Raw genomic sequence first — 125,506 nt, forward strand, 5'->3', positions numbered from 1 at the left:
TTCCACTTACCAGTTTTGTGGTCCTAAACAAGCCTTCTGCTCCCCTGGACCTCAGTTTCCTCCTCTGATAAATGGGAATAGTAATTCTCATCCTGCCTGCCTCACAGTACTTGTGGTGATACTCAAGTGAGACAAGATATCCTATAGCACTTTATAAACAATAATGCACTGTGCATACATAAAAAATGACTATCACAGTGTCCTGTCTCAACTGCACTGTTACTGCCATCAAAGATTTCCTTAGGACTCCCCAGCATCAATGCTCTGGGACTTTGGAGTGATTTGGTTGCTTCCCCTTCAGCTAAAGGAGATGCTCATTAGAGAAAACACATGTGACAGCCCAACCCAGTTTTCTGGAGTAGATTACAACTGTTTTTATTTCCTGAAAAGCTAGATCATAGCATTTTGACAGAGGATAGAACAATATGAAGCCATGGCTCATTCTTTCAATGGCAGTATGATTATAATGGACTAACAGCTCCCTCTTGATATGCAGAAACTTTGCGATGGTCAAATTCCAAGGATGGGTCATGTCAAAAGGACAGTGGATGTTCACTTGTTACACAGAACAGAGACTCCGGGGACCATCCAATCCAGGAAAGGCTACCTTCAACCATCCCACACAGTAAAGAGGAATGGGCAATTCACATTTAAGGAGACAAAGGTAAGAGAACACCTAGCGCTTTTACAGGAATCAAAGCTCTTTCTCATAGACACAATCCATCCCCCGCGGGGCCCACGGAATTTTTAGATGGAATAACAAACACACTATTTGTAAAGCAGCACCTGTTTGGCTTGTGGTGGTCATTTAAATATTTGTTGAACAAGAAACAAATTTCTTTGCAGAATCATGAAGAATGAGACTTGAAAGAGGCAAAAGTTACTCTGATTTTTCCATAAACAGAAAGAGGCAAATTCCAGAAAGTGAAGACTGGGTGATTTTAAAGGCTGGTGGGACATCTGTTCCCAAAGTGAGCTGATTAAAAAAATTGCTGTCAGACTGGAGAAACATTTTTAATGACATGTGCCATAGGACTACCCCTGGTCTTGTTCTAGTCACTATTTCTAGCACTACCATAGAAGACGGCGGAGGCAGCTGGTCACATTTGAAGGTTTTATGACTGCCCTCATGGAAATAGATCTGCTCTGCTCTGTGGAGATGTCTACCTCTGCAAAAGGGGCTGGGGAGTCTCAAGGGTTGCCTTGATTAAGGGAGAAGGAGCATTCAAATAAGCAGGGCTGTGGGCGAGAGCACTTCCACAGTGAGCAGGTGAGGTGATGCAGGACACTTGATGGTAAGAGAGCAGCAGACTGGCTGGACTGGAATGGAGAGTCCCTGTTGGGAAGAAGAAAGAACTGAAGTGATAAGATTGGTAGGACAGTGTAGATCAGGAAAGCCCTGAAAGTGGGGCTAAGAAGTTTGAGTTTTATGATTTCTGCCAATGTGCATCAATTCATTCACTTCTTCACTCACGCATTCAGCATACTTTCATAGACTACTTTCTGCTAGCACCTGCACCTACTTCTCGATAGGCATGCAGAGATGAGGAAGATGGGATCCCTGCTTTCAAGATGCTCACTGTCTTACGAGGCAGTCCAACTCATCGATAAACATCCGATTACAAGAATGGGCCAGAGAGCCGGGAGGAGGGGGTGTTAGGAGAGTTGCAGTGCAGTTACTGGAGTAGGGGTGAGAGTGGGGGTTGAGAGTGCAGTCATATGTGTTTTTAGGTGAGTGGTTCCAAATTGCCCTCCCATGGACTAGTACTTGCGGTGTGATTGTGTGCCACTGGACAATGTGAAGAGTTTTTCATAAGTAAAATGTATCCAAAATGTTTTACTGTAAGATTTTTAATTTTTCCCATTTTCTTGATAAAGGAATACTCATCCTTTTTTGAAACAGTGGTGATTAAGTAGATGGTAACTGGACTTCCTTAATTGTCAAGTAGTTGCACCTCACACCGCTTCCTCCCCAGCTGGCTTGGTATGCCCATTGGGCACCTTCTGGAGTGCAGCAGATGCCACCTTAGGAAGTACATGGGCAGCGGCAACAAGAAGAATGGAAGTGAAGGGCAGACAGCTTAGATAAAGATGGAAGGGAAGGAAGTCAAATTAGAACAGGAATCAGGTTGACAGGAATAAGCTTGGGGCCCTCCTGGCACTTGCCTCCATGATGCAATAACCAAGGAGAGTACACAGAGCCAGACAAGCCAGAGAGGACCCAGCACAAGAAAGGGGGCTCATTCAAAATGGAAGGGATTCATCTGGAAATCAAAAGGAATGTCAGACTGGAGAAGCAATTTGCAGAATGGTAACATGAATACTTTTGTGTTCCCTCTTCCCAGAGAAACAACCATAAATTGTGAATGTTACTGGAGAACACAACTATTTAAAGTCTCTGAATATTCAGAAAGTATTCAGCAAATGGGGAAATATTTATTTTTTAAAAATCTATTAAATTGCAATAGGAACAGTGACCCACTCCCTTATCCACCCCCAAGCTCAGCATGTTGGAAGCTCAACTCCTTCCAGCTGCAGCTTAGGACCACTCAAGACTAAGTAAGGGATCCCTATATTCCCAGCTACAGGCTAGGGCTGATTTCTCCCCAGGAGAAGCAGGCTGCCAGCATTTCTCTTCTGCTCCAGTTCCATGTTGCAGAGATTTGGAGCTCAGAGAAGAGAGGGGAGGTCAGGGAAGGGGAAAAACTATTAAAAGAAGCTGGCTTTTTGAAAAGATCAATAAAATGGACAAACTTTTGGATAGGTAGACCAAGAAAAATGTGAGAAGACTCAAATTACTAAAATCAAGAATGAAAGAGGGAACATCTGACAGTAATAAAAAGGATTATAAAGGAATACTATGAACAATTGTATACCAACAAATTAGATAACCAGGGTGAGATGGAAAAATTTCTGGAAGGACACAAAATGCTGAAACTGATTTAAGTAGAAATAGGAAACCTAAATAGATGTTTGAAAAGTAAAGAGATTGAATTTAGTAACTCAAATAACTTCTCCCAGTGAATAGACCAGATTCGCATGGCTTCATGGCTGAATTCTACCAAATGTCTGAAGAATTAACACCAATCTTTCTCAAACTTTCAAAAATAGTAGAGGAGAGGACACTTCCAATGCATTCTGTGAGGCCAGTGTTATACCCTGATACCAAAAGCAAAGATGTTACAAGAAAACTACCAATTAATATTCCTTATGAATATTGATGCAAAAAAAAAAAACCTCAACAAAGTGATAGTACAGTGAATCCAACAACATATAAAAAGGATTATGTGCCATGACCAAGTAGGATTTCGCCTAGGAATGCAATGTTATATGTATGTGTGCGTAAGGGGGCGGACGGTATTTTCTATACTATCCTAGTTTTCTCTGTAGAGTACTTCACAAACTTTATTATATTTAATTAAATATCATGAAACACTGTGATTTAAAGGCAGCAAACCACAGCCCACATGGGACTAAATTCTGCCTCTAGTTGCCTGTTTTGCAAATAAAGTTTTAGTGAGACAAATGGAACATAGCGTAGGGGAGGAAACCTTTTCCATCTTCCCTTTGGGTTCTTTGGCTGATGTAATCATTGAATTGACATAAGAAAGAATGACAGGAGAAAAACAGATTTAATTTTGTATATATAAGACCTCCTAAAAATAGGAGACTCAAAGAAGTGACCCAAGCAGGCAGATTTTATGCCTTTTAGGCAGAGAAACAAGGCATTTGTGAAGAACTGATAAGACAAAGAAGTTTGGGCTGGAGGTGGTAAATTAGCGAGGAAGTAACAAGGTTTATTTATACAGGTTTTGCAGCCTTAAATTCCCTATCTCTGGTGATAAGAACGCCTCTCTTCCTCCTGGTACAGGGAGCATACCTTTTACATGGGAGATTTATTTCCTGTTTTCAGGGAGACAAAGGAGGGTCAGAGTGTTCTTTTTGTACTGGCTGTTTCTTAAGTAACTTTAATTCGAAATAATCAATATGCCAAAGTGGTGCATTTTGAAGCAGCATGTTTTGCCCCCACCCAGTGGCCACACTCATTATTTATCTAAGGTTGAGAGAGAGACCATCAGTGGCCCACAGAAGCCTAAAATATTTACTCTCTTAACACAGAATGTTTGCTATCTGGATATTTTCCAGTTTTGAAAATTAAATTTCTGAGAAGTTCAATAACCTGCCCAACATCATACCACTATGAATGTGATAGAGTTGGATTTTGGGTGCAAGCCATCTGATTTGGGGGCCCACGGTCAGAACATCTATCACACTGCCTCATTATCTGAGATTTAATGTTTCCTTTCCAAAATATTAGCAATTTTATTTTCTTTTCATTTTTAAAAAATACTAAAAGCCATCTATTTACCTCTGAATACTTCTTCAGATATATTTCATAGATTTGATATAAACTCTATTGGTTTTCATTGTTTCATAGTCTATAATTATCCATTTGTCTCTTTGATCTAATTTTTGTTGATGAGATCTTATGCCTTCATTTTTCAGGTGGATGCAATCATTTTTAATTAAAAGAGAAAACATATAACATTTTATTTTCCAGTGAGTATACAGACGGTTTTCCATGTATGCAGAGGAGAGTATACTTTTTGTGTCATACCTGATTTATTGAGTTAGAGATTTCTTGCTTCTATGTAATGTATGATTTTTAAAAAAAAACTATAAGGGAAGGGAGAAGAAATGTGTGGGAAATATCAGAAAGGGAGACAGAACGTAAAGACTGCTAACTCTGGGAAACGAACTAGGGGTGGTAGAAGGGGAGGAGGGCGGGGGGTGGGAGTGAATGGGTGACGGGCACTGGGGGTTATTCTGTATGTTAGTAAATTGAACACCAATAAAAAAAAAAAAACTTCTTAATAGTCTTAAAATTTTGAGTATAACTGACAGATAATGTTACATTAGTTTCAGGTATAAAGCACAGTGATTCAACTTCTCTATATACTATAGCCCAGGATTTTTAAATGTGTTTAAGTATAACATGATGAGAGAGAAGTGCACAAACTGTAAGGTACACTTCGAAAAAGGATCAGAAAGTGAACAATCATATATATCCATTCCAGATAACTTGCTGTATGAAATCCTTGGCTAATAGTAAAAAAAGTACCTGACCTTCTGTGTTGAAACACAGTGGTGCTAATGGGCTGACTTGGTCAAGATTTAAAAGGAAATTGTGGGGATCTTTAATATTTTTTAAAAACCCTGCAATGAGAAGAACGCTGGGCTGCGACTCAGGAGATTTAAAGCTGAGTCTCAGCTTTGTTGGTTCCCTGTCCCATGTCTCTTTGCTCCAGAAGTCCCTTCCTATAAAATAAGATGTCTCCAAGCTCGGACTGTTCAGAATTCTAGGAGTGCTATGCTTTCATACATGTTAAGTTATTGGTTAGTTGATATCAGCAAGTCCAGAAGTAACAGATAAAACAAAGCTGGATTATAAGTAAACAGCTCCTTTCAAAATTATTCAAATTCTATTCTATTGGAGAACTTAGTCATTTGAAAAAATCAGTTTTTAGCCATCTTGCGTTAAACAATTTGGCGATGTGTATCAAGGTGCCATCAGACCTTTCTTGATGTTAAGAATTAATTCCATTTCTTTGTACTCTAAGGAAATACCTTTATGCACATCATTTCTTTGACATGATTCTAAAGCAATCGTCTTATGCACAACTATCACATTGTAATAGGGAAAATTAGAAACAACCTAAATAGTATTTTTTTTTATTGGGGGTATTTTCTTATTGACCTATAATTGACACACAGTGTTACATTCATTTCAGGTGCACAACATACAATTGGGTAAGTCTGTACAACATGAAGGGTATGTTTAAATAAATTATGGTGTCTCCATAAAATATATTATCATGCAGACGTTAAAATCAGGTTGTATAGTTTAATTTAATTACATGAAGAAACCTATGATAATGGTAATTTCTACAGAGTATAAAATTGAGTGCACAATGTGGTCTCAATTATGTAAAAGAAATATAAATGAAAGGAAGTGTACCGAGTCAGTATCATGATTGTTTCTGCCTGATGAGATTATGTGTTTTTAAGCTTGTCCTGCCAGTTTTTAATTTTTTCACAAAGACACATTGCTTTTATAATCATAAAAAGAGACAAAGATGATGTATGTTCAATTGTTCCAAAATGATTAAAGTAAAGTACTTGACAAATAATAATGAAAAGGACTCTGTTTTCTTCCTGATGCATTATTTATAGGGAAAACAATTCCTATTAGTCTCTGTTTTTTCAAAAGCACAATGTATACTCTTCACAGTTGCCAATACAATGCTGGGATAATGTTGGTAAAAAACACAAATGATAACCCCAGAGATCTGTCTGTTGATTAAGTGACCCTTTGAAATTATTACATGAAAAGGTCACTTACTCTCCAACAAAAATAACATTTTGTCCATGGCCTCTATTTTCACCCAATGAGAGTGTGATTTAAATATATATATTTTTGAAATTTTCAATTTAGCTTGAAGAGGTATTATGTAAATATTTTGAATATTCAATTTAAAGTTCAACATAATGGACTGGCACCTATTGAACAACCATGCTGTTCCACGAAGGACAAAGACAACTTTCACAAGTTTTAATTGGCAGGGACCTTTTTGCACAGAAAGGTTACCTTCATTTGAATACCGTTTGTATTTATGTGGGCCTAGCTGCCCTAATAACTCATGAATCAGCTGATGGATCATCTGTCCCTGTTTGATAGATACATCTCTCAGACGCAGATCAATCTATTTTGAAATGAACAAAGGGGCAAGGGTCTTCTTTGAGATGTTCCACAGGAGATGAGCATGGAAATGAATGCTCAGAGGACCCTTCACGCACCAAGGCACTGCTGACTCATACAGCTGTGTGGATGGATAAGGGTCCCTTCAGCCTTGCCTGTTCTCCTCTCAACCTGTTTTTGTGATCAAGGAGGTATATTTCCAAAACGGTAAGTCTGGGTAGCAATAATTAGCAGGGAAATAGCACACATTCTCCTTCCTATACCTCATTCTCTAGAAGGTAACGACTAAGCATCAAGTTTGGTCTGGTCCTGTTCTCAGCCCATCCATACACTTAGATGCTGGTTTAGCTTCTCTCTGCTCTCGGCTACTCGGGCCTTAACTCCCTGCATCATTGCCTCCCTCTGTGTTCTATACCAAACTTATCACTCACTGTGTGCCATCTTTCTTTCCCAATTCCCAGGACCAGACAGACCCTGGCCTGTCTCTGGTTTGATTCTGCTTTCACTCTCTGGAAGCTGATGCTGATTTACCTCTGACCCTGACCTCCATGCCCTACCCCCGTCATCCTACACAGGGGTCCTGGGTAGAGGCTCCCTGCAGAGCTGGCTTCAAACATCTGCTGAAATTAGCCCTTCACATTTCACCACTGACCACAGCTAAGACTAGTTCAAATAAACAAATAATTAGAGTTGAAAAGAGATATGTGATGTCCAACAACAAACCAACATGCAACATTATCCAGAAGGGCCATCTAAATTGGAGCTTATTTTACCACATCAGCAAGGAAGTATACAATCTGAAAACATTCAAAGGAAATCATTTTCCACTTTTTGGCCTGACACCAAACACTATCCAGTCCCCCAGGCCAATGTTGCACGTTAGCCCATTTTCAAGTATTAGGTGTGAGTAAATAGTGAATTCATGTAGGAGCGGGACAAAACTCAGGTTCCTGTAAGGTGGAACTGATTGCATTCCACGAAATGTAAGGCCATGAGGTTTTAAGAAATCAGTGGGGAAGAAGACCCGAACACTTTTGTTAAGGCACTTTTTTTAGGGCCCTGTTGTTTGTATGCACTGGGCAGCTTATGGCTTTTGAGATGCTTGTTAATATTGATTCTCTCTCTCTCTCTCTCTCTCTCTCTCTCTCTCTCTTTCTCTCTTAGACTATTAGTGATTTTTATTTCCATTGGTGGGATCCAGAAGTGCTGAAACAACCTGCCCAAGAGCTTCTAGCCCTCATCATATACATGTGGGGCTGCGGAATCAGCTAATTCCTCAACAGGCAGTGAATATTAGCAAGTTCATTAAGTATTTTCAATGAGCCGCACAAATCCAAGAAGCTAATTGCTCATTTGCCAGGCAGGGTGGGCCTTCTCCAGTTCTTAGTGATCGAGATAAATGAAACTTGTTTGTATTTTCCAGCCAGAAGCTATTTCACTTAATGCTTTCAATATGGAAGCACTCTGGTTAAGGCACTGAGCAGAATTTAACAGAATTGTTGAGTCTTCAAAATTAAACTATAAACAGAGGGCAATTTTAAGAATTTGTAAATCCTTCTTCCTGATCCTGAAGTCTTTCCCTGGGGCTGACGTTAGGCAGGGCTTGGTCATTTTCCTTCAAGGGAGAAACCCTAAATTAAGTTCCCCAAGAGATTTTTTTTTTACTTGATCAGCCATGAGTTTCCTCTACAATCAAACATTACAAATTCTTAACTTAGACATTCTGAATTCACCATAAATCAAGCCAAGAAACATTGAAGTTTCATATTTGGTAGATTTCAAGATGATGTTTACTAATGTGGATGTATGCGTGCATTTGAGGGTGTGGGTAGGGAAGGGACATACAACTAAGGAGGATCCCAGTCTTAAAAGTAAATTTGAAGTCATTCATTTCTAAGTCAGTGGCATCGTGTTTGCATGTCATCCCTACCTCTATCTTGGTACAGGTCCTGGTAACTGTTTTTGCACCTTCGTGTGTGTTGCTGGCAAATGTAGAAATAAGGAAAATGCCTTTTAAAATGTTCCTTAAGCTCAATTTTTAAATATTTTAGGACAACTCCCAGTGTCTGATAGGATTTTTGAAATTTGGTTGCATTTTTAAAAGACTGATTATAGCTTTTCCAGAATTTTAAGGAGTTAATATGTGCATCAGTTGTTTACAGTTTATTTGCAGATTATACTGCACGGTTATCAAGCAATCAATCCACATTTACTTTTTGTGTTCTTATGGCAGGTTGTGTTCTCAACAGTAAAAAAACACATTGAAATAGTAGGCTTGGTCCCCATTTCTTGCATAATTATCATCTAGCTAGAGAAGTAAGTCTTAGAGGATGTTTATCATCATAAATAGATAATCCAACAGAGAATGTTGATATTAAAGGTTAGAGAAGAGCAAAAATCAATGCTAGACAAAATGGATGGTGTGGTTAATTAAGGAGATGAAACAGGTGATTTTAAGGATACAAAAAAAACACACAGTTGTGTCAAGCATCTGGAAAAATGATTCTCCTTTCCATTTCAAAATAGTTTCTCTTGACTAGAAGCTGGAAAGCAGGAGGAGGGGATGGTGGTGAAGACTGATGCATTTGGTTTGATTAATATGTAAATATAAACATCCCCAATCTAAATGCCATTGTATGTAAAGTAGCAATTCTAATGTTAACAAGCTATGTATTTCTCTGAGGAAATAGCTCTGAAATGTTGCTGCTGAAATATTTCTGATGAAATGTTCCTGAAAAAATGTGTTGCTTTGTGTATAGTAGATAGTCAGTATGTGCTTACAGAATCAAACTGAGTTGAGAATTAAAGCCACTAGCTGAATTTGTATGATTATGAATAAATCAGTAGAAAAGAAAGGGACTCGGCTTCACAAATACTCAGTAAATGATACGAGAGCATGGATTTATGAAAAGGGTTTAGTTTTTCTTCTGAGTCGATAATAGATATAGATAACATATACATATATATTGTTTTTAAACTTGGACTCTTATTTGGCAAGTGAGCTGTGCCCCAAATATACTATTCGTCTAAAACATAGCAAGATTTAAAAGAATCACCTGCATGCTAGTCTTAAAAATCAAACATCGACAGATATATTTGGTTCAGTTCCATTCAAAATACTTGAAACTGCATAGTTGAATTAATGCTGATTGTGGAAGTTTATTGACCGGAAACAATAGTCACCATAACAAACAAAATAGCCAAAAATATGTCTTGTCTCAAACCAAGATATTAACTCTTGTTCCTCTTATGTCAAAGTGGAAGATTCATTATGAGAAAGGACATATACTTTTATTTCTTTTTTTTATAAAATTTTTATTGGTGTTCAATTTGCCAACATATGGAATAACACCCAGTGCTCATCCCATCAAGTGCCCCCCTCAGTGCCCGTCACCCAGTCACCCCCACCTCCAGCCCACCTCCCCTTCCACCACCCCTAGTTCGTTTCCCAGAGGTAGGAGTCTCTCATGTTCTGTCTCCCTTTCTGATATTTCCCACTTATTTTTTCTCCTTTCCCCTTCATTCCCTTTCACTATTTTTAAAGGACATATACTTTTAAATTGGTTTTAATGGCTTTCTGAAAACACCCTGAGCATAATATTGAATGAGGCAGTCTTTTCACTTTGCTTATTTATTAAAATCTTAGAACTTAATCTATTTATTTTGCAATATTCACGTTGCTATGCTCCATTCCTGGAATCATTCATATACTGTGCAAACCTATAATGTGTAGCTTTATGCCAGATTTGTTTTCCCTTTGGGGATTATAATTAGGAAGGAGATGACTGTGTCAAAGGCTGTGCTCACACACGTCAGCCACCATATTGTTTTCCAAGGATTCCGACTTGCTAGAAAAATGAGTCATCCAATGGTTAGCTACAACACACAGAAGCAAGATGTTTCATTTCCCCCAACATTGCTTACTTCGAGATTCAAAATTCTTACTGGAGTTGCAGGGGTTTTTTTTTGTTTGTTTGTTTGGTTGGTTTTCTTTTGTCTTTAGCTCCTTTCCTAACCTAATTTTTGTTTACATCTTTCCTCATTTGTGCCCCCAGGATATATAAAACCATTGGACATACATTCATTTACTTCACAGTGGTTTTTTTCTTCCGTCTTTTACTTTTTGTGAATGTTTTCACATCTCCTCCCGTTGGATTTTGTCAGTCTTAGAGAATCTGTTACCTTCGACAATAAACACAGTCCTAAACTCCATCTCATCTACTCTCGATGGAACATTAATTTGTGTTGTAATTAGATTTTATTCCACATAGTATTCTTCTGAATGTTTTACAAAATCGTATTATAACCTTTCACTTAGATGTACTCTTCTTTTAAATTTAGAACAATTTTTTAAATTAAAGAAGATGGAAACTATTTTGAATATAAAACAAGTCCGAAAGTTGCTAAACCTACAATTAGGTAATTGTGAGCACAATTAGCTACCAGCTGTTCGTTCTAAAGTAACAAGAATTTGCCTGTGTCACTAATTATTTATACATAAAATTTTGCACTTTTGCATTTTGGTAGTTAATTAAATCATGCAGTTAAATTACGCATGATAATTGGGCATGAAAGAACAAACTGCAAATAGAGAAAACTTAGAAAAAGTAGACCTCACGAAGAATATATTTTCTAACCACATAGGAAGAGGGATCTATTGAGTAGTCAACTGAAAGGACTTTTTATGGAACTAATTTTGCAGTTTAGATGAGAGATTTTCTGAGAACTCTTTCCCCCTATGGTATATACCCTAGCTTCCCCCTGGAATTCCTGGAGGTCCCAGGGCAGATCTGGGGCTCTCTGAATACTCACCTGTTTCTCTCTGGCTGCCCCAAACTCTCCCTTTCTGCTTCAAATTAGAGCCATCTCTGGGAAGTGACTTGTCATCTCAGAGGCAGATACCACTGGAGCAGAAGACTGAATTAATCACCCGCTTCTGGGCACATTCTCATCATAAGTCCATGCAAAACCCTGCTTATATTTTTATTTATTTCATGTATTCATGCATCCATTCATTCCTTCCTTTTTATTTATTTTTTTTAATTTATTTTTTATTGGTGTTCAATTTGCCAACATACAGAATAACCCCCAGTGCCCGTCACCCATTCACTCCCACCCCCCGCCCTCCTCCCCTTCTACCACCCCTAGTTCATTTCCCAGAGTTAGCAGTCTTTACGTTCTGTCTCCCTTTCTGATATTTCCCACCCATTTCTTCTCCCTTCCCTTATATTCCCTTTCACTATTATTTATATTCCCCAAATGAATGAGAACATATAATGCTTGTCCTTCTCCGACTGACTTACTTCACTCAGCCATTCCTTCCTTTTTAAATAACAGATTTATTGTAATATAATTCACATACCACAAACCCATCTGTTTAAAGCACATAATTCAATGGTTTTAATATACTCACAGGTTGCATAGCAGTCACTACAATCTAAGTTTAGAACATTATCATCACCCAAAAAAGAAATGCCATATCCTTTATCAGCCAAGTACCATCTCCCTGTATCCCTAGTACTTAACAATCATTAATTAACTTTCTCTGTGGCTTCATCTAGATATGGGTTCTAGATATTCATATAAATGGAATCATACAGTAATTGTCCTTTTGTGTTTGGCTTACTTCACTTGGCATGCATAATGCTTTCAAAGTTCATCCATATTGTAGCATGAATCAGTACTTCATTTTTATGGCTAAATAACATCACATCACACGGATATACCATATTTTGTTTATCTATTCATCAGTCAATGGACATTTATATTGCTTTCGCCTTTATAGCTATCATGAATAATGCTGCTATGAACATGTGTACAAGTTAAAATTTTACACATATACGTACACAAATACATACATGCAAACAGATATACAAAAGCAAAATTGCCAGGCTATTGTGTATACTTAATTTAACTGAGTAGTGCTGGACTGTTCTGCAAAAAGCTGGCCCTGTCTGTGCTCCCACAGCAAAGCATGAGGATTCCTGTAATACCTCAGTTTTGTCAACAATTAGTAATCTATAACTTTCAGATATTCTCCAGGCCAACAGATGTAGGGTGATACCACATAAATATTTTATTTTGCACTAATTAATGAGTTGTAATATTTTATGTACTTGCTTTTCGGGTTTCCTCTTTTATAAATGTTTTGTTCCTTTATTCTTTTTCCATTTTTCTATTAGGCTTCCTATCCTTTTGGTGATGCTTTTAAAATATTAGTTGTTGTTGGCTTTCGATATTGCAAATTTTTCTCCCATCTTACCATCTGTCTTCAATTTTATCCATGATGTCCTTCATTAAACAAAAATCTTTAATTGGAATGAAATCAAATGCATTCATTTTCATCTCACATCTTTGGGTTCAGAAAAAAACCAAAAATTTTCTTATTTAAGGAATTCTTCCCTACTCCAAGATGAAAAAATATTTTTGCAATTTCCTTTCCGATGTTATTTTTTCCTTTGATAATTATTTTTGAAACCATCAGGAATCCGCCTTCATATAGATTGTTAGATGGAAACCTACTTTGATTTTTTTTTTTGCCTAAACTGAGACAATTTTTGCAGCACCATTCACCAAGTAATCTATCCTTTCCTATAACCTGTGGCACCACTTTTATCACATCCTCTGATCCCATATATACCTGGGTCGCCCTCTGAACTCTATTTTGTTCCATGGTCTGCTTAAGCTTAATAGTATCTCTAGCATGACTTGAGATTGACTCTATGTGCATTCAACCTTGGTCATTTTCCTCAGTGATAGGAAAGTAATAGTTGTCCTCAAAACAAAAAAACAAAAAAACAAAACAAAAAAAAAAGAAAAAAAACAAGCTTGCAAGAGCAATCTGAGTAGGGGCTCACCTGCTGGATTTGGTATAGGCAACACTTCTGTTGATAATTAGTTCCATAGTGAAGAACATTGAGTTCAGTGTTCCACAAGTGCCAAGGGCTCTTTTCAAGTTGAAGGCTCAGTTCCATTTCCAACAGTTTTCTCGCTTTCCTTCATTCTAAAGGGTTTGTGGCAATTCCTTGTTCCATGGGACAGCCAGGAACTTGTGCCATAAATTGCCATAAATCAAGGGCTTTGATGCACTAGTAACAAATGCAGTAGGCAGTAGATTGTCTCAGATAGGTTAAATAAATGATGCTCATTGTTAATTTACCCTAGTATCCTGGTAGCTGTCCACAGTGATTTCTATTATCCAACATCGGTGGTGAGGCCGAGGTAGGACTTACTCAAAAGATATGCTTTCAGATTGTATGCAAATAGAGTCTCAGCATTTGTTCATTAATTATTTCTTTGTAGCCTCTAGTTAGCTACTGACTAGTTAGCCGCTAGTTATCAACTGAGTTTCACAGTAATTTTGTGTCACATTTAAAATAATCATAAAGAGGGATCCCTGGGTGGCGCAGTGGTTTAGCGCCTGCCTTTGGCCCAGGGCACGATCCTGGAGACCCGGGATCGAATCCCACTTCAGGCTCCCGGTGCATTGAGCCTGCTTCTTCCTCTGCCTGTGTCTCTGCCTCTCTCTCTCTCACTGTGTGCCTATCATAAATAAATAAAAATTTTTTAAAAAGTTAAAATAATCATAAAGAAGTGTACATATTTTGTTCAAATATTTGGTCTCCAGCCATGAAGCCCACCCTTGCCTTGAGCTGACTGTGGCACATGATTGTCCGCAACCACAGTACAATGAGCTGTTTGTGGCCAAGCAGGTCCGTGCATTCCTTGCCTTTGCGTGGTTTCTCATAATTGTCAACTTCCTCTCCTCCCCTCCCTGTCATTTCCGCCATACACACCAGTTCTCACTCCTAGACTCTCATTTTCTCACTTCCGATTTTTGATTGATATATAATTCACATATCCTAAAATTTACCCTTTAGAGGAGTACAATTCAGTGGTTTTCCGGCGTATAAAGAAGATTGTGTGAACACCACCATTATGTAATTCCAGAACATATCATCACTCCCCAAAGATACCCTGCCCCTCCCCCCCCCAAAAGGTACCCTGTCCCCTTTGGTAGGCAGTCCCCCTGTCCTCCCCCAACCTATTCTCATGTACTCTGCCCCTCATAGCTTTGCCTATTCTGGACATTTCCTTATAAGAGGAATCTTTCTTATGGTTAAAGATGCATAACATGAAACTTTCTATTTTACTTTTTTAAAAAAGATTTTATTTATTTATTCACGAGAGACAGAGAGAGAGAGAGAGAGAGAGAGAGAGAGAGAGAGAAGCAGAAACACAGGCAGAGGGAGAAGCAAGCTTCCTGCAGGGAGCCTGATGCAGGACTCGATCCCAGGACCCCGGGATCATGAGGGCCTGAGCCAAATGCAGATGCTCAACCACTGAGCCACCCGGGTGCCCCTTAACCATTTTAAAGCACACAGTTGAATAGTATTAAGTACATTCACGTGGTTGTGCAACCAATCTCCAGAACTCCTTTCATGTTGCAATACTGAAACTTTATTCCCATAAATGACAACTTTTCATTTCCTCTTTCCTCGAACTCCTGGGAACCAGCTCACCATTGTATTCTACATTCTGTCTCTGTGAATCCACAACTCCAGGTATTCATCTAGGTAGAATCATACCGTATGTGTCTTTTTGTGACCACTTTCTGTCATTTAGCATAATGTTTTCAAGCTTCACCCATACTATATCTTGAGTCAGTACTCCACTCATTTTTATGGCTGAATAATATTCCACTGTATGGATAGACCCTATTTTCTTTATCCAGCTATCAGTCGATTGACATTTGGGTTATTTCCACTTTTTGGCTGTAATGAATAATGCTGAGTGAGCGTGCCTGTATAAGTTTTGGTGTGGACATATATTCCCAATTCTCCTGGGCACACACGTAGGAGTGAAATTGCTGGGTCCTATGGTAATTCTAGGTTTAACCTTTGAGGAGCTGCCAGGCTGGTTTCTAATGTGGCTGTACTACTTTGCATTCCCACCAGCAGTGTATGAGGGTTCCAATTTCTACACAGCCTCAACAATACTACTTATTATCTGTCATTTTGAGGGCCAGTTTTGTGGGTTGCAGCAAGAATTCCCAACCCACTGCCCACCCTGATAATTCCTGACCTGACCCAGGGCAGCGGGAGCCAGACGAGAGGGGGTTATTGTTGTTCCTAAGGTATAGTGACAAGAAGGCCAGTGATTGGATTGATTTTTTAAAACAAGAAATATTAGTTTTCTAATTTTTTAAACAAAAATTCATTCTGAACCCTCGGTTTTGGGCTGATTAAAATAATCAGGTGAGGGGATCCCTGGGTGGCTCAGCAGTCTGGAGCCTGCCTTTGGCCCAGGGTGCGATCCTGGAGTCCCGGGATTGAGTCCTGCATCGGGCTCCCAGCATGGAGCCTGCTTCTCCCTCTGCCTGTGTCTCTGTGCCTCTCTCTATGTCTATCATGAATGAATAAATAAATCTTAAAAAAACAAAATAATAAAGTAATAAAATAAAATAATCAGGTGACTAGACTGCTGGAATAAACCATGTATGGTGGGCTGGGTGGGGCCAGCCCATTCTGAGTTTGAATCTCAGTTTTGTCTCCCAGGATTAGTTATTTCACTTTTCTTTTTTTTTCTTTTTAAAGATTTATTTATTCATAGAGACACACACAGAGAGAGAGAGAGGCAGAGACACAGGCAGAGGGAGAAGCAGGCTCCATACAGGGAGCCCGACATGGGACTCGACTCCAGGTCTCCAGGATCACACCCTGGGCTGCAGGTGGCCCTAACCCGCTTAGCCACCCGGGCTGCCCTATTTCACTTCTCTGGATCTGTTTCTCTCTTCTGTAAAATGAGATACAATCACAATCAGATGAAATGTAGGTAAAAGAATTTCTGCATTTCTGGTGCAGAATAGGTACATGGCAAATCTGCATTTATTTGTTCTTTGATTCTTACCAACCTTTTTTTTTTTTAATCAATTTTTACTAAAATTTCCTTTGATTTCAGCCCTCAGGTATTCCTTGAGGTATGCTGGTTTTTCATGACAGATAACACAGAGAAAGTGGAGAATACTCAGGTGACTTTTCTGGGGAGAAGAACATTTGGTTGATTTTTTTTTTCAAGGAGGGATATTAAAGCCCCACACACTTCAGTATGTTTGAAGCTTCTCAGTCTGAAACACGCTGCGTACCTTAGGCTGTTACGGTTGTCATGGTAAGTAGTGTTTGCTTTCCATAGCAACTGAAAGTACAAATAATTATACAAATACTGGGAAAAAATGACCAGAGAATAAAAACATGTCTTGTTCAGTCTTTAGGTGAAGATGTTTTCTCCTATAAAAGCACCTTAAGGTTCTGTGGTGTGGGCGCCAAGGGCAGGCTGCCCAAAGTGTACCACAGGGGCAGACTGATTATTTTGAATTGATGTTACTTGGGAAACAACCAGTGCACAGACACTCAGGCCCTCCTCCGTCCCCATGAAAGCAAGACACAAATCTCTCGTATGAAAAATACCCTCCCTATACTAAGAAGTAAAAGCACATCCTTATAACCACACATAGGGACTTTTTGTGGATGCAAAATATACATGTGGGCCTGATATAGTGGGAGCAGCCAGGCCTTCTCATCTGGGCATGACTGATCTCTAGCTCTCACATTTTGGACAATCCTTCCCGTAGGATTCAGTGGGCTTCAATGTCCATAATTAGAAAATGAGGGGCATTGGGCCAAACCATCAGTAGGGACCCACTCAGCTATGCCAGCATCACTAAGGCAGAGCCCCCAGCAAGTTCCACATTTCCACCCCACTCCCATCCTTGGAAGAGACCCTTAAGGGTTCACTCACAGTCTGTAGGCTGGATAGCATACATCGTTTGAATGTTCCAAAATCACTAAATTGACAGTATAGGTAGAACACATGGGCCTTTAGGACTTCTGGGAACATATTTTAACAACTGGTCTTTCTTTTCAGCTAACGATCGCCTGAAACCAAATAAAATAAAATAAAATAAAATAACTTTTTTTTTCTGGGTTTCAATGCCAGAATATGGCTCTTCTCTAGTTTGTCACATTAAAATATTTAGTAAAAGCCAGAGCAAAGTTCTAACTGTTGGGCAGTGAGGAGAGAAGAGCAGCCATTATGACTGAGAGGGTTTCAGAGGTGGTGAGAATGGGATGGGGTTTTTCCTCAATAGCCAGAAGTGCCAATGGGGCAGAGCAGACAGTGTTCCCACCAGGAGAATGATGTGACATGAACTTTTTTAGAGTCCACGCTGGCTGCTGGGCTGGTGACCAGTTTGGAGGGGACAAGAATGAGAATAGGAAGGACTGCAGTTAGTGGTGCAGGCCAGAGCTGATGGAGATGTGGACTAAAAAAGTGGATTCTTGCAGAATTCACTGATTGCCTTTTTTTAATCTTTATTTTTTAAAAGATTTTATTTATTTGTTCATGACAGTCACACAGAGAGAGAGAAAGAGAGAGAGAGAGAAAGAAGCAGAAGGAGAAGCAGAATGAGAAGCAGACTCTACGCAGGGAGCCTGATGTGGGACTCCATCCCGGGACTCCGGGATGACGCCCTGAGCCAAAGGCTAATGCTCAACCAATGAGCCACCCAGGCGTCCCTGCTTTTTTTTTTTTTTTTTTTTTTTTAATCAAGATGGAATGAAATAGCACTCCTTAAATTTTTCTCATGTATTTAACATCGAATTTTCCCACAACTACAACAGATAATATTTCACTAAAGTGTAGCACTAGGTATTAGTATCATACCAGGAAAAATGAGGGACTTTTAATGGAAACTCAAATCACATGTCGATCCATGTATTCCAGATGTAGTGGAAATATTACTACCTTTTCACCAAATGACATCGTACTCAACTGGAGATAAACAGAGTGTGAGTGCTCTTATGAGCCAGGAGTGACTTGAAGTCGATTTTGTGCAAGTGTGTTGTCTTTTGCCTCAAGAGATGTAAAAATGGGATACTTATTTCCTCTGGGGATGAAGCAAACAACCGGCAGTTTGATGCCCACGCGGTGATAAAATGGTCCATCACTTGTTGATTTGCTTGTTTTGTTTTTGTGTTGTGGGGAGACTTTGGAGATTTCCATGGAACTGTGGGGCTTGCCGTCGAGGCTACCCATCGCTGTCCTTTCTCTGAGGAGGGGGCCTACTCTGTGATATTGGCAGGTCCCCCGTGAGAGAGACCAGGGGTAAAGTGGTACCTCCAGGCAAGACCAGAAGAATCTCAGTGGAAGTCCCCCAAATCCTACTTGCTGTGTTCCAAGGGGATGGACATCTGGAAGCCTTTGCCTGCCTTTGGGGAGTATTTTATTGGGCTTCCCGATGGGAATTACAGCCTCACTGACCAGGGCCTCCTCCTTGCTGGGCCCTGTGCCAGGCACTTTGCATGCATCTTCCCATCGAACCCTGTGTACTCTATGAGGCAGGTGCTATTTATCACTGGGTCCATTGGTGAGAGGACACTGTGGCTTCAGAGAAGTTAATTGCAGTCTCTAAGATTGGCCAAGATTTATACCTAAGCACAGACTCTCCTGCTCTGCTTTTGGGGCGAGTCATGGTTTTGTTTCTGTGGAAGGTTGATTGGTCATTATCAGGATGAATGCTTTTAATCATCTCTCTCTTTTGAATGTTGTCTTTGACAACGCGGTACTAATTATATAATTAAAGTTAATTAATGCTGATGATATGCTCTACAAATGACTGACATTGCGTACCTACATGTGACCCTTACTTCCTCACATAGAATCTGGCACGGAAAGAACTGATTTGTTTTAGGATGACAAGAACATGACAGTCGGGGAGAGTGGGACCTGGCTCTTCTCCCGTCCTGGAACATTGGGCTTTAGGATTTAAGAAAGTGTTGTGTACATGCCTGCCTCACTAAGCTTGTTGCTCTATCATTTCCTGGTTATTTCAACAGATGTTAGGCCAGGCTGAAGCTGTTACACTTCATAGGGTCTGAGGTACCTGAAGACGGTGCTACAGCCACAAATCTGAACAGTCTATTTAAAACGCACGTTGGGGATCCCTGGGTGGCGCAGCGGTTTGGCGCCTGCCTTTGGCTCAGGGCGCGATCCTGGAGACCCGGGATCGAATCCCACATCGGGCTCCCGGTGCATGGAGCCTGCTTCTCCCTCTGCCTGTGTCTCTGCCTCGCTCTCTCTCTCTCTGTGACTATCATGAATAAATAAAAATTAAAAAAAAAAAGAAAATCTTAAAAAAAAATAAAAATAAAACGCACGTTGGAGGGGATCCCTGGGTGGCGCAGCGGTTTAGCGCCTGCCTTTGGCCCAGGGCGCGATCCTGGAGACCCGGGATCGAATCCCACATCGGGCTCCCGGTGCATGGAGCCTGCTTCTCCCTCTGCCTGTGTCTCTGCCTCTCTCTCTCTGTGTGACTATCATAAATAAATAAATAAAATCTTTAAAAAAACAAAATAAAACGCACTTTGGGAAGAGTCATGTCTTCAAACGAGTCCTTCGTGAAACTGCATTTAAGAACTCCCTTCTAGACTCCATAAGGATGCAGGATTTTAACTTGTTTTTAATGGGAGCATAGTTGACAATGTTACGGTAGTTTCGGGGGTAGTAGGGTTTTCACTTCAGTTTTAGGATGGGGAAAAGAATACATCCAAAGACTTCCTCTCATAGTGGTGCACCCCCCCAGCTCTACTGAGACATGGTCGGCAAATCAAAAAAATACATATTCGAGGTGTACGATGTGCGGCCTTGAGGTATTTTTACATCACCCACATGCACCTATTTTGTGCAACGACTGAGAAGGGACAGGGCGAGGTCTGCTCGGGAGCCCGAGCGCCTTCAGGGAGCGGAACCTTGGGGCCCGGCAGCGGGGGGCCGTGCGGAAAGGGCGTCCTGCACCCCAGTTCCGGGGGCGGTCTCTGGCTCCCACGGACATGCGCTGTGCCCCCCGCTGGGTCCCGTGGGCTCGTGGCTGGCGGACGCAGCGCCGCCGTCGCCGACCGTCAGGGCCCCCGCCGCCGCCCCCCGGCCCCCCTCAGACCTCCTTCATTCCCCCCACAGAAGGCAGAGAGCGAGCACAGGCAGGCGACGGCTCCCGGCAGCGAACAGGCTTCGGGGGGCGCGTTGCCGGCTGCCACCGCCGCGGGCGCCCAGGTACATCTTCGGGGCGTCCCGGGAGGGAGGTTCGGCCCGAAGGCCCGGGGTGCGTGGCTGGCAAGGCCGGCGCTTCGAGGCCTCCGGAGGGGCGCCATCGCGGCTGCCACTGCGGGAGGCCCCCTTTGGCCCCTCTTCGGAAACTTCTAGAAGCTTCCCAGCATCCGCCTAGACGTGGCGGGCACCCTTGCGAGGCAGGTGAGCGGAGCGAGCAGCAGAGCCAGAGAGGCGCTCCCCGGCGCGTTGGGCCAGTCGACGCGGCCTGGAAAGCGGGAGGTTGTCCCGGCTCGAGCGGGCCGGGCCGCTGGTGCTGCGACAGGCCGTCCGCCGTCCAGGTTTGACGGCCGTGGGGCAAGCGCGAATTTTCAAACGGTCCCCTTGGGGTTTCGTTGTTGTTTTTTTTTTAAAGATTCTATTTATTAATTGATGAGAGAGAGAGAGAGAGAGAGAGAGAGAGAGAGGCAGGCAGAGACACAGGAGGAGGGAAAAGCAGGCTCCACACAGGGAGCCCGACGCAGGACTCGATCCCGGGGCTCCAGGATCACATCTTGCGCAGAAGGCGGCGCTAAACAGCTGAGCCCCCCCCCCCCGCCCCCCGTGGGGTTCCCGAAGTTTCGTTTTTCAAAACCTACGGGCGTCTGCATTAAGGACTCCCTTCTGAGCCCATCCGGACTGAGAGCGTACAACTCTGAGCTACTGCAGAAAAATGCCTTCTTTTAGAATTATTTAAAAAAGATAATAATAACACAAAAGCTGAACCCCCTGTATGAATCTACAAGCCTGTAGTATACATAAGTGACGCCTACATAAATATAAACAAATGCCCCTATGGCAATAAGTCAATAGGACCTCCCGAAGTAAGCAAAGTAAACAAGACCAAATTAAGTAGACAACTCCGTTTGAGAGGCTTTTACGGTTGGTAGAACAACTTGTGTTAAAAATAGTTTTATTGTGCTTAAATTGATTTTCTGAGGCTGTTCTTTCTTTGAAAAATATAGCCAAATTGACTGTGAGGGAGAAGGAACTCTGGTAGTTTTGAGTGATTTTTCTATCGATAAAAGGAAGAATAGCATGTTCTGTGCTGGATTGCCTGTGGAGGCAGCTGCAGCTTTTAACTCTCCTCTGAGTGACAGAAATGGAGTTTTTACTTAATAATCAACCAGGTAAACTCAATGTATAGCTAGAGAAATTTAATGAGGTATTTTAGCAGTGGTCCCAAATTTTACTATGTTACTGACAAACACATATACCTTTATTCTGTAAAGCCAAATCTTGCATGTAAATAGTTATGTAGTTTATGATTCTCAAAGTAAGGCTACCATGAAGCCATGTGCTAGGAGTTTAAAAATGGAAATATATATATAAAAACAAAAGGCCATGGCCATGACATGTGATCAGTTCTTAAATCTTTTAAGACATGAAGGTCTACATGCCCTTGCCCCACAGGTGGCAGTGGTGGTGGTAGCAACAAGGTCAGTGCCTAGCACGCTAGGGAAACGCAGGTAAAGCACCAAGTGATTCGGAGGTTGTGAGCAAAGTTGAAGCTAGTATGTTTAAGATTTCTGGGAATTTTGCTTTTTCCCAGGTGGAAGCAAAACCTGAAAGATAAAGAGTATAGATAGTCATATATCTACCAAGGCCAGGAGAAAAAAAAAAAAAAGAGAGAGGGAAAGGACAGGACAAGGTATGTATAGTTTCCCTACTGTTCTTCTGAGGTATATGTATCAGTAGACTACCAATTTCTCTGACCCTGCACATAAAGAAGGAATTTAAAAGCAAGTATAATTTTCATTATACTGATTGAGAGAATTTTGCATTGTTATTTTTTGCCTTATTCCTTTAAACAAAAGAAATAAGAGGATCAACTTTTCATATAATGACTAACCCCTGGAAAAACTGTGTTTTTTCCTGTTCTAATTTAAAATGGCAGATGAGGAGCTCCAGAGTTCTAATTGCTTGATACTGGGAAAACAGTGTGAGCCAGCAGGCCAGTGACTCATCCAGGGCTCTGGCTTGATCAGCTGGGGTTATTACATATGTAATTGGATTAAAATGAACGTGGCCCTTTATTTGTGTATGTAGCTCAGCAGCTTGAGGTCCCCTGTGACAGGGGACCCTTGGGTGGTGGTGACGCCACTGAGGGTTAATTGTGTGATGACCCAGGGAGGAACACTTAGATTTTCTCATGTTGGCTGCTTATTTGACTACAAAATGATTCTCTTTTGGATCTTTGCCTTGTGAATGTTGATATTTCTGTCAGGAAAATATATTTATTTATTTATTTATTTATTTATTTAATATATTTATTTTTTTGGAGTTCAATTTGCCAACATATAGCATAACACCCAGTGCTCATCCCATCAAGTGCACCCCTCAGTGCCCGTCACCCAGTTCACCCCCCCACCCACCTCCCTTTCCACCACCCCTTGTTCGTTTCCCAGAGTAAGGATTCTCTCATGTTCTGTCTCCCTTTCTGATATTTCCCACTCATTTTTTTATCCTTTCCCCTTTATTCCCTTTCACTATTTTTTATATTCCCCAAATGAATGAGACCATATAATGTTTGTCCTTCTCCGATTGACTCACTTCACTCAGCATAATACCCTCCAGTCCATCCACGTTGAAGCAAATGGTGGGTATTTGTTGTTTCTAATGGCTGAGGAATATTTCATTGTATATATACATTTTAAACAGTTCTGAGAAAGGGTTTCATGTATGGTATATCTCCATAGATAAATAAAATAGCACAGTAATAAATTTCTTCTGTTTCTTCTTAATGGAATTAACTCCCACTCTGATCCTACAATTCTCCTTTATTCTGAGGTTTAGTCACTTGACTCTGAATGTCAGGGCAGATGGAGAATCTCAGGCGAAAAGTCCATCTCAGATGATGATGACCTCTTAACATGGTCCTTTTCTTACTCAGAGCTGCAGCTGTACAAGGGAGAAAATGTCACTTCTGGAGGAATCATAGATTCCTCTTGTTTTATAAAATTAAGCAATTCTATAGTCAAATAGGTAGCCAGTTTATTTTATTTTATTTTTTTAATATTTTATTTATTTATTCATGAGAGACAGAGAGAGACAGAGACACAGGCAGAGGGACAAGCAGGCTCCATGCAGGAAGGCCGATGCGGGACTCGATCCTGGGTCTCCAGGACCATACCCTGGGCCGGAGGTGGCACTAAACCGCTGAGTCACCCGGGCTGCCCTTTTTTTTTTTTTTTTTTAAAGATTTTATTTATTCATGCAAGACAGAGAAATCAGTTTATTTTAATCACTCCAGGGGGCGTTTGCAGCGATCACACTTGGAAACAAATACTGCCAACTGAAGTGCTTGCTCTAAAAAAATAAAATAGTCCAGTTGTGTCTGAAGTACGTAGCTTTGTTTTGCTTATTTCTCTCTGTGTTACAAAAGAAAAGGGAGCATTGAGGTGTGACTACACCAAGGCATCGCAAGAGGATTTTTGTTCATTAAACTCCAGGAAATTTCTGGAAAGCATTACCTCATGGATTTGAAAGTATGTGGGCCAAGATGGCCAAGTTGGAGAAGGCCTGGATACCCGTTCCCATGAGTCAGTCACTGCATAGAGAAATCTCTGCCTCTGAACGTGGCCCAGCATGGCTTGACAGTTTTGGGGAGTGGAAGGAACCGGGCCCTTGTTCTATCTGCGGGGAGCAGGTATAGCGGCTGTGTTCCCCTCCCACACTAAGCCAGGACCATTGTGTGCAGCTTTGTTTGCAAATCAATTTACAGGTACCCAGATTCTTTAGTGATTATAATGAATTGGACAAAAAAAATCCTCCTACTCCTCTTAAATTAACTGAAAACTGTTTAGGTTAATGTAGTAATTATGGTTGTAGGGAAAGCAGTTGGTTAATGGTGGTTAAACAAAGAATTGTGATCGAAGTGTAGCCAAATTCTTCTGGATTTAGCCCCAGTTCAGATGTCATTCAACACATTCACATTGTTACAGGCACTCTTGAAGCTGGGGACTGGCGAAAAGCCTGTGGAATATGACACAGATACTGCTTTCAGGGACCCCCAGGCTAGGGGGCGATTATACCATGAAGTACTTGCATTGTATTTGAATATGTGACAGCATCCTTGGTACAGCAGAGGAGGGAGTGACTGACTTCCCCTGGGGCGGGGTGAGGGCAGCTGGGCCTTGGCACATCTTCCTCAAGAGGAAGATTTATTTGTTTGTTTATTTATTTTAAAGATTTTATTTATTTATGAGAGACACAGAGAGCCGCAGAGACACAGGCAGAGGGAGAAGGAGACCTGCAGGGAGACTGATGCAGGACTCGATCCCGGACCCCGGGATCATGCCCTGAGCCCAAGGCAGATGTGAGCCACCCAGGTGCCCCAAAGAGGAAGATTTAGATTGGGCTTTGAAGGATGAGTTCCATATCCTTAGAAAGAGAAGCAGACGGAAGGGCGAACAAAATCAAGGGGGACTGAAGAAGCCTGCGGTTTTCCAAAGCAGGAGGTGACCAAGTGAGGGTCACTAGTCCTGAGGCTACCGGGGGAGGATTGGGGAACCACAGTCAGGTGGGCTGGGTCAGTTTGAGGAGTTGTGTTTCATTTCTTGGACAATAGGGAGCCGTGGCAGGGTTTTAACAAAGAGCCTGATTCCACAGACTGGAGGCCGGCAGCCCGGGGCGGTAAAGGAATTCATGCAAGGCAGAACAAAGGAGCTAGAACTTTACTGAGCACACTGCAAGGGAGCAGTGGACAGGACAGCAAAGGAGAGCCTGTCTGCCAGGAGGCAGTGGTGGGGAGCTGTAGTAAACAGTGGGGGGTATGGGAATGTGTGATGATTTTCCTTTCTTGGTACCTGTGCCCGGTTGTAAGCAGCCCATTGGTCAGCCAGGGCCTCTGGCTATTTTGAGATGGGTCACCAAGTTGGCCTGTTTGCATTTAGCCGGGTGGTCACTGTGGGCCCTTGGACTTATTCAGGTCTCCATCACTCAAGCCTGTTGCCTCAAAGCAGCCTTTACAGATGCCACATCTGATTGGGAGATAGACCTTTGGAACTTGCTGTGCTGGATTGGATTTGGGGAAAGAATTCTGCAGAGGGAGCTGTTAAGAATGACTGCAGCTTTCTGGGTTGTATAACTAGTTCCATTTACTGAGATGGGGAGCACCAAAGCAGGAACGGTTAGGGGCAAGTTTACCACCTGAGTGTGAGGTACCGGTGGGACATCCAGGAAGCATCCAGGGCCAGAGCTCAAGGGAACGGTCTGGGCTGGAAATAAAGGCCCAGAGTCTTGGAGGTTTCCCTTTGGCAGAGGCTTCTGTGGACTCCTAGCACTTCTTTATAGCTCTGGCGTGGGGAAACTGAGTCATGCCTACCCACTCCAGCCATAAAAAGCTACTGTGTCCCCTGTCATGCCCGTGTAACTCATGCCGTGTCTGAATGTTGATAGGGGCAAGCTCTGTGTGACACAGGTTCCCACCGGGTTTTCAAGGCGATGATCCCAGAATATTGGTCTCTTGAAGGACAAGAGTCAGGTGTTTGAATAGAGCATACAAACTGCCTTTGAAGTAGGTTTCCCGGTTCACAGTCTGCGAAGAAACCTTGCCTTTTCCCTTTGTCCTTTATCAAGAGCTTTAGACCTCTGTAAGGCTTTTCCCACACACTACACAAACATTAAATTGACTTACAAATGCTGTTTATGAGGAATAGACTATTGTTCTTGTTATTCGATATGTATTTATGGAGTATGTGTCCTGACTTGAGTTGAGCTAATGGCCCACTAGGGAAGGGTGCTTTGGAGGTTGATGAGTTTTTCTTCTGATTCTGCTTCTAACAATTAAGCACACTGTTTAAGTAACAGGTTGTTCTTTGATTATAGAGCGTTCATGATCACTAATAAATGTACCCCATATTTAAATATACAAGTTGCACCTCTGGGAGGGCAGGGAGCTAAGGGCAGTCAGCCTTTCAGATGCTAATACCTGAGATCAAGGCACACTAGATATTACTCAATCAAGCTAATATTTAGCTTTGGAAATTAAAGCATAAATTCATGAATTTGATTAGCGTTCTTCTCTCTGCATCGATATTTAACCATAATATATGTATGCACACAATGTTCCGAGATTTTTCCTTTTATTTTCTGACGATGTATGTTGTACTTGCTGCAGTGTCTGTTGAATTCAGGAACGCTACCATTTCTCAGGAGAAGGTGTTGCACTCCCAGTATGTTTTCGTGCTACTTGTCCCCTTGTTTGAGTGGACTTTAACATTGGAGGTGAAAGTGAACCTTAGCCTTTGGGGCACTCACCAAATTCGTGGGTGTGCAGTGCATCTTAGACTTTTCAGGGAACTTGCCCTCCTTTATGCTATCTGATCTTCTTGAGAGGACCTTATGGGGTGGCCACGTCCAGGCTTAGCACCTTTTTGTGGGCACTCAGAGAGGCCAGATGGCTTGCCTAAGGTCACGTGGCTAGTGCAGAACTGCAACTAGGTCCCAAGCAGGCTGACTTCAAGAATATTGTTGATCTCCATTAGTTTTGCCATCTCCCTAGTTAAGCCATCGGATTAATCATTTTTAGAGGGTGAACTTCTAAGTCAGCTGTTTCCTCATAGGAAGCAGTAAGTATCTCCTTGGTATAGGTGAGAAGTTGTGGAAGCTTCATTCTCCTCCTCGGAGTATGTCAAATCCACTTTGGAACATTTGCGAGTGCTCTGCAGACAGGACTTCATAAAGGCCACTTACTCTTAGCCTTTTCTAGCATGAGCTCCATTTGCTGATCTTCTCGAGGAACCTAGGTGTGAGCCGTGCTGTATGGTGTGGACCACACAGTGCTTGGAAATGGGAAAGCTTTAAAGTAACAGGCAGGACTTTGGGAAATTGTGAGGTCTGCACTAAACAATTGTCCTTTGAGGTGAAATTCACAAACAAAGTCAATCAACATGAAAAATCTGGAAACTCTCAGTGAGAGCTGTTTTCTTTTTACATTCCACAAGAAACAAGTTGGAACCTTTGGTGTGAAGTTCCAGCAAATGTAATCACAGAGCACACTTGAAGCTTATGGAGCAGAGATGCTGTTGGAGCCTTCAGTGAGGGCACTTTGGAGAGCTGCTCTGCCGCGTGGCTGTGTCTTAACCATCAGCATTAAGAAAAGGGACTGGGTGGGAGTGGGGGCCGGGAGTGGTGTGGGCCAGAGAGCACGTGGCTTGGGCAAGGCCAAGAGTTGGCACCGATTAGGGAGATCATTTAAGTGACGAGGTCCTCAGTCTTTCATTCAGGAAATGGGAGGTTTCTTTGGCCCCTCTTCTAATTTGAGAACCGTGTATCTAATAGATTGAGAAACTTTTTACCGAGGGGGTATATATACATTTTTAATCATTCATGCTATATTGGCACATAATTCATAAATTAATTTTAAGTTATTTTTGTTGCATATGGGTTTTTGTTTATGGACATGGCCCCTTTTAAACACATTATTCAGGGGACTCCTGGGTGGCTCAGCGGTTTGGTGCCTGCTTTAGGCCTAGGGCATGATCCTGGAGACCCGGGATCGAGTCCCATGTCAGGCTTCCTGCATGGAGCCTGCTTCTCTCTCTGCCTCTCTCTGTATCTCTCATGAATAAATAAATAAAATATTATTTTAAAAAAATAAGCACATTATTCAATGGATTCTGTGTGACAGCTTCCCTGTTTTTTTGAATAAGGCAGCCTAGGGTATATGGAAGAGTGGACTAGGGTTGAGGAGAACTGGAGGTCAGGCTGGGAAATTACCTTAAAGTCAGGGGGTTAAAATAAATCAGGAGAAGCCACCTAACTTCTGCAGGGCTTGCTCCTTAGGTGATAAATAGGGATCAGTTAGACTTGCCATGGGAACAAACTTTATTTATAGAGCTCTCACAGCTCCTTAAAACGATTGGAAAGAAATCATCCGAATGGCGATATTAAGTGGTCAAATTATGTTTGTATTGTTTCTCCGTTCCATTTTGTAAATTTAACACTCCAAAAAAGAAGAAAACTAAATTTCTTTTTAAAAAGGAAGTGTCAAAGGAAACAAGAAGGCTGGCTCTTTGTCAGCATTCGAATGGAAATGATTATAGTGTTCTACAAAGCTATGGAAGGGGTTATGGAGTGACAGAATTTTTTTTTCTTTTTCTTTCGGGAGGATTGTAGGGCAGGGCTTTGCCGGAGCTTCCAGATCCCACTGCTCCTTTCTGATGTGAAGGTGGTTCCAGGACCTTTGTCTTGAGCGGTGAACACCCAGTGTGCAGCCAGGAGCACTAGCAGTGGGCACTCCCTTACAGAACACCTTTTGGGTCTGGGACTAACAATTGTCCTGCCTCTTATTCCGTAAGCTGTCAGGCTTGTGGGCTACCAGCTGCCTTAGCTTTACCAAAAGGAGGCGGTTCATTCATTCTTTCTCTGCCTATTGTCAGCTGAATAAAGCAGCCTACCGTGGCCTCTGGGACAAAAGCTCTCCATGAGGATTACACTGCCAGGTTGGAAAATGGCCCTTTCAGTTCTATACAGCCTCATGTAGGGGCTGTGTTCAGCTGACCACCTTTATGTAAATCTCTTTTCTTTGTCCCAAGCCCCCCCCTGAGACAGACACCGGCTAAGCCATTCTGGGCAGATAGGCTTTGTGCAGGGCTGGGAAGGAGATCGCCCAGGTTAGGTGTTCCTGGGAAGAAAGGCCGATTGAAATGGTTTTTGTAAATGCCATTGCTAATAAATTGAACACTGGTGAAAAAAAAAAAAACTTCATGCAATTAAGAAATTATTGACAAAGAACAAATTATTCCTCAAATAGAATAAAGTGGCATAGAGTTCGGGAGTGCTGAAATTGTTGATCTTTGACATTATGCAAAATCTATTACGTCTGTATCTCTTGTTTCCAATTCTCTTCATATCCTTCCCTGACCCTCATTTTGTCTGGAGTGGAGAAGCTCCTGGTTACTCCCTCCATCTTTCTAATTGAGTATTTCCGAGGTTTTGTCTTCTCCTTAAATCACTCCCTTAGAGCACTCCAGTGATTAGTCAAATTTCAGATTATCTCTGTGCACGTGTCTAGTAGGATTGTGAACTCTCCCAAACTGAAAGAGATCTCCAAGTCACCTGCCCAAACATCTCTCATATCTGTGTGGTCAGATTGATCATTCTTGTTAAGTAAAGATGGGTTTTCTAGCATTTTTATTGATGCTTAAACATGTAAGAGAACCCAAAGCTGGTGAATTTTCTCTCTAGACTCTTCCATAACCCACTTTCCCTTTAGTAAGAAACCTCTCTGGCCTTGTGACTTTCAACCACTCCAGCTAACACTGTCCCCAGGCCCATCATGATAGGTAGTATCACATTGGCCTCTTACCTTACTTACCCTTATTCCCTTTTCCTATTACTCCGCCTCCTGTAGAGCATGTCTGAAATCCACCCTCTCTTGCAACTTTCTTCTCTTCCTTCTATAACAACTACCTTCTAAACTCAAACCTTTCTTTCCTCACCCTGTCTGCTTGAGTTCCCTGCATCATCTCTCTTAGAGTTGGTTTGATCTTGGAAGTCTCTTTCTCAGAAATTTGCAGTGGTGCCCTGCTATCTTACAAAATAAATAAAAATGTTAATGTCTTTGGGTAGAGAAACCAACCTGTCTGACCACATTGATTTTTCCGTTTGATCCTTAGACTCTTCAACGTTCTGACTACTTGATATTTAGAGAATTCTTTTGACAGTTCTCCTTTGATATAATAATTGTTGTTTCTCTGTAGTTCTTTGAGTTTTCAGGGCTGATGACAGCAATAGTAAAATTAGCCAACACAGTGCCTTGCCCCTAGTATGTAACTATTTAGGACCTGAACGGCTGAGCAAATAAATGGAAGACACCCTGGTTTGCACAGAAACCAGAAGTGTAGGAATCAGATCCCTGAAAACTGCATTCTTGCTTCCTTGGTAGCTTCCTCTAGTAGTCAAGTAGAATGAACCACACTAAATATGGACAAGGACAAGGAATGGCCTACAATATTCCAATATGATCTGTAATACTTGCAGGTTCTTGACTCAAATTCAGGATTTCCTACTTTATGTATGTTAATCACCCTGTTTAGGAAGTTCTATTATGAGGAGTTTGAGTGTCATTTTCTTTGGTCTGTTTCACCAGGTGGCTTGTAATATTTTCAGCTGAACTGAGGGGTGAGAAAACTTACCTATCAGGTTCTTAATTTAATGATTTACTAAGACCTTTTTCAATGGTTCACTTCAAATACACTTTTATGTAAAGAGATGGCCCTGCATAAGAAGTCATCTCTCCTACATTGTTTCCAACATATTTTTCTATATCTTCGGTCATTCTTTCCCTGAACCGTAGGGTCTCTGGAGAAGACAGCAAGCTCTTGTCATAGTCCTCACCCAACTGAATGTGATTTATTCCTCGCAGTTTTATAAGCTAGGTTCAGATAACCATGAGTAATTGAGAGGAACCAACCCTGTTTCCCAACAGAAGGAAGAGACTGGCAACACATGACCTTCATACAGGTGCCAATGAGGGAAGGTGCCATCAGGGGCCCCGGAAAGAGGATCAGAAAAGCACTCTTGGAGACAGTGCTTTGAGGAATGTGCCTTTGGAGGATAGATGTGTCTTCAATCGGTAAAGACATGGGGCAGGACATTCCGGGCAGGGAGACAGTCATCAAGCAAGGGCAGTGGGAGGCAGTGAAGAGTGTGTGTTTGGGCCATTGCAAGTACTTCCCAGCATTCAGGAGATGTGAGCAGTGTTGTGGCTCATGATCCTTTCAGTGCACGCTTCTGGTGCTTCTACTCTGTGCTAGGCCTGGCCTTGTGCTCATACTTGAGTTGGGGGGGGACCAATGAGGGCTGGAATAATGAGCAAGCACCCTAGAAAGTGGTAAGTGCTGTGAAACAGTAGTAGACCGTGAACTCCTTGGAGCTCGTGGAGGAGGAATATGAGGAGAGCATGAACAGAAGAGCATTCTACATAATTCTGGAAAAACTTGAGAAAAAAAGGATATCTTTTTGGATCCAAACTCATATATTCAGATCCCCAGATACCTTCAGGCCTCTTAAAAGCTGTAGGATAGGTTTATCAAACATCAGAAACAGATTTCTGTTTTGGGACTGTGCTCTTTGGCTGTGTAGAATTGATACAGCTCAGGTGGTGCAAGGATCATGTGTCCCTCAGAGAAAGTGGGAATACTGTCTGCCTAATATGAAGCAAGTCTATAGCAACTGTTAGAAGAAATTCATGAACATCAACACCCCTGTATCTAGGAACCAAGTTGAGGATTACACGCAGAAGTTTTTCTTAATTGTACATAAAGGAGAGTTTATTTAGAGGCAAATCTTAATGTCATCTTTAGGGGCTATATCAAGGCCACTGGACAAGATAGCATCAGAAAGCTCAGTCCCTTTGGTCAAGCAGGATGAAAGGGGGCTGGAATTATGAGGAGACTAAGGAAATTTGTCTTCATGCAGAAACTAGAAGCAGTTTAAGAACCCTCTTGGGTGAGGGGCAATCCTACTTTCTCCATCCCAAAGCATTGCTATGAGAATCATTCATAGCATTGTATGGACAAGTCAGTTCTAACTTGGAAAGTCTTGGTAGTTGAAAAGGGTCCTTATGGGATCCCTGGGTGGCGCGGCGGTTTGGCGCCTGCCTTTGGCCCAGGGCGCGATCCTGGAGACCCGGGATGGAATCCCACATCGGGCTCCCGGTGCATGGAGCCTGCTTCTCCCTCTGCCTGTGTCTCTGCCTCTCTCTCTCTCTCTCTGTGACTATCATAAATAAATAAAAAAAAATAAAAAAAAATAAAAAAAAATAAAAAAGAAAAGGGTCCTTATCTTTATTTTAAATGTGCAGTTACATGGTAATCCACTTCCCTGGTGCCGCTAGAAGGGCTATTTTTTTTTAATTTTTTAAAATTTTTATTTATTTATGATAGTCACACAGAGAGAGAGAGAGAGGCAGAGACATAGGCAGAGGGAGAAGCAGGCTCCATGCACCGGGAACCCGATGTGGGATTCGATCCCGGGTCTCCAGGATCGCGCCCTGGGCCAAAGGCAGGCGCCAAACCGCTGCGCCACCCAGGGATCCCAGAAGGGCTATTTTTGATCTAGAAACATTTCTTTCTTTGAAGATCATGTGAGTAGAATATCCACTGTCCACAGACAACATTGATTAGTTTCCTTATCTCTTGCTCTTGGGTAAGAAAACAGTTTTTATATTTTAGACTTTTCTTTTATACTTATCTTTTATATTTTACTGTGCACTTATAATCCAATGGAAGTAAGAGTCCTCTGTGCTTCAGAGGAAGACATAGACATGGCCAACAAGCACATGAGAAAATGCTCTGCATCACTTGCCATCAGGGAAATACAAATCAAAACCACAATGAGATACCACCTCACACCAGTGAGAATGGGGGAAATTAACAAGGCAGGAAACCACAAATGTTGGAGAGGATGCGGAGAAAAGGGAACCCTCTTGCACTGTTGGTGGGAATGTGAACTGGTGCAGCCACTCTGGAAAACTGTGTGGAGGTTCCTCAAAGAGTTAAAAATAGATCTGCCCTGTGACCCAGCAATTGCACTGCTGGGTATTTACCCCAAAGACACAGATGCAGTGAAATGCAGGGACACCTGCACCCCGATGTTTATAACAGCAATGTCCACAATAGCCAAACTGTGGAAGGAGCCTCGGTGTCCATCGAAAGATGAATGGATAAAGAAGCTGTGGTCTGTGTATACAATGGAATATTCCTCAGCCATTAGAAACGACAAATACCCATTTGCTTTGATGTGGATGGAACTGGAGGGTACTATGCTGAGTGAAATAAGTCAATCGGAGAAGGACAAACATTATATGGTCTCATTCTTTTGGGGAATATAAAAATAGTGAAAGGGAATAAAGGGGAAAGGAGAAAAATGAGTGGGAAATATCAGAAAGGGAGACAGAACATGAGAGACTCCTAACTCTGGGAAACAAACAAGGGGTGGTAGAAAGGGAGGGGGCAGGGGATGGGGGTGACTGGGTGACTGGCACTGAGTGGGCACTTGATGGGATGAGCACTGGGTGTTATACTATATGTTGGCAAGTTGAACACTAATAAAAAATAAATTAAAAAAAGAGTCCTCTGTGCTTTGAAACTGATCAGCAAGTCATAAGTGATTGAGGAAAATCCAATTAGTGAGTTGCATTTTAAATAATAATAGCACCTGAATTAATCAATAATTCATATAATCAAGACATGCTCAGTCAGGCTTAAAGCACAGGTCAAGATGTAACATCAAGTAATCATAGTTGATTCTTTTTTTGTTTTTATATGGAATGCTTTACAGATTTGCGTGTTATCCTTTTGCAGAGGCCTTGCTAATCTCTGTAATGGTTCCAGTTTTAGCATATGTGTTGCTGAAGCAAGCACCACAATCAATTCTTAACACTAGTGAAATGAATGCGTGTCAAGTTGTGTAACACAAATAAAAATATCTGTTTATAGATGTCCCTGATCTTCACCAACTACAGATTTAAATTCAACTATTTTATCTTAAGAGATTGTACTCGATCACTCTAAATGTAGCATTCTACCCATTTCCTGAGAGAATTATAAAGTGAAGTGAAGAAAAGATGTTTTTGGTTTTGATAAATTGTAGATTTTGGATTGAGGTGTGTGTGTGTGTGTGTGTGTGTGTGTATCCCAGACTGGTGTTTACGTCCCAAAGCTCATGAAATATTTATTGTTAGGTTTTCAAAACTTAGTTTCTGTCATTTGTAAGCTAAAATGCTTCTTGTCATTGAAGGTGCTTGAGGATGGAAGATAAAGCAAACCAAAGACTCAATGAAGTCATCTTGGAGATTCTCAGTGCTCCTAAAATCTATGAAAAGCCCTGAGATTTCCTGTAGTCAAAAAATTTGCTTAACTATATTTAAATCAGCATTTTCCAAATGTACCCAACCAAGGAACACTTCATTTTTATATTTTCTTCAAACCTGTTAACATATTTTGGTGTTGTGTTCTGTGGCAGCAGTGACCTTTAGGAAGGTCTGGGTTCCTTGTGTTATGCCATTTAATACATGTAAGTAATGGCATCTGAGCCTGGTATTCTCAAACTCCCCAGGAATAAGATTGACCAGCCATCTCTGAGCAAAAAAGATTAGCAGTGGTTAATAACAACTTCCAACTTCCTAGAATAACTGTCTATGAATGTTTGCATTTTTAGGGCCCAGCAGGTTTGAATGTAGCAAAAACTCCTGTGGATCTCCAGTAGTTCAGAAACTGGCCTCCCAGGCTTAGCACTTTCTCTGTTGCAGAGACGATGGAAAACAATGGCCAGCTCCCAAAATGAAGAATGAGATTTGTTGGCACAGTCCCCTCTGCTCTGAGATGCTATTGCACAGGGATGACGTTCGCCAAAGATCTCTCCCCTTCTCCCTCTGGATTGAGTGGCTTTGAGAAAGCAGAATTTGGTAACCACATCCATGGCCTTGGAGGGGAAGTGTGGGGACCAGCATCACACCTCTGATGACAAAGTCTCCTCTCCTTCCAGGAAAGCTCAGAGGATGTGTTGCTTCAGAGAGTAAGGTTTAAAGAAAGAGTTTTAGAATATATTATTGGATTTTTTTTTCTTTTTTGAGGAATCCTCTGTTGAGCCACCAGGGTCACAGACCAAATCCAATTCATGTTTCTGAGAAACCATATTTTTCCACTGTAGAAAATTGAGTTTGCATATGGCTTGACAAATTAACTTTTCTTTAAAAAAACAGTAAAAAGTAATTTACCCATTCTGCAGAGTTTTGAAGTCCTTGGCATCAAGTTTTAGTGGTTTTTTTTCAATGAATATGATTGGAATTCTATTTAACATATAATTTAAAAAAGTCAGTTTCTGTTTATATAGTATATAAAGTAGATCTAATGTGGACAGTTTCATAGCAAATGTTTATTTTATGAATCAGTAAAGACTCATAATTAAAAATCTTGAAAGTTAAATATGAGTCTCTTAGGTGTGGTGTATCTTGTCATTTTTATAAAATTTCTGAATTAAGGAGTGACTAGATTACACTTTAGTTTCTGTAAGTTCTAATATGTGCAATGAAGCTTTCCCCCTACATGAGTAATAATAGAAAAGTGTTACATAGATTTATGGAACCCAAGTCAAAGTTTGAGTTACTATTCAGCTTTTGTGAAGAGCAAAGGCATAACTCCCTAGGAAACCTACGAACCTCAGATGTTTTAGGGAAGGAGACATACTGAGATAAACATGAGAGTAACATGAGTATAATCTTGATTCAGCTCTAATTTTTGATAAGATAATTTGCAAATTCTAGTGTTGTAACCAATATTAAAGCATGGTTACTTAATTTATTAATTTATTTAGTCACCCAGTAACAATTTGGGGACAAAAGTGAGGATGGGAGGTCTAGGGAAGATGTGTAGACAAGAAAGAGCTTCAGGATTAGCAGCTCAGTTTAAAAGCAAGATTGACCCTGGCAGCCAGGCATGTCCCCCTGCTTGTGGCCCTGCCTGTCCCTGTACTCACTGGACCCAGAGACAAGCCTGGAGAGCCTGGGGGTCAAGTCATGCAGCATGCACTGTTTGCTCCCATGCACCAGCCTTCAGGCATCCAGGACCTCTAAACATGTGTGGCCATTTTCCTGAGGCCAGTGGTTTCTTGCACAGAAAAAGAAGGGAAGGAAGGAAGGGAGGGAGGAAGAAAGAAAGGAAAAGAAAGAAGGAAGGAAGGAAGGAAGGGTGAGCCTATCTTCTAGAATCCTGGAGGCTACATTTTAATGGTTTATTTTTATTGTTAGGCAAGATTAAAACGCATTGATTTCCCTGAATGGATTGAAATCAAAGTTCTCTTGAGATATAATGGATCAAAAATAGTTTTTCATTGATAATGGTTTGTTTTTTCCTCCATAACAGTTTCACATCTACTTTCTCTGTGGCTCTAAGGATGATAGCTCAAGCTTTCTGCTGGCTAGGGAATCCTGAGCATCACGGTAGCAGAGTTCAGGGTGTTATATTTAAGAAACAGCATGATTACTTTAACCCAGATGCTCCTCTGCCACCTGTAACATCAGATTACAGCTTCTGTGCCTCTGTTCCTGTGTTCCTCCCGTGCCTCTCCTCTCTGTTTCTTCTTTTTAGTTCCAGAACACTTTATGTGAATTGTGATTTTGCCAGTTTCAACCCTGTATTCTAGTTAGTTATCTGTTTACAAGTCTGATCTCTCAAAGGGCAGTCTAAGTCTACTCCATCTTTTTATCTCCCGGAGTCTGCTGTAGAGTCCTCACCTGGAAGAGGTCTATCAAATGTCTAATAAATAAATGAATGGAATTGAACTTACACACAATCCTTCAGGACAGATGTGTTGTCTGATGAAGGGAAGCACTCATTTACTTCCACAGTCAAATGTCTTCTTTTTCCTAAGAACTGTCTGGGGAGGAGAACCAGGGTATTGGGATATAGGAGCTTCTCCTCTCTTCCCCTCTCATGTCTTCCCTGTACTCCTTTCCTTACACAGGAGCCATCAGTTACAGTTTCTGAGTTGCTCATTCTTCATTTTCGGTAAATTCTCGGGTTGATAAAACCATATTGGAATATGGGGACTAAGTGATGAAAAAAGGGGACAGGGAAAGAGTAGAATAGAGGAAGAAAGTGTCCATTGACTAAGCCTGGAAAGAGAGGCATTGCACAGCCAGCCCCAGTCACTCAGTTTTGCACAGTACCAGAGTGTAGCTGAAATAGGTAGGAGAGAGTTATGATGTGTGAAGGATAGACAAGGAAATTTTTTGTGTAAATAGTTGACGGGAAGACTTCAGGGCCAATATTCTCAACAATGCATTCTTGGGTCTTGAGTGAGTCTAAGAGTGTTAGCCTTGGTTTGATTCCATCGTCCCTTTGGATAGTCACAGCAGCGAACACGCAAGGGGGCTTTGGTAGAGCTCTTGGGTGGGAGAGACTTGTGACGGGGCTTGGAACCCATCATCTCCAACCACTGGAGGGAGCCAAGGTGGGAAGGAGTCAATGGAATGCACTTGAAGATTCATGCCTTTTACAAAGCCCGAGTACTGCTGTGTTTCAGCCTTGATGCTGTCTAGAGTCTTGAAGCACACCAGACTGTCACTCTTTGCCATAGACCAGAAATTCTCAAATACTCAAATCTTGTGTCTCACAAATCACTGTCAAGGGACTGGGCCCTCACCAGGATAGAAACCAAACTCCCCTATGTTTTTCAGCAAAGGACACTGATGTGTTTAGACAGTTTGTCAGCATATTTATGATTTTTGATGAGTTTCAAGGACATGATCAATTGCAGAAAGGTTATTGGACATAAATGTGATTGCTACAGCACTTCAAAGTAATTTGTCAATAGGCTGAGGAACCAAAGTTGGGAGAAACATGAGATGTTTGTGCTTATTTCTAGTCAGCTGGAAGGTCACAGGCAGAGAATGGAGGTGGAAGAGGGTGGGAAGAGGGCAAGTGGGAGATGACACGTGACGTTTCCAGATGGGTGTGAGTATTGAAAGAGGGCCAATGCCAAGTCATGGAGAGGCGGTACACTAGCGAACAAATGTTCAGGCACTGCGCTGACTCTCAGGGTGGCCGTGGGAAAGTTAACTAACCTCTCTGGACTCCATTTTCCTCATGTGTAAAATGGGGACGGTAATAATAGAACCTTGGATGTAATAAGTGTTTAATAAAGATGACTTAATGTTATTACTGGGGTAACTTTTTTGAAAAGTCTTCTCTCTTCCTACTACTCTACTACTTTAAAGCTAAATTCAGTGAATGTGGTTGAGTCTGGGCCCTATCCCAAGGGGGCTTGCTTGATGGCTTAAATGTAAAAATAACATTGTAATGAGGTTGCTTTCATCTTTACAGAGCTCTTATAGCAAGGGGCCTGAAGACAGATTCTGAGCAAACTCCACCCCAGTTTCTTTGTGATTTCAAAGAGAAGAGATAGAGACTTACCCTTGGTTATTAAATTGAAAAGTTTGCAGTATTTTTTCAGTTCTGCGTGTGTTTGTTTGTTTGTTTGTTTTTTGGAATTTACAGATTGCTTTAACTTAATGAAATCCTTTTTATTTTTTAATTTTTTAAAGGATTTTATTTACTTATTTGAGAGAGAGAGGCAGAGGGAGAAGCAGGCTCCCCATTGATCAGGGAGCCTGACTTGGGGCTTGATCCCAGGACCTGAGCTGAAGGCAGGTACTTAACTGACTGAGCCACCCAGGTGCCCCAAGGAAATCCTTTTTAATTGAGGGATTATAAACTGCTGGTTTAAATGCCTCTTCCCTTATTGACTTTCACCTTCCCGAGGGCAGAGACTGTATCATCCTCATCCCTGATTCCCATGCTCAGCATTGCAGAGCATGGCACAGGGTAGGCACTCTGTGACTGCAAATATGAGCAGTGCTTTAACTTTTTAAGTTAGGGTGCTTTCATCTCTCCTAGTTCTAAAAGAATTCACACTAAGTCTAGGGGAAATCAAAAGAGGATCTAAAAAAGATAGAAAAATCTACTGATGCTTCCCTATTAGTTCTCACTAGGTTTTTAAAAAAATGTCAATTAGGAGAATATTATACATTTCATGGATTAATAGAAAATTGAGGTTGATATAGAGTGGCATAGCTAGAAATGTAGGGATTTTGAACAAGTTTTAAAAGTACAAATTTTTGGTTATAAGGCGAAGTTTGGAGATCTAATGTATAGTGATGTGACTGTAGTTAAGAGTACTGCATTGTATACTTGAAATTCGCTGAGAGTAGATCTTAAGTGTTCTCACCACAAAAAAGATAATTATGTGAGGTGATGGATGTGTTAATTAACATGACCTTGGTAATCATTTCACAGTGTATGTGTATATCAAAGCATCACGTTATACACTTTAAATATATATAGTGTTATGTGTCAATTATATCTCAATAAAGCTGGAAAAAAATAGAAGTCTCCTCCAAACCCCACAGTCACTCTCATTGCTAAAGAAAGACTAGCCCTAGGAATAGCGATTGAAGGAATCAGGCAGGGAAAGATGGCACCAGACAGGACATCTGGAAGAAAACCAGTATTGTCCAGTGAATCTTCCATTGTTTAAGCTCCTTTTCTGCATCTCAGGGGTGAAGGCTTCTATAAGGATTGATTTCTGTGCTTTGTGCGAGGACATGCTTTGGGAATAATGGAAACCATTAGGTTCTACAGGCTGGCTGAATTCTATTTAAAAGCCTACAAGTCTTAAAAAAAATCCTACAAGTCTTGTTTGTTACCTGGACATCTATAGAGTTCATTTGTGAGACTTTATAGTCTAGCTGTTGTGGCTAGCAGAGATAATGTGCACATCAGAGCAGCAGAGACTTTGGATCAATTCTGCATTTCTAGGAAGTGAAGTATTTCAGAAAGAACTTGTTCTTTTAGTGGAAATCAAACTGATGTTGAATTTCCCTTTGCCTGTCGTGAGCAGAGATAGCCCTGGGCAGTTAAAGAGAGTGCGAAACAGTACTTGAGCCATTAGGTATGAGAAACCTGGAATCTGTTTATCTTGTTTAAATGCTTCTGTAGGCCATTACTCATCCTCCAACCCTTTGAAATCTCTGAAAACACAGTAAGATTGGTGAACCTCACGCAAAATTCACTTTTGACATTGAATAGGCTGGATTTCTCTGAAAGGGTTTCTATTCTAAAATCCTAGGACTCTTGAGGACCACATCCCTTTGGTTTTTGACATTCTGAGTTCCCATTTCCTTTTTTTCTATCATCTGGGTGTATAGGACCATATTCTGTCACTGTGAACTTGGCAAAGAGAAAAGGAGAACTCTGAAAGTGAGGTAGTTGGCACCAGCTCTTTCACAAGAGGTATCATGAATTCTATCATCTTTTGTGCTTGTGCACAGTTAATTGGATTAAACAAATACCCAGTAATTGGTACATCTGGAGAACAATTCTAAATACTCTAGGGTATAGAAATCAGAATAAGACTCCTATGCTCCAAAGGAGCTTACATTCTCATGCATACAAGACACAGTTTATATAGGGGTCTTTGAAGGAAAGACTTGGGGGGAAACCTGGGAAGACTTCCTGGAAGCAGTGATGGAAGGCAGTGTAGTATAGTTTTTAACTCCCAACACCAGACTCCCTGGATTCAAATCTCAGATGGACCACATACTACTACTAGCTGGGTGATTTTGGGCCACCCTTCTGTGCCTCAGTTTCCCTGGAAACTGAGATGGCAACATCAGAGCCTACCTCACAGACGTGTTGTGAGAATTGAGTAAGTTGCTTATTGGAGAGATCAGGGCCTCTTTGTAAGTCTGGGATAGTGGGAGACCCAAGAGAGGATTTCTGGAGGAACACAAGATCAGGTTGGTGTATTGGATTGTGTTGGCTACTACATGAGGATAGACTGAAGCAGGCTAAGAGTGGAGACCATTGAGGACAGGGTGGTTGTAGGGATTGAGATGAAGGGCCTGAGCCTGAAGTCTGGCGTGGAAGACAGGCAGGAGTAGGCAAGCATGAGCCACAGTGCAGAGGTGGGCTTCTTAGGCCAGGGACGCTGATCAGATGGGGGCCATGTGAGGGCAGAGAAGGAAGAGAGGTATGGAAAGTAACATGGCAAATTCCATTTGTATAGAGTTTTGATGCTCACCCTTGAGGAGTTTTGACATATAGCTGGGTAAAGATGAAGAATTGGACTTTCTACTCCTTTTAGAGGATTATTGTATACTACAGTGGAAATTTAATTCTGGAGAGCTTTTGTTGTTGTAGCCAAAGGAAGTAAATGCTGAGTTACCTTGATAATAAAGGAAAGGAGCAAACATTAAATGCCACCCTGTTGCTGATCAGCTGAATTCCAGCATAGCCTTGGGATTCTGGATGGGACAGGCTTGTGGAAGGGACACTCAGTTTGACCACTGACCAGGAAGCATATTACTCAGGGGCTGCATGTATACTATACCCACGCAAAGGTGGGAGATAGGATGTAGAAGACTGCATCCAAGTGGGTGGCTAGAGAGCTCAAAAGTTTCCAATTTATTCATATGCTGTCATCCATATCAGGTGGGCTTCCAAAATAGTTTAGAGAGCTGTCAGAGTAATCATCTCAGGATTTAATAACAGAGATGGTGGGTAGTGGAGCAAGACAGGGCAAGCTCATTTTCCCTGAGGTTCGAAAAGCAGCTCAGAAGAGATGATAAAGTCAATGTTTACAGACTGATTCGAATCCCAGTTCTGTCAGGTACTAGGTATGTAACCTCAGACAAGTTACTTCAACTTTAATTGAAAAAAAAAATTTTCAGCTTTATTGGCTCATACGGACTTTAAGAAACAAAACAAAAAAAAACAAACCAAAAAACCGAACTCTTAAATACAGAGAATAAACTGGTGGTTGCCAGAGGGGAGTGGGAGGGGGATGGGTGAAATAGATAAAGGGGATCAAGGGTACACTCACCTTGATGAGCACTGAGAAATGTATAGACTTGTTGAATCACTATACCGAACACCTGATGCTAATATACTACTGTATGTTAACTGTACTCCAATAAAAAAACAATGGAAAGAAGTTGGTCATTAGGTTAAAAAAAAAGTTTTACTGAGATATAATTGACACATAACATTGTAGAAGATTAAGGTGTATGACATAATGATTTATGGATATATCGCAAAGCAATTACCGCAGTAAGTTAACATCCATTGCATTACATAGTCACACACGTTTTCCCTCTGTAATGGCAACTTTTAATATCCACTCTCATGACAGCTTTTAAATATACAATAAAGTACTGTTAACTGTAGTCACCACGCTGTACATTCCACTTCCAGAGCTTATTTATTTTGCAACGGGGAGTTTATACCTTTTGACCGTCTTCACCCGTGTCCTTCACCCCACCCCTCACCCAGAGCAACCACCAGTCTGCTGTTTCTGTGACATGTTTTTTTTTTTTTTTTTTTTGTAAGCTTCCACGTATAAGTGAGATCCTATGGTGTTTGTCTTTCTCCATCTTACTTTGTTTAGCACAATGCCCTCAAGTTCCATCTATGTTGTGGCCAATGGCAGGATTTCCCTCCTTTTGTGACTGGGTAGTGTATTCCATGTGAGGAATGGGATTAATAGGCCCTGTCACATGGGCCTGCTGCGAGGATTAAATGGCAGGATTGGAAATACACAGAACCTAGTGTGTATGTGGTAAGTTCCATAAATGTTAGTGATGATGGCTGCCACTGCCCTGCTGTCAGTCCTCAGCCTCTCCCAGCTGATTTCCTTGGGCCTTCTGACCCCAGGCTTCCCAGAGGTTTCATGTGCATAGGCTCGCCAGAGGCTTTGTAGCACGAGGATCCTGCTTCAGCAGATCTGGAGCAGCCTGAGAATTTACTTTCAGGCAAGACCAACCTTGCTGGGCCGGGGGGGCCACACTTTAGATAGCAGAAGTCTACTTGGCCTCCCTTCTTTCAGCCTCAACTTCTTTGTAATCCTCTAACCCACCCCCAGGGTGATCTTTATGAATATCCATATCCAATATATCTTTGCAAAATATCAGTCCAAGTTGTGGCACCTCCAGGTGTTTGCATGCGACACTGGGGTGGATCAAACTCATACTCCTTCTCAGCCTCATATTCAATGCTCTTGCTTCTGGCTCTAACCTACCTTCCTAAGCATTCTTGATTTCATTCACACTGTGTTGTTTACTGAGCAGGCCTGGCACTTTAGTTTTGGTTTTGTTTTGCATTTTTTTATTGTGGTAGTAAAATACACATAACATAAAATTTACCATTTTAACTGTGTTTTAAGCGTGTGACTCAGTGGCATTAAGTGCATTCCCACTGCTTTGCAGCCATCACTGCTTTCCATCTCCAGAACTTTCTTGTCATCCCGAACTGAAAGCCTATACCTGTTAAACAGTAGCTCTCCTTGTTTCTCCCCTCCCCAGTCCCTGGTCACCGCCGTCTTACTTTCTGTTTCTTAGCACACTTTGCTGTCCATGATGTCAGTGACTCTTCACAACAGCCCGGTGAAGTGGTGCTAATATTCTTCCCATTTTATAGGTTGAGGATGCTGGGGCCCAAACAGGTCAGATGACTTGCCCAGGTTCACACACTAGGCAGCAGTAAAGACAGTCTGATGTCACCCTACCGTAATGTTCCACCCTGCTGCTTTACTCGCCCTCTGTTTGCTGCCTGTGGGGTCCTCTTCTCTCTATCTGCTGGCTCAGGTCTTTTGGATCCGTTGCACTATGATCTCAGATGCCTCTGTGAAGCTTCTAGTCCAGTAGTGATAATCCCCTTGCTTCGAATATGTGGATTCATGTTGATGTCAGCCTTTCCCATAAGCCTGTGTGCTGCCAAGGTTCTGATGGGCTCGGGGATTGAATGAACTGCTGAAATTTCAGAACTGGCAGGACCATGGAAAGGTTTTATAGACGATCCAGAGGCTTCATTGGAATATGAGTAAGATTAAGAATTTAATAAATTGCTGATTTCTTGCAGGGACATGTTCAGTTTTTACTGCACCATATAGAAACTGGAAATATCTTGCCAGAATGTTGAAGGATATGAGACCTTTTGATTTTTTTTAGTATTGCCTCAGACTAAGAGAATATGGCATACAGAAGTCCCCAAAGTGCAAAACCAGGAAGAAATATACTTGTAGATCCGACTTTGTTTCTCTATCGATCTGGGTTTGCCTTTTTTTCCTCCCTCCCTCCCTCTCTCCCTCTCTCCCTCTCTTTCATTCCTTCTTTCTTTCTTCTCTCTCTCTCTCTCTCTGTTTGTCTTTTAGGAACAGAACAGAATTAGCAGGATGAGAGATGTTCAGCAACTTTTGGCTGTTCATCAGCATTTTTCCAGGTAGGACTCAGTGTTTTTCTTTAACTAATTTCATCCACCAAACATTCATTCAGCATAGGTTTTCTGCCAGGAAGAATTAAGGGTGCTGGGAATACAACAGTGGAGACAAATCACCTGACCCAGTTCTAAGAAGGGTCATTTTGTACAGGAGGTGCACAAAATGGACATCATCTTTGGTCTAGGAAAAAGCGGACATTTTACTTGTGGAGGTATGTGTGCTCTTATGTAGATGGGCTCATTTTTTTCAGTGACTAGCTTCCCCACCACCTCACCCAGACCAAGGCCCGTGCCTGCACAGAGAGCTCACTGAAAGAACCCAGGTTAGAGAAAAGACATCCTCTGGGGATCATGCAAAGGCATAAGAAAGCCTGATTCTGTTTCTGTATCTCTTTTGGGCATGACTTTGCCACTTGCCCTTTCCTGGTTTATTCAGCATGGTACTTGGTACACGTTACATAATCCAGTCTAGGTTAATTTTCATTCTTAATTTTATCCTTTGGAAAAATCATGTTCCTTTAAGATGGGTGAGTAACTGATGAAATATAGTATTACAAGATGTAATTTTTGAAGTAAGTTTTGATTGAAAATAAATTGGAAAATTCCGTGACTCGGTTGATATATTTATGCCATACACATTTAACATCATTACTGCCTACATGAGATTTATAAATATTTCATTCTTTCTTGCTCTTTGAATATCTTTAATAAACCTTATATGAGTAAGAGATGATGACTTCATTCAAATTGATGAAGCATGCCATCATGCATTTTACCCTATAAACTTAAAAAAATCCCCAGAGTCATATTGAGATTTGAAAGACCACTTTCCTTTATGTGAGCAATTGTTTATTAAAAAAAAGTGCGTGTGTACATCTCTCTCTCTCTCTCTCTGTATAAAGAAAGAGTTGGTCTTTGATAATGCACAGCAAATTTTTAAATTACAAATATATGACATGATTATCTTCCACAATGGCATTTTAAATACTTTGAGGTTTTTATTTTAAAATAAACAAATATTGTAACCAGAGTAATAGCCAAAGATGGATTCACTGTTACATTCTGCTTTTCTTCAGACCCTATCTGGTTTTCTTTAGAATTCCACATAAACATTTTAAATGATGTTTACATGAGCCAAACACTTTCTGGCCATTATTGGTCTGTGAAGGCTGCAAGCATTTCCTTCTCTCTGTCAGGCGTGCCAGGCTGACTGACAGATTGGTTGGGACGGCGGGGGTGGGGTGGTGGTGGTGGTGCAGTGGGGGGGGGCAAACTGATCAGCAGAGCCTGGTCAGGGACTAAATGTACTGACTGGCTCACTAGGCCCCCCAGTGACTGCCTGGGGCTAGGCAGCCCTGCAGAGAGGGCAGTTGCTCCTTGGTTACAGAGCAGTAACTGGTTACCTTCAGCCTCCTCACACGTGGCAGGGTGAAGGTGTGCTCTTTCCTGCTATATCTTTCTCTTTATTTTCTTTTAAAAGAATTTCTTTATTTACTTATGAGAGACACAGAGAGGCAGAGACACAGGCAGGGGGAGAAGCAGGCTCCCTGCGGGGGGCCCAATGCAGGACTCTATCCCAGGATCCCGGGATCACGCCCTGAACCAAAGGCAGACGCTCAACTACTGAGCCACCCAGGTGCCCCGGTCTTTCTCTTTATGAAACAAATATTTTTCATGATTGCATTTGGTTATTACCAGAAACTATTGGTGACGTTTTCAATGGAATTCTTCCCAGTTATGCTGGAAGCCCCGATTCATCTGTTGCTCTTTCCATGGCACTTTTAGTAGCCCTGCTCTTTGCCCTCTGCAGAATTATTCCAGCCCCTTGGCCGCTGTACTTTGTCTGGTGAATCTCCCCTACCCTCGCCTGCAACTTCTCAGTCTATCTTTCCATTGAGGTCCAATTTCAAGTACTTTATCTGGCCAGGATCCCAAGTGTCTCTTGTCTTCCTTGGTGTGAGGTAAAACCCCCAAGCAAAGATCAATCTGATCATCTCCCTCGTCTGTTCCTACATGCAAGCTGTTGATTTTTCTGGGGAGAATCTCGCTTCTGTGCAGCTGAGTACCACTCTAGTGTCCTGCTCTTCACCACACATTCGTGATGAGGACATACATCAGGTGGCATAACAGCCCGCCTCTGTCTCTGGCCTGAGACACTACTTACTCGTGACATATTAGATTTATCCATCTGGTCCACTGCATGGTGATTGATCTCCTCAGGGTTCTCTCATTCTTGTCACAAGTGGCATCAAGAAGCCTGTGCATCGCCAGTTGTTTGCCCTCGATTCTCTCCCTGAGGGAATATATATATATGTATGTGTGTATATGTATATGTATATGTGTGTGTGTGTGTGTGTGTGTGTGTGTATGTGTGTATAGAGACACCACATCTTCTTTATCCATTCATCTGTCGAAGGACATCATGGCTCCTTCCACAGTTTGGCTATTGTGGACATTGCTACTATGAACATTGGGGTGCAGGTGTCCCATGTGACCTCCTTTTTCACCTGTATTATAACAAGTATTTTTTCATAATACAGATTCTTCACAAACATGCTTTTCAGTGGCCTCTTCACTGATTAAAAAATCCACTGGGTGCTGTTGCAAATGCTGAGACTTGCCGTGAAATAAGACATGTAACCTCAAGAGGAATGATAAAGAGAGCTCAACTCCTAGTGATGGGCCAATGTTGCTCTATTTCAAATTGAAGAATGCAACAAATGTAGATATTTCACATGGAGCTTCATTAAAATTCAAGTCTATAAATCCTCAAGCAGAATAAGCAAAGGTTGGTGAGTCTGAAATTTCAGAGAATTTGTTGAAAGGGTCATCATCAGCCCTGAGATATATAAGTAAATTCCTTGAATTACAATGCTGTCTTCAATCTGAAGTTTCTACTCCTCTATGTTTGCAACCAAAGGAGGTCATGATCCTGCTACTCTGCTGCTCCCCAGCCTTTTTTCTCCCCTCCACAGCTGCAGAGTGTAATAACTATGAGCCTAGCTGAGTCCTGAAATAGTTCTCAGGATGTATTCACTTTGATTCTAATTCAGGATTAAACCTTTAGTGTCATTTAGTCTCTTTCAACTGGAAGATGGTGGCACATGTTTTGTGTGTGTCACACAGGCCTCAGATGTGGCCCCTGCAGAATGTTTCAAGAACATTAGCAACAGGAGCCCAGATTTGATCAGCAAGTCGCTTGTCTCCAGAGAGTACTGATACTGCCATGGAACATGAACTGAGAATCTGATAACTTATTTGGCTATGGCAGTTTTGAGACTGAGAGATGAAGAGTGAAAATTCCTTGAACTGTGGATCTTCTCCCAACTGAACACTGATAACTTGTGTCATCATAATTGGCACACTAGAAGCTATCTTCATAAGTGATTCTCAACTACAGAGAGCGAATGGTTAATTACAGAATTCAGTTCATGGTATAGTCCCATAATCCATCTATTCAGTGTATTTTCTTGTGAACCAAAAAAGAAATGCACGTGCGCGCGCGCGCGCACACACACACACACACACACACACACACACACACACACACACTCCATGGTAGAAATCTCAAAATTATAATGCTTCTTTTGTCATAAATCAAATTTTCAGTTTATTGTATATCTGTTCCTTGATGGATCTCTATTGTCTCATTATTCTATACCTATGTTTTGCACCATTATCCATTTACTGACATAACTGTAGCTTTATAATAAGCCTCAGTGTCTAGTAGGACACATCCTTTGACACTGTTGTTGCTCTTCAAGATTATCGTAGATCTTTCTCATTGCTCTCCATAGGAATTTTGTCATTAACTTCTGAAGTTATATAGAAAAATAAACCTAAAAAAAAGAGAAAAAGAAAAGAAAAGTAAACCTAAACAAATCTATGTTTTTTTTTTTTAAAAGATTTTAATTATTTATTCATGAGAGACACACAGAAAGAGGGAGAGACACAGGCAGAGGGAGAAGAGGCTCCATGCAGGGAGCCTGATGTGGAACTCAATCCTGGGACTCTGGGATCACGCCCTTAGCCAAAGGCAGATGCTCAACCGCTAACCACCCAGGTGTCCCTCTACTGGGTTTTGATGAGAATTACATTAATTTGTAAATTAGTTGGGGGAGATCTGATAAATCTATGGCATTGGGACTTCCTGTCCAGGGATATGGCATATCTTTCCATTTATTTAGATCTTTTGTCTGCTTCAATAAAGACATGATTTTTTGTGTAATGTTTTAGCACATTTTTGTTAAATTAACTACTGAGCACTGTATACATTCTTTTTCTTAAGTAGGCTAATAGTTTTAAAAAGTATTTTTATTACTGAAGTAACATAATCTGTATGATTTTAATGCTTTAAATTTGCTGAAACTGGTTTTATGATGCAGCATATTTTGAATCTTCATAGCAGTTATACATAATAAACAAGTATTCTATAGTTGCTAGGCATCGTGTTCTGTAAACACATGGGGCCAAGTTTCTTGGCAGTGCAGCAAGTCTTCAATATCCTCCCTTATTTTCTCTTTACATGCTTTATTCATTACTGTTAGAGAAGTGTTGAACTCACCAAATGTAATTTTGAGTTCATTTAATTCTTCTTTCAGTTCTTACTACATTTTGAAGCTTTCTAATTAGGTACATACCTATTTAGGATTGTTAGGTTCTCTTGATTGGCTCCTTTATCATTGTGAAACATCCCTTTTTTCCCTTAGTACTGTGCCTTACCTGAAGTCTTGTCTGATATTAATTAGCCATTTAGGCTTTTTGGCATTAGGATTGTATAGTATATATGTTTCTGTTCTTTTATTTGTAACCTAGCTGTGTCTTTATAATTAAGGTATCTTCTAGACTCTTGAAGAGTTGACCCTTGAACAACATAAGTTTGAACTGCACAGGTCCATTTATATGTGGATTTTTTTTTGATAAATACAGGACAATACTGTAAATGTATATTCTCTTATGATTATCTTAACATTTTCTTCTCTCCAGCTTATTTCATTGTAAGAATGTAGTACATAATACATATAACATCCACAATATGTGTTAATTGACTGTGTTATCAATAAGGCTGCCACTCAACAGTAAGTTGTTAGTAGTTAAGTTTTAGGGGAGTCAGGACACCTGGGTGACTCAACGGTTGAGTGTCTGCCTTTGGCTCAGGGTGTGATCTCTGTCTAGGGATCGAGTCCCACATCAGGCTCCCTGTGAGGAGCCTGCTTCTCCCTCTTTATGTCTCTACTTCTCTCTCTGTGTCTCTCATGAACAAATACATAAAATCTTTAAAAATAAGTTTTAGGGGAGTCAAAAGTTAAATGTGCATTTTCAACCTGTGATAGGGGGGTCAGTGCCCTAACCTCCCCACATGGTTCAAAAGTAGTTTGGCCTTACTTTTCTATCCAGTTTTAGCAGTCCCAGACTTTACATTTGTGTCCATTGGCAGTTAATATTTATTGGTGAATTTAAGTTTACTGTCTTGGTATATGTTTTCTGCTTCTCCCATTTAATCTTTGTTATCTTTATCTTGTTTTTCTTCTTTCTTTTGGATTAAATGAGAAATTAATTAGTATACCATTTTATCTCTTTTAATTTACAATTTGTATCACATGTGTGTTTTATTTGTTGCTCTAGGAAGTTTATAGTATATACATCTTTAACTTATTACTGTGTGTTGTGAACCCTTATTTTGTTGCTTCATATATTATGTAAGAACCTGACAACAGTACATTGTTATTCTCTGCCCTCCTATCCTTTGTGTTGTTATCGTCATAGGTTTGACTTCTACACATATTATAAAGCCTACAGTCCTTTGTTTTATCTCAACTCTCTTGGACATAAAGTTGAAAAAAATTCTTTTGTATTTATCTACATATATATTATTGCCAGTACTTTTCATGTCTTTATGTAAATCTAAGTTTCCATCTGGTATCCTTTTCCTTTTACCTGAAGTACTTCCTTTAACATTTCTGGTAGTGCTAGTATGCTGGCCTTGACTTCTTTCAGATTTTATTCATCTGAAGATGTCTTTATTTTACCCTCAATTTCTTGGAAGTGTATATTTTTGTTGGATACAGAATTCTAGTTTGATTTCAATGCCCTCCCCCCAGCACTTTAAAGATCTTTCATTTTCTTTTGGCTTGGGTTGTTTGATAAGAAGTCAGACAGAGGTCATCCTTTTTTCTCCTGTATTAAATGTGTTTTTTATTTTTGTTTGCTTTTAAGATTTTCTTTTTATAATTGTTTTTCATCTGTTTCTTTATTATATGCCTTGGTGAGTTTTTCTGTTGTGTTTATTTTTTTGGACTCATTGAGCTTCTTGAATATATGAGTTTATATTTTTCATCCAGTATGGAAAACATGGCCATTATTCAAATTATTTTGCCTCCCCTTTCTGGGAATCCAGTACATTTATTTTAGATTGCCTGATTTTATCTCACAGTGTGGCTCTGTGCATTTGCTCAGTCTTTTTTCTCCATTCTGCTGGATGAAACTCAGATCTACCTTCCAGCTATGCATAAGCTGTGATTGTTTTGAATTCACTGGATTTGTTCTTTCCCTGGTAGTTGTCCCTTAATTGGTCTTGTAGAGTGTCACCTTGCACAGACACAGGTTAAGTATTCAGCAAAACGTTCAAGAGAATCTATATTCACATTTCTGGAGTTTGCTGGTTTGTTTTGCCATAGCTTTTTCTTTCTGGTATTCTACTTCACAAATTCCAGCCACCTTGGCTTTCCTGAACTCTTATTTCTGTTTCCTAATCCCAGTGAGACCACTGTACTCTCCTTGGGATTCTGCTTCCTGAACCATGGTCTGAAAGTGCCTTTAGGTAGAAAGCTGGGATTATTTTAGGGCTCATATCATTTTTGCTTTTATCACAAGGATTACAGGCATGTGCCGCCTGCTGTCCAATGTTTCCAAATAGATATTTCCTCTAATTTGTCCAGTCTCTTAGTTGTTCATGGCAGGAGGGCTATTCCATGGCCATACTCAGTAGTCCCTATAAATTTCTGTTTTGACTGTATCTTCAAAGAAATACTTTCTAATTGTGGTTGCTGGTATATAGGAACAAAATGAACTTTTACATATTAATCTGGTATACAAATTTGCTGAACTATTTTGTTATTTTAACAAATTGCAGGATCTCTTGGATTTTATGTATAGATAATCAGTGTTCAAGAAAGAGGACTTTTACTTTTCCTTTCCAAGAGTTATTCATTTTATTTCTTTTTCTCATCTTAATGCATTGTTTAGTACATTTAGCACTATATATTAAATGTTTTAGCATCCAGTCTTATTTTTTTCTTGAATCTAAAAAATTCCTTTAATGCTCTACCTTTAAATATGATCTTTGTATGTTTTGGTTGTTTCTCTTTATCAGGTTAAGGAAGGTCTAGTCTCTACTTATTCCATTAAGAATATGTTTTAAAAAATTAAACATGTTTTGAATGATATCAAATGCATTTTATGCATCTGCTGAGATGATCACATTCTTTTTGTCTGATATATTGAATTGTGTTTTTTTCTAATGTGAAATCATCTTAGTACTTTTAGAATTAGCTCAAATTTTTAAATACTCTCTTGGCTTGGGTTTGATAATTTTATTTAGGATTTTGCATGTGGATCATAAATAAAATTGGCTTATAAAATTTTCCCTTTTGAGGCTTCCTTTATCTGTTTTGGTATAAAGAATATATTAGGATTATAAAATAAGTTGGGTGAGTTCTCTGTTTTCTTGAATAATTTGCATGAGGTATGAGATACCTATTATTTAAATGTTTGGAAGTATCAATCTGTGAATCCCTTGGGACTGTTTTGTTTAGGTTAGGTTGCTTTTCTGTGGATAGATTTCTAATTACTGCATTAATTTCTTTACATTTCTATGATTTCTTCCAATTTTCTTTGTATTATTTAATAGATTTCACAGATGAAAACACATTTTTTCCTAGGAATACTCTGTTTCATCTCTTTTCAAATTTATGGTCGTGGAGTTGATTATACTGCTTTTTAGCATCTCAGGTTCTTATGTATGCACTTTCCATTCCAGAATGTGTCAACTCTTTTATTTCTTGATCAGTCTGCTATAATAATATTTTATTGTTTTTTTAAGAAACAGATTTTTTGACCTGTTCTGTTATTTCCTTTTTATCATGTTGTCTTCTCATCTTCTTTTATTTCCTTGCATCACCGTTATTTGTCTTTACTCTTACTTTTACAATTTGTTTTGTTGATTGCTTAACTCATTTATTTTCATTTTTTTCTCATGAGCTTTATGAGTCTAAATTCCCTCAGGTTGCTTTAGCTGCATTTTATAGGTTTTAATACGTAGTATTTTATAATCCTTCAGTTCTAAATATTTCTGATTTCCTGAGCTATTTAGGAAATTTTGTTTTTGTTGCTGTTGTTTTAAATATACAGATATACAGGTTTTTATGTTATCTTTTTGTTCTTGATCTCTAAATGGCATCAGGGCCAGAGCATATGGTTCTTTGGAATTTGTTGATCTTTCTATGGCCTAGAATGTCCTAGCTATCTTTAATGCTCTGAAATGTACTATATGTTTCTAGATGTGGTTTTATTTTAATTTATCCAGCCAGATTGGGTCACATTTTCCATTCTGGGAAAATTTTAGCCATTATTTCTTTACTGCCTTTCTCAAATTCTTGCTATTCTCTTCATCTGGACCTTCTGTTAGAACTGTATTATATGGCTTTCCATTTTGTCATACATGTTTTATAATCTCTTATTTCATATTTCCTACTTTACTGTCTCTCTGTAAAGGCAATATGATAAATTTCTTCATATCTGTATTCCATTTACTAATTTTCTCACCTGTTTTTTTCTTTCTTTTTAAAAAGATTTATTTATTTATTTTTGAGAGATAGAGTGTGCATGCACATGAGTTGGGGAGGGGCAGAGAGAGAGGGAGGGAAGCAGACTCCCTGAGGAGCCTGGAGCCAGACCCCATGACTCCTGAGGCCAGGACCTGAGCTGAAACCAAGAGTCCAACATGCAACCAACTTAGCCATTCAGGCGCCTCTCACCTGGTTTTCCTTAATACATGCTTAATCCATCCTTTTGAAATTAATTCATTTGAATATGCTTTTGTTTTTAGAATTTCACTTTTCTTTTTCATGTCTACCTGACTTTTCTCATATTTTTAGTTTCATCTATTTTATTTTTCATATTTCTAAGCAGAATTGTTATATAATAGGTTTCAGATCTTTTAATCATTTTAAGTTCTTGGAGGTTTCATACTGCTGGGGATGCTGGTGTGTGTGTGTCCTAATTCTGGTATATGCTGGGTTGTTTCCTTACATATTTTCTAATTCTGGATGGTGAGCTCATCTTCAGCAGTGCCTTATCTGTGGAAATTCTGTGGGACTTGTTTTAAGAGAGTATCTCTCCAGAATGGGTTTTTCTTTGCATCTCCTGGAACCTTATTTGGTATAATAGCACCCTTTTTTTTTCTACCCAGAGAATATGCTGAGATAGCCAAACTTCCTTGTTTTCTTCTTTTGTTGTCAGGAGGGTTTTTTGTTTGTTGGTTGGTTTGTTTGTTTGTCAGGAGGGTTTTTTTTAAATGAAACCATAGCCTCTTGGAGTCCTGCCTATATGTGGGTGTTAGTTTCAATGCTTTGCTTGGATTCTCCTGCACCCAAGAGGGCTTTAATACCCCAGGTCCTTTGTTGCATAGCTTTGCTTCCCTGTCCTCACAACAGCACAGGTCCGTGTACTAACCAGCGTTGGTTTTCAGCATCTTGTCAGTGTTTTACCCCTAAACTTTCCCTTACTTTTTGGAGAGCTTTTATTTTTTTTAATATTTTATTTATTTATTCATGAGAGACAGAGAGAGGCAGAGACACAGGCAGAGGGAGAAGCAGGCTCCATGCAGGGAGCCCGACGTGGGACTCAATGCCCGTTCTCCAGATTCACACCTTGGGCTGAGGGTGGCGCTAAACTGCTGAGCCACCCCAGGCTGCCCTCTGGACAGCTTTTAAAGGATGTTTGCTGTGTGTTAGCTGCTGCTGCTTCTTATTTAACAGACATGTATTTGAATGTCATTAACTTCTGCCTTGAGGATTTCACCTTGAGGTGATGTGTGAGTCTAATCATACAGTTCAAAGCAGAGGATCTTGGTGATTTCAGGGCCATTTTTTTTTTAATACGTCCAGGATTTCTGTGATAGCAGCAATAAATGCACATTTTGTCTGTGGTGGCATGTTGTTGGAGGTAGATATGAAGCTTTTAACCCACATCTGTTTCATTAACTGTTCTTCAAGTTAGTGGAAGTTAAACGAATTTTAATGGTATGGAATTAAATCTACAGATACTTTTGGATTAAGTTGTGCATACTTCACAGAATGTTTTTGTAACTTTTTCAAATATATTCATTCATTTGTAATGCTATTGTGACAAACATTCATTGGGGATCAGACAACAAAGCAAGCCTTCCGCATCTACATAACGTCTGAGAGGGTTATTGGTACTTAATGAAATTCTATCTTTAACAGAAGTAGGCATTCCTTAAGGGAAAGGTGTTATGCAATTGAGAATTTTGATTAGTCTTATTGCTTTATTGTGATTCATCATAGACTGATACCTTAGTAAAATGTTGTTCCACTTTGATTTCAGAATTCTTCATTATATCACTGAATAATGGATGAGACTGAAAGAGAAAAAGAGAAGAGGTATGAATTCATAACTGATATTTCTGTCAAAGCCCTCCCCCCTGTCTTCTGTTCTTGTTTCACATCTAACAAAATCCTGCTTCTTCAGGGAAGCCTGACTCAGGGAAACTTGGTCTCTCCAGTGGGTTTTCCATAACCTCTAGCTCCAACTCTGTAATAATACTTACTGCATTACCCATGTATCTGACAGCCTCCCACATCAAACTGTGTCTCCTATGACTTACACAGTGGCTGCCCAGCGTTGACACTAAATCAGTGCTTTACACTCCCTGATAGGTTTAGAAGCCTGTTTTGGGTCCATGGCTTGCCTAGAGCTTGAATTCATATTTGTTGAAAAGATAAATTACCTTATTTTTCCAGTTCAAGCATCTAAAGTAAATTCCATTGCACCAATGGAAAAGTTTTTGTCCAAATTTTTCAGTGTGATCTGTTTTTCAAAGGTTGAAAAAAAGATCTCAATTAACATTTTATTGCTCTGCCTTCTCTCTGAGCAGGAGCAATAGCTTTGCAAGAGCCTCTTGAGTAATTATATATCATTCAGAAAGAATTGTCTTTAATCAGGAGTGCTCTTGTAAAAACAGGTAAGAATATATGGTGGAACAAAGATCCACCATTAAATTCACATTAATTTGGATTTAATTTATTTCATATAATTCTTAGGTTACTCTGTTGGGCTTTGCTCTGGAAGACTCTGAGACAGATGTGGTCCCTATCCTCGAGGGCCTCACAGTCTAAAGGAGATGAGATTGGCTTTTGATTTCTCATTTTATTTTTTTTTAATTTCCTCATTTTAATATTGACAGTTATTATTGTCCTATGAATGATCAAGGGACTGGATTTTTGCTCGAATGTTAACATTAACAACTCCCTTTTCTCCCTTCCTATTTCTTCTCCATCAATTGTTCCATCATCTGAATTCCTAGACCTACCCTTACCATTAACAACACTGATTTTTTTTTTTTTTGTCGCTTAGGGATGTATCTAATGTATCTGAAAATAAAAAGAAGGACCAATACAATACCTTCTTCACAGAACTGCGTGCCATGCTTCAAACTCATGGTTATCCCATAAAAGGAGACAGATCTAAAACATCACAGGGCACTACTGCACTTTCACAGAAGAAGAAAGGTTCGGTCTGGGCACCCCAACCCATCCTAACAGCTTTTTGATTACCTATATTGAAAATTGGTTGTGGGTGGGACAGCAGGGTCTCTCCCTTTACTTCAAGCATCTTTGGGAGAAATTAATGAATAGAGGATCTCCTGAAGCATCTTCTAATACACAGACTCTTAGTTTCTCTCTATTTATAAGTTTGTTTATAGCCAATGCTGAAGATATTGTTAAGGTTCATGCAAAAGGGGAACAAGGAAATGAGAATTGATAGAGTATACTGGGCAATAATAATGCAAATTTCTGTGTCTTAGGCACTTGAAGCATATGGTAAATGTTGCTAAGGGAAACTTGGCCCTGAGGGTGGAAAATAGTACCTATAATACTTAAGTAGGCTTAACTCAAAACATCTGAACAGGTTTTATACCCATATGCATATAATCATGCTGTAAAAATCTGTTACTTAAAAAAATATTTTCTTGACTTTGTGATACTTCTATTACGGTTTCTGTACACTCTTCACAGCACAACTTCTTGAAATGATTGTATAGACCCTGTCCCCCCATCCTCATCCCTCATTCTTTCCTCAATCCACTTTATTGAGGCTGCAGCTCTCACTGCTCCAGTACAACTACTTTTATCAGGAATGAGTGACTTCCACATTGCTGAATTATTTGGTTTTTAACTCTCCACATCTTTCTTGGCCTTTTAAAAGCATTGTACAAGTGACCACTCCTTTCTTGAAGTATTTTTCTCTTGGCTTCCAGAATAATACACTCACCTGGTTTCTCTCTTAGCTCATTGGCTGCTCCTTATTTTTTTTCCTACTTTCTGTTTTTCCCTTTCAGGTTCTGAACACTTATGTGCCTCAGAGCTCAGTCCTTGGACTTTTTTTCTTCTCTGTCTACACTTATCTCCTAGGTAATCTCATCCAGTCTCTTAACTAGAAGTGCTACCTGGATGTCAGTGACCCCTGCTTGTTAAATCTGTCTCTAGCACTGACCTGTTATTTAAGCTCTGTACTTGAAAATTGTACTCATTATTAAATCAGCAAGTTTCCTATGTGACTTCTTCTCTTGGATACCTAATAGAAAAGTTAACATGGCTGTAAAGGAAGTCTTGGTCCCTCTCCACTCCATTGCCTCTCATACCCCTCCACCCCCCACCCAGTTTTCATTATTCCAGTAACTGGCACCACCACCCATTCTTCCAGCAGCCAGAGCTAAAACTCTATAAATCATTCTTGTGTCCTCCATTTCTTCCACCTTCTCACCCAATTCATCAGCAAGTCCTTTTGGTTTTGCCTCTAAAATATATCTCAAATCCATTCACTTCTCCCCATTTCCATAGCCTTGATATACCAACCTAATCCAGGCCGCCAGCCTTCTACTTTTGTAGAAGTCTCCTAGGACACTTTGCCTCCACTCTTGCTCCTCAATTTTATCTATTTTGCACAATCAGTCATAGTGGTCTTTTAAAAACATATCACTCCAAGGGGATCTGGGTGTCTTAGTTAAGCATCTGACTCTTGATTTCAGCTCAGGTCATGATCTCAGGGTCATGAGATTGAGCTCCACACTGGGTGGGGAGCCTGCTTTAAGGTTCTCTCTCTCCCTATGACCCCCACTTAAAACACATATCACATGGGACGCCTGGGTGGCTCAGCGGTTGAGCATCTGCCTTCAGCCCAGTGCATGATCCTGGAGTCCTGGGATCGAGTCCCACAACAGACTCCCTGCACAGAGTCTGCTTCTGCCTCTGCCTGTGTTTCTGCCTCTCTCTGTGTGTCTCTCATGAATAAATAAATAAAATCCTTTAAAAAAACACATATAACTCTGCTGCTTAAAAGTATTTAATATTCCACTTAGAATAATGCCATCTCCTTAACATATACCCTACATGATGTGGCCCTGCCTATCTTTCAGGCTTCATTTCCTAGTACTCTGTCCCTTGGTCACCCTGCTGTAGCCACTTTGGCCTCTTGTCTGTAATTTAAATAGGCAAAATTCTTTCCTGCTTCACTTTTTACTACTGCTTCCTCTGCTCAAGATTCTTTGTTCCCAGGTTTTCCTGTGGCTGTCTTCCTGTCATTCCTGTCCATGTGTTCATTATCTGTCTACCACCCCCACCAGTCTGTAAGATATAAAAGGATTGTCACATCACTTGTATTGTTCATACTATATTCTGAGCCTCTAAACAGAATAAGACACATGGTCACAGCTCAGTAAGTATTAGTTAAATAATGGGGCACCTGAGTGGTGCATTCGGTTAAGCATCTGACTCTTGGTTTTGGCTCAGATCATGATCTCAAGGTCATGAGATTGAGCCCTGTGTCGGGCTCCATGCTCAGTGCAGGGTCTGTTTGAGTTTCTCTCTCCTTCTGCCCCTTCACTCGTGCTCTCTCTCTCTCTAAAATAGTCAATCTTTTAAAAAATATTAGTTAGATAACTGAATGAGTAAGGTTTTAGTTCAATAAGAATTACCAAGCCCCTATTATGAGTTAAGTACTATGCTGGATACTGGGGGTTTAGTGAAGAATTGGATATGATGCCCATCCTGCAAGCAAAACAAGAATAAGTCTATGGATAATGGTAATGTGGAAAATCCCTTTATGGTTGATTGATAAGATACATTGGTTTTATTTTCTTGGAAATATGTAGATTCTTTTCAGTCTTATTTATTTCTTTGGAGGGAGTCTAGGAGATGAAAATCACTAAGTAGAGCTGAAAATCAATGGGGAAATGACTTCAGCGATCAGATATGGGAAAGTGTCATAGGTTGTTTCCTGATCTCGAGGAGCTGTGACCAGAATTGAGTTTCCAGGCTGGGAGAGTGGTCAGAAACCTTTATCTTGTGGCATTTGTGCAATTGGTGTGGCTTATTTTTATATTTTGTCATTTCCCATGCAGTTACACACACTCTCTTCATTCCCTCCTTAGTGACAGTTTCAGAGCTTTTCTGCTCATGCTTGGCCTCCTTCTTATCCAAATATACTGATAGGAAAGGATCTGAGACTCATACCCACTAGGAAATCAAGAATTGCTATCAGAATTATCTTTGTCAGGGGGTTTAACATTTTTAAAAGGGATCAAAGTCGTATGCTCTGGGTCTCTAATTGTTCTGTGAGGAGAGGAAACTGATAGTTATTAACATGCATTAAAATAACTGGAGATTGGACGACTGTGTTAGAGAAATACCTGTGTTAGTGATGTTAGCGGAGTAGGTGGGATTGGGGGAAGTGGAGGGGGCAGATATGGATAGCAAAGGCTCTGAGTGAGCACAGCAGCAAAACAGTGCTCATTGGGAAAACCAGAAAATGTTGAAGAATGAAGAAGGATAGATGGGAGATACAGCATTGTTAACAGCTTTGAAGAGATATGAGATAGGGCTTAGGGACATTCTAGTTAGGTATCCGCATCTGCCTAGAGCCCTTGACACAGCCTATACCTTCTCTGGCATGTTCTTACTGGGTTTTGGTGGAATGCAGAAGACAGAAGTCAAGGAAAGGAAAGAACTAGAGGTTGAAAATCATAAAGATTTTGGAGAGGTGTGTACAGTGGAAATTGAGTTGGATGATCTTCAAGGTCTTTTTCAATTCCAAACACTTCTCTGTTTATGATAATTTACAAGCAATTAGTTAGTCTACATCGACTCCTTCATTAGCGCTCAGCATTTTCTCATGAGAGTCTTTTCTATAAAATTAATTATAACTTTGAAAAATCTAATACCCATAGCTAATCATTTTAATGTGACAGTTTTCTATCCTTTCTTTGTTTTTCTAAAAAGGCACAGTCAATCCAGAAACCTCTAGAGAGCGATCTAATTGGATTCCATCATTCCAGAGCTATGAAGACTTCAAGTGTAAGACACTACAAGTAAGAGGGGGTTTGTTCTTGGATTACTTCACTTCACCGGTAGAATACATCCAATAGAAGATAAAGAATAGTGTTTTTTGCAGTGTGGTTAGGAGACCATGCATATCAGATTTACCTAGGGACCCTAGTAAAAATACAGATTTCTGCGACCCACTTAAACTGTCTGAATCAGAGTCTCAATTCTGAGAGGGCCAGGAGGCTGCATTTTTAACAGGCTCTCCAGACATTTCTTATGCCAACTGAGTTTCAAAAACCACTCATCTTGAGTGACAGCAAATATGAACAAGTCTTCGCATAGGTTAGTGGCAAGTTAAATAATATCTGGTAGACCATTCAACGTAGAAAGTTAGCCTCTAAATAACAAGCCTTCAAGTCTTCTTTTTTCCTCTCAAGGACATGAGGTGTTTACGGTTTCTATCTCCAAGGACACTGTTTAGTTTCACTTAGTTTAAAGGCCACAAACCAAAGCCTGAATGATCATGGTGTTTTGAGTCAGACAGATGGGGCTATAGAATTGTGCCTTTGTCATTTACCTGCTCTGTGTCCTTGAGAGAGTTATCTCTGAGCCTTGATTTCTTTCTCTGTAAAATGGGTATTAAAAAATCTCTGTCACTGATTTGTTCTGAGAATAAAGCAGACATGTGTAAAATGTCTTAGTGCACTTCCTCACTCCCTTCTTCATGCTGTTCAGTGTCCAGTATTTTCTATTCCCATGTCTCTCTGTATTGCAGTCTGAGTCATTTCTTCACCTCTGTTTTCTTTCCAGCTCTGTTCTAGCATGCTATTTAACTGTACAGTGAGTTTTTATTTTTTAATGATAATTTCATTTTTAGACATTTTGTTTAGTTTTCACATCTACTTGGCCAGTTTTGAGTATCTTGTTCCTTCATCATATTTCCAATACCCTTCGTTATTTATTTAAGCCATTTAAGCAAACTTGAATTTTATATTCTATCTTCAATAATTATGATATCTGCTGGTTTTGAGTATGATTCTTCATTTTATTACTGTCCCTCGTTCATGATGTTTCATTTCTTCCTGTGCTAGTAGTATCTTATTATAAGCTCCTGTTATTTGGAACTTTATCCACATGAATTCTTTGAACCCTGGTTTTAGAATGATTCTCTGGAGAAGATCTGGGGTCAGGAACACTTTACACTAAATAATTGGCTTGGGGTGTGGAAGTCTACACCGGTAGTTAGTGAATTCCAGCTCCAAATCTGTGTGAGTGTGGGCTTCTTTTTTTTAAGATTTTATTTATTTATTCATGAAAGACACACAGAGAGAGGGGCCGAGACACAGGCAGAGGGAGAAGCAGACTCCATGCAGGAAGCCCGATGCGGGACTCGATCTTGGGACTCCAGGATTGCGCCCTGGGCCGAAGGTAGACGCTCAACCACTGAGCCACCCAGGTGCCCCAAGTCTGGGCTTCTGATTAGCAATTCTCAGATGAGGCTAGCTTTAGTTTTCCTTCTCTAGCCAGAGCTGAGGCTGAGGAAGGCATGTGAATTGACTCTGTCCCTTTTCTGGATAAGATCTATTTTGCCTGCTGACAGTATTATCCTTTGGGAAGCTTGGTCTTATACAGAAGTCTCTGATTTCACTTCCCACCTTGTGTAGGCCTGACTTTGCTTTCTCTCCCCCAGTCTCTATGCCATCAATGCTGTGCAGATATTTCCAAGGCAAATACAGGCTCCAATATCCCCTTACCCTTTAATTCCCATGTTCTAGTCATTTCTGATATCAGACTGTTTGCTTTACTTTACATTAAGCTTGGTTTCTTTTGAAATATAAGTTCTTATATATTTTATTCATCATTTTAGGGGTTCTCTCTACCAGGAGGCATTTGTCTTGATATCAGATCCATTATATAGCAGGAAAGTAATGGCAAATCCATATTTATAAGTAGATGACTAAAATAATGACAAATAAAACTGCCCTGTGAATATTCTTAGCATTTTTGAAATTAATTTTGAATTGAATATGAAACAACCTACATACAGAAATAATCTTCCTAGCTTATATTGGAGAGTTTTGTGTTAATTGGGTGTAAGTTAAAATTTGTTTCTCTAAGTGACACATCGTTTGATAAACATCTCATGCTTAAGGTTAAGTAGATTCTGTGTGGGAGGCAGAAGAATGGAATTTTAATTAAGTCTGTGCCTGCTTTATTGATATTTAAGGACCACAATCATTTTCAGTGTGCTATTATAATTATTTATGCATTTTGAAATAAAGCCATCATTTTATTATTGTTCTACTATTTGATCACATTATTATTCTCTCTTCATTAGTCATTAGATGGCTTTATGATAATATTGAGCACAGATGGAGTGATAATTTTTGTCGCTGGAAACGTCACTTGTCTCCTTGGCCATTTACCAGTAAGTATTTACAGTTTTGGGGAAAGGATCATTCTGGTTTATTTTTCAGGGGTTCATTATTTGTTTTCAGGAGCATTTAACTCAACAGAGAAGATGTTCTTTCAGTGTTGTTGAAATGTGTACCTGTTTTATTGTCATCTTCATTGGTTTCAGTTTTAAATCTATAATAACGAATTCTGATAGGTAATGCAATACTCTGTGTGTGTGTGGGGGGGGTTGTAAACTGCCCCCGAGGCAAAATCCAAAGAAGAATGTGCTTTTTGAAATGTCAGTCTCCTCAGAATCCAGTGGCTAGCCTCCAAGGTGATTGCTTTGCGAGGCAGCCCTCACTGGGATAGATGTGTTGGGTTTTGGACATATTCTGCTATGTACTGATTAAACAATGAATGTCATGATTTGTTTATGCTGGCTCATGGCATCCATTCCCAGATCTGATTTGCTTTTTGTTTCTTTAGATTACAGAACAAATTATGATCTCATTTAGAAAAAATATAGAAGGGATGACATAGTTTAGCTAGAGACATCTACCTATGAGTTGTAGTCAGGGTCTGTGGTGTCCAGAAAGGTCACTCAGTCCTGAGCTCTTTGGTGTCACTCTGCCCCTCTTTAGGAAAGCTTTCTCTCTCTTCATAGGACCATTGACTTAGAATATATGATTTCCTAAAAACCTTTCTGGATCTTCAGGCTGCACAATGAAAGTACTACATATCTTCCTATCCCATTAATGCATATGTGTGAAGAGAAGATATGTAGAATACATCCACCTCCACTCCTGAAATCTTTGTCATTTGTCTAATTGTGTGAATCATATTTGGATCATTGCTTTTACCGTATATTCCTCATTCCACAGAGCTATCTAAAGAACCTGATGAACTCTGACCCAGAGATCTATAGCACTCAAGTTTAGAATATGTAAATTAATAGGAGTCTTATTACATTATTCTTTAGTTAAGTTAGAAATAGATTAGAAGCTTATTCCACCAGTTATGCCATTCCAGCCAATATGTTGCATGTCCCAGTTGGAAGCACAGAGAGCTTTTCTGCTCTTTTCTCTTTACTTACAGATAGTATGATCTATATCTTTCTTTCTCATTCTCTTTCTTTCTTTTAGAAAACAGGTTTACATTTTCAAATTCAGCTTAATATTTGTAGGATACCAAAACAGCCGAATAAAATACAATTATTAGAGATTTTCATTGAATTGGACTTTAGAGTACTTGTATCATGGAAGAATGGTTTTATTAAATATATATTACAGAAAGAGTGTATGAGTATAATCCATGACAGGTTAAGTTTTGTTACAGTAAAGACCAGAAAACTTCCCAAATTCTTGTATTAGATGTTACTTAAACCAAATTGGTCATTGAGTGAGACTGGTGAATTCTTCCTATTACATGAGGATTTTACACAGGGATGGTCTTAGTTGTATTATCCTTGTTTCTTTATGTAATTTGGCTTAAAGTTTTCACTCTCAAGAGGATCTTTCATCTTTCAGCATTTTCAGTAACACACACGCATGGACTCATCCTAAGGTAAAAGAGCCTGGGATGTGGGGTTCAATCTTAAATCATGGATTTGATTACCTGAGATGGATATAGTGTTGCTAAAAAAAAAAAAAGCCTATATCTGAGGCATTATTTCACACTTTTCCTCATTAAGTCCCAAGTCTTCTTAATTTGTAACAACACATAATTTTTTTCCAGGCTTTGATTTAAAATTTAATTTTATAACTCATATTAATATAGAGGCTAAAACATTTCTAGAGTATCTTCCTGGCTCCAGGAATCTACAATTTCACTAAATATCAAGATACCTCTGTCTCTTGGACAACTCTAAAGCGATAACATTGTGGGTGGGAGGAACTTTGTCTTTGAAGTCAAATAATCTGGAGATTAAAATCTAGCTCTGTCACTCACCAGCTACATGAGTTTTAGTTTCTCATCTGTAAATGTGGGAAAAAACACTACTTAGAGAGTGACTGGAGGTGGGCTATTACAAATGTGGGGCTGGTGAAGACCTTTTTCAGGTGACATTTGAACAGAGGCCTGAATGGAGTGAGTATGTGAGTCCTGCAGATAATTGGAGCAAGTATGTTCCAGGCAGAAGTAAAAGCAAATGAGAAGGCACTAAAGCACAAGTGTGCTTGGTGTGGAAAATGTATGGTAGAGGGGCTGTTGTGACTGGAGCACTTTGAGCAAAAGTAAAAGTACTAGGAGGTGATGAGGTCAGAGCAGTAACACAAGCCTGCCTTGTCTAGGGCCATTATTTTTTTTTAATTTTTATTTATTTATGATAGTCATACAGAGAGAGAGGCAGAGACATAGGCAGAGGGAGAAGCAGGCTCCATGCATCGGGAGCCCGACGTGGGATTCGATCCCAGGTCTCCAGGATCGCGCCCTGGGCCAAAGGCAGGCGCCAAACCGCTGCGCCACCCAGGGATCCCATCTAGGGCCATTATAATGAATGTGCCTTTTCCTCTAATATGGGAGAAAGCCATTGTGGTGGTTAGAGCAGATGAAGGGAATTATCTGAACTTGTTTTTTCGGGATCACTCTGGCTCTTATGTTAAGAATAGGCTATGGGTTGTTTGTTTTATTTTTTAAATCCCACATAAGAGCAAAGGGAAAGAGAGAGAGAGACAAAGCAAGAGACAGACTCTTGTTTTTACCAAGATCCTATCTATTCACTTGCCAGAGAGATTGAGAGCTCAAGCACAAGCGTGGCATGGGGATTGGGGCAGATGGCAGGCAGAAGGAGAGGGAGAAACCGGCTTCCCCCTGAGCAGGGAGCCCGATATGAGGCTCCCAGGACCCTGGGATCATGACCTGAGCTGATGGCAGATGCCTAAGTGACTGAGCCACGTAGGTGCCCCAAGAAACAGACTATAGAGAACAAACTGATGTTCACCAGTGGGAAGATGGGTAAGGGTGAAACAGGTGATGGGGATGAAAGAGTGCATTTGTTGTGATGAGCACCGGCTGTTGTATAGAAGTGGTGAATCACTATATCGTACACCTGAAACTAACACAACACTGTATGTTAACGCTGCTGAAACTAAAAAAAAAAAAAAAAAAAGAGTAGGCTGTGGGGGCAGGCATGAGACATAGGGAGTCCACTTGGAAAGCTGTTGCAATAGTCCAGGCTTAGATGGTGATGGGTTGCTTTAAGGTGGACATGGAAGTCATCAATATTTTATAGGTAAAATAAGTTTTGTTGATGGATTAGACAGGGGTGTGACAAAAAGATGTGAGGAGTCCAAGGTATGGTGTTGTAACACATGCAATTATGACTAAAATGATAGCATATTATCATCATCATGGTATTAAGTTTATATCTGAAATCTGCCGTTGTATTTTCCCAATCATTTATTTTCCTTGAGAGTGTTTTCCTTTGGAAAAACTTGCAGTCACTTGTAGTAGCAACTTGTAGTTTCTAGCAGCCTGCCCTCCTACTCACTCCACTTCATCACTCTCCCCCCCCCAAAAAAAGTTAAAACTGTGAATTTACATATAGTTGTTCTCTTACAATTTTAAAACAAATGAAACTTTTCAAACACATTTCCTCATGGAAGCAGTTTCCCAGCATTGAGTTTTTCAGAAACTTTAGCAGGTTTCGAACATAGATATATGGTTAGTTCACGATAATTGTGACTAGTTTTGTTCTGTTCTCCCTGCAAAGCTTACAGCAAAGTAGAGAATTACTAGTGATGAGTCTTGTTTGAATCAAAATGCAGTCTGAATTTCATGCAGAGGCTCTTATCTTTCCCTCTGCCCTATACAGTTGAACAGTTTTCTAATGCATGTTTAATGTGAATGTCTCTGCCAACAAAAAGATACTTCTTGCCTGGATTCTCAGTAAATGTTATGGAGTGTAGTAAATTCTTTTACTTTTTTTTGTTATGACTGAGGCTCACCATACTAATATTCGTGGGACAACTGATAGGTATTTGCAAACTTGGCTCTTGAAAAACCTCCTTAACTTTTCACTGGTATTTAATCCTTGCTTCATTAAGCTTTGAGTGCCTTGATCTTTCTGCCTTGTGTAATAAGAAGAGCAAATGCCAAAGATTTACAAAAATAATATGATGTTGATAATGTTTTCAGATCTCTGCCCTTATCGAACTATGGAGCAGGATCACTGGAATGATCGTTACATTCACTTTTTTTAGTTGGTGGTCAATTCCAGGGCATTCATTGTCACTATTATGTTCCTTAAAGAATGTAGTTAATTAATAAGAAACTAATTGCCAGTATTTCCATCCAAGGGAATGTACACTATCAAAAGACTGCTCACTTTTATTTTATTTTATTTTTATTTTTATTTTTTTTTAAGACTGCTCACTTTTAATTCTTTTATGTAACAATGCTATCCTTTATTCTTCTACTAAAGAAAGAACTGGTGAGGCATGGCACTTTGTACCTCTTATTATGGTCTTATTGTATACTTTGCATCATAATTTTGTGCCTGTCTCATCTGCTTTACTGAACTATGTATTCATTAAAATTAGAATTCATGAGAGGATCATTTTTAACCCTTATAAGTACTCAGAAAAATAACTTGATAAATTGCTTCATGTAGAATGTCCACAGTGCAGAAACTGACCCAATAGCAAGTCATCTGCTCCTGATACAAATTGGGCTTTGAGGCAGCCATGGTGTATTGGAGGGAATACTGGACATAGAGTTAGTTGGATGGACTTGGGTGTGAATCTTATCTCTGAACTTCTGACCTCTCAATAATTGGACAAGCCTTAATTTCCTCATGAACAAAACATGGGATAATTCTTCCTCTCTTAGGGTATTATGTAAGCTAGTTTATATGAATACACCTAGCACAGTGTCTGGCATAGAGCAGTTGTTAATCATGGGTTAGACAAATGAATGGACGAGTGGGCTCCACTGACCAGAGGTAACTTGGTTTGGTACCTAAAGTTTATTTTATAACTAAACCAATAAAAGAATTTTTATTGGAAAAGTTAAGTTTAATGAAAAATATCTAGATTTCTTTTGGGAAGTAAATTTCTTATTGAGTGACTTTCATTGTCAAAATATGTCGCCTTAATTTCATAATGTTTTATTTGCTAAATTAAGGTAATATTTCTGCCCTGAATCGAACCATGCTTTTTCTTGATTGAGACAGGATCCATCTGCTAATTTGAGCATGGGCTAACTCATAGGCTATGCTGGCTTCTACAAATAGGCCATAAAAATATATTTCTGAATTTTGACTGTATATTATTAATATTAATCAGTTAAAAATCATTTGATTTTGTGGTTCATCACCCAAAACCATTATTTAGCTACAAAGAATAGTTTATTACTTTGTTCCTATCACATTAAAAACTCATTACTTAATGTCTGATATTCAATTTATCCATATGTCACCATATTTCAGCTACATGGTACAGCATTATTCATTCATTTAACCAACATTTATTGAATGCTCACTTGTGCCAAGCTGTGCTCTAAGTGTTGAGGATGTAACAGTGAATAAGACAACCAAGGTCTCTGTTCTAATGCAATTTACATTTTACTGAGGGAGATGGATAATAAACAGGTAAAAATATACATGGAACTATAATATTGGATAGTGATGAAGGTAAAAATGTACATGGGACTATAATATTGGATAGTGATGAGTGTGCTGTGAAAAAAAAGCAGGAAGAGAAAGTCAGGAAATTGGTGCTTTTTCAAATACTTTTGAGTAAAGAGTTGGATGAAATAAGGGAGAGTATCATAAATATCTGGGAGAAAATGTTTCACACTGAATGAAGAGCAAGTTTAAGGGCGCCAAGGTGTCTTGTTTGCTTGGTGTATTTGGAAATAAAGAGTTTAGTGTACCTGGAATGCAGTGAGAAAGAATGAAAGTGGGAGGGACTAAGGTCAATGGATAGCAAGGAACCAGAACAGAAAGCTGTATAAGCCATTGACAGTACTTTGGCTTTTCCTTTGAATAATTCGGGTAGCTGGTGCAAAATGTTAGGTAGAGGAATAACTTGACCTGACTTATGTTTTATTTTTTTTAAAAAGATGTTATATATTTATTCATGAAAGACACAGAGACAGAGACACAGGCAGAGGAAGAAGCAGGCTTAATGCAGGAAGCCCAATGTGGGACTTGATCTCAGGACTCAAGGATCACACCCTGAGCCAAAGGCAGACATTTTAACCGCTGAGCCAGCCAGGCATCCCTTGACTTGTGTCTTAAATGGAGCACTGTAACTGCTCTGTGAAGAATGGACTGAGAACTGGGGTGTGGCAAAAATAGATGCAGGGAGATCAGTTAAAGCTGTTTGTGGTAATCCAATCTAGAGATAGTGGCTTAGCCCATGTGGTGAAAAGTGGACCAATTCTGCCTGTCTTTTGACTGTTTTACCAAGAGTTTGCTGATGGGCTGGGTTTGGTGTGTAAGAGGAAAAAGACAAGTCAAGGACAAGCATGTGGGTAAACAGTGGTGCCTTTTACTGAAATGTGGGAGGAGCATGTTTTGTGAGGGAAAAGATCCAGGTACAGTGTTTTGAATATCTTAAAATTGAAATCCTGTTAGACATCTAAGTTGAGTTGTCTAGAAGAGTCCAGAAAGAAGTCTGGACCAGAGGTAGGAAGATAGATGGTATTTAATGAGATAGAACTGGAAGAGAACACCCAGGGAGACAGTACAGTGAAAGCAGTCCAATGACTAGGCACTCCAATGCCAAGAAAACTCCAGCAAAGAAAACTGTGAAGGAATGGCCTTTGAAGCAGAAGGTAATCCATATTTGTATGGTATCCTGAAAGCCAAGTGAACAAAGTGTTTCAAGAAGAAGGAAGGATTTGTTGTATCAAATTCTACAATGTCAGGTAAGATGAGGGTTGAGAATGGACTATTGGATTTGGCAGTGTGGAGGACATTGGTGGCCTTGACAGAAGTGGAGCGGTTAGGGTAAAAATCTAATTAGTGTAGTTTCAAGGGATAGTGAGAGCTGAAGAAAAGAGAGGCAGCAAATATAGTTCTTTCAAATATTTTTGTTCTAAAGTAGAGCAGAGAAGAACTGGAGGAGAGAGTGTAGGGTCAAGGAAGGTTTTGGATTTTTGGAATTTTCTGTTTGTTTTTGTTTTTGTTTTTGTTTTTAAGATGACTGATACAGTAGCGTCTCTTATAAAGGATTTGCATGCTATGGGAAAGTCCTGGTAGAGAGGGAAAGCTTGATGATGTGGGGGACGGGGAAATTTCTGGAATGATATCTTTGACTAGTTGAGGAAACTTATTCATTGGAATAGGAGAAAAAGTAGGTCTCTAGCCACAGGAACAGATAGGTTGGTATGGTATATTTGATGGCAGGAAGATACTGACATTTCTTTTACTCTTTGTTTGTAATCACAATAAGAAATGAGATCCCCAGCTGAATATGAGGGGGAATGAGGGAGGGTTGGAGATTTAAAGAAGGAGAAAAAGGCAAAAATAGTCACACCGAAGAGTAGCAGAGTGCTTTGTCTAGGGAAATGTAGAATGATTTTAAAGAGATCTGAGTGCCCATATAAAATGATATATAACATGGTTGTGGTTTTTTTTTGCCATAGACAAGCAGTTGCTTGGGTGAAGGTAGAAGGTAGATCAAGATTTGAAATTTTCCCAGGCAGATAGACAGAAAGAGAACATGGGAGTGATTATAATGATTATAGTGATCCACCAAGGGATCTGAGCTGAGTAAGGAGGGATGTGACAATTTGCAGGAGATAACGCCCAGTGGAAATGTGATGGGAATGGACTGGAGGTCTCAATGTGTGGAATTATTGTGGGAGAGGTAGAGTACTTGCGTGAGTGCACTGCGAAAGGTAGGGGGTACTGGGCGTAGAGTGGGATAATGTGAACTGGGACTTGTAGAGAGGCATAATACATACATATGACCATGAGGTGGCTGAGGGGGAGCAGATGATGATAAGCTTACTGGAGGTAAGGAGGTGAAGAAAGTACACAGTAGTAGCAGATATAACAAAATGTATCCTCTCTTTCTCAAGAATGATCTCATAGGCAAAAAGTTATTAAGTCTTCTGCCTGATAATGAGAAAAACGAAGTCTATCGAAAGATTGCTCTCAAACTTCCTTTGTCAAGCTCAGGTACAGATCATTTTTTCTCAATTGTAAGTTCTTAGATTTTTCTTTTAGAGACAAGTAGCAGTCACTCAGAGAAGTAATAAAAATAAAAACATTAGGGACAATATAGATGCTGATTATGTATTAACTTAATGTAATTTCACAAATTATATTTCTAGTATTAAAAAATTTCTCCTCCATTAAACCTTGTTCTTTATCATGAACTGTGATTATTTCAGTTTTCATATAATTGCATTAGTGTTCTATAAATAATGTTCTAGCTGGTACTCCACTCTACAGATACAGCATAGATATTTATGCAGTGCTAATGTTCCTGGAAAGAAAATAATGTTTTTGTAAAATCTGTTCTAAGTAAGATGATAGTCCTATGAAATAATCTTGCAGAATATGGTAATGTACAATTGTAAACTTGTATCTGTTCTTTTTTCTTAGTGGGAAAACATATTGATTTTTGCTGTCATTTTAAGAGAGGAGATGTTGAACATAGTAGCAGCCCTACTTATGAATACGTGAAGTTCATCATCACAGTCAAAGATATTTCAAGTGGTAAGCAATTCAGTTTTTAATCTGATCTAGATGAAGTTAATGTGTTACCTAGCCCTTCATTGCTGACATAAATGCCGTTCTGCTGGTGGTACTCTCACATCCTGTGATATCCCTATGACCACAGGTTTTGGCTATAGACATTATTCAGACTTTTAAAAAAGAATCCTATGATTTAAAAAAGGCAAAGTAGACAATAAAGGCACAGACATAAATGGATTAAAACAAAAGGACCAAAGGAAACCTCTGATACAAAGAAAGAGTAAAGTAAGTGTTCCAGAGGATCTCATTGTTTTAAAAATGGACCTGCTAATACGAAGCACCTTGCTTGTAATTGTCTCTGACCTTTTTCTCTGTGACCAGAATTCAGGATAGATAGCTTAGATACTTACCTGACACTAATCGGAAAACACATGATATTATATTTAAAATGTTTCATTATATTTAATGATCTCATTCTTCAGTTCCTTGTTCATTAAAGTAGCTTTCATTTCTATTACGGCAGTTATGAATAAATAGAAGGTTTGTGCCAGTAGACACTGCTACTAAATCAGTACCCAAAAATCCTTGGGCCTCTAGCTTTTTTGTTCAGGCTCTTTGAATTTGAGCAGAGTGCAATGTTATTGTGAAAGAGTGCAGTGAAACTGCGCAGTGAAAGGAAAGGAGCTTTTGGAGATGATGAGGACTTGAAACATAAAGATATGATTACTGTCCAGTACGATGGAGCAGCTTACTTATGAGAGTTGTAATTACTGTTTATTGCTCTGTGGAAAGTAGAAAAGACAGGGAAATAAGGGAAACTTCTTTGAAAAATGGAATTCCTTTTACGGAAATATCTCACATATATTATAAAACTCTCGTCCTTGTTGCAATCCTTCTATTCTTAAAAAGTATATTAAATACTCACTTTAAAAGTATAGTGAAATTTACAAGGTAGGGCCACATGGTAACATGATGGACTGAGCTAATAAGAATGACTCTTTCCTTCTATAAAAACAGGGAAACAATTCTTAAAACATAAAAGAAGTTTGATGCATAGCCAAGCTTAAAGGAAAGGAAAGTCCATGGATGCCAGAAATTAAAGGAAAAAGTACAAGATTGTCATGGTAACAGGAGGCCTAGGTGGTGGCCTAAGTGGGCTATAAATCATACATGGGCTCCTTTGGCTGGTGTCTGGAGTTCTAATATTCATTCAAGGACCAACACATAAAGCCTAGAGACTTCAAATGATTGGTAAAATTCTGTCCACTGGCCTAGAGGAAGAATAAGTATGCCATCTCCCTCAGAATTTGAATGGGAAAAAAAATGTGTTCTTTACAAGAAATCAAAACTCAAATCTGTGTTGTGTGGATACGGGGTCCAGATTTATAGTTTTTAAGGTTTCAGGAACTGTAGGCTGAGAAATTAACATAAACACTGATTTGGGGCCATTAAAACATCTAGGGCTTGAAGCAGAGGTAAATGGCACAACAAATATGTGAAAAGATGCTTAAACTAACTGGTGTGCAAAGAATGAAAAATTTAAAAACCAGTGAGATAGCACTGTACACCCATAAGAATGACAGCATTCAGAAAGTGTGAATAATAAGCAAATATTGGTGAAGAGGTGAGAATTAAAGCATTAATACAGTGTTGAGAGGAATGTAAACTCATGAAGCATTCCTGAAAAACAGGGTGAACTTAAGTTATGTTAATTATCCTGTGACTCAGCAATCCCATCACTACGTGGAAATATACCAGAGGCGAACTTGCAGAGAGATCTGTGTATAAAGGGACACGTACTACGTATGTCAGTGTTGTTTGTGGTAGGAGGGAGTTAGAGTCAGACTTACGTGAGCATCTTTAGGGAAATGGATAAGTAAAATGTGGTAGACATACCATGTGGAAAACTTTGAAAGCAATGATCTCTAGATATACATGTTACAACATGGTTAAATCTTAAAACCATATTGTTCATTGAAAAAAAAAGTAAGAAACAGAATGAGGTCCACAGCACAATGCCACCTTTCTAAATGGTAAACACATACACATAAAACCAGACTACATAGTTTAAAGTGTATATATCAAAGGTGGTAGATGGCAATGGGTGCCTGTGGGTGGATAAGGGGCAGAAAGAAAAACAAGAGTGGAGACTGTGTTCATTACATGCCGTGAACTAAGAGTGTAAGTAACTCAGTTCTTCGTCACTGAGGTCTGAAAATATAACAAATGAATGAATGAATGAGTAAATAAACAATGACAATTAGCTTACAGAATGGTTGTCTCCTATGTTTGTCATGTGTCTTGGAGACTAAGGGTCAAACATCCCACTGAGGTGGCAGGTGTTCATCTTGTGTAGCCAGGCTGCCTTCCTATTTGGTTGTCACATGTGTGTCTCTGTCTCCCTTAGAGCCTTTGGTGCTCTTCAGTAGCTTCTTCCCCAGCCACACCTATGCTGAATCGTTTCCTACATATCTTCCTTTGGAGGATCGGTTTTATATGGTGGGGTCCATTTGTCTCTTCAAGCCTCAGACCCTACAGGTGAGTATGTTGTGTGTGTGTGCCTTTCCTACTGTGGCATCGTGGGCTTCCTTTTATTATTTTTATAAATTTATTTTTTATTGGTGCCAACATAGAGAATAACACCCAGTGCTCATCCCGTCAAGTGCCCACCTCAGTGTGTGGGCTTCCTTTGAAAGGCCATGGCCTCTTTGGTCCTTCCACTACCAGACAGCATTGGTAAGGAACCCAACGTGTCCAGGGAGTTGCGCTAAGTAGGATATGTGAATGAGGAAAGATCAGCTCCTGCATTTCAGAAGGTGAACGTGTCCGTCAGCACATCCAAAAGGGATGCACAATCATTCACAAGTGATTTTGATGTGATATGAAAGAGGTATATGGGGACTGGGGGCTGGGACATATTAAGATAAGTGACCATTTTGGCAGGAGGATAAAGGAAGATTTCTGTCACCAGCTGAGTTTTGAGGCCATTCTCCCCCACGTCCACCACTATGGCTTGCTTAGTGTTCTACTAACATAGCACTCACAGATTCTGCCTCAAAAAAGAAAAATCAGCCTTTAGAATTCATTGGATAGATTCAGGTTCAGTGAATTTATCCACTAAATATTTAGTAAGCATCTATGATGTCCATGGCACTATGCTAGGTTCTGGGGAAATAGAAGAGGAAAGAGACAATACACAAGTATTATTGAAAGGTGCCACAGGGATGATAAAACAATCATATGCTCGGGGATCCTTGGGTGGCTCAGAGGTTTAGCACCTGCCTTTGGCCCAGAGTGTGATCCTGGAGACCTGGGATCGAGTTCCGCATCAGGCTCCCTGCATCGAGCCTGCTTCTCCCTCTGCCTGTGTCTATGCCTCTCTCTCTCTCTCTATGTCTATCATGAATAAATAAAAAATCTTTAAAAAACAATCATATGCTGATGGCTGCTGGCAATAGGGAGTTCGGGCAGAGTGGTCACGGAAGGTCTTTCTTTGATGACCTGTTTTTTGAACTGAGACCTGCAATGATGATGGCGACCCGGCAAAGAAAGGAAGGCAACCCAGGTCGAGGGTTCAGCAGCTATAAAAGTGCCAAGGTAGTAACTAGCTTGTAGGATACCAAGGAACAAATACCATTATGGGACTAGAAGAAGACGAAAGAGGGAAGGAGTAGTAGAAAATTAGATACAAGAGGTAGACAGAGGCCGGGTTATGGAGAACTTGGAGGACTGGAAGCATGAGTTTGAATTTTACTCAAGTGGAGTGGAAAGCAGGATGATGTGATCTGATATCATTGCTTTTGTTTTTAAAAGATGAGGCTGGCTCCTGGGTGGGAAATGGACTCTGGGGGAACCAAGAGCAGAGGCGAGAGGAGTGGTGTGAGGGGTGATGGAATGGGCTGGGATTGGAGTAATGGAGATAGAAGTACGCGGGTTGGGGTTGTCACTGGCAGACGGGATGCAGAGTCTTTGCTGATGTGGCGAGAGTGGGTGGGAGAAGAGAGAGAAACGACTCCTAGCTTCTAGGCCCCAGCTGCTCAGTGAATGGAAGTGCCACCAGCTGACTTGAGCAAGACAGGGATGTTGTGGATTGGGCAGTGTGGGAGTGGGGGGCAAATCAAGAGCCACGTTAACATTATGATGACATTGTGACATACAATACATCCAGGTGCCTTGCGGGAGAAGCCTCTGGGTCCAGACCGGCTGTGGAACTTCATCCGAGTCACTTACGTCTTGTAGCTTCAGTTTCTTTTTCTGTAAATGGCGAGAATGGAACCTCCTTTTAGGGTTGTTGTGAAGGGTGAATAAGATGGCACCTTATGTGTGGTAAGCACTTGGGAAGTGCAAGCTATTACAGTCATCATAATCATCATTATCATTAGTATTGTGATCATTAGAATCCAGAGAGAGCAAAAGACATGCTTTACTTTTCCTCTCTGGTTTAGAATGTGGACTTTGACCACATTTCAGAAACTGTGAAGGATCCCTTTATATTCAGTTGTAGAGCAGTAATGTATGTCATCATTTTTTCAGATTTAAAATCGTGACAAAAGTGACAGAAAAGCAGTTGAAGGAAATTGCTTGATCTGATTGCCCCAATCATTACGCCTCTCTGGCAGCTCTCTGGGATTTGAGCTCTCATATTTGCATCGAGAAGGCAGACATCCCATTTTGGGGTCACTTCCAAGTCTCCTCCCTCCGAGCAAAAAAAGATCTCATTTGGCACACTACCATCATGGCACCGGGATCCCTATTTGTGATCTATTGAAGTTTTTCTCTGGGTTTCTAGAATATTTGTTCCATATTAGTGATCACTTTGAAGGACAAATCTTGTGAGAATGGAGGGCTTTTGAAGGTTTTTTTTTTTTTTTCACGGTGTGACTATGTAGCACAGTGGACAGAGCAGTGAACTCAGTACATCTGTTTAATGGATCGGCTCTGATCTTGGGTCTACTAGCTGTGCCTCTCGGGCCAGATCATTACATCTCTACAATCCTTAGTGTTCACATCTGCAAAATCAAGCGTCTTTCTCACATTGATATGCAGATTAGCTGTGATACTGGATATGAGATTGCTTCCAAATTGGCTACATGCTATATACAAAAGTGTTGGGTAGCTTTACTATACAAGTACATTTTAAGTATCTGAAATGCTGGTTTTTCTGCAGGAACTTTGTGCTGTCAATAAAGCTGAGGATGAGGTTATGCTGATACAAGAAGACTCAAATGAAGAACATGTATATCCAGAGTACAGGTGAGAGGCTGATGCTGATGTAAGTGATGGAGACATACTTTAATGAAAGGACACACTTTAAACAACACTGAAATGAGAGAAATAATATCTACAAATATTCTCCCATTAAAATGAAAAAACAATCGAATCCAGTAGAGCAACCTACTAGTCTGAATTCCTTTGCCCAGATAATATGATTCTAACCTCTCCAGCTGAATATAAATACAAGCCATTGGCTTTTTATTTTTTTAAGAAAGCAATAGAGCACACTTAACTGACACAGACATTTAATGACTTTCAAATTAAGACAATGCCTTTAAGAATACTTGATTATTACTTCTTCTTGAAATACTTTTAAATGTGTACAGCGAGTACACATTGTGGTCACTGCTATTAGACAGGTGTCCCTCTTTTTGTGAATATTATGTGTTTTTTTAACATTTATTAATCAAGTTTCAAAGAACAGAGGCAGTATTCCATGATTTTGAGTGAGAAAAATAAAACTACATTCCTAATTCATGGGAAAATGCCAGTTGAACAGGTATCACTAGTAAATCCATTCTTTTACCTTTTTAACAATCCACCAAAGATTTTTACAAAATCGAAATTGTTTGTGATACTATCTAGTTATTTAATACTTGATAAACTCATTAGTAGGTATGTCTGTATGTAGAAAGCCATAATACTAGACACTGTGCTGGGTAGAGTATCGAGAGTGGATTGCATCTTTCCTTCTGCATGATAGTATATATGTACATGTAAATAAATAGCAAAATAATCTATTAAAGATGTGCACCACATGCCAATAATACTTAAAAATAAAATAAACAAGATAATTTTTCAAGAGGTTTCTTATGATTAAAGACATGCTTGTGTGAGGTCTGGTGGTAAGGAGAGGGAGCTGGAGACTGTGGTCACTGTTGCTATTTGGTGGTGGGGGTGGTAAGGAAGAAAGAGCTGGTGAAGAAGTGAGTTAAACAGGAAATGTCTGACGTTCATCTGTGTCTGGATCTAAGCAATGGGGAGGGGGGGCGAGAATCTTCCCTTCCTGGCAGGAGAGTTCAGAGGTGTTTGGCTGTGAACCATTGTCTAAAGCTACACACAGAGCAATGGGATGGAAAGCAGAGCTCCCGGTGGCAGTCTGTTTGCATTCCATGTGCTTGGTGTCCTACAGCTCTCGCTAACGTGAGACTGCATTTGTAATTGTGTGAAAGTGACAAGTCTGCTCATGCCAGGATCACACTCACTTGCACCAGCAAAAAAAAAAAAAAAAGAAAAATCTCTTTTGTGGAATCTCAAATATTTTGTAAATATTCAGCATTGTATTTGTGGTTTGTAGGTGTTGGGGATAGGACGAGTGCATGGCCAGGCTTAAAGGCTCATAGTCCTTCAACTTTCAATGTGCGTTATCACTACCGGTTATTCTTGTATTGCGTATGGCTATTTATGCTTTTTAGGCTTGACAATTTCCTTCGTTAGTTTCTCTAAATTATCAGAAGACCTTTTACTGATTAATGTGGGCAATAGGATAGCTATAAAACATAACATGTTTAAACAATGTGAACTCAAGACACTCTCCTATCAGGAGAATATCTGAGATACAAAAGCGGCAAGCCCCGTGGGTAATGAATTTTGTATCTATCAGCAGATCATTGTAGCAGATATTCACATATGAGAGTTCAGAGAGTAAGGAAACCCGTGTTTTACTTTTAAGTGGAGTTTAATTGGATGAAAAATATTCTGATGCAAAAATGAGCCAGCTACTACATTTATGCCACTGATCTACATAGAATGTAAAATAAGTGTTTTCGTAAGGCTTAGAGCTGCTTCTCATTGTAAGAAATTATTACTCCAGTGTGGATGAATGCACTATAGTTTCATGTGTTCTGTACTTCCATAAAATACTATTAAAGTTCCTTCAAAAATTACGCAGTGGATTATCATGTAGACAGTAAGATGGAATAAGGACACTTAGGACAGAGCTGATGGATCCAATGAAGAAATTCTATTTAATTCCAGCCCTCCTGTCCCTTTCATATCCCTCCCCTCTCCTCCAACACCATGGTCACTGCTCTGCTCTCAGCCACCTCAGCTCTCAACAATGTCTCAATGATGGATTGTTGGTGGACCTGGCTCATCCACTATCTTGAGGCCTGTAAAGGAGGACCCTGTCTGGCACAGAGCCTCACATTGAGTAAGCATAAAACAAACATCTACTCAGGGACCCACTGATTGATCGATTCCATCAAAATGGTAATCCATTCCATGCCGTGAGGCCTCTCAAACATAATGCAGTATTTATAAATCAGTGCAGACTAGTATTGCCTTATTTTTGTCATAGACTCATTCCTTGTCCTCAGGTTATTTTTAAATAATAAGGAGAAGAGATTGTCAGGGTCATGGTCTGCAGGCACCCAGATCAGTCATTGTTAATCTGGCTCCCATTTTATAGACTGAGAGGGATGACTAGAAAAGTAATCAGGCACAGAAGTCATAGGGACCTGCAGCTCCCAAAGTACTTCTGGAATTTCTCTTGGTAATTTTACATGTTCTTTGAAAGGTAAGAAGCATTTTCACTAAGAGGCTTGAAAGCTTTATCTATGCTCATGAAAGAAACACAAAGAGGGAAATTTGAGATGTTTGGAAGAAAGGATCTATTTCCATGGAGGATATGTTGTCCCTGCTGTTTCAGATTTGAGGCTAAAGAACCTTTCGTTTCAGAAGAGGAACTCAGTGGTTAGGTTATTTTCCATTAAAGCTATAAATGCACTGGAGTGGAAGGTCTTGTTTGCTTGGACCACTGAAGATAGAAAGAAGTAAGGGGTACTCAGAAGTCAGTGAAGGGCAGACAAAAACTGGAATACTGTGTGACCCTCTCCTATCTGTGTCCTGCTAAAGTCAGAGGGAAGTACCCAACTACTCTTTCAGTTTGGCCAGTGGTATGTAGAGGTAAGGCCTGGATTCCCCTCATAGCATCATCTCAGTACAAATGCAATCTGTACTTTATCCTTCACGGTAGGAATGCATGTTTATTAACTGAGTTATAAACAAATCTATAAGGTAGGTTTTAGACCTGTTGGAATATAGTCATAGAGGATATGCGATTTGCCCAAACTCAGAGTTGGTGCCGCAGTAGAGGTGGAACTGGGACCCAGATTTTCCTGGGCTCATTCCCATCAGGACATCAGTTTCAGGAGCTGTGGCTAGTATGAGATTCCAAGGAGAAAACTCAAGAAGTCTTTAGGAAGTCCTTGATGGAGGATGTTACTGAGAGAAAAATCTTTATTCCCTTTAATTTCACCTTAAATGTAGAGGAGAGAACAATTCATAGGGAGGAGGCCACAACGATTAACCCTAACACTGCTGATGAGGACAGCATCTTCTCACCCTCGGGTAAAGAACACTGGAAAATCAAATGGCAAGCATTTCCAAGTAGCTCTTATATTAGTTTGCGATCTTCAGAAACTGCTAGAGTGCTGGAATTGGTCCCTGGGGAGACTCCAACCTGTCAGCAGCTGCACCGAGAAGAATGTTCCTGCTTAATTCCCCTTTCAGCTTGTGTCAGTGAAGAGTTATGTTGTTCAAAGTGGGGAAGGGCATTTTATAAAGATGTATGATGATTCTAGTTAGCACAGTTTTGTTGTATGGAGCCTTGGTACTATTCTATACTGACTTCATTCCTCATGTCCACCCTATCTTGGGCAGGAGAAGGGCCCTGCGCATCATTGGATCGCAGGCTGTTGTGTTGGGTTTCTCTGCCACTCAGGAGCTAGTTTGCCAGTCTTATGGTTCTAATCCCAGTGAAACTTATGCATACAGTAAATACTTAGCACCTACTCTGAGGGAAGTTCTGTCCTAGGCTCTGAGGACACGGCAGTGAACAAAATCCTTAACTTCCTAGAGCTTACATTCTAGTGGAAGAGAAAGATCATACATACAGCAATAGAACAGAGTAGGTTACATGGTGAGGAGGGCCAAAGGAAAAACAGTAAGCAATGAGGATGATTAGGGAAGGTTCTCGGGGGAGGTTAAATTTGATTTAGGTTTTGCCATATGTAGTTGACATTCTTATCAGTTAAAAGATGGTGCAATGTTGGCAGTTCCTAGTGGTGTCACATATTAGGGTGGCCAGCTCCGCTCTCCACAAGAGACCTTTTCACAGCCTATTGAAGACTCAATCAAATCTCCTTTCTCTCTCTGAGCAAGTTACTTGGCTAATTCTACTCCACACTACCATCTGTCACCTTTGGCAAATAGGGTGGAGGTCTTGTGGTATAGTACTACTTAAAAAAAAAGAAACATAGAATCAGGATTTTTAAACAACTACAGTATTTGGGTTTTATTCTTCACCTTGACCATTTACAAGTTGTGTGATCTTGGAAAAGACTCCTTGAGTCTCAGGTTCTTTATCTATAAACGGTGAGGATAATAACTGCAGAATGTTCATCACAATCTTAGAAGATAAGGAACTAGATCTATCTGCTTTGATAAGTACATGAGATTTATATGCTTTGTGAAATACTATACAAAGTCAAGTTATTATCAATTAAGTATTTCCAAAGATAGACTAATTATAATTTAAATCTATACTAAATCCTTAACTAAGCTATAATGGTGTTATTAAGTGCAAAGGGTTACATGTAAACTTGGCTTACGGTCATGGTCTAAAGTCTGTATCGTGATTTCTTCAATACTCTTATTTTTCTAATAATTTAAGGTTCTCTTTTTCTGTTTAAAGTCAGCACATGTATTTTTTATTTATTTTTAATTTTTATTTAAATCCAATTAACATATAATGCATTATTGGTTTCAGAGGTAGAGGTCAGTGATTTATCCATCGTATATAATACCCAGTGCTCCTTACATCACGTGCTAACAATGAATAAATAAATAAATACGGTTTAAAAAGTTAAATAAAATAAAGCCAGCACGTTTTAAGCCTCTATTCTTAAGACATGGTTCTATATCCATGAACACAAATTATTCTCTGCAAAGTGTCCATCTTGCTTGTTGTGTGTATGTGTGTGTGTGGGGGGGAGTGTTTATGGCCAAGTCTGAACATGATAGAATTCCTAGCTTGGAGGCCACATCTAGTCCATAACTCCATGCTCTCACACCCACCTGAGGGACACTTGCATGATAATATCTGGTGCTAACAGATAAAGAAAGTTGGGACCCATTCCCATGCAGCTGTAGTTGTTGCATGGGAGCCAGCCTCTTGGGTTCCATTTAACTTCTCCTGTTGATACATATGTATAGGACCTGGTTCTTGAGCAGGGAAGCCATAAAAAAAATTTTTTTAAATGAAGAAGAAGAGAGGAGAAGGGAGAGCAGGCATAGGATTCTGTGTTTTTTTTTTTTAAGATTTTATTTACTTATTCATGATAGACAGAGAGAGAGAGGCAGAGACACAGGCAGAGGGAGAAGCAGGCTCCATGCAGGGCGCCTGAAGTGGGACTTGATCCCAGGACTTCAGGATCAGGCCCTGGGCTGAAGGTGGCGCTAAACCGCTGAGCCACCGGGGCTGCCCAGGATTCTGTTTTTTTGTTTTTGTTTTTGTTTTTAATAATATAATTTTTATTGGTGTTCAATTTACCAACATACAGAATAACACCCAGTGCTCATACCGTCAAGTGTCCCCCTCAGTGCCCGTCACCCACTCACCCCCACCCCCCACCCTCCTCCCCTTCCACCACCACCAGTTCGTTTCCCAGAGTTAGGAGTCTTTATGTTCTGTCTCCCTTTCTGATATTTCCCACACATTTCTTCTCCCTTCCCCTATATTCCCTTTCACTATTATTTATATTCCCCAAATGAATGAGAACATACAATGTTTGTCCTTCTCCGATTGACTTACTTCACTCAGCATAATACCCTCCAGTTCCATCCACTTTGAAGCAAATGGTGGGTATTTGTCATTTCTAATGGCTGAGGAATATTCCATTGTATGCATAAACCACATCTTCTTTATCCATTCATCTTTCGATGGACACCGAGGCTCCTTCCACAGTTTGGCTATTGTGGACATTGCTGCTAGAAACATCGGGGTGCAGGTGTCCCGGCGTTTCATTGCATCTGAATCTTTGGGGTAAATCCCCAACAGTGCAATTGCTGGGTCGTAGGGCAGGTCTATTTTTAACTGTTTGAGGAACCTGCACACAGTTTTCCAGAGTGGCTGCACCAGTTCACATTCCCACCAACAGTGTAAGAGGGTTCCCTTTTCTCCGCATCCTCTCCAACATTTGTTGTTTCCTGCCTTGTTAATTTTCCCCATTCTCACTGGTGTGAGGTGGTATCTCATTGTGGTTTTTAATGTTTCATTGTGTTTATGTGACCCCTAGCCCATCCATATGCCATATTTAGCTGCATGACAAATTATTCCGATCACCTCAAAGCATAAAGTCATTAACTGTCTTATTAGATTTGCAATTGATAAGAACAGTTTCATTGTTAATATTTTTTTTGAAAAGCTCAAAGTAAGGGTTTGTACTTGAAATTCATTGAAGCAACTCTGAAATCACTGAGGGCTTAGATACTAATGAAAAGAAGTCTAATAAATATCAAAGTTTAGAAAAACTGGGAACAAATGATCTGAGTATTAGCCTATTTTATGAAAAGTAGTTTTGGGTAAATAAACTGGCAGCTGCTTGTTCCACTCAGATAATTAATGTAATATATATATTTTTTCTCCTCATGGTGTTCATTCATCATCCTGTCATGAAGATGTCAGGCTGGGTATTAGGATCTAAGGAAGTGAGACAGGATCTGGCTCTCTTTAAACTTGCTTTTTTCTCTACCTTTTTGTATCCTAGGATACTCTTTTGCTTTTGCTCTGTCAAACTTTTTTGTTAACTTTTAAACTTTAATTTGAATATTGGCAGGATCTACTGTGTGTATCCTCCTCTACTTGTACTCACAACTGTGGGCATTTGACCATGTTTGGTTTATCATTATTCTTTATCTCCCTCTCCTTTACTGCACTCTTTCGTATTTGTTTTTTTGTTTATTCACCAGGTTATAATATTTTGCTATTATCATTTATTTCAATACTCAGACTGTCCCACACTCGACCAATCGTGGCCCCTTTAACCTGGATTTTGTGTCTTTTGCACACTTCTCACCATTCTTGGAGCATTCCTCACTTTCTGGCACTAATGATGTTCTAGGTTCATTTTGTTCTTTCTCTGCCTCAGCCATGAAATCAGTTGGTTCTTTAAGCCTTAGTCAAAGGGACCCTGGCTTTTTAAGTGTAGTTGTTTAGAAGCCAAATTCTAGGCACTCGCTGTGCTCCTTGTTACTAGCTTGTGACTACTTCTAGTGCTTTCAGAGCTAGGTAACACATCCACACGCACACACACAGAGGCATAAAGACCTATATCTATATTTATCTCCTTGTCTGCCCATCTCTATGTATGTGTACTGTGGTATACATGTGTTTAGAAAATAATACCACCCATGAATTCATATGGGTGCCTCCAATTCTACCCCAGCACCACAGGGGGTTCATTTTGGTCTTCCTGTTTCCATTTTTGCAATAGTCTTACCCAATAGTCATCGAGGCTTGGCCCCATCATCCTCAGTATACTGACTTATTAGCTCAAGTCTGCAATACACAAATAGTAGTTTGGGGGTTGCCAACTCACGTCATTGCAAAAAGCAAACTTCCTCTTTGAGTTCGTATTGTTTACATTTTTAAGGTAAGATTTACATATAATAAAATGTACAGATCTTAATTCTGTTATTCTTTGAGATGTAACAAATGCATAAACACACGTGCCCCATATTCCTATCAGGACATATGATATTTTCAACACACTGGAAAGCTTTTTTTGTGCACTTTCCCTCTTCTGCTCCTACCTAGAGGCAACCACTATTCTGATGGTTTGACTATAGATTTTTCTTGGTTTACTAGAACTTCATAAAAATGAAGCCATATAATACATACTCTGTTGAGTCTGCTCTCTTAAGAGAATAGACACACACACACACACACACACACACACACACGTATTCATCTTGTCATATGTATCAGTGGTTCATTCCTTTTTGTTGTCGAGGAGTATCCTAGTCTATGGATATAGCACAATTTGTAAGGCAGTTTCCTTTGATGACCATTTATTTCTAATTTTTAGTTACTACAAATAGACCTGCAGTGAACATTCTTTTAGAAGTCTTTTTGTGGACATATATTTTCATTTTAAAGTGTTAAAAATTCATTAAATTATATAGTAAGATGAATATTTTTTTGGGGGGGTTTAACAGGCATAGATTCATGTAATCATGACCACAGTCAAGATAAAGAACACTTCCATCACCACCCAAAAAACTTCCTTGCGCTGTCCATTTATAATCACCCCTACTTCACCTCACTCTCAACCTCTGTCAACCACTGATTTATTCTGCATCCTGAGAGTTTTGTCATTTTGAAAGTGTTCTGGAAATAGTCATATAGTATACAATCTTTAGAGATTGTTTTTCCCCCTCAGCATAATTCCTTTGTTGTTGCAAGCATCAATAACTTTTTTTTCATCAATAACTTTTTATTGCTGAGTTGCATTTCACTGTATGGATGTACCATGGCTTATTCATTCACCTGTTGAAACAGGACGACTGGGTTGTTGCCCTCTTGGGGGTTAATTATTAGTAAAGGTGCTAGAAACATTTGTATACAAATTTTTGGTGGACATAAGCTTTCATTTCATTTCCCTAGGGTCTTGAATTTATGGCATTAATTCACATTCCCCTAATGACTGAAGGTGTCAAGCATTTTTTTATCATTTGAATATTCAGATGTTTTGCCTATTTTTAAAACAATGTTGCTTACTTTTTACTATTGAGTTTTGAAAATATTTGTATATTCTACCTACAAGTCCTTTGTCAGATATTTGATATGTAAGTACTTTCTCTAGCTTTTATAGCTTCTTTTTTCATTCTCTTAACAGTGTCTTTTGCAGAACAAAAGTTTTTAATTTGAAAGGATAGTGTTACCATTTTTTTAATTAATGGATTGTGCTTTCTTGCCTTATCTAAGAATTTATCACCAAACCACTCACAGGTTTTCTGTTTTTTTTTTTCTCTGAAAGTTTTATAGTTCTGGGTTTAAGGTTTGTATCTATGATCCATTTTGAGTTAATACTTTTATAAAGTGTGAGGCTTACATTGAGGTCCATATTTTTTGGCATATGCATGTCCAGTTGCTCTAAAACCATTTGTTAAAATACGATCTTGTCCCTCTCCTGCACAAAAGCTCTTAGTGGTTTACCTTTGTTCTTAGAATGAATTCAGGGATGCCTGGGCGGCTCAGTGGTTAAGTGTCTGCCTTTGGCTCCGGGTGTGACCCCAGAGTCCTGGGATCGAGTCCCGCATTGGGCTCCCTGCATGGAGCCTGCTTCTCCCTCTGCCCCCCTCTCTCTCTCTCTCTCTCTCTCTCTCTCTCTCTCTCTCTCTCTCTGTGTGTCTCTCATGAATAAAATATTAAAAGAAAAAAAAAGAACGAAATCAGATAGCCTTTTATATGATCTGTAAGGCACACCACTCTCATGCTTACCTGTTCCCCAAACCTCATTTTGTGGCACACTCCCTATCCTACTCCATCCGCACTGTGAACTCTCACAGCTCTTTTCCAACACAGAACTTTGCACATGCTTATGTCCTCAATCTGAACTATTCTTCCACTGTATTGTCCCATGGTTGGCTCCTACTGGTCCTCTAGATCCACTTTGGTTCTCTCCCGTGGCACCTTGCTCTTTTTCCTAGGTCATGCTTTTAACAGTTCATAAATGTATAGTTATCTTGGGACTGTTTAGTTCATTTAATGCCACATGAAATTGTAAACTCTGTGAGACTGTGTTCTCAGTGCCCTGCACTGTCCTTGCTTTCATAAAACTTACTGCCTAATGTGGAGATGGACAAGTAAGCAAGAAACTATAATAATGTCACCATACCATGGAAATGTGTCTAAGTTCTTTCACTGTACCTTTGGCCCTGTTTTCTTGTCCTCCATATTTTGGATGTCCAGATCATCCTCACCACTCTAGAACTTGCTCTCTGAAGTCCTTCCTGCTGCCTGGGCTGGCAGGGCTCTCCCCTCTCTGCTTTCCCATTGACACTCTCCACTTGGCATTGAGATTACACAGACTGTCTTAACTCTTCTTCTAGAGAATCAAAAGCTCCGAGAGGGAAGTATCCAAACTGCATTCACCTTGTGCCTCCCTCTTTTCAGAGAATACTTTGTCTTCTTAAATTAACTTGCTTTCTGATTTCTAGGATACGAGCCTCTGAGTAGCCATGTGTCACTTTGCCAGTAAAAATTAATAGAGCTGACATGTAGAATGAACACGAAAAAAGAAGGCCAAATTTAAAGTTCTATCTCCTATCTACACAGCCAACACTTAGGTTATCTGTGCTTTAATACAGAGTGAAGACATGTCCAAAAAAGAAAGTCTTTCTTTTAACGTATGCTGGAATTTGATCTCCTTTATTTCCCCAACTGGCTCAGTAATAGTCCCATGAAAGTGACAGAAGAAACACATAGAATGTCACCTTTGAGAAATGATTGAGAGAGTGGATTGTAAGGTAGGAAGTCTGAGGTGCCAAATAAAATGTGGGCTGTTCGGTAAAACCTACCATGAACGTATGTACCCAGACCAGGACCTCTGAATCCACTGGCTGTATTAAAAAAGAAGTTGGTCCAGCTTTTTTTTCCATGTAAAAATATTGTGCGCATTTCCTTTTTTTTGAAGTGCTGTGTCAGGGGAATGATTTTAACTAAACAATGTTGAGCTTTAACTCATACAACAGTTTTCAAACCATTGCAAACTGGAAGAAATATTCGATAATAGATCTAAATACAAAAATAGTGAAGTTTGCAAGTAAATACACTAGCAGATAAATTATAAACACAGATCTCAGCTGTCAGTTCCAGTCCTTCAAAGACTCTCTTCTCTTGGAGTAGGAGATACGTCCTTATAGAACCCTGTGCTGTGCTTCAAGACTTGGTATAAAAGGCTTATTAGTTAGTGGGAACAGAGCAAACTGTCTTCCCACACAGTGCTGGTCTCTTGTCTGATTTATGAATTTCTCCTGGAATGAATTTTCCACAAATATATGATGGAGAACTGTGTAGCTTTGACATTCAGTCTGCCTGTGAATGTTAGCAGTGTTAGCCTCTGGCACCGAGGCTAAGGCCCAGGCGTGTTCCAGTGACTCACCAACCAACACGATATGTCGCCTTTTCTGTTTGAAAAAGGGGCAGACCGCGGAACACTAATCAGATGCTAAAAGGTCCCTTCTTGTTTACTTAATATTTCCATGCTGGTCAGAAGAGGCCAATAACAGCAATATTCTGTTCAAGATGATAAAACCTTGGAATTTTTTTCTTTATTTTTTTAACATTTTAAAAATTTAAATTCAATTTGCCAACATATAGTATAACACCCAGTGCTTGTCCCATCAGGTGTCCTCCTCAGTGCCCGTCACCCAGTCACCCCAGCCCTTCACCCACCTCCCTTTCTGAAACCCTTTGTTTGTTTCCCAGAGTTAGGAAGGGGTCTCTCATGGTTTGTCTCTCTCTCTATTTTTTCCCACTCAGTTCCCCTCCTTTCTCTTATAATCTCTGTCACTACTGGAAAACTTTTCTTTTGATTATTGATGACTGACCATATTTTCATAGCCATAAAGTTTTTGTTGACTTGGTGTTTGCTTGCTTTCCATTCTTGGACAGCAGGGCATTGCTTATTATGAGTTACCTGCCCTTCAAGGTATGGAGGACATCAGGCTATGGCTTTTACCATGTTGATGGTATGTACTTTTGAAGTGTGCATTTCTTGTTTTTCTCTTCTGGTGAGGAAATACCACTGAGTGCTGTTAGATGTCTTTCCTCTTTGGAAATGTTTGTGGAAAGCTGGTGTAACCAAGAAAGCACATTAGAGAAGTTCACACTGGCCCTTTAGAGAGTGGTGTTTTCTATGAAATGGATGGAGTAAGCCTTTGGTGGAAATTTTCCCACTTGGATGCCACCCTTTGTAAAACACTGAAATATATGAGGGTCAGAGCATTTAAACTTTGTTGCTTTTCAGTTGTGTATCAGCAGTGATTGGAAATAAGTCTGTTGGGGCACCTGGGTGGCTCAGTGGTTGAGCATCTGCCTTTGGCTCAGGTCGCAATCCTGGGGTCCTGGGATCGAGTCCCACGTCGGGCTCCCTGCATGGAGCCTGCTTCTCCCTCTGCCTGTGTCTCTGCCTCTCTGTGTTTCTCACGAATAAATAAATAAAATCTCTAAAATAAATAAATAAATAAATAAATAAAATGTTAAAAAAAAACAAGTCTGTTAACATATCACTAAAACAAGAATTGAGTTTTCTTAGCTATGTGATAAGAGTAATAACCTCCCAAATCATTTTAAAAGGGACTCCATATTTTCAACATTTGAAACTCCACAGTTGTTTTTAGGTCTTCATATTGTAATGTGTAAAATCATCTGAACTTCCTGTATAATATAGGTTTGGTAACATAGCATTTTAGTTATATTAGCTTCAGATATATCAGTTATACATCAAATACATATCAGCCCGCACAAAGAATATGATTTTAAAAGCCACAAGAATTTATGTCCATGGCTTCAGCAGGAAAAAAGGAAGATGCCATTGGTACATTTGCTTAGTTACCCTCTCATGAGTACCAGTTCTCTTGACATTTTGGCCAAGGAGCAGTGACGGGTGCAGTGCAGTAGGGAATCTGAGAGGAGAAGAACCAAGTATTTCCCAAGCCATCGTAGTTCACTTTCTGCCTGTCTCCCAACCTTCACATACACTCACCTACAAACACACACACACACAAACATTTCCCTGCTCTATCCTTTTTGGCCAGGAAATATATACTCTTTTTTTTTTTCCAGAATTTGCACTTAAAAACTGCCAGGATCTTCAGTATAGGATAGTCAGTAATATAAATTACTCTACTGGAGAAGACTGGATATTCAAATAGCACACTGCTTCATTCAGAGTATCTGTAATATTATACTTTGCTCCTCCCATAAAAAAAGAAAATAAAAACTTTAAAAAAATATTTTATTTATTTATTCATGAGAGACACGGGCGGGGGGGCGGGCAGAGACACAGGCAGAGGAAGGGAGGGAGGGAGGGAGGAAGGGAGAGAGAGAGAGAGAGAGAGAGAAAGAGAGAGAGAGGCAGAGACACAGGCAGAGGGAGAAGCAGGCTCCATGCAGGGAACCCGATGCAGGACTTGATCCCGGAACTCCAGGATCACACCCTAGGCCAAAGGCAGGTACTAAACCGCTGAGCCACCCAGGGATCCCCAAAAGTAAAAACTTTTGAGAATAAAAATGATCATTTAACCCAAAAAACAATTTTGGAAGCAGTTACTAAAAAGTGTTTCATACTCAAATGGTAAAATATTTTTTAAAAGGGGGTTGAATCCATCAAAGTCCTTCCCAAGTGAGAATAGATTGGGCTTCTCTGGTGGGACTCAGGTTTTCCATTGGCTTCCAAAGTCATTGAGAGAAAAGAAATCCTTCACTTATTTTTTCAAAAGTTTGATATATTAAAATTCCATAGTCTTTCATTTGAGAGAATTCCTGAGAAGCTCCAGGTGTATTCACCAAAAACAATTCTTGGAAAACTTTCTGCCAAATGATCAATTTGTCCAGTGGCCAAATTGCCAAAAATCAATTTATTCAAAACCAATCCATCAAATGTCCAGTTGACAAAATTTATGCGAATGTATTGATTCATCAAAAAGCTTAAGCTTTTTGAATATATTCTAAGGGTTGATAAACAGTTTTCTGAAAAAGACCACATAGCAAATATTTTAAACTTTACAGGCTATATAAGGTCTCTATAGAATATTCTTTGCTTGTTTTACAACTTTTTCAAAAAAGCAAAAATCATCCCTACCTCATACAAAAATGGGCAGCTTCCAATTTTACCTCATGGGCTGTCGTTTGACAGTAATATCCACACTCACTGTCGGGCTCAAACTCACAACCCCCAAAATCAAGAGTTGTGAGTTCTACCAACAGAGCCAGCCAAATGCCCCATGGACCACTTATATATTTAATTAATTATCTTTTCATATGAATATATTATTCTTGAGTATATGCAGTGGCTACATTCTTAAATATAGTCAATGGATATATTCTTGTAATCAGCATTTTAAGGAGTATTCCATTTGTTAGAAGTTAAAAATCACAGAAAGAGTACCATTCTTATGAATAAGCAGCAGTAATTATTCTAGGATTTCATACGAAAAAGTTTTAGGTTATTTTAGTGTAGTATTAATCCTGTCAAAAATTCATTTTCTATTTTTTTAATGATCTAGCATGTTTTCAGATTTTATCACCACTGACTCATTTGCCAAGTTTACCAATTTTCCCAAAATGTATATCTTTTAAATGTCAAAGTTCAGTGATTTAGAGTAGATTGAAAGGTTTCAACAGTTTTTGAAGATACCTGGAATATTTTCCATGGTCATTTTTTTTTTAATTTTTATTTATTTATGATAGTCACAGAGAGAGAGAGAGAGAGAGAGAGAGAGAGAGGGGCAGAGACATAGGCAGAGGGAGAAGCAGGCTCCATGCACCGGGAGCCCGACATGGGATTCGATCCCGGGTCTCCAGGATCGCGCCCTGGGCCAAAGGCAGGCGCCAAACCGCTGCGCCACCCAGGGATCCCCAGTTTTTTTAATCAGCATTTTAAGGACAGTTCCATATTTCTGTACCCCAGTTTCCTACTGCTGCAACTGGATAGAGCAGGCAACAAGAGAGGAAAAATTTGTATTGGGAAAAAGAAATGAAGAAGAGCCAAGAATCCAGCACAGCCTCATGTTGGGTTGAGAGGGAACTTGTTGTGTCCATGAGAGAAGGAGATCAGGAGCCAAGTTGCTGCCTGAAGGTCCCAGAACTCTGAAATCTGTACTACTACAGTCTTGAGCTCTGCCAATCCATTGCACTATAAATATTATGAATAGTTTTAAGAAACATGTTTTTGGTAAATCATTATATTTAGCCAGTTTGGCAAATAGATCCTTTGGCCATTTAGCCAAATGGTCCATTGGCAAGTTGGCTTTTGGCAAATTTGATGTTAATAAATCGACTTTGTGAATCACTCCGCTTCCATCCTAGAAAGCAGAGGCTTTCTGAAAGTGAAGCCAGAAGTGGGGCAAGTTTCTATCCTTTCTGGAAAGAATGGAGAGCATAGTAGCGTGTACAGACTATTTGGCAGAGTTGGTAAGAGCACATACTCATTTGTGGTTCATTCTGTGGAGGATGTTCATAGGTTAGTTTGTGGTGTGACTTATTAAGGAATGGAACTGATTTTAACATGTGGTCTCTTAATTTATGAGACAAACATGTTATAATTAATAAAAACAAAGTCATACTGTACATGTGGCATGGCAAAATCAAGACATTTCCAGCTTGAGTTGAGCAAAACTAAAGATTATCTAATTTCTACTACTTCCTTGTAGAGGAGGAAGAGTAAGCTTTCCTCTCTTTCCAGGTTCTTGGTTGAGATGCCTTGTTATAAAAGACAGATTGACAGGAGAGAAATAGAAATTTAATAGCATATATAGCTCCTGTATATGCACATGGGAGAGACCCAGGAAAACTGAGTAACTCCCTGAAATAGCCCAAGCCACTACCTTAAAAGTCATCCATAGCTAAAGACAAAAGATGTTTGGTGCGAAGAGGACAGTTATGGAGGCTATCAGGAAAAGCACAGTAAACAAGGGTATGGTGGCTGTGTGGATTTAAGTCCTTGCCTTCTCCATTGTTAAGAGTTTCTAGAGAGGGAGATAACACTTCTAAATAGAGATTTCCCATATAAATGTAAATGTGTCTAACAAAAAGGTAACTTCTACTCAGTTCTCAGAGCTTGACCTGTGTCTCTTAAGAATAACCAACCAGTTCACCACTAATAGAGCTTGAGAGGTGGAAGATTGATTTAGGAAAATTAACCACAGCTCCCCTGAACCCTAGTCTAAGCAGACAGGCAGAGTACTAGTGCCTTCCAGATCAATCTTTTTCCAGTAGCAGCTCTGAGTCTATGCATCCTGCCCCTTAGAGACCCAGCTGAGCCACAGGTTCTTGTGAGGACAATGTCTTATTCTCCTCTTCTGTTCCTTTGAGATTCTTCACTGCAAGGCAGTGGATAGCAAAATAGCCAAGCATGTCAGAGAAACTCCACCAGCAGTATTGAGCCCAGGCTGCTATGGGAGAGAGTGGAGAAGCTGGTGCCCAGGTCTGGTAGTGGCAGTTCCTTGGGGTCCAGCAACTCAGGATCCCAGCCTGTGTCCCATCCGGGGTCTCCAGAGTGTCTCAGGGGAGCACTTCAGAGTGAGTTCATCATCCAAATCTGAAGGCTCTTCATCTCAGTGCCTTGAAAATGCAGTGAAAAAATGTGAAGATTAGAAGTTTTTAGACCTCTCAAGCCTGCTGATTAGACTGCATTGGCCAAAGAACTTCAAGCAGTGGAAGATGTGTGACCTTCACACCAAGTGACACATGACTACTCATCCAGTGAGGGGTCAGGGACAATAGATGAGGAAGACGATGATGTAGAATAAGAAGGGGCTGAGGAACCCACCTCTGGACTGAGGACACCAGAGCAGCATCTTTGAATTTGAGCAATGGTGAAACAGAATCCATGAAAACTGTGATTGTCTATATGATGCTGTAGAAAGTGAACGAGTCATGGCCCCATCCAAGGAGGGCACTCCTATCATCCACTAGACTCAGTCCACTGGTAACACATTCCAGAAACACAAGTCTTCTTCCTTCTTTACACTTTTTGTAGACACCGGATTGCTACAGATTTCTCCATCTGGTGGGACAGCAGTGACTTCTGTGGTGGGATTTTCCTGTGATGGACTAAGACCAGAAACCATAAGCAAGATCCTACCTGGAAGGGCTCAGTGGTCAGTGTGAATGCCATGAACACTAGACCACAGAGTGGCACTCCAGAGATTCATAAATATAAGAAGAGCTTTAATCCTGAGATTCTGTGTGCTGTCTTATGGGGAGTGAATTTTTTAGTAGGCATAGAAAGTGGCCTGATGCTGTGAATTACTCCACAATGATCCAGAAATTGAGAAAAAGCAAGGATGGACAACTGTGGGGGATTTGGAAGGATGTGTATACTATGAAGTTGTAAAATATGAAAGAACAAATTTCTGGTAATTTGCAGAGTTCTGTGAAGGTCTATGCATGGACACACAAGCCATATCACAGATTTATAGCCTTTGAGTCATTTGGAGAATTGGTACCTAAACCATTACTGGTGGATATCACTGTTGGGGGAAGGCCAGCGGTTGAAAGTGATCTGTGGATCCTTGGCTGGACATGCCACTGATGTGGATTCAGGAGAGGTCTATGATATTTATCAACCAACACACATAAGAAAGAACCCAGACTCTGATCCAGTGTAGCCTCAAACCCTATGCAATCATCATACTCCCCAACACAGATGGCATGGATCTTCTGGTATGCTATAAGATGAAAGGGTTTATGTGAATACCTATGGAAAAATCCCCAAGGATGTGGTTCTGAAGTGGGGAGAGATGCCAACATCTGTAGCATATATTCAATCCTGTCAGACATTAGGCTGGGGAGAAAAGGCCATAGAGCTCCTTTCTGTGGAAACTGGTCACTCGGATGGTATGTGTACGCACAAAAGGGCTCAAAGACTAAAATTCTTATGTGAATGCAAGGACAAGGTCTTCTTTGCCTCCGTTCCATCTGGAGGCAGCCACAGGGTTTATTTCATGATATGAGGCAGGGCTTTTCTGAGCTTGTAGAAATGGTGTAATGAGGATTGCTGGCCCCCAGAGTTTTCAAGATCCTGAGAACTTGGAATTCCTTGCATCATGGGGCTCAGAGCTGCTAGGACAGCTGTGTGCTGTGTGTGTGTGTGTGTGTTTGTGTGTGTGTGTGTGCGGGTGTGCAGGCACCATATATGGGGTGTTTAGTTTGTTTTTTTTTCTCACTTCCTTTATGCACCTCTTACCAGCTTATCCCCCTTCTCTTTTTTTCCCTACTCAAAAATAAATCAAGGCTGCAATACAGCTGGTGCTGTTCACATTCTTTAAAAAAAAAAAAAAAGAATAACCAGCTCAAGATAAATCGTTGTGACAAAAGGCATATTTTGGGATTGCAAATTATTCCTTTTCACCCTGGTGGGGGTGACGTAACTATTGCCCTCACTGGTACAAGGAGTTGTCAGACTGGGTTTATATTCAGACTTTGTCATTTATTATGACCTTATATATTATTCACCTTGTGGAGCCTTATCTCCCCCATCTGTAAAGGTGGGATGATAATAGAACACATGCCATTGAATTATTTTAGGATACAGAGATAATATGTGAAAGATACCCACTACGTGGTAGGAACACAGTAAATAATAGTGTCTCCCCTGCCAGTCAGAGGTGAGATTGGTGGTGGGTAAGGAGAAAGGTTAGTGAGCAGTTGCCTTAGAACTGAAGGTGGTGATGGGGCACTCACTTCAAATTACTGATTTCCTGAACTGATCAGAATCATCCCCTTCACCTTCTGCCTTTAGGTAAGTTTCCCCAAATAAACTAATTACATCTTCAAATAATGTAAGTCTATTAAGGTAACATTCTCCAATAATTTATTTATTAAAAGGTATTATAGTGAAAGAGAAGAAATATTTAAAAGGCAGGGTAATTATTATCTATTAGTAGGGATCAGTTTGTACATTCATTCAGGAGCTCTTTACAAGTGTGCATCATATGCACATCCACATCACCATACAACACCCGTCTCCACCCACCCCCCAACCCTTGCCCAAAGGAATAACCATCTGGGTGACCTTTAGCAATAGCACCTTTTGCTCCCCAGTCTGCTTATCTTAAAACACTGGAGAGTCTACTTGTTGGCTCTGAAGGAATAGAACAATGATAGCATATGCAGAACTCATCTTTGTGGAACACATTTTCTAGGAGAGAGAATTAAAATCACAAAAGAACCATTTTAGAGCAAATTACAGTCTTATATATCCCAAATCATATATTTAAGTGGAGAAGAACTTAAAGGAATGGAGCAATCAAAGGGAGAATGACTAATGAGGGCATTTGAGATGAGATGATCACGTTAGCCTGTACAGATTACAAAGCACTTTGTCCCAGCATTATTTCATCTTTACAAGAACACTGCAAGGTACATATTATGAGTTTTACTTTAAACATTCAGAAGCTGGGGCTCAGGGAAGCTAAAAGACTTGCTCTAAGGTTCACAGCTAGGAAGTGTCAGGGCTGAGGTGTGAGCCCTAGGCTGGGCAACCTCAGATTCTGTCCATCTTCCTTTGGCAGCTCTGGAATGCTGGACACAATGGTGGGAATAGGGGATTGGGAGAAATAGGCTGTTTCAGGCGTCATCCCTAGGGGAGCACTGAAGAGAATAATGACTTGGGGGGAAGGTGGGCTTTGGAGATGCTAGTACCAATGCAGTTGTCAAGGATGGCTGAGATACAGCTGGGCCTGGAGGAAAAGCGGCTGCCTGCACCTTGACCTGAGAGGTCCCATTTCTGACAGGGAGTGGTGGTGGGGTGCTTCCATGAGCCTACAGACTAGCTCTGGTTAGAGAACTCTTGAAAAGTAGCTTCTTACACTTTGCTTACAACCTGCAACTCAGAAGGGAAACCTGACTCTCCTTTCTGCCGTCACTTCAGATGAGATAATCTCAGCTGTTAAGTTAAACAAGGAGCGACAGTTAAGATTCTATTTTACTGTCACTAGTTTCCTGACTCTGCCACAACTGTTCAGAACACTTTAGTTTATTCTGCATTGATGTATGAAAGGACAGTATTCATTGGACATCTTTTCATATTTACGATTTCATTTATATAGCAAGTAGAAATAGATGAGTTTATTTGAGCCAAGAACCGTCCTCCATCATAGTAATTCAGCAGTGTTGAGTGCTTTACCAATGAATATCAAACCTTGGTAAAAATTTAAAAGAGAGAGAGAGAGTAAGAAACATTAAGGGCTCAATATAAGAGTCACATTTTGAGGTTTTACATAATGAGAGAGAGAAGTACTTTTCTTCATTAAATCAGAAAGTGTTGGTCTCATGTAAATACAGCTAGCAAAGTGTTCTTTGATCATTTTCTTTCTTTTTGAAGATTAACTGATGTGATTTAGAAAAGGAAAGTTCTGTTTATATCTGTTCCTGACCAAAGGCCAGCAATGTTTTATGGTTGCAAACTCTCTGTTACACCTCCTGTCCTGAGTCTGAATTCATTATTTATATGTATAGATTAGTTAGGTATGAAGTACTCTTTAATGCTTTTTTTTAAAGCAATGTATGTGCTTATTTTGTTACTTTTACATTCTGATTACAACTCAGAAATTTGCCATCTATATTGACAGAGAAGCATGAAATACGAATTCATGGAAGAATTTGGAAAACTATTACATTCTTGATATCCAAGCAGTGGATTTAAAGCAAATCGTAATCACCTCACAGTGTTTCGTTGTCAAATTCGGTGTCTTGTTCAGTAAAACTCACTGCATCCTTTGATACAGCACTGTCCAATAGAACCTTTTGTGATGACAGAGATGCTCTTTAATCTGCTCTCTAATACCATGGCCACTAGCCACATGTAGCTACTGCACACTTGAAATGTGGCTGCCACACCAAAGAAATCAATTTTAAATTTTCTTTAATTCTGCTTTTAATTTAGCTACATGTGGTGCATGGCTACCATATTAGGCAGTTCAGCAGTATATTCATTCACAGGCTGTTTATCTGAGGTATAAAGATATTCGCTGTTTAGAGGCCAATATAGTGACATTTAATTACTTTTAAGGAACAGATAGAAGCCTCCGTTTGTTCCTGAAAATAATTGTGTCATGCCAAGAAGCCCTGGGGTGAGAAATGTGCAAATATTTCAATTGAGTTGGCTGGTCAAATTGTTTATTCCTTTGTTCACTCAGCAAATATTCACGAGCACTTGGTAAGTGCTCTGCATTGTGCTAGGTGCTGGGGATACAAGAGGTTCAGTGCATGTGCATTACCTTCAAGAAATTCATTAAGTAGAAAAGGTGGACAAAAAGTAAACTTTCATACAAAACAGAGTAAAGAAAGAGTGAAGAGTCAATGATGACTTAGACGATTTAGTCTTGGGAGACTGGGTGAAGAGTGGCATTTGTCACCAATAGAGGAGACACTGGAGGAGAAGGAAGAAGATGAGGAAGATGAGGAAGAGGAGAAGGGGTCTCATTGGACCACCTGGAGTTAAGGTGTCTAATGTTAGACATCCAGACTGCACATCCTGAAGGCAGTTGGATATTTGGGTCTATACCTCAGGGAGAGGTCTTGAGATAGAGTTATTAGAGTTGCCCTTAGTTGAAGCCAAGAAACAAAATGGAGTCTGCAAGAAGATAATATAAAGAAAAAACAGAAAGTGAAGAACATTCTGAAAGAAGTACCAACACTTCCAAAGTAAGAAAACATTCTATTAGACTTAGCTGCTTATAAATTGAGTCAAAGACCGAAAAAAAATAAAGATATAGATATTCTTTTAGGAACTTTACTTTTAAATGATGTCAGGATAAATTTCTAAGTAACTCTGTTGATGTTACTTGATGCTGAAAGTCAAACCATTAAGAAATACATAGTAGACATTTTATAGCCCCATCATATACACAAATGACTGAATTCACTCATTAAATAGTTGTTTTATACCACTTAAATCACTCCTTCCTAAATGTTGTATATTTTGATATTTAAAATATATTTTTCCCAAGCTCTTCTTAGTTTTCTACCATTAAAAAATAAATGATGTAAGAGGCACCTGGGTGGCTCAGTCTGTTGAGCATCTGACTCATGGTTTTATCTCGGGACATGATCTCAGGGTCCTGAGATTGAGCCCTGCATCAGGCTCTGTGGTCAGCAGGGAGTCTGCTTGAGATTCTTTCCTCCTCTCTCTGCCCCTCCCAAGCTCTCTCTCTCAATCTCTCTCTCAAATAAATAGATGTCTTTAAAAATGATGTAAATAAAATTGACTTTTTTTGGCTGTGTCCCGTGAAATATCGAATGGAAAAGTTCTCACCTTTGGATCAGGATTGACTTTCTGAAACCTTGCAGAATAATCCAGTTATTTTATTAATCTCGTGTTTTGTGAATGAATTGGGACGGTTTCACATACCGTTTTGTCACTGTGTTGCCACCTTAAGGACTTGTTTTTTATCATATCTGTTACCAGACTCCAGTTTCTCAATTTTGTGGAGTGATGGAGCTTTTTACTCTTTGGCCTTGGCCTGCAAAAGAAAAACTCTAGAAAACAAATTACATTTCCATAACAGATCTCCAGGACATTTTTAAGGCTTAAAAAGTAATTTCAGTATTAAAACCAATATTCTCATTCACTCTACTCTCTCCTCCCCACACCATCCCTCAATCTCCCCCTACTTCTCTCTCACCTTCCACTCACTTGGTGAAAAATAAGCTAGTACTTAGACTCCAGTGCCAGGAAGCTGCATTCTTACCTTGGGCATCAAAATTCTAATTTTGATAGAAATGAATTGTTAATGAGCCAAAGAGTAGAGAGTTTCTCTAATTACAGGAAACAGAAACAAAATTAAATTTGGCCTGAAGGCATTTTTTTGTAATTGTAGTTGGTTTAAAAATTAAGAAGATTCACTCATACGCCTTGGCTTTTTTTTTTTTTTAAGCTTGCTTTGCTCACCACTGTTAACCAGAGGCATTGAGACCTGTGGCAAACTTCATTCTCATGAGGGTCCAGATGATTCATTTTATAGATACGGCACAGAACAACTTTCTCTGTAGGAATAGCAGCACCTCAAAGACAAAGATGTGATGTATTAAGAAAAATAAATATTTGTTCTTATTTGAACCTTATTTTTACTGTATAATAGAAAATTTAGATTTAAATGGCAAGCAAGATGTGCTTAGCATTTCTCTTTTCATCTCTTTATAGAATCCAAGGCCAAAGAAGAAGCTCTAGAATGGAATCGCTGCGTGCTGCTGAGTCTGTTGCTACTGGTGTTTCAGGCGTATGTACTTAAGAGAGCCATAGGGTGAATGGATGGATCCTTCTCCCTGTAATGTTAATTTTTTAGTTAATGTGTGTTGCCAATGTAAAAGGGTTTTAATTTAAAGAGGTAGCCCATATGGGCAGAGCACCTGAGTGGTGGTCTTAGGCTGCCATTTTGTAGCCATTTCTTAACTGGGAGCCAGTAACCTGTCATGCTTGTGTTAGGGAGCAAGAACGCCTTGTCCCCTTCAAGGCCCTTCTAGCCAGACTAAGAATCAAATTGACATGAGACAGTTTAATGGAAGAAAATTAAATTTAATAGCATACATAGAGGAAACCCACACAGACAATGGAAATTTCAAAGAAGTCAAGCAGAAGGAGATCTGTATGTCATTCTGAACTAAGGAAAAGGAGATAGGGGTCTGGGACTTCAAAGGGAAGGAATGCAATCCTCAGGAAGAATGAAAAAGAGTAAATGGTACACAAACAGTGGGGCACAGAGAGGCCTTTGATCAGACAGGCCTTGTTACGTCACCCTCCCTAGTTCGTAGGTATAATGGTACATGGTGAGAGCTCTCTTCCTGGAGCAGGGCCTCTGCCTAAATTCTTTTAGGCAGTTGTCAGGCAGGGAAAGAGCTTTTCCTGAATATGCTGGGTTTTGATTGCTTTTTTAATTCAAAATAATCTTCATGCAAAGTGGCCCATCTTGGGTCATCCTGCCCTGGTCTCCCAACACTTGGAATGTCCCCGTCATACATTTTTAAAAATTAAGCTCGGGTCTGTGCCATCAATCATGATCTTTTTGACGTGCAAATACATTTCCTGACGTGCCTGCTGCAGTAGGCTAATGTGAGTAGACTCATGGCACGGCATCATCCCTTCATGGGCAGAACCCAGCCTCTCATTAGCCTACATTGTCCTCATTCTTTTCCTAAGCCACAGAATGGATCATCCATTTACCCATTCACCAGATGTCACTAGAGAGAATCTTATAGGGCTGGACATTAATAGAAATATGGAACCTGGATTTGCACTCAGTGATCTGAAACTCTAGTCTGGGAGAGAAGATTAAAGTGCAAGAAAAAGGGCATAGAGCAGAAAAAGCCTCTCAGAAAGCCTTCCCTATGGACAGTCTTCCACCTTACCTTCCACTCCCTGGGTCCCTGTGACCCAGTTGCTGCGCTGGTGGTGCTGCAGAGAGAAAGATGGCCTAGACGTCAGAAGATAAGGGTCAGTTCTTGATTCTGCCATTTACCATTTTTGTGACCTGGGGAAAGTTATTTGCCTGGGGAGAGTCTCTGTTTCCCTATCAGTAAAAGGGAAGTGATCATCTGCTAGGCTGTCTCACCTGAACGTAACCTCCCTTATCAGTGTATTTTCTGTATTCCTGCAATAGAGTGAAGCTTCTGTGAGAGCAGGGGCTGTGTCGTTCATCAGCCTAGCCCCAGATCTCTTGAACAAGGTTTGCCACACATAAGAGGTGCTCATAAATATTAGATGCACAGTGAATATTGTATGTTACAGCACTGTGTTATTTTTATAGCCCTCTTCAAATGTAAGATAAAGGTATTCCAAGAGCAGTATAGAGAGGTGGGTGGGTGGATTCTCACTTTGGCTTTCAGGCCTGCATGTGATTTTGTCTCAAAGGATTTCTGTGTCTCTGGGACTGTGCAGACAGCAGGTGTTTTTACTATTTAAGCTCTTCTGTAACATAGGAGATCCCGTGAGCACACATTTTAAATACAAAGTGCTGATTTTGTAACTGCATTTTCCAGCTATTGCTCATTGTAGGACAGCAGAACTTACCATCCCAAAATATGTCTCTGGCATCGGGATTCTTTTAGGCTGAATATTTTTAACAAAGTGCAAACACAGGAGAAGCTCAGAAGACTGAGTAAAAGTTAACGTTTTGTAAGAGACCTTTACATTTACAAGGGAAATCTCCCTTACAAGGGAAATCCTTCTTTTGTTAAGTGTGACTCCCTCTCTGTACCAGGAAGAGTAGAAAGACCTCTAAATCACTAGGAACTCATCAGTGGAGATTAAATGACTCAGATCTACATGACAATCTTACCCTATTACTTTGGTTCTCCTAGTTACCTCCCACAAGTGACTCCCTAACCCCAGCGTCGTCTTTTGTCTTTTTACCTGGAGATGGTGTCTAAGCTGACGGCTTTAGCCACCCTGAGCACTCACCCAGTATGCCTGGGTCTCTCCCATGTATGCAGGAGGGATGCCATGTTTGATTTTCTCCTGTTAGTCTCTCTGATGGAAGTTTCATTCTTAGAGCAGTCAGGAGAACCTTGTAGATAACAAGCCACTTGTATGTAGATGAAACTTTCTGAAGACAGTACCTCTGCTTAACCTAACACTGTTCAAAGAAGTATGAAGTCGACGAAATGAGGTAGAAAAAGGCTATTTTCAGCAGAGCAGTGTTCTGTTTATATACAAACTAATTGCAGTTAGGCCAGGAAAAGAGGCCAGCACATCCACAGACCTCTGGCCATCCGTCTAGCATCTATGCTGCTGACAACGTTACTTCATCAGTCAGACAACAAATATTCACCTTGGGTCTGTAATGTATAATGTGTGAGCAGTTCAGAGTCCTTCAGTGTAATGTGTCTTGAGGAAAGCTGGGCTTTAAATACCTCACTTTATAAACTTTTAAAACCTAAGTAATTATAACATGGAAAGGTATTTTTTTTAAAGAAACCCATAATGGCTTAGTGAATTTATGTTAGGCTAAATAAAACATCTGAACACACAAAAATGGACATCTTAGTCAACATCTGAGTATGCACATTTCTACTGAAACTCATCCACGAAGCAAGGACTAGTGAGTTAATTGATATGTGACTATGATAAAAAGCAGGAGGAGGAGGACAGGGAAAGAAAGGTAATATCCCATCTCATTGAATACTGCCCCACCAGCATATCTTTCTCAATAATGAAAAGACTGTCCCGTCTCCAGCTACACGTTGCTTATTTTAAGGAGTATAAAACACAGTGCACTTGAACAGGGAGCTTGCGCAATGTCCTGCTGTTGAAATCTTGGGATTTGATCTTGGCCAGTGTGTTCCCACAAACAGGTTCCCTGTAGAAAAATCGGCATGGATCCATGTCTTAATCCAGTCTGGAAACAAAACAAATCAAAGCCCAAGCGCTAAAATTTTCAGCAGAGATGTAAAAGATTCCATCGCTAAACCAGGTACTTATGTGAGCAGTGAGCTGCAGACTGCTCAAAAGGATCCAGGTGTGAAGGAAGTAGAAGTGGATCAGTGGGCTAGGAATAGGATGTGTACAATTGAAAGGAGCAGACGGCTTAAATGGAGGAAGCCTGGCTAGGGAAGAGAGTGCTGGGTTTGAAGTCATTGGACCCTTTCACTCTGCTCCTGCCTTACTGTGTGACCTTGTCCTCTCTGACACCGTCAAAGGGGGAGGTTGCTCTCCAGGGCCATTTCCATCTCAGCATCCCTATGGTAAAGATGTCTTGGGTAGTAATACTTCCAACTTTGACCTGGATTGAAGACATGGAGTTAGTCGTTAAGCAGCTTGCATCTGACCTTTCCTTGCTCTCAGCGCGGGCTGCCCATGCAGAAGCGGTGGAGAAAAAGCCCCACTGGTGGCCGTGCCCTTCTCCCGCGGCCTGGTCAGCATCCTACCAACACCTGTGAAAGGAATATGTGTGTGTGTGTGTGTGTGTGTGTGTGTGCCCACGTGCGCATGCCACGGCCTTCAAATGGAACACCGTTTTCTTCTGCTTGTGCTTTCAGCACATTTGTACTCTGTTTATTTTCTCAGTTTTGCCAGCGTATAGCATGTGGCACCCATAATCCCTGCTTGTTATTACCTTCTAATAATATTTTTCAAGGACATGTTTCATGATGGTTTTGTTTAGGTGTTCACTTGGTAGGAGCAGTGTTGGAAATTGTGATGTGAAATGCGTCCAAGTTTGTGTTCTGCCCGAGTTTCCTGTTGTTTATATATCTGTCTCCAAAATGACATGTTCTCTTCTCCTCTTTGGGAAATTCTCAGGATCAGGCCAGTATTGTCACGGTCAAGCAGTATGGACTACAGGAGTCTGTTCAGATAATCAAGATACAGTCTGATACATCTTACAACTCCAGCATATCTTCCCTGGAAAGCACAGCAATATCTCCAGGTAGGTACATTTGGACACTCGGATAGGGATTATCAGAAGAAAAATTGTGGCCCACAGGGTAGGTCTGGTTTTTCAGAGGAAGAGAATGTTCTGTTCATAATGGTGTGAATTCACAAGAGTGAGCTTTCTTCATCTTCTGTAAGCTTTTTGAGATGATGATTTGAGAGCAATGAAAGTGAATGTCTCATCAAAGGTTCGAGTGCTTGGGAGTGGTATTACTCTGTCCCATTAAAATTTAATCTTCTAAAGATTGGTGCTGGAGCTCAGTCCTTGGGGGAGTAGCATCTTATCTCTTTGTACTCATGCAGTCTTCACTGCTGTGCCATAGTGGTTGCAGTCCAAAGAAACCTGTTGTCTTAAAAAACTGTACTATAAGAAGAATTTTTACAAAAGGCCAAAAATGATGGTCTCTCAGAAACGGTGATATTTATTATGTAAGTTTCAATATTAAAGACATTTCATAAATATAATTGTATAAATAATACCAAACTTGAAGCAGTGCTGGATGCATAATGCAGATCATGTCCTTGGATTCCTGACCTTAGCATAGAGTCTTTGTATTGTGGAATTTTCATATATAGAATTAATACCTCTAGCTTTAAATATCCAAATTAACAACTCTTATGTTATTGCTATCCATTTCAAACTTTGCCTAAAAAAATTCCTTTCAAAACAGTTGATTTGTGGAGGGGGATATCTGTGAACCCGTGGTTGTGATTTCCCAAACATGTAAGAGCAAATTTAGTTTTAAATTTGCACACACACAAAAAAAATAAATAAAAAATAAAAAATAAATAAATTTGCACACAGTAAACTTCACTCTTTGGGATGTACACTTCTGTGGGTTTGACAAAGGTAGAGAGTCCTGCACCTGCCACCACAGTACCGAACAGAACAGTGCTGTCATGCCCAGATTCCCCTGTGTTGTCTCTTTGAACTTCAACCCTGTCTCTCATCCACTGGCAGCCATTGGTCTGTATTCCATCTCTGGTTTTCTTTTTCCAGAATGTCGTGTAAATGGCATCATGCAGTATCTTACTTTTTGGTTTGGCTTTGTTAACAGAATGCATTTAAGATTTATCCATGAGTCTTAATTCATGGATGAATGAATGGTTCATTCCTCTCTCCTTGCTTAGGAGTACTCAGTACTGCATCTTATGCAGTTTTAAAAATCCATTCATCTGCAGAAGGACATCTGGGTCGTTTTCATGTTTTTCAATGATTATATATAGAGCTACTACAGCCATTTGCAGAGAGGTTTTTTTTGTGTGAATACAAATGTTTAATTGACTTGGTTAAATTCCTGGGAGTGGGACAACTGGGTCATATGAAGCATGTGTGAAAGAAACTGCCAGAATCTTTTCCAAAATGACTTTGCCCTTGTGCATTTTTCAAATAATGTTCTTTACCTTGCTTTGGGGGTTGTTGAGGGAGAGTAATTTCTCAATACCTCCATCAGCATTCCAAGCACTACTGAGATCACCACATCTGAGGAACCTACTTTTTGGAAGTGATTTGTGATTAGGTTTGATTTGGTGTTACCAGTTGGAAGCTACCAAATTTCCAGAAGCATGGCCAGAAGAATTTTATAATGAGAAGACACTCAGCACGAATGGTTTGGGTACCTGCCCACTTGTGCTTGGGTGGGTAGAGGTAAAGTCAGACACTGCCTCCTTTTCCTTTCTTTTCAAATGTGAACAGATTTTTAAGGAATGTTCTGAATTATTCTTGGTACCCAGCACCTATAATCCTTAACATGCAATAAACCTGAACTCTCCTGTTTTTATGACTTGAAAAGAAAATAAAGAGAAATCTGTAAATCTCTTGGAGAATGTTGGTACTTCTGGTCTCTTGGTCATGCATTCTACTGTGCTTTCTTCTTCAGCTACATCATCTTTGCAGAGCTTTGAATTGGAATCGTCGTTGGAACAGATACATGATATGGATGATGCGGACCAGATGGAAAAGATGGAACAAGTAGATGAAGAGGAAGAGGTGGAATGGATGGTGGAGAAAAAAGTGGAGCAGAAGAGCCAGGTGGACCGGATGGAGAAGGATGACCAGCTGGACCAGGTGAAGAAGGAAGAGCAGCTGGACGAGATGAAGCAGGATGAGCAGCTGGAGCAGCAAGCCCTCTCACCCTCCACTGTGGCTGCTAACACCACTGACCAGGTACTTCTGGAAATGTTGCTCCATATGTTTGTCTGGACCACTAACTCTGCAAAGCCCTGAATTTCCAGTCTTGTGCTCAGGTCCACTTTGCTGAGAGCATCCCATTTTTATCACTATTTCTATCATACTGGATTTTCAGTCGCAGCTGAGAGTCCAGTGGACCCTCGGAAACAGGGAGGTTGGAGGTTCTTTAAGACAAAAATCTCTGTTCTCCTATTAATGTGAAATATGCAAAGACACTTTGGGTTTGAGAGGAAGTTTAGGCCAAATAGGAAGCTTACCCACTAAGAAAAGGCAATATTTTTAAGAGCTGTGTTCCTTATCACCTGTGAGGGGCTGCTGATCATCTCAGGGGCAGATGACTTTCCTGCCTGCCATACCAATGCCTCCCCACCACGTGCTAGGTTTCTCTGATGGAATTGTTATTAAGGTAGAAGCATGTTTCAGAATGTTAGGTGTATCCGACCTTCAAATGTCAGCACCAATGTATGGTCCGAGGCCAAATCAATGCAGTTGGATTAACTACTCTGTTGCTCTTCTATCCTCAAATTTGTGTACATTATTACAGATTTGGGCAATCATCTTTTATAATAGCAGGATTATTAAAATCAGGATTGGCAGGCAAGATAATGAGTTTATGGTCTGTTACGTGGAATCGTGTGCATTAATTAAGAGGCCTAAATGAGTCACTCCCTCTTCTATAAATGAGAAGAACTGAGGGCTAGAAGAAAGTTGTTTGAGTTTGGCCCCAGCAGTGACCTTGGCACATCCCCTAAGGCTGTTTCTCCATCTTGAAATGGTCAGCTTGCCTTGCAGGGATGTTAGGACTGCTATGAAAATGTTTTGAACAATTTAAAAAAATTTTCTGTAGAAACCCATTGTGTCCTGATTTACGTCTTTATTATCCCAAAAAAGGTGTGGTTCCCCTTTCACCATTGGCAAGTTTCTCTTCTGCTTTGAATGAATTCATAACTACACTTTAAATATAACCTTTGTTTAAAATAGCATAACCAGCAATGAGTGTGGGTAGTACAACTCTGCCCATGGTAGCGTATTGGGCTTATTTTGGGGTGCCATGGATTGATGGACTGTCATGTATCCAGAAGATGGAGACCAGGATGGAAAGAGGCTAGGAAATGTCATGTTGTCAGTGATGGGATGGTAGTCACAGTGGAAGGTTCTGGAGGAGGGAGACTGGCAGGGGACAGGATGGCCTGATCCAAGTAGCTACGTGGCTGTCACGCTCCTGAAGTGGAAGACGAGTCTCCAGTGGATCCAACCAGGGTGGAGATCTAGCACCTCAGGGTAGGCAGCTTCCCATGCCCCTCAAGAAAGCCTTTCTCAGATGGATTAGGTCACTTCCCCCAGGTGGTGAGCTTTCTTTCCTTTAATGGGCCGGTCTGAGACAGGCTTGGGAGCTCATCTGCCAGGGACAGCAGAGAAAACACTCCTGCTTGGAGGATGGGGAGGTGGATGTGATAACCTGGAAGGTTTGTCGCTTCCTGTCCTAAGTTTAGTGGTTTTCTTTGTTTGTTTTGTTTCTTTGGCTTGACAAATGCCCACTTTCTTATGTGAAAATCTATATACTTTATAGCCAAAGAAAGACAATTGGACAATTTTCAGTGGCTTAAACATACATGTATAATTTTTATTTCAAGTGCGAAAAACTGCTTGCATGTTTTTTTCCTCTGTGTCTTTTTAATAACTCAGCTGTGTGCTTCCATTAGCCATACAGGGTTGAAGGCCACAGTATGGTAGAATAGAGTCTTGTTTTTGTCCTCTAGCAGTCACGTGTCTATGACCTTCTCCTCATCACTAATATTGGGATGGTGGCTCCCTCATCTTGTTCATACACACAGTGCCTAGCCCAGATCACGGCAAATAATAGCTTTTACAGATTGTTCTTTCCCAAGAAACCTGCCTCTTTCCTCCACTTTCAGCCGGTCAGTTTGAGAAGCTGTGTCCACTCTCTTAATTTCTCTCAAATGTGTCCCTTTCTTTCTCTGTCTCCTTCCTTTTCTGTTTGAGGCCCCTGTTCCCTCTACCATAACTGTGTGTGGGTAGTACTCACTTTAGAGGACACTGGGCAGGTCAGATCCGTGAATTGCCTTGCAGTGCTTAGAAGAGTGTCTGGAACAAAAGAAGTGCCCTTTGAACCGTCTTCTTCCCGCCTGCTGATGGGGGCATCTGGTAGATGTTTCCCATATGTCTCATCTGTGATATGACCCACTGCGCTCTGACTCTTCCACTGAGGACTTTGGGCCTCACGCTTTGGGGCCAATGCCACAGCTTTATGTCCTGCGGAAAAACTCAGACTAAGTGATCCCCACTGATCCATTTCTGATCTCGACTTCCTGGGTTCTCTAACCTTCTCTTCAGACTCTCTAGTGATGAGTGCCTCAGGGAGTAGGGTGCCGGCGTTCTCATCCTTGGTCCTTCCAAATGTGGCAGTGAAACAGCATGGGAGGATTTGGAGAACTTGGTGTCCCTCTCCCTGAACCCCAGGCGATTCCTCCCCATAGCTGTCACAGCCACCATCAGCAATCACATCATACATCAACAAGCGGGAGCTGGAGCTGATGAAGAAGTTTAGGGAACAGCTAGAAGAGAAGACACAGATGCTGCAGGGCAACATCAAGAGCCAGCAGGATGCACTGGAAATGGTGAAGGAGCAGCTTCAGAGGATGCAGAGTTCTGGCTTTCAGGTCAGAGGCCAGTTCCACATAAGTGAGGGGCCAAAGGTAGAGGAGAGAGGGGGCCTTGACAGTTTTCAAGCAGTGAGTTATCAGGCTCTGCTCGCACTGACAGCAGCTGCACCGGGGCAGCACAGGATGTTTGCAAGATCTTCTGCAGGGACATACAGCTGTGCTCTTTGTCTCTTGGCTGTAAGGACTGAGGTGGGCCCAGCTAGGCCCTGGTGGTGGCAGATGGGGCTCCTGTGTAGCCACCGCTCCCCGGGGACCTGTCCCAGGGCAGTCCCACTCTGTGCCCAGCATGTCCTGTGACCTGACAACAGGTGTGGCCTCCACATGAGACCTTCATGGTGCTGTATGTCCTTCCAGATGCAGCCAACCACCTCACACCACCTTGCCACTCCTGAGTCCCAGTCTCTGGGGCCAGTGCCCAAGAAACAACGCACTGAGTGGATGAAGGGGCCCTTCTCAGATCTCAAGGAGTTCAAACTTTCGTCTGGTTCATGTTCTTCCCGCTCTTTCAAATGCCCTCAGGAGCTTCAGGAGCCTTGCAACACCCTGAACCAGGTATGGACAGTCTGTTTCAAGTGTGGGGCTGAAAGGAGATTTCATTTTCATACACACTGGGGCTCACCTGGTTCTCCTGAGGGGGTAGTGGCTGCTCACTTGGCTGTAATTTGCTTTCCTGAGATAAAAATCTTGGTGAACGAGACCCTGACATGCATGCCCAGGTATGCGTACCTGTGCTCCAGATAGTAGTGTCCGGCAGCTGGGAGTGTGGCTGCAACTCGTGGCCACACGGATGCGTAGATGTCACCCTGACCTCACTTGGAGGTCCGGGGTCGCTGTCGTCTTCCACTCTGGGCACACAGAGGCGGGAGGGTTCGGTCGGTTTCTGGAGGGCCCTTGCGGGCACTGAGGTCCTTCCATCTGTCTTTCTGAAGGCATCACTGCAGGCGCAGGTCCCATACGTGCAGCAACAGTTCCAGCAGGTGCACGAGCGGCATACACAGCAGCCCCAGCAGCATCATACGCTGCTGGGAAACCACACGCTGCAGGTCCACTTGCAGGGCCAGGCCAACGTGGCAATGCCCCTCTACGAGGAGCCGATGACATTCATGCAGACCCAGCCCACCGTCCTTCCCGTCCAGCTCGTAGCTGGACAGCAGCCCTCTGGCTACTATCAAAATGAAACCCTGAGGGGCACCGAAGGTAACAGTCATAGGTAAGGAGGGTGTGGGACGGTGATAAGGGCTCTGGTCCCTGCTTTCCTCTCATGTCTGGACGCTGTGCCTGAGACCATAAGTGACTTGCCCACAGGGCATCAGATGCCCCTCCCCATCAGAGGCTGGGCATTTCCACCCGCCTTGCTCTGGGGCTACCGGCCGCCATCTCCACGTGCACAGTGCATGGCCAAACACGCGCTGGTGGAACACAGGAGTCTCTGTGAATATAGGAGGCTGAGATAAGGATGCTCCCAGGCTAGGGAATCGGCACACAGATGTTAAAATGGCTTAGCTCCGTCCTCCCAAGCCCTGTCTCATGACACAGGGTGCGTATAGCAAAGTCTCAAATGCCTGTCGCTGAACGACTCCTGGGCTCCCAGTTTTCATCTCCTGCTTCACTGTGGCCTAGTGATCACAACAGACCAGACGAAGGGGTCTCTATAGCGTTGACAATCTATGAGGGAAGTGGGTGTGAAACAGTTGCTAGATGGCTGTTGGATTCCAAAACACTAAGATCACAGAAGGACTAAGTTTGAGGACCCGAACACATTTTCTGCTCAATGATAAAAGTCTGTGGTCCCAAATACCCGAAAGAGAAGGCTCTGCTCAACAATGAAGGGGTTGTATGCCACATGCTTGGGGCCCAGTAAATGTTTTTGAATGAATGCCAGCTGTCTGAGTGGGCCTTCCAGAACTTTCCAAAGGTCCTTCGGGGCCTCCCTATAGGATCAGTGACCCTAATCCGTCTGGTGGGTGGGTCGGTGCCACGTTTCCCGCTGGCCTGATCATCAGAATCCACTGGAGGAGCCTGTGGAAAGTACGGATTCAGAAGTCCCGATTTATTCCAAGAGCCTCAGGCATAGGGTTGTAGAGAGAGCCCTGGGTTTGCAGGCAGGAACTGGCCCAGCAGCCCCTTTCAGCTCTTAGCGCCTTCAGCAACAAAGGGCAAGTCACTGACTTTGGGTGGGTGAAGTGACTTGCACAAGGCCCCAGAGCTCACCTTTGTGGCAGAATCAGGACCGTCCAGGTAAAACCAATAAAACCACTTGAGACAAAGACTAATTTATCTCAATCTTGCCAAGCACTTGACTCTGGCAAGTGGGATCTTAATTCGGGCAAAGTGAGAGTACAAACCAGCGAATCCTGATTTAGCCACCGAAATCAAATGTGCCCTCAGCACCTATTGACGGGCGAGGCTGTGGGTCCCGGGTCAGTGTTCCCAGATCCATGTCACTGTAACGTGTTTCTTTTAGTTTCCTTCCTATGGAGCAGCAGGGTGTGTCCAGGGATCCGCAGCCAATGGTGTACAACCCAAGCTGTATAACCAGCTTTCGTCGGTCTCCCGTAAATCCTGAGTCCACCTTAATCACCTTGGAGACCCCGCAGGATTACATCCAACTTTGGCAACAGCCACCAGATTCACAGCATCACCTCTACCTGCAAGTGAATACTTGGCCTTCCAGGGAGCAGACCACCATGCAGGACCAAGCCACCTGGCCCCAGGTATTCCATTCCTTTCTCCTCTGCCCCCCAGCCCAGGTCAAGGCATTCTGCACGGAGAATGTCCTGTCACCTGACCAGCATGGGCCCCTTCCCCGAAAGGCACACACCACAGGAGTCCGCTCTGTGTGTGAAATCCAGATTTCAAAGCTCAGTAAATTTGAGGGTGGTTGCTTGTATGATGGCGGCACACACACCGTTGAGTAAAAAGATTCCCTTTAAGTTTCCATGAAAAAGCGAGCTGTCCTCATGAATGTTAAATGCAATCTGCTGTAAACACTCCTCAAGCATGTGTTACCTGGGCAGAGTGGGTCATGCCGTATACTGCGCTCATTGCCCGAGCCCAGGCCCCTTTCTGAACTTGTGGATCGTTAGTTCTACAAAATCCAGGGCCTAGAGTGGGTGTGTTTCCTTGTGCTGAAAAATAAACCAACGGTTCTTGTATGGAATGTGCTTGGTATTCATTCACAGGGTGCTCCATGTATCACAGGGCGGACCCCACCTCGGGGACCATCTGCAATGGTCATGTTTCAGGTTGGCAGCTGGTCCAGATGGCAGTCACATACTGGCTTTTGCTCCCAGATACACCCCCAGCAAGCCCCCCTTGGGACCATAGACTCTCCATCTGACTATAACACTTAGAAAGGGTGTTTTGATTCTGGCTTTAGAGATCTTAATGGAGCCTAACCTCTGATTTTTAAAACTAACAACAATGAGAAAAACAAAACCCCAGGAGGCTAAGGCAGATTGAGGGAGTTTGGATATTTTAAATGGCTAAAGGTGTGATTATTTTCACATACACACCTTGACCAGCTGGACTGCCAGTCCTCCAGAAAGTTGATCCACCACAGGGCCTGCCCACACGAAGAGACCAGATGCTCAGTGGACCTATGGTTCAGTTCCCAAGGCAGACTCTGGTGAAGCCCTTCATCTGGATGAGCCCTTAGAAGCAGAGCCAAGACTAAGCTGGGCAGATATCCCAAGGGAGTGGAGAAGGGGGGACCCCTGGAAGGTGGTTGCAAGAGTGCAGTGGAGCAGCCACGGGTGGGACCGTGTGAGAGCTTCTTTGTCCACAAGACTTCAGTGGCTCCCCACACTCTGCCCTGACTCGTTTCCACTGTTCCCTGGGCCCTCCCACTCCCTGGGGCCCCAGACACATCTGCTCCTTCTGTTCCTCTGTCTTCTCTTCCACCCCCTGGGTTCCACTTGTTGAACCCAGCCAAAGGGGTCCTTCCTATTCAAATGGAAGACTCCCTGGGCTTACTCTTCGTAATACCACCTTTGTGTCTGCCCCTGCTCCCCACTGTACAGCTCAGAGTGAGTGGTTGTTACCTTTCCCAGCACATTCTTCAAGTAAGCCAGACAGCTGCTGAGTAGGCTCAGTGTGGAAGTTACTAGGTTGAGCAGAGTAAGAGCAAGGTCCAAGGGTAGGAGCAGGGAGAGACCTTCCGAGCCCTCGGTGAGCCCCGGCTGGCAGGGAATCTGGGCTGGGGAGGGCCAGACATGGAACCCAAAGGCATGAAGATAACTGTGGGGGAGCCCGTGGCTACTCTTGCTGTTCTTTAAGGCAAGATGCTGTTGGAAGACAGAGTGGAGAGGAGAGGAACGCCAGGGTCCCCAGCTATGCCTTCTCCCAGCACCGTGTAAGGCTGTGCTCCAAAGAGCTGTGGCTCAGCAGCTTGCTGACTCTGACTAGAGGGAGTGTCTCACTCTGTCCTCCTTTTTCTCAGCAGGTGGCAGCTCTTGAGGCAGGTTCAGAGGCTTTCCAGGACCCTGCCAGATATACACCAGGCCAAATGAGCTATTTCATGTCCATGGAACAGTCCTCCTTGGACCAGCGCCAGCGCCAGCACCAGCACCAGCACCAGCACCAGCACCAGCGGTACTATCGTACCGAACCTTGAGAGAAGAGGGGCAGACAGGCCAATGAGGCCTGCATGGCCAGGGGATTCCAAGGTTCAGAGTCCCCTGAGCAGGGATTGGGGGGTGGGGGGATTTTCTTTTCTTTCCTTATAAGTTCTGTTTGCAATTGTTTGAGCACAGCCTGTTTCTTGAAAGTTGTGTCACAGAGGCAGCCTGTGGCCCCAGTGTGCTAATGTGTGACAACAGCCCCGCTACAGCCCCCACCCTTCCTGGCCTGGCACATGTGTGTTTCTCCACGGGCCGGCAGGCTGCCAAATCTGCTTAAGTTCAAATACCTTTTTTTCTGCCAAGAAACATTCTCCAGCATGGGTTGCCATCTAATAGGAAGCTGTCCTGTACTAAAGCCCCAGAAGGTCCAAAGCCTTGGTCTTGATGGCCAAGCCCTGCATCTCCTTCACAGTCGTGTTGGGGAAACCACAGGGAACAGCAATCCAGTGGTGGGAAGCTAAAATCAGATGAACATAGGTGCTTTGTACTGAAATAATCACAGCTCCAGTGCTTAATAAAAATCGTCTTTCATTGCAACTCTCTGTGAACTTGTGATTGACTTCTGGGACCCAGAAATGATAGAGGCTACCCACTCCATGCAGACCGTGCTCTGCCTCATGTATCACCTCCAAGGTGAGCCTGGATGCTTTGCTTGCCTGTTCCTTCTCTCCTGCCTATAGCTTTTCCTCCAGGGTGGACTTCCTGGAGGAGAAGTGATTTGTTCTCTGGCCAAACGCCAAATAGAGCATTGTCCCAGCTATCTTCACAGGGGACAAGGAGGGGGGAGGGGGCACTTGGATAACCCTATCAGAAGTCTTCCTGAGCCTTTAACGTCCATCATAAGAGTGAGTCATTGCTGGAATCAGGCAAAGGAACCCCCCCTCCGAGTCTCCAATGACAAGTGAAAGGGGGCACATGAGGCCCCAGGCCCACGGGAAGATTTTGGCACTCCTCGGGAAACCTGATCTCTATCAGGGTGGTATGGACTGAATGTGTCCCTCTCGCATTCCGATATTGTAGCCCGACCCCACAATGTGATGGTATTCGAAGGTGGGGCCCTTGGCAGGTGCTTGGGTGTAGGTGAGGTCATGAGGGTGGGACTCTCACAATAGAATCAGTGCCCTCGTAAGAGGAGCCACAGAGAGCTTGCTCCCCCTCTCGCCTTGTGTGCACCTAGAGGTGCTATCAGCCCAAAGGAATATGGTGGCTACCTACAAGCCAAGAGAAGACATATCAGAATAAAACTTAGATCGCTGGAATCTTCATGTGGGACTTCCATCCTCCAGAACTGTGAGAAACAAAGAAAGGCCTTTGGTTGGAGCCCCCCATCTGTGGCACTTTGTGATGGCAGCCTGAGCTGACCAAGACACAGGGGCTGTTGGCTTCTTGGCATGTGCCTTGGGAAGGAGCAGCTGAAGGCTCACTTGCAAGAGTCCCTCCTGGGCCCACGGTGTTGAGCAGGGGCACAACGTTTGCAAGAACCAGCTTTCTTGGGCTGCCCCACAGAGACGGAAACAGAGAGGCCAGGGCCAGTCTTGACACCCACCTTGACTCTGGAGAATCAAGAATCAGAATTGGAAGTGGAGACGGGCATCCTGGGGATGTTGGCAGGAACCCCGTGGCCTCCTGCACTGGCAGCTGCCTCTTTTGTTCAGGAGGCCGCCTTCCCCCTCCTGCCAGATAGTGCAGGAAGGACCCCACATGTCCACACCACGCTGTGGTGGAGAGGCTGCGAGGGAGCGAGAGGCTGCGCTGGCGTGCAGATTGGCCCGGGCTCAGAGGCCGGGAGCTGTCTGGTGGAGCGTGAATGGGTAGCGGGTGGCACTTGGCACTGCAGGCCCCCTCAGGCTACCGAGTCAGCTGAGCACGGGGCAGGCTCGGGCTTACTGTGGAGCTCCCAGAGCTGCACCTGCTGTTTCCAACAGGAAAAGGATTTTGTCCTGCCTCGTTTCTGCCTGTACACGTCCAGGCAGGCCCTAAGAATGGCACACTCCCGCGAGACCCAGCTGACGCCCTGTTCTGCCCTGGACAAGTCACTTAAGCTCTTTGAGCCTCAGTTTCTCCATCTGAAAAACAGGGGCTGGAAGAGACTTCGGGAAAGACACCATAAAAGCTGATGACGCTGGAGGCACTTGGTTGGGCTTACTGGTTGGATTCAGGTCTCGAGTGTGCCTGGCGGGGCCAGGACTGGTCTGAGCCCGCCCACCTTACTCAGCCTTCACCACCCCCTGGATTTCAGACAAGGACCCTGAACTGGGAAGGTCTGCGGTTACCTTAGGCTGTGCTTCAGTCAACTCCTTAGCTCTTGGCTCAGCCCCAGGATGAGGTGGCCTGAGGGTCAGAGGGGCAGGCTGCCTGGGTCTGCTCTTGCCCAGACACCCCCACAGGAAGAGCTATAAGGACATCCCATTTTAGGGTGGAACGGGGGCCCCAAATCCCAGAACCAGCGCTCACATGCAGAACGGTCGGCTGTCAGTGTGTTCTGTGTATTACTGAAGGCAAACCGTGGTGAGGGATTCCTGTGCAGCCCCTCTGGCAGTTGCGGGCTGTCCCTGCTCCAAGGCGTTCCTGCTTCCCCTGGCCGAGGCCTTGGGCTTGGGCTCTAAGTGGGGCCGGCTGGTACTTACCTTTTGGCTCGTTTTCCCGGGCGTGAGAGCTAATTGCCCTAGCTCCAGAGGGTGTCCTGCTGATCGCAGCCAGGGAGAAAGCTGTGTGCTCGCAGGCTTTGCAGGGGGCAGGGCTGGCCCGCGGGGAGGAGGGCAGGACAGCCTGAGGGCGAGGGGTGGCTGGTGTTCCTTCAGCAACAATGGAATCAGAAGCAGGCATGAACTGAGGGGTGAGGCCTCAGGCAGACAGAAGTTCGGGCAAGACTTGAGTCAAGAACACAGGTCCCAGAAGGAGCTTCTATGGCCAGGCCTCAAACTGGAAAGACCGACGGCCGTCCTCGTGCTCTGTGCTCAACTAAACTGGTCCAGGAGGCTCTGGGGAGTTTGAGCTGTTTCCCCAGCAGCCCAAGGGTCCGCAGATCCAGTGGAAGGTGGACTCCAAAGGCAAAGCAGGTCTTGCTCCCAGGATATCCCCCCACACCCCCACACCCCAGGCTCAGCTGCCTGGGTGGCCCCCAAGAGGCAGTGGCTCTGTGCTTCGGCCCCTGGCCACACTTTCCTCACTGGCTGGCCTACAAGGGCTGCCTGTTTCCAGATTTCCCGGCCTTGCCTGCACCTGTCCTGGGACAGCTGTGGCCTCCTCCCTCAGCCCGGCTGCCTGCACAGGAGATCCAGTGGCCCCAGGCCCTGGTGGTCCTTCCCACCACACAGCCACCAGCGGACCCAAGATCCAAAGTGGGCCGCCCCAGCAAAGCTGTCAGGAAGGCGGGCCCTGGCTGAGACCATCGTCACCTTACCACGACCCTGCAAGACTCAACGGGGGCTCAGTGTGGATTTGTTGACCTTTCTAACATCAAGCCATGTTTGCTTGTGTTTCTCTGTGGGTTGGTGGCGGCGGGGGGGGGGGGGTTCTGGGGGCTGGAAAAACATGACTGAGGGGCCTCAGGGGCCCACAGATGGCCAAGCTTCCGGACACAGCTGCCACGACCGCCACACCAACTCCTTTCCCGGTGGGCAGCACAGCCTCTCACTGAGCAACACGCAGTGTGGACAGTAACGCAATACTCCACTTACAGACTCAGCAGCTCACTATCATGTGTCTCCTGCAGGATCACAGATCTGTAACTGTCCCTGCTCCTGAACGCCCCCGATGAAGAGGAAGAGCATTCCCACGGACAGCACGGCCCCAGCTGATGTCCTCCGCAGCATCTCCAGTGTCCCGAGGATTTTGAAGACGATGAGAGTGAAAGAACGTTCTGGGGTATGACTATTGCTCGGCTCTGCCAAAATCACTAGGAAGGGAAGGGTGAGAGAGAAAGACCGTGCAGAGGGGACGAGGGCAGGGTGGGCATGGGAGCTTCGCCTTGCAGCTTCTCTCACCAGGGTGAGGCCCAAACTTGTCTCCAGCTTCAGGACAGAGCCCACAATCCCAGCCCCAGCTGTCCACTGGGCGACCACAGCTCCAGTGAAAACCCTCTGCTTTGTAGCTGGGACCCAATTTCATGTTTCACAGGGGATAGTGTAGCTTTCCTGGGTAAGCCAGACGCTGGTGAGTGGTTCTCCATTGCCCATCAAATCAAATCCAAGTTCTCAGCTTGGCAGGGTATGGACCCACTCCTCCTCCACAGCTGCGTGTCCCTCCTCCCGTGCTAAGCCATTGGGTTTGTCACAAGCCCCGGTCTCTGTCGCTATTCCGTACACCTGGCACGTCCTTCCCTCCCATCTCTGCGTTTCCAACCCTTGCCCATGATGCAGAGCTCAGCCGGGAAGCTCTGGTGTGTTCCATGCCCCCCTCCGGCCCTGCCTGTGCCTCACTCAGAGCATCTGTGTCTCTGTTCAGCTCCCGCTGCACGTGTGGCATTGCCCCTTGGAGACCGAGCTACAGGGAAGGTCCTGGATGCCCCCAGAATACCATGTCTTGCACACCGAGCCTTTCCTCTACAAATGTCCCAATGAACATCTTTGTACCTGAAGTCCTTAGCAGTCACCTGAAAAGTTGCATTAAAACACCCCAGCTCCTTGCGGAAGGCCATCAGGCAGGAAGTCACCTCTCCTTGGTCGCCTTCCCAGAGCTGGGAGGGGCCAGGCGGTCCCCAGGGCCAAGAGTGGCCCATTCCCCCGGACCCGGGGTCCTAGCAGAGCCTTCCTTCTCTGTTCACCTAACATTTAGCTCAGGTGAATATGCCTGTAAGCTTCTCAGTGTGAACCAGTAAACTTGTAGCCCTTCCTCCGGCTTCTTAGGGCGGGGCTCAGATGAGGCTACACAGAACCCGCCAAGTGCCCTGCAGAGGAGGTACAGTCCTGTGCCCTGCCTTGCCACTTTCCTATTGAACCGAAGTGAGGGGAAAGGAAGGTGCTTAGTGTAGGTTGACTTGGCAAGTGTCCCCGGTGGTGGCCCCAATGAACCTCCTGCCAGTGGCTTTGTGGCACGCAAAAGGCAGGGGCCCTGCAGGGAGATGGGGGTGGGAGGAGAGCCGGGGGAGTTGGCAGGAACGACTAAATGCCAAGAGGCCCAAAACTTCCAGAGCCATGGATGTTTCCTGCCCAGATGGAGGCCTTGACCCTGGAGGTCAAAGGGTAATTAACCACACGGTCACCTTGTGGATGAAACAAAACCCACAACCCTGCGGAATCAAAACATGTCAAAGGTACGGAGGCAAAGGTCAACAGACAGGACAGACAAATTGCAGTATTTAGAACCGTGCATTCAAGTGTTTGTGTAATCTATTTAGGGTTCTAGCCCAGCAGCTTGTGGGGAAGGTCGGTGGGAGAGGGGCTGCTGAAAGTTGGGCTGAGATGGCGTGTGACTTCAGCTGAGCACCGGGAGGAGGGGGACCCAGGCAGGAGTGGGGGGCCACCCACTTCAGTGCTGCTCCTGTGTTCTTTCCCCTCAGGGGGCTGCGGGCCATGCCCACCAGTTTCCATGTGGGATGTGGTGCTGAGGACAGCAAGACATGGAACTCTCAGCTGACATTTCTACCTGCTGTCTGCCACCTGTTCTGGAACTTTGGGCAAATCACTCGAACCCCCTGCGCGTGTGCTGACTCTGGAACATCTGGGGCAAAGATGACAGGCCTGCTCCAGAGCAGAGACTAGAGCCAGGGAACGAATGAATGAAGGAGCGAACAAATGCCAGTCTGGCTCCCCCAACACACCCGGCCTGGTCGTCAGTGCTAATGAAGACACAGAGGGGTGCCTGGTCCCTGAGAGGATCCACATACTGCGGATGCTTCCTACACTCACAGCCCCGCTCCTCTTGGTCCACTCGGGTCCTGGTCCTTTCTGCTCCACTCACAAGCATGCCCAGGACAGTGTCCCCTCTGGGCCCCCTTCAGCCCCACTTCCTCCTTTAATGGCTTTACTTTCCCCTTCCTCAGCCCCCTGGCCCCCACCGCACACTGGACATCTCCCCATGGGTGTCCTTCAGGCACCTCAAGTCTACACAGCAAAAAACAGGCTCTTCACTGACCCCTCTCAGGGACTGGCACCTACCTGCATCCCCTCGGTCACCCAAGCTAGTGGTCAGACATTGGCCTTGACTACTGCCCTTCCCCAGTCTTTCCTCTTGGGCATAATTGTTCCCTCCACTGACACACAGTAAGGGCAGAGGAACTGTGAATGAATGAGGGAGTGAATGAATAAACAGATGGCTAGATGGTCTACATGGCACACACCCCCCTCCAGGCTTGGGACACTTAGCTCTGGGGGCCCTCTAGGTTGGGGCCAGCCTGTGAGGTCTATGTCATGGTACCAGCCTCAAGAAAGAGTTTTGATGGCTCTTCAGGGCCAGGACATAGGCTTAGGGTGCCCAAGAACACTTAGAGTGTGTTCTTCTGGTTTCTCAAGGCTGAGGCATTGGACAGAGCCCGGACATGGGCCAGGAGCACAGGACTCGCACAAATGAAGGACGTTTCCCTTATCTGTGTCTTGGGGCTCATGGTTTCATCTGCTCCTGCCTTACACACCCCCACCAGCCATCTGGTGGTACCAACAGTAGGCTTCAGCTTGATAGGCAGCACCACTCACGCCCATGCCTTAGGGAAGCCTAGAGCCGGCTGAAGGGTCCCTGGAGCTCTGACCACAGGCCCCCAAACCTTAGGCGGGGCTCCGTCGGACTCATTTCTTGTCGTCTCTTGCCCCCTGGCGTACGGTCGCAGTATTGCAGCCGTCCCGTGGCCTCCCTTGTGGCCTAATCAACTAACATTTCTTGAGCACCTACTCCAGGCCAGACCCTAAGCCCGGCAAAATTCTATTCTCAAGACCTTGGTCCAGTCCTTGGTCAGCTCCCTGGTATCTCTCACTTCTCTCCTCTCCACAGGCCTTCAGAGTCACCATCCATCATGTTGTTACTCTTGGCCCTTCTTCCCTTGGCCACAATAGTCGGCAAATCCCCAGCTTTGTGTGAACCCAGCTATTTGTCCTCTGTGTGTCTGCACTTAAGTGTCTCTGTGCTGCTAGGGAGAGTCACCAAGCTGGCAGATCATGCACTACTGTAGATTTATGATCTCCGGCTTCATCCAGGCACACCTCAGGGCTCAGAAGGACTTTCATGTTTTGTGTTTGCCAGTCCCATTCTCAGAACGGTGACTTGCTCTCTCTCAAAGTCCTCATGTCTTCCCGCTTTGCTCCTACTTGCCTCATCTGTGTTTGATTTAGAAATTGGAAGACATGGAATGGAAATTCCCCCATCATCCCATCACCAAGCCTCTTAGCCTCTCTGCCTCTATACTCAACTGTCCTCCTTTCATCAAGCTGAAATGGTGGAAGCATCTCTTCTCCTTTCTATGGTCGATGCCTTCTCTGCATTCTGAATGCCATTCCTTCCCACAGGCCCCTCTCCCTAGCATCACCGGGTTCCTCCTCTCTACTTGACCAGTTTCATCACCTTGCAGACATGCTGTAATATTTCCTGTCTTGAAAAAAACTCATCCCTGGACTCCCCACACCCCTTCCCAGCAAGTATCACATTTCCTTCCTCCTTTTCCAAGCACTTGTCTGCAGGTACTGTCTCCACTTCCTCTCTCTCCCTCATGTAGTCATCAGTATGCTCAGATCCAGCGTCAGCTCCTGCCCCTGAAATAGCTCTTACCAGGGTTGCCTATGAGCTCCGTGTTGTCAAGATCACTCTGTACTTCTCTGCCCTTGGCAGTGCTGATCCCTGGACAACCCCTTCTGTCTGGTAACACTCCCTTCTCTACGATGCTATGGCACCTCTCTTCCATGGCCTCCATCTCCTACCCCACTGGTAGCTCCTTCTCACTCTCCTTTGCTGGCTTTTCCTCCTGACTTCTAAACTCCGGAGGACACAGAATTTGGATCTCGGATTTTACTCTATCTCCTTCCATGCCCTAGGTGATCACATCCAGCCCATAGCTTTAAGTCACACACACACACACACACACACACACACACACACACACCCCACCTTCCTTTACTGAACCAGACTCATAAGCAACTGCCCACTTTATACCTCAAAACTTAGATACCTTATTGGCATTTGAAATTCAATATGCCCCAAACAAAACCTTTGAGACCCCAAAGCCTGCCTCATAGTCTTTCCTCTTTCAGTACATGGGACCCTCATTCTTCTAACTCTTCAAGCCAGAAATATGGAGTATGGATTGAATTGTATCCCCCAAAGATTTGTATGGTGAAACCCTAACCCCCAGTACTTCAGAATGTAAACTTATTTGGATATAGGGTCATTGCACATGTTATTAGCCATGATGAGGCCATACTGGAATAAGGAAAGCCCCTGACCCAGGAAAACTGGTATCCTTGGAAAAATGGAAATTTGAACACAGGTCTACACACGAGGATAGTCCCGTGTGAACATAAAGGCAGAGGTTGGGGTGATGCTTCTATACTTCAAGGCATGCCAAATATTTTTCAGCAAACTACTATAGAAGATGGGGGAGAAAATTCTCTCTCGCAGCCTCAGAAGAAAACAATCATGTCAACATCTTGATCTCATACTTCAAGCTTCCAGAATTGAGACAATACATTTCTCTTGTATAAGCCACTGTTGTGGACTGAATTATATCGCCCCAAAATTTGTGTGTTGGAGGCCTAAACCCCAATGTGACTGTATTTGCTTTTGAGGAAGCAGTTAAGATTAAATGAAGCCAGAAGGGTGGGGACTTAGTCCAATAGGACTGGTGTCTTTATTAGAAGAGGAACACCAGAGACTCCTCTCTTGCTGTGCACACACAGAGGAACGGCCACGTGAAGACACAGTGAAAAGGCAGCCATCTGCAAGTCAGGAGGAAGGCCCTTGCCAAGAAGCACATCTGAAGCACTTGAGCTGGGACTGGTAGCTTCTAGGGCTGTAAGAAAATGGATGTCTGTTGTTGAAGCCCGGCTCCACTCTGCGCTATTTTCTTAGGGCAGCCCCAGTGGACTGATACAGCCGCCAGGTTTGTGACAACAATGGGGCCAACCAATGCACTCGGGCTCACTCTGGACTACTTCTTTCTCCTAAACCGTTTGCATCCACCCAACATGCCTATCTCGGCTCTACGTCCAAAACTGATCTGGAATCCATCCACTGCTCTTGGCCCCGGAAGTTTCCACCATCATCTCCCACACTATGTAACACTTTTGCTTTCTAAGCAGCCAGTTACAGAATTTGCAAATAATGATACATTTTTCAGTGTGTGTTTTCCAATATGTATGCCCCTTGTTTCTTGTCCTAATCTTAGTATGTTGTTTTACCTAAAATCCCCTCCCTTGTTATAAACTCTCATAGCAATACAAATCATCTCAACTTCTCATATCCAATTTTGTTGAAGAAATAAGTAAGTAAATAGACTTACCCATATGGAATGCCAACAATATAGGTTCTGCCCACCTCTGAACTCTATTGCAAAGTGGGGGCAGAGATTGATTCCCCACTCTCTCCGGAGTCCAGGGCGGAGGGTGGGCAATTGTTAGATGCATGTTGAGAGCAAGAAGAAAGAAATGGAGATGCTGTAAGGGAAGCAAGCAGTGGTTTGTTGAGGAATGTCAGCCCAGGCTTCTACTGGCTCTCAGCTCCCAATGGATGTCACCAGTTGCAGAAGGTTGCGGATGGGGCTAGGGTGGACATTACGTGAAAGCGGCATAACCCCACCTCATTCCATGAGCTTCCACCCCTTTGAGGCTTCTAGATTTATGTTTTGCTCTAACTACGAAGCCATTAAAAAAAAATAAAGAAATGTATGAGATATCTTTGTGATCCATGAGTGGATGGAGATTTCTATGTTAAAAAACGTGGAAAGAATTGCAAAGGAGAAACAAAATAACAGATTTATCTACACTAAAATAATAGATGTTTGTTTGCCAAGAATATGAGAGACAGTAAAAGGCAAGCAAGAGCTTAAATATGTGCCATACATCAGTGTACCTAGTGTGCACAGAGCATATGTGAATCAATAAGAAATCCCCTAAGATTGCAGCAGAGAAATAAGAGCATAGACAATTCACAGAGAAGGAAAATAGTGACTGAGTGTGTGAAAAAATAAATATGATAAAATATAATCCAAAAGGACCAAATATATGAATAATTTCTACCAAAAAATTTGCTTGTAATGCTTCTTGCTGCAAAGGGCGAGCTGAAATGAACACCTTTGTGCACTGCAATTTGTGACAATTTTGTACACTTCAGGTCTTCAGAGTCAACCCCTTTCAAGGTTCATATTCTTTAACAAGGAATTTTATTGCTAGGGAACCAGAATTCTACTTTTTTTATTTTTTTTTTTTATTTTTTTTTCACAATTCTGCTTTTAAGAAGTTCTCATGCACATGAGGACATGGTGAAAGCAGAGGCTGAGTAGAATCTGTCTGTAATCCATATCGCCCTTGATTTACAGGAAAAATAAGTGTTTATTTATTGAATTGAATTAAGCTGAAAAATGAATAGACGTCTAAAAGGACAAGATTACTCCATATTAGCTGCTTCCTACTCACTCAAAGCTTCACCCAAACGTAGCTACTAGAGATGCCTCCCCCAACTAATTCAAGCACAGGTGAACCAGAAACCCCAGCCCCAATCCCAAACACATAACTGCTGCTCGGTAATCTTGGTCACTTGCTGGCCTTCCTGTTTATGTTGAGAAGAAGAGGAAGTAGAAGAAGCACAATTATTAATTATTTTTTCATTCACAGCATCATTTACAAAGGCGAAAAATAGCAATGACCTAAGCCTCCCATTACCTGAGCAATTGTCGGGTATATTTTGAAACCTCCATGCAATGAAACTATATGCGTTAAAAAAAATACTGCAAATAAACAAAAATTGTTTGATCACACTCAACTCTATTCCTGATTAAAATAACAAAAAGAGGGATCCCTGGGTGGCTCAGCGGTTTAGCGCCTGCCTTTGGCCCAGGGTGTGATCCTGGAGTCCTGGGATCAAGCCCCACATCAGGCTTCCTGCATGGAGCCTGCTTCTCCCTCTGCCTGTGTCTCTGCCCCCCTCTCTCTCTGTCTCTCATGAATGAATAAATAAAATATTAAAAAAAAAAAAAGTAGTGAACTAGGAACAAAGAAGTTCTTCCTCAACAAGTACATTAACTGTATCTGAGACAATGGTAGACGAAGCATTGGTATGCATCCTGAATGGCTGGAGGCATTGCCATGCAAGCCAAGGACAGGACATTGCAGTAGTAGCAGAACAAGGAACAAATGGCATGCATATTAGAAAAAGAGAAGACACATTTATCATTATTTGCAAATTCTATGATCGCCTCGTTTTAAAACTAAGAAACTCAGAAACATTTTTAGCAAGGCAGATGAATACAAGATGATTTTACAAAACTCAGCACCTTTCTCATAAGCCAACAATAGCCCAACAGAAAAAACGATTCCACTCACAACTACAAGGAATATATGTATGTTATGTAATATATGTTAATATATAATATATGCCAAGTATAATAGAATACTTATATAACATTATATATAACATTATGTATTATATATGTTATATATATATATATATGTATATATATATTATACTAAAATGTTTAAAAATATGCAGAACCTAAAAAAAAGTAGACCTTTCTGAGGGACATCACGCAAGATTTAGGTAAATAAAGAGAAATATCAAGACCTTGGGGTTTTTTATTTGTCTGTCTGTTTTTCAGTAAGCTCTCCACCCAGAGGCTTGAGCTCCTGACCCTGAGACCAAGAGTCACAGGCTCTACCGACTGAGCCAGCCAGGGGCCCTGACAAATCAAGAGCTTGACTGAAAAATTCTTTGTACTGTAAAGAAATCAGTTTTCCCCCAAATTCAATCCATAAATGTAAGGCAATTACAAGCAAGATGGTGATGGCATTATTTTTCATTTGTAACTTTATGCAATGATTCTACAGTTTAGAGAGCGGAGTAAATAAGCAAGAATGGAATTGAGGGGGAAAAGAAATAGAAGTGATGGGGGCAGGCAAGGGAGGAGAGGGTGCCTGACCCGCCACATGTTGCCAGAACATTCGAGCTACCCTGGCTTAAGACGTTGAATGGACTAGACTGGAAACAGAGCCAAGGATACAGAAGACAGACATGGTTGGATTGGTGTTGTCTTCGGCTCCGGACTTGCTTTAAGACATGAATGTTCGGTGAGGTGGGGGGAGGAGCACT

The 125,506-nt window shown here is 41.8% G+C and overlaps 1 protein-coding gene, 1 non-coding gene and 1 pseudogene across 7 annotated transcripts; 2 read left to right on the forward strand and 1 right to left on the reverse strand.

Annotated features, from left to right (window-relative positions):
* Positions 1-20,711: 20,711 nt before the first annotated feature.
* On the forward strand, positions 20,712-113,821 carry PASD1 (PAS domain containing repressor 1). 6 transcript variants are annotated; one of them, XM_025460727.2, is made up of 17 exons: positions 20,712-20,866; positions 55,309-55,364; positions 56,338-56,492; positions 60,261-60,349; positions 62,644-62,733; positions 70,731-70,830; positions 71,260-71,373; positions 73,760-73,890; positions 76,520-76,605; positions 99,564-99,639; positions 103,656-103,782; positions 105,668-105,954; positions 108,477-108,659; positions 109,017-109,214; positions 109,592-109,872; positions 111,127-111,376; positions 113,104-113,821. In XM_025460727.2, exons 2-17 carry the CDS (start codon positions 55,333-55,335, stop codon positions 113,275-113,277), a joined length of 2,373 nt encoding a protein of 790 aa, XP_025316512.1. In that variant the 5' UTR covers positions 20,712-20,866; positions 55,309-55,332; the 3' UTR covers positions 113,278-113,821. The 6 variants fall into 6 exon arrangements, with proteins under 6 accessions (XP_025316512.1, XP_025316517.1, XP_025316518.1 ...); XM_025460732.2 differs by having other exon boundaries at positions 20,713-20,866; positions 113,107-113,821; XM_025460730.2 differs by lacking the exon at positions 20,712-20,866 and adding an exon at positions 20,930-21,064.
* Positions 34,168-34,272, reverse strand: LOC112668601 (U6 spliceosomal RNA). The gene has a single exon (XR_003141733.1). It is a non-coding gene; the product is annotated as a U6 spliceosomal RNA (small nuclear RNA).
* On the forward strand, positions 86,489-94,371 carry LOC112668504 (mitogen-activated protein kinase kinase kinase kinase 4-like; annotated as a pseudogene).
* Positions 113,822-125,506: the final 11,685 nt, after the last annotated feature.

This window comes from Canis lupus, chromosome X, assembly GCF_003254725.2.
Source record: "Canis lupus dingo isolate Sandy chromosome X, ASM325472v2, whole genome shotgun sequence".
NCBI classification, from domain to species: domain Eukaryota; kingdom Metazoa; phylum Chordata; class Mammalia; order Carnivora; family Canidae; genus Canis; species Canis lupus.

What these genes read in the sequence shown, in the direction of transcription:
- PASD1 (XM_025460727.2), top strand. Translation starts at nt 55,333, where the DNA reads ATGGATGAGACTGAAAGAGAAAAAGAGAAGAG. An exon ending in ACTTCCTTTGTCAAGCTCAG is followed by an intron (nt 70,831 to 71,259) that starts GTACAGATCATT and finishes CTTTTTTCTTAG; the next exon opens with TGGGAAAACATATTGATTTT. An exon ending in TTGCTACTGGTGTTTCAGGC is followed by an intron (nt 99,640 to 103,655) that starts GTATGTACTTAA and finishes GGAAATTCTCAG; the next exon opens with GATCAGGCCAGTATTGTCAC.